This window comes from Neolamprologus multifasciatus, chromosome 7 (assembly GCF_963576455.1).
Source record: "Neolamprologus multifasciatus chromosome 7, fNeoMul1.2, whole genome shotgun sequence".
NCBI lineage: Eukaryota > Metazoa > Chordata > Actinopteri > Cichliformes > Cichlidae > Neolamprologus > Neolamprologus multifasciatus.
Genome location: NC_140445.1, coordinates 36,761,216 through 36,904,362, shown reverse-complemented (window position 1 = coordinate 36,904,362; position 143,147 = coordinate 36,761,216). Strand labels below are relative to the sequence as shown.

Genomic DNA, 143,147 nt, shown 5'->3' with positions numbered 1-143,147 from the left:
GCAGAGTTTTTAAAGACTACTTCCGCCGTACTTCTGTACAGTAAGTTCGGTTTGTGTTTCCCGGCAGGTTTATCTCCACCTGGATGCAAACCAAAGACACTTTGGCCTTTGATTGTAGCACACTAATAAAATACTGATCTGTTGCTTTTATCCACGTGTTTCATTGTGATTTTTATACTTCTGATGTACTTTTGAATATAAAAACTTATGACAATCTGTTGTTATCCTCGTGTACTGGTCAGTGTTTTCCTTTCTTTTTTGTTGTAATAAAGATAAGCGGGGAAAAGGCTTCTTTTCCCATAAGCTTTCATAAAAGAAATACAATTAGCAATTTGCAGTCTCATGAGGTAAAACTGCAGTCAGATAATATGTTATCTAATATAATAGTGCCGTATAAGATAACATGACATTATCTGAGATTATCATTATCAAGTCATAACATCATGTTAATTTATTTTTTTATAGTGGGAAAGAAAAATGCTAACATGCTTTGTACATAACAGGTTTTTATACCCAAAAAGTCTAAATCTCCTACCAAAGTCTGGCTTCCATCCAGCTATCAATAAAAGCTCAAATGTAAAAGCAGACAGAAGCAGAGACACAAAACTCATTTAACAGTAATATTTCATTATTCTCTTGAATGAGGCCTGTGTGTCGCCTGCAGTTTTGTAACTTTCTTCCTCATATTTTCAGTGTTTCTGGCAGCTTACAATATATTAAGAAGAAAAAATATACATATTTTTAAAAAAAACAACAAAGAGTGAATATTTTGAATTCTGTTAATTTCCAAAGCAATGAAATGACATCAGCCACAAGTTTTTCATTAAAAGAGCTGCACTACGACTCCTGGGAAAAAGAACCACACTTTAGTTTAATTCAGCTCAATTCAGTTTTATTTATGTGGTGCCAAATCACAACAGTTGCCTCAAGATGACATTTTTGGAAGTTTTCAGAGGTTTTTTTTTTTTTTTTTTAAATCAATCAATCAATTTGTTAATAAGCACATTTGAAAACAACTCAGGTTGACCAAAGTGCTGCACATAGTAAAAAAGTAAAAAGTGGAACAAACACGTACAAAGAACAAAACAATAACTCAGTCACAATTAAAAGCTAGTGAGTTAAGTTCACATTTTTTAACTCTCATCACAATTACAAAAATAACACAGACACTGGTTTTGGTATGGCTAAGTTATTTACAGTTATATAAACTTATATGTCTATGGCCTTAACAATCCATAGGAAATCCTGCTGCTTACTTTTCAGTTGCCTTTAGCTACACAATTGAATTTGCATCACGATGTCTCACCACTTTAACATCTCTTTGCTTCTGTCCTACTTTCCTTACTCATATCTGTTGTATTTTAATGCATGTAACTGAGCCAGAGCAGGAATGATCTGATGTGTCAGCTGTTCTCTGAACCAGTTAAAAATCTGGCAGCTCCATTTGGAGTTTGACAAACACATGGGTTTAATGATTGAGTTGGGTTAATCATTTTCTATTTTTTGTTGCTTAATTCTGAGACAACAGTTGTGAAACACTGTCCTGTCATAGGCCTTACAGATTCATTTACTTAAACAAAGCAATTGATGATGACACTACATACTGTATGTATCATTCCCAAGTCCAATTGAACCACACCCAGACCCACATCTTTAAACAGGCCAGGGCACTAATCACTTAACTGTGCACAAACACAGCAACTAGCACACTAGACTAAAGCACAGAAAAAAATTTAAATAATCAAATGTTTTTATGTGTAATAACGGTATGTACCTTAAATAATTCACAATATATTTTTTTAAAAAGTCATTGAATCGTAAATTGTAACCATTGCATCTCAAATTAAAGCGTGTGTTGAAATTCACTGCATTATTTTGAGGTCCAGCACAACCTCCAGGAGTTCTAATCATCTACTAAGATTTCAGTTTTCAAAGGTTTGCTCCATGGATCTACCCTAGAATGTAAACTCCAGATTATCACATTCTGATGTGGTGAGGAAAAGACAAAAAGTTTTAGAAAATGTTCTTTATTAAATTAAATCGTGTCAGGATTTTATGTATATCTCCAGAATAATAACAAGTGGTGTTTTCTATATTTATAATCATCATAAACAATAAAGGCCTTTACACACCAGATGCCTAAAATCTGTGGGAATATTTTGAGTGTTAAAAATATTTTTTGGACCTATTCTTTATGTAGCACCAACTTTGTGAATTTCCTCATGAGAACTGTATGAACTTCTCCTTCTATTACTGCTTAGAAACATCAGCAACAGCTCAGCATCCTTTCATGTTGATGCCATTTTTTTCACTGTGCATTTGGTGTCTAACAGCCTTACATCAGTTGTCACCCTTTGCTTGATAATGTTTGCCCTTATACACATGTAGTTGGAGTTTGCATATTTTTATTGATTTTAAACGTAAAGTTGGAACCCAGACTTGACTAATATGTGAACAAATGGATGAATTTACAGTGATACAGCTGACATGGAAACCAATTTCATACCATATTTTAAATGATCAGCACCAGAATCATTTCACTAAATCTAGAAACTATAACAATGGATTCTAAACTGTCATTAACTAAAAATTATTACCATTAATTAGTTCATCATATGGCAGATGATCAACTTTAAATGATGGTCAAAATGGTCCTGAATCACCGAGCTAGTCCTCTAAAAAAGCCAACTTTTGCTGAAACTGGAGAGTTTTTTGCTGCAGCTCTTCCATGAACTCACGGTGGCTGAACAGCTTTTCTGGTGTCTTTTCACACTCGTGTTGCAGAATCTCCCGTGCCTTCTCAAACATTTCATCGGTGTAGTGTGATCCTTCATTTGCTGCTACCATCTCATCGATCTTCTTGATCAGCTGAACCACTTGAACTCTGTTCTTATCTTTGTTGTTGAAGACATAATACCTGTTACCACACCTGCTCAATACCTCTTTGAGTTTAGGGTGGCCTTCTGTCAAATACTCTTGTATGGACTTCTGCTCAGCCAGCTTGTCACCATGAGTGAAGACTACAATCATGTAGTTCGATGCCTCAGGTCCAAAGAGTTTCTCCAGAGCTTCCACACAGTTTTCTTCTTCTGGGGTAAACCTGCCAATCTGAAGGACCAGCAGAAAGACGTGAGGTCCAGGACTGGCCATGTGGATGCATTTCGCAATCTCCTTCTTTATGTCATCTGCCTTTTTAAATGTATCCAGAATGCCGGGGGTATCGACCACATGGATATCTCTTTTGCAGTATTTAACTCGCTCTCTTGCACAGGTCTCTGTCACTGACTCTGAACTCACTTCAGATTTAAACAACTCTTTTCCAATAATGGTGTTCCCAACAGCACTCTTCCCAACACCAGTTTTCCCAATCATCACAATCCTCAGTGGGTCACCTGGAGAAAGAACATGTTTTTGTTATACTTATTGCATGGATGAATAGATTTTAAATGGAGCCTAACTTAATTGATAAAGTATTGGTATCTAATCTGACTGTGTTCATAGAGACTTGAAATCTAGTCTATTCTTTACATCACCTCCACTTTCCCACACTGATTCTTGCTCACCTGTGTGAGAAAATCAGTCTTCATTCCCCGTGCTACAAACCTCAGTGCATTTCTGTCATTCTGCCTTTCAGACTGTCATATGACCCACCTCCTTTCCATCTCCAAGTCATCCTGGTTGCTCGGAGCCTACTAAGCCTCCACCTGCTTCATCTCCACAACCACCAGTGAGTAAATTTGGGGGGATTCTGTCCTACTTCCTACTATTGTTGCTATGTACTGTAGCTACATCAGTTCAGTCCCCAAGGAGTTAATCACACAATAAATTAAGTTAAATTATGCAAAAATGATCTCTCCCTATCAATTCTTTGTGTTATTCGGTTCTGCTGAAAGCCTAAATTCTGAAGCAAATTAAAGCTCCAACTTCACCTTCTGGTATCGACCCACTGTTGCCCATCTCCTGTCTGTTCGTGACTTCATAGAGAATGAACTGAAACGCAACTCCACTGTTTTAGTGTGAGATCAAAGACTGCACTCCACCCACAGGGCGGATCTAATCTCTCAGCCTATATCAGCAAGAGTCTGATCTGTTTCAAAGGTAGTTCAGAGACTCCAGCGAAACCTGCAGTCTTCATGATTAAGCACTTAACAAGATGAGCTCTGCGCAGCCTCCACGTAAGTTACTGCTGTACAGCTTTATTACAATATTATATACTGACAACAGGTAGATAGATAGATAGATAGATAGATAGATAGATAGATAGATAGATAGATAGATAGTTTGAGGTGTGTGTGTGTGTGTGTGTGTGTGTGTGTGTGTGTGTGTGTGTGTGTGTGTGTCAGCACAGCGTTAGAGCTTTTAGTGAGTGAGTGAGACACAAATTTGAAGTATATTTGTTATTCATAGATACAGATAAGTGATTATATTGTCTGTTTACTGACATTTTGTTAGTTTTTTTTAATAAGAGGTTAAAAATAAATCTTTAAATAAATATAAATAATCAAAATAAGTGTAAATAAATCTACTATAGAAGAATCACACCCCATAGGTAGAATAAAGGAGGAACATTGACAGATTTAAGTTTTGTACAACATTTTTATGGACAATTAAGTTTGTTTGTCTTTCCTAAAGATTATCCTGGGCAGTTTACCATCGCTCTGTTCGGAAAAAGTGCTGACTCAGTGAACAGGACTGGAAGTACAATCATCAGAGGTCCCAATGCTTCTGTCACAAAACTGGGCAATTTTGTTGAGCACAACAACAACCTCTACAGAATCATCAGTACTTGTGATTTCTTTGATGAGCAATATGATTTCCCAGATCAGCTGATCATTGATTTCATGGCTCTTTCTGATCCTGGACCTCGTCTGTTCATATTGGTAATAGATTCAAAAAACACACAAGTGGAAAAAGTTGTGACTCAAATCTCTCGCCTTCAACGTGTGTTTGGAGAAAATGTCACAGAAAACATAGTCATTGTGTTGGAAGAGAGTCGAGAGAATTTACAAGGTCGCATTAAGGAAATGTACAATATCCAGATGGCAACTATGAATGAAAATCTTGCTTTCCAATGTAAGGAGTGGTGTTCACACCAACGGCCATTTCAGTTTGACTACAAAAACTACCCCAAACACACTGTGAAACGAAGGAAAGCTCACCTGATACGCACTAGGTAACAATTGTCTCCCTCTGAGACATATTTTATTAACAACTAGTTTGTATTTCTCTATTGTCTCTATCAATGGTGAAATTCCACAATGTTCAAATACTACAAAAAATTCTATATTCTGAATAATGCTTAGATCACAATAGTTAACTAAATGTGTTCAATCCTCACAAGTTAGAGTAGTATTTCTGACATTTAGCACATGTTAAATCTCTCCTTCATAATTTAACAAGTCCAAACTTCATCCTGTAAAATAAAATGAACATGAAGCCTAATTAATTAATTACTTAATTAACTGATTGAAGAATGCAGTTCATTTTTTTCCAAATCTGTTTTATCAGGAGAAAGTGTGATTATACAGGTGAGACTTATCAGAGCAACCCTGGCAGGTCTGCTTCTACAGAGACAGGAATGCAAACCAAAGTGAAACACAGGTAATGACAGAATTCAGTCCTTTGTGATATATTTTTCAAAGCAAAACTAAAATAAATTATGTTTTGTCTTTCAAAAAAAGCTAAATCTCAATTACAAGCACAAGTATCCATTTCAGAAGATGTATTAAAGAAAAAAAACAAGCTGGGACCAAGACAGTGCAGAAAACCCCTGCCACAGCTATTGTTGTGATATTTTATCATTTCCTTCTCTGTTGATATTTAATGACCACATTAATGTTTCAGACACTCGTGGCATGCTCAGCAATCTCCTCGGAGTACAGGTGAGTTTCTTAAATCCACCTATGTTAGGAAACTGATCTTTTGGCTTTATGTCATGTATTATATTATGTAATAAATTATGGCAATAAATAAAATATTTTCATCAGCATCTTAAATTAAATTTCAGACCACAGCTCAAAATAAAAAATAATTTTCTGATAAACACACTCATATCAGTTCAAACACTGAGTTAAAATGAAAGTATTTGTTTAAATTTGAGAATATTAACCAAATGCATAATGATCTGATTATGAATAGTGGGAACTCTGACTGAAAATCATGATGTGACCAACATTATTGAAGCCATACAGACTGCAATGAACTTGCAGTCTCACTGCCTTTTGAACAGTTGCTTGATAGCTGGGAAGCAGAACTGCAACCACCTGCATTATGAGAACATCTTTAAAGTGACGTTGGGGTGTCATGATGTTGATAAAATAAGACAGAGATTCTGGTATCAGTTTCTGATGGTATGGAAATTAACTATAAGTGAAAATCATAGAAAAATACAGATTTCAGGCTGAAATGTAACTTGTTGTAGGACAAAAAACTGCAAAGTGACACTAATGCTTGACGACCATGCTGTTAGAAAGTAATATAACGACAGTCAAGTTACCTACTGAAAAGAGATTCATCACACACACTGCACTCATAGCAGACTCAGCATTTATAAATTAAACAGATGCTCTCAAAAGCTATCACTAACATAGTTGCTCAGAAGTACAGCATTTGCTGTTTTCTGACTGTATTGTTACAAAATTACAACATCACAGTATATGGGTATATGATATGCCCTTTTTTAGGTGCCAGCTCACAGCAGATTTCCCTGCCTGCAAAAAGAGCACCCGGACAAGATGATGGTATGCTTCAAAAAACCACAACACATGTAACTTTGACAGGAAAGTAAATGAAATTATTTACATAATATTTGAAGTATTCCTTTATAAATTTAGAGGTTAAAAAAACCCAAAACAGGCAGTCTTAATGTCTGACTCTAGCAACTGCTAGGACCTGCTGCTAAAATAACTAAATGTTTTGTTTGACCACATCTTCCAGGTGTCTATGGTTCAAGGGAAGGTCTCTATAACATGGTTCTTCTCGGAAAAAGCGGAACTGGAAAGAGTGCATCTGCAAACACCATCCTGACTGCTGGGAAGCTCATTGGTGGTTCAAACCAACATTTTCAGTCTTATCCCAGCTCCACACCAGTCACCACCAGGTGTGAGGTGAAAATAGTGGAGATATTTGGGATACCAGTTAGAGTAGTTGACACCCCAGACTTTTTTTATGAAGAGGAACATGTAAACCAGGCACAGGTAGAAGAGTGTAAGAGGTACTGTCAGGAAGGGCATTGTGTGACGTTACTTGTGATGCAGCTGGGCAGGTTCACAGATGGTGAGAGAAACATATTAGAGAAGGTAGAGAAAAGCCTTGGCTGGAGAATCAGGGAGAGCACAATCATCCTGTTTACACACGGAGAAGATTTGAAGGGCAGTGTAGATAAATTTATCGGTGAAAGAAGTCACCTGAACCACCTTGTGGAGGCTTGCAGTAATCGTTACCATGTATTCAGGAACAGCTCCAAAGACTCAAAACAATTCAAAGCACTCGTCAAGAAATTTCCAGATATGTTTCCAAATTTCCCAACAATAAGAACATCTACAATGTCTTGTTTACGTTAGCCATAGCTGCTTTACACTGCAAGTCCAATAAGTCTTTTATACAGAGAAAACGTTTCAAGTCTTTATAGAAAAAAATATCATATACACAGTGAAAATTGTGTTTTCTTTGGCTGATTCATATTGAATGTCCGAATAAAGTAATTTAAAACTATCTACCACTTTGTGCAAGATGGCAAGTATGAATATCATTTTTTTTAAAGCTGTGTGAACTTACTGCTCTTGCATACTGATTATTATTTTGTGATATTAACTCTAACCTCTAGTTTTCTTATACTTATTAGCATCATGGTCAAAATATACAAGACTTGTCTCCACTAATAAAAAAATCTTTGATCCAACTTTGTGTCCTGCTGGATATCACGTTGTCTATGTTGTTGTGAAATTTAGATTGCATACAGCGATAATGTTAATGGGCAAGCTAAAGGTGGCTATTTGACAGATACCTTTTTCTGAATTTCACGTCTATACAAAGCAAGATTAATAGAGAAATGTACAAGGATGTAAAAATTAATAATAATCAATAAATAATAATAATCCAGCATTTATGTTGATTCCATTTATTTAATTATGCTTCAGTTTATTCTATTACTGGTCTGTTATACTGACTGGTCTGTCAGTGAACTGTGGGTTTCTTATGAACTCAGGAACCACTAGTCCAATTGATATTTAAAAAATATTATATTCAAAGACTGAGACAGCCCATCTGGCAGGAAAACTACATCACTGTTTTACGCTAAAGAGAACAGAATCTAAATTTGGGTAAGAGGCATGTGGTGTTTTCAGATTTACTATGAATGCAAAAACACTGGAGTCTGTAGGGTTGATTCTGTATTAGGTTGTTTTTTTTTCCTTTTTCAAGATGTCATATATATTTTTCCAGTCTATATTAATAATAATTTATTCCTATTTACATTTGTGTCCATAATTTGTTGACAAAATGTAATTTTTTTTGCAGTTCTGCCTTTGCACATCACATATATGGAATATGTGGTAATATAACGCTGAACAGCCAGAGTTTTATTGTTAACTTAAGGGTTTTGTATAAAATACTGCATTAAATGTTTAAGAATCTTGGCTTGGGGGTAGGGTTGGGTTAAGTTTAAACACTATACGCAAACAGGGAAACTAGTTAAAGGTTATATGCTCAGACAATGTTATTCTGTGAAGTAAAATATTATGTTTGTAATATTCAGTAGAAATTTTCCATCAGTGGAAATGATAGTAAATTGTATGAACTTCAGAGCTACTACTAAGTAAACACAGCTGCCAAGATTAAATATTATTTGACTAATAGATTGATGCCGCAGCTTTGTCATATGTGTATCTGCCTTACTCAAGGCAGATACACATGGAGACACAATCAGGTCCTTGGGTGTCTAGTCAAGAAAGTTGAGTGCAAGAGAAAATCCAGCTCAACCTTTCACGAACCAAGAGGAGCATCAGTATTCATCATTTGTCCCGGAGGAGGACAAGCTGAGGACTAGCCCTTTAACCCTGGATCTGGGCCTGCTGAAGGTCGCCAGGGATTGGCAGATGCAAGTGGACTTGGATCAGAAGCTAATTTTTCCCACAGAGATCATAACAACTACTCTGCGGCCAGACCTTGTCCTTTGGTCTAAATCCCAAAAACTTGCGTACGTCATTGAGCTGACGGTACCATGGGAGGAAGCAACTGAGGAAGCATTTGAGCGTAAGAAGCTGCGGTATGCCAACTTGGCAGCTGAGGCAGAGGACAGAGGCTGGAAGATCAAGGTGCGCCCCGTGGAAGTGGGGTGCAGGGGCTTTGTAGCCAGTACGACAGCAAAACTGCTTAGAGAGATTGGGATCGGAGGACAGGCACAACGGTAGTCTATAAGAGGATTGGCTAACACTGCTGAGAGGAGCAGTCACTGTGGCTAATGAGGGCTGACATCACTTGGGCAGCTAAGGCAGTCAGCTAAGCACGAGACACACCCCCAGGATTGATCAACCCGTGGTGGGCCTGCCTCAGCAGAGGGCATCAAAAGGGTAGAAAACTTAACACTAGAAATTCTGCTGGTTGACTGATACAGCTGTCTCAGGGCCTCCTGGGGGCCATGCAGTTAACATCATGGTAGTGAAATGTAAAGGAGGTTTCCACTGCCTCCCTTTTAAGTACGCTTTTAAATACAGTGGGGGGTGTAGGATGTAGCCCGATCCAGTAGGGAGGTGTAGGATGCCAGATCGGGCGCCCCCCTTCCAGCTCTCCTCTCTGATCTTTTCTCTGTTGTCTTACTTCTCTCTATCACCCTTTGTATTCCTTTGAAAAAGTGAGGCTCCATAAATATTAAAGAGGTACAAGAAAGTAAATTGTAGAAAACTAAACAGAAGAAAGTAGAGGAGAAGTAGAAGAGAAATAACAATTTTAACATAAACCAGTGACACACTCCGGGGCCTGATCAACCCTGGCAGGGCCTCCTCGGATAAGGGTGCCTAGTGATAATGGCCAAAACACCCGATGAATCCAAATCTGTTCCAAGATCCAGCACTGATTCCTGACGCCGTGGGAAGCCAGCACCGAAGCCTGTCGACAGCCCTCTTAGACGAGGAGAGAGCCCCAGGACGTGAATTCGGGTCTGGGCCGGTGTTTTTAGTCTGGTCCATGGCGGTGGGATACAGTCTGATGATCCGAACCACCAGTGAGACGTCGGAGGGTGAGAAACACTATTTTGGTATATAAAATGACCGAAGGAGGTTTAAAGAGGTTTCTCCACCGAATAGAAGGAGGGTAAGGACGGTTTCTCCACCGAAAGGAGCTGAATTAGACTTAGGTTTTAGAGGTAGCCGAAATTACTTCGTGACAAATTAGAGCGCAAATGTCTATACGTGTGGGTGTCTGGAAGTAAGTTGATTTTACAGCACAATATGCTGCTGAACTACTTCCATTTTAGTTTTCTTTGCTGAGGCTCAAGTACTGGTGACAAAGGAGAACAGTTGAATTTCATCTCATAAAACTGATACCGCTTCACCGTTAGGGTGAAGTTGAAGGCCGTATCAGTAAACCACTCTGAAGTCAAGCGTGCCAGCGACGGCCCAGCAAAATCTTTGAAAATGGAGAATAAACAAGCAAAATTAACACCTGATGAGAAATGTTTAGAAAAACAACAAGCCGGAGCAGGACTAATGCAAAACAAAGGGAGAGGAATGCATAGTGGAAGAGCAAGAGGTAGAGGCAGAGCTACACACACACCAAACAGTGGCTTTAGCACTACATGCTGGAGGTGTGGAAAAGAGGGACATTTTGTACGTGACTGTAAGAAACAAAGAAGACAGTAACTCTGAATAGGATAGCAGCTCAGGTGAAGAGAGCAGCTCAGACTAGGAAGAACGTAATAATCCCTCACCAAGTGAAAATTAGAGATCAAAGTAGTTTAAAGTAGTTTAAAAAGGGTTGGAAACAGACCCGACTGAAAAGATATAAATCCAAGAGGAATAAAGTAAAATAAACAAAAGGCTAAATTACAACTTATCTTTAATTCAATTCAATTCAATTTTATTTATATAGCGCCAAATCACAACAAAAGTCGCCTCAAGGCACTTCATAGATACAGAGAAAAACCCAACAATCATATGACCCCCTATGAGCAAGCATGTTGGCGACAGTGGGAAGGAAAAACTCCCTTTTAACAGGAAGAAACCTCCGGCAGAACCAGGCTCAGGGAGGGGCGGGGCCATCTGCTGCGATGGGTGATGTATTCACACTAATAATAGCAAGGATAACAACCTGTAAACTGGTGTTAATGATGAAATAATATTAATATGAAGAGGCACCTCAGTCAGTTATGATGTGAGGTGGATAATTGTTGAAAGTAATCTGCATTAAGCCTAGGGTTGCTCAAATTCAGTACAATGACATATGAAGTAAAATAGGTAAATATTTTAACTAATTACGTGTATAGAGGCACTTGACCTGCTTGAAAAACTGTCGTCTTGGTTCAGATATAGAGGACACCTATGAAAACAACTAATATGCTGAACCCTGTATGAAACAGCTGAAAACTACATGATGGAGAAGCTGAATTGAATATGAAAGTGCAAGTCTTTGCCACTGTGGGGCAAAGCATGCAACCACTGTGTGAGGTTGCGTTGTGGTCTCTTCTGAGCTGATGAGCAAGCTACACATTATCAGATCAGGAGCTGGCTGAGAACTCTTCAAAGAGAGGGAAACAGAACTATGATAACTGTGATAACTGGAGTGTGCAGAGTTTCCTTGAGCAGTTTTCCTGCAGCTTGACTCATGTGTGTAGCGTGTTCATAGCATCATAATCATGTTTTTGTTTATTTGTTTTGTTGGGTTGAAAATAATTAAATAAACTTGTGATCATATTTATGGATCACCATGGCACATGCCATTGGCCAAATGATTTATTTACGCAGATGAAAAAAGTGAGTGTGAATGTGTCTGACGTCACAGTGTTTTTGTGCGCTGTGTAAAAGTAATTGCTTCTGATTGTGAGAGCGGTGATTCTGCAGGTCACCAGCTATTGTAAATTTTAAAAAAAAGAGTGAAGAAGAGACAAAATTTACATTATAGATGAAAAATAATCATAGGAAAAAGGTTTTGTGTTGATCAGCCAAGAACAACTACAATCTTATTTTCTGCTTAAAGGACTGTTCACAAAAACAGAGAGAGATGTGTGTTGATTAAGCAGTGATAATAATAATGAAAAGGTCTTAGTTTGTCACTTTCAGGTGAAAAGCAGACCTGAATCAATTTTCCACATGCAGCGGTCGGAAGAAAGTTATAGTTTAACATCATTGGAAACATTCAGGCCAAGTTTCTGGCTAACTTATTTACAGCACCATGTGTCTCTCAAACTCACAAGCGAGCTCTCACTCCTCCCTGAAGACAAGGAATGCAGCTCCAAAGAGCAATAACATGGCAGATAAAGAGACAGCAGCAAAGAGTCCCAGCAAGCAGCAGCAGTGTGGACAAACAGCATCAGAGAAGAAGAGCAAACCCATCATCCTGCCTGATTGGATGAATGGCACGGTGTTTTCCAACAAGCTGCAAATTCACTGTGCATGTGAAAAGAACATTTGAGGAGAACTGAGGAGACTGTTGGAGTTTGACATTTGCCACCTTTGGAGAAAATGGCAAGAAGAGACAGTGAAACACAGGACAAAGCTGAAAGAGAACTGCCTGCTATTGGACTGTTGAAGTGGGAGAGGACAGCAGTGAGAGTAAGTGAGAATGCTGGTGTTTAAAGTGGGAAATCAAAATTTGGGTTAGCAAACCAGGGGAAAAGAAAACTGACTGCTTAAGTGGAAAATTGTGAAGGAGTCTGAAACACTGCAAAAAGAAACATATACAAAATCACACACACAAGCAGAACATGCATTAACCCTACTAACACAAACACAAGAGAGCTCATGAAGATTAGACAACATCTTAAGCATGTGAGTCTGTTTACCATCTTGTCCAAGTCACTTAGTGTGATGAGAAGTGATGCAAAGACCAGTGGACTCATAGCACATCAGTTACAAAATGATTAAATAATAGCAGAGAAATGTGTAGGAAAGGCAGCTCTAAGAACATGCTCTGCTGGATATGCAGCTCCACAGACATGCATTAAACCTGCCTAATAACACAAACACCCATGCAATGAAAATTAGCTTGTTATCTCTCATCAGTGTTAAAATAGGGTAAATTTAGCAGACACTAGCAAAAAATTGACTCTCTAGGTTGCAGGACAACAGTTTAACTTTTGTGGGAAAAAAGATTCTGGTTTGACCAACCAGTGATCAGACAATAAATTTAGTTGTTAATACAGTAAATTGGGAGATGCTTCCTGCTTGATTGATGCAGCACAAGTAATTTACTGTATGAGGGAAATCCTATTTTTGTGATAACATTTTGAACATGCATTTCTGTTGTCCTGTCATCTTAGTGGGTTAATAGCTGATATGCAAATTAGTTGATCGTTCTTACATTAATGAAAGGTGATTGAATGAATGGGATGTGTTGGAGTTTGTTGTGTGACACACACACACACACACGTACACCTCCACAGGGCAGTCCTCAGGGCCACTCTCTGAGACTCACTCTTGGGGTGTGAGTTCTGAGAGATGCCCTTGCTAGCAAGTAAATCTGTGTGTTTCTCCTCTCTGATTCTCTGCTGAAGAAGTGTTTTAGAATATATCTCTTAACACTGTTTGTTTTTTGTTTTTGTGTTGTTTTCATTGTTGTGCTGATAATGAATAAAATATGTAAAATAGAAACTTGCCTCTTGGCTCTTCGTTTTTTACTTCTTTTTACAAGGACGTCATGCTGCTTTGCTTGTGTTGCAGTTATTGGTTTGATCTAGTTTGGTTTGGTTTCCATCTCCAGGGCAAAAACACTTTTTAATTTGTGAATACAAAAAAGTGACGATAGCCTGTTGTTCGTGTCCTGGTCAATGCTGGCCTTTCTTTTTCACAGTAATAAAGATATGTGAAAAAACAGGGCAACTCCTCATCTTCATTTCCAGTCATTTCCAATCTCATAAAGTAATAAAATGGCATTCAGGTATTTCGTGACATGATTATGCCTTGATAATTTTTAACAGCAGTAATCATAATCACTAATGTGCTCTATGGGAGTATAAAACATTTGATAACAGGTTTTTATTATCTTCAGAAATCTTAGTAGTTTCCAAACAGCTTTAGATAAAGGTTAAAATGTAACAACAGGTGAAACACTAAATTGGATATTTCAATCTGACACATAAAACTAGTGCAAATATAAAGTTACTGTCATTGTATTTTGAAAATGAGTCCTGTCGTCTGCCTGCAGTTTTGCTGTTATCATGTTACTGTAAAAATATAAATCTAAAACTTTTATATAAAACTTCTATACACTGAGCATTGATTCCCTATTACCTCTTTTCATTCCCCGGGGGTTTACAAATACTGCCTCATGTAATTTTGTCTCCTCTCTCCCATCATTTATACTTTGTCCTTGTTTTCCTTCTCCCTAAATTCTTTCTCTGGAGATTCCAGAGATTTTGTTAAAAAGAAGCTTTCCCTGCCCACATTCACTTAGTTCTTACTCCTACTGGACTATTTGTTGATGTCTCTAACAATGCAAGCTCTTTACCTAACAGTATGAAGTATTCTGAGGCAAGTAGTGCCGCAATTTGGTATAATGTAGGTAAAACTCAGATCGATGCTCTGACCTCTTCCTCAAATTATGATATGATACCAAAATAGTAAATAGATAGTTTTCAGTTAGCCACTGAATTTTGACCAAATCGCGATTGATGTATCAACTTTTATGGTTGATAGTGAAACAAAAAAGGTGAAAAAACCCTTTTTTTCAATTCATGTTTTATTTAATTACAGCAGATCTTGAATTTGTATATACTGCTCAAAATATTTACTAGTGAACATAAAAATAAATGTCATGCAGGTTACATACCAGACATACAGACTTAAATTATGTATACATTTGTTCTCAGACAACACTATTATACACATAATAATAGACATAAGACAGCATATCAACTAAAAACATTAAGCAGTTTTTTAAGCTACTGTGATTACAAAATTGGAAACTAATGGCCATTTACATCAGATTAAGGATCCATTATTGACTCAGAAGATTGGCAAGTGTAGTCTTAGCTAGTCCAGCCCTCTGGATTAGCCAATATTTGCTGAAACAGGATGACTTTTTGCCGCAGCTCTGCCATGAAGGCCTCATTTAAAAGCTGTCCTGATGTTTTTAATTGCTCCTGTGCTTTCTCAAACATTTTATCTGTGTAGTGACATCCTCCATTTGTTCCCACCATGTGATCGATCTTCTTGATCAGATGAGCCACCTGAATTCTGTTTTTATCTTTGTTATCGAAGACATGATATCTTTCACCACACCTAGCCAACAACTGTCTGAGTTTAGGGTGGCCAGTTCTCAAATACTCTTGTATGGTTGTCTTCTCTTTAGTTAGCTTGTCACCGTGAGTGAACAGGATGATTGTGTAGTTTGTTGCCTCAGGTCCAAAGAGTTTCTCCAGAGCTCGCACAGAGTTGTTTTCTTCTTGGGTAAACCTGCCAATCTGAAGAACCAGCAGGAAGACGTGAGGCCCAGGAGTGGTCATGTGAATGCATTTTGCAATCTCTTTATTTATGATGTCTGTTTTTTTATTCGTATCCAGAATGCCGGGGGTATCGACCACTTGGATCTTTCTTTTGCAATCTCTAACTCGTTCTATTTCACAAGTCTCGGTCACTGACTCTGAACTCACTTCAGACTGAAAAACCTCTTTGCCAATAATGGTGTTACCAACAGCACTCTTCCCAACACCAGTTTTCCCAATCATCACAATCCTCAGAGGATCACCTGTAGAAATAAAAACTCTGTTATACTCATGATAGGTTGAAAATAATTTACAAGAAATTACAATAGTTGTATCATTTCATATATTCTACGTCATTTCATTTGGTTAGCAATCTAAATTTTAGCTGGAGGTCTAAATTAAAGTTTCAGCTTCACCTTCAGAGAATGACTCGCTGTTGCCCATCTCTTCTCTGTTTGGAGAATGAAAGAAAGCAGGATTCCTCTCAGTGTGACGAAGATTATAGCAGTCTGCCCACAGGGTGGATCTAATCTCTCAGCCTTTATCAGCATGAGCTATTTGAAAGCTAGTTCAGAGGGGGAAGCCTGTAGGGTTCATCATTAAACAAATGAGTTCTGCTCTGCCTTCACGTGACTGTTATATATTTTTATTACTACTTGGCAAAGTTCATCACATTTATGAATCCATGAAAGTTTTACATATACACACATTTACATATTTATAAATCTATATATGGTCTATCTGTTGTTAAGTTGGATTTTTTTATTACCTTTTTTTATCTGCTTGACTTTATTATCCACCCAACATTTCTGTTATCAAAAAGAGGTATCAATTTTGCCCATTTTTACATTACTTTTATTAGTTAAACTACAAAAACAAGAGAACAAGGAGAGGATAGGCTAGAAAAAGGACAAGCAATATATACAGGAAACAAGAAAAGTCAAATAATAAGATGTGACTGTGTGGGATTTGTAGCGTGCTCCGTTTTGTCCATTCCAAGATTGAAAGAGAGAGAGAGAGAAAAGATGAGCTAAATACAAATAAAGAACCGAATTGCAACCGTAATAATAACAACATTTATAATAATTATAAGTTCACCAGGGAAGACACAAAGGATGACAGTTTGCCATTTCTGGGCTGTGCCGTGTGCAGTGAGGAGAATGGAAACACTGATGTTTACCAGAAGCCCACACACACAGACCAGTACCTGCTCTTTGACTCCCACCATCCTCTGAAACAGAAACTTGGAGTAATCAGGACCCTGCAACTCCGGGCTGAAAAAGTTCCCTCTAAGCCTAAAGGGAAAGAAAAACAACACACACATTATTATCGTTATCATTTTTATTTATACAGCACATTTAACTACAACAGCAAGATTGACCAAAATGCTGTACAGAAATACAAAATAACTAGAACCAAATAACTGATAGCCTATAATAGTAGTACCAAACACCAAATACTAAATAACTGTATTAAAAGCTAGTGAATATTAATGTGTTTTTAGATGAGATTTGAAAAAATTGACAGTAGGAGCCTGTCCGATGTGTAGATTATTTCACAGTTTAGGCACTACGACTTCGAACGCTCAATCGCTTCTGTGACCGTGGCTCAGGGGGTTGGTAAGCTCATCTGTAACTGGAAGGTTGCCGGTTCGATCCCCCTGCCCTCTCTCTGTCCTGGTTGTTGTGTCCTTGGGCAAGACACTTTACCTTACCACCTACTGGTGTTGGCCAGAGGGGCCGATGGCGCGATATGGCAGCCTCGCTTCTGTCAGTCTGCCCCAGGGCAGCTGTGGCTACAACTGTAGCTGCCTCCACCAGTGTGTGAATGAATAGTGGAATTGTAAAGCGCTTTGGGTGCCTAGAAAAGCGTTATATAAATGCAATACATTATTATTATCTTTGAACAAAGGCGGTGGTTTACGACACCAAATATCTGCCATCTATAATCCACTTTTGAGATCCCTTCCCAGGTTCCACATAAGTAAGTTACACTATAGGGTGGGGCAAGTTTTCACAATTAGTTCACCTAAAACCAGGGGCAATTCTAGGATCAGAGCTTTGGGTTGCTGAGCACCCAGAGAGCTGCCCAGTCAAGCAACATAAAATTTACTCGTCACGATGAGACTTCTTCCCTGTCTCTGTCAGTCCCCGCATCCCTAAATGTTAGTTAGTTAGCTAGTTAGTACCTTGGGTTTAATCTTGGCACATGCACATATGACAAAATAAGCAGCTTCTCTCATTCCATTTCAAACAGGACAGTGGTAACAGCAGCAGGCTACGGACAATGTTAAGTTTTAGATTTTAAATAGGTTGTATACATTTCAATGGGAGCAACAGGACGGTCAAATGTCACTGATTTTACTACAGAGTAGGACGGACTGTAGGGTAGTCAAAGGAGCTTGCAAAGAAAAGCGTCTGGACTTCTTTAAGTTACTTGAAGACGTTTCACCTCTCATCCGAGAGGCTTCTTCAGTTCTAAGGTCAAATGGTGGAGAGTCCCAGATATAAACCTGGTGGGAGTATCCCCCCACAGAGGGACAAAAGGACCCCCTGATGATCCTCTAATCGCCTGAGCCAAGGTGTGGAACTGGGTGTGGGTCCCAATCAGCCAGAGTTTCGGGTGAGTTCATTGTGAAACCTGGCCCCACCTTATCATGCGAATTCCTGAGGTCAGATGGCCCAGGGTGTGAGTGGGCGTTAAGGCGTCTGGGAAGGGATCTCAAAACTGGATTATAGATGGCAGAGAGTTGGTGTCGTAAACCACCGCCTCTGTTCAAAGATGGTCGCTCACAGTGGACATAGATGGCTTCTTTCACTCCTCTTTCAAACCATCTGTCCTCTCTGTCCAAAATGTGAACATTGGCATCCTCGAAAGAGTGTCCTTTATCCTTAAGATGCAAATGGACAGCTGAATCTTGTCCTGTGGAGGTGGCTCTTCTGTGTTGTGCCATGCGCTTGTGAAGTGGCTGTTTGGTCTCTCCAATGTAGAGCTCTGGGCATTCCTCGCTGCACTGTACGGCATACACCACATTGTTAAGTCTGTGTTTTGGCGTTTTGTCTTTCGGGTGAACCAGTTTTTGTCTGAGTGTGTTGCTGGGTCTTGTGAGATTAGGTTAAAGAACATGACCATCTTCGCAGTATATTTTTGTAGTATGTTAGACAAATGTTCCAGTATATCTTTGAGGATTAAAAGAATGTGACCATCTTTGGGTTCTGTTAGACAGGTGGGCGCCACCATTTATCTGCTGTGAATGTTTTACACTGTTTTCTTGTCATGTCAGACTGCTTAAATCATTTTCTGAGAAGGTTGCGTGCGAAGGACCTTGGACCGGTAACAGCAAAAACAGACCACATTCTGTGCCCCCACCCTTGTAGGGGGTAGAAAAATAAAATAAAATAGAAACACCCAGCCAGAATTTTTGGCTGAATTGTTTTGCAGCTTCCCGTCCTCATCCTGAACAAGCAAGCTCCAAGGAAGCTAATCTCTCCCTGAAGACACCGAGTGCAGTTCCAGAAAGCACGAGCATGAACATCAACAGTGGACAGCAGTCCAAAGAGACAATACCAGAGTTCTGAGCAGAGAGGTCCAGCAGCACTATGGGCAAACGACATCAGAAAGAGAAGATCCACCATCTAGATTGGATGGATGGAGATGCGTTTCCAGCAAGCTGCAACCTCACTGTGTGTGAAGGACTTTTGAGAGGACTGTGTGAGTTTGACATTTGCCATGTTTGGAGCAAGATGGCAATGAAAGAGACAGTGGGACAAAGAGATACACGGGACAAAGCTGAAAAGAACTGACTGCCATTGGACAGAAAAGTGGGAGAGAAGAATGGAGAGAAAGGAGCAGAAGAGGACTGAGGCTGCTGTTTTAGTTTGGGGAATCAAATTGGGTTAAGGAATCCGGGGAGACAAACGACTGCCTGGAAGTGGAGGATTGACATAGTGTCCAGACCACCACAAAAGGGGGAGGAAGACAAGCACTGAGGTATGCAAATGTACTGTTAGAAAAATGGAAAGTGACACCACACATGCACATGATATGCACTAGAGATAACACAAAATCATACACAAAGTCGCACACATCCAAAGAGGGTATTTGCAGAAGGGGTTAACAACACACAGTGTGGTTGCCGATGGTAACCTGCAAACATTTGGGGTTTAGCTGTGCCTGACTATGACAGAGTTTTTCATTTAGATGTTTCTGAAACAAAGTTTGGAGTGAAAAAAATTAATTCATTGTTTCAGAAAAAAGGGGGAAGGTACATTAAAGGATACATAGAAATAGAAAATCTATTAACCCGACTAACATAAACACACACACACACACATGTAATGAAACTCATTAGGATCAAAAACAATTTTAAGTAGGTAATACTGTTACTATCATCCTGTCTGGTTTATTGAGTGGGTTGAGAAGTGATACATAGACGACTGAATCAGTATTATTTTGGGGAACATGATAGCAGGGGTGAACAGAATCCTGCTGCCAGAGTTTAAATGAGTGAAACTAACAGATTTTTTCTTTTTGTTTTGTTTTGTTTTTGTTGCTGAAGTATGGGGAACCAAGTTTTAGATTTGGTGTTTTCTCACCTATAAGAGAAAGAAAGAATATTCTGTGACAAGTCCTAAGACCGGGCTTCTGTATTTTTATTTACTTTTGTTTTTCAGTTTTATCTTTTATTTTTCATTTAATTTTTATTTTTTGAACAGTGCACTGATTTTTGTTTGTGAATTTCTTTTCTTTAAGCAGATCTGCACGTCGGGAATTAAAAGTGCTACACGTCGTCGAGAAAATTGTTGCAAGTGAGTTTCTCCACATTAAAATGGGCTCTGGAGAAAGCCACTTATTTGGGACAATTAGAAAATGAGAGTCCCTGCCTAAAAAGGATTCAGCGAGGTAATCCGACCTAAAGTTCTTCTTTTTCTTTTTGAAATGACGTCATTTTGCTGAGGGTGGAAATCAAATGCGGCGATGGCTTCCACTATCAGCAAAGAAAGAAAGAATGGATGAATGAATGAATGAATGGAAATAAAAACAAACTGACTGACTGGTAAAAGCTGACAAGACTTGACCACGACTCAAAGTTAACCTCCACCTAGACAGGACAAAAGGGTGGATGAATTTATGTGTTTCTTTTTACAGGAGCAGAAAGATGACAGCAACATTCGAGGTTGCGTGATGATTTAACTTGTAAATGCCACTTTCTGTGTTTGTGAATCTACCAGGGGTGTGTTATTCATGGGCTTGTGTTGCTCACAGAGATTACTGTGAGAAAGTGTGTATACATCTGTGCAGCGCTAACATTTGCATTCTCTTTTCTACAGCATTACAGTTCTTCATGTGATTTGATGATGTGATTTATAACAGAACAATTGGTTGATGTTTGTTTCTCTACTACAGGATTGATGATGCTGTTACACTGTGTTGTTGGGAAAATGTTGAAGGTTACTTTGACGATGTGAATAACGTGAGAAATTTCCTGTATTGAAACCAGTGTCATTCCTTTTACAGCAGGTTTAATTTATGGCCTTTTACGGCACCTCTGGAACCTATCGACCTGAGCCTGACCACCAGGATTGTCTATGTGTGCTCCTAATGTTTGTTTTTTCTAAGAGTGGATGTAGAGGATTCAGCAGAAAACAGACAAGTGACATGAGGAAACAAATAAGAGATGCAGTGTTGATGGAATAGTTGAATATGAACTCATTAGCTAGCCACTACTGAGCTCATAGTGATAAAATGGGTGGAGTGACATTGTTTAAGGGAAGTCACAGATTAAATTGTGGAATAAATTGGGATGATTCATGATTTGGGACAAATTATGGTAATAATAGTGATTTAATGATTGGAGAAAACCTGCACATGATACTTGTCTTTTATGCTGAATACTTTATCACTCTTATGATCTACAGTTGGTTGCAAATGTGAAGTTTGATTTAACAGATTTGTCTTCCAGGATACAGGCTCCAGGTGGAGCTGGGAGTCAAATAAGCTGAACATGTAACTGCTGATTAATGTTTTTACACAGGGTTACAGGTTGGAGTGTGGCTGCTCCAAGTGGGAAACCCTGGAGATTGTTTTAATGAGAATGTGCAACATTCTTGTACATGTCTCATTGGGGAGTTGACACATGGTGGAAGCCATGTGGGGAGAGGAGTGTTATTTTTTTAATCTGTAGATGTCGTGAGGTGCCATGACGAGAAGGAGTGGCTGAGAGGATCGTCCACAAGATGGGAGCTGAGGCCAGGAGAGAGGCTTCAGGAGGATCAGAGATCATCTTCAGCACAGCAGACATCACACAGAGAGATGTGCTACTGAGCTTCCAGGAGATCAAGAGGAGACTTCCCACAGCAGGATTTTAAATAAAATGAGAGATTCATCGTTGACATTGAGGAAGACAACTAAGGTGTACGACGTGCTCTGCCTTAAAATCTTCAGCAGCGTTGGACGTGACAACTCGAGGGATGGAGAGAGCGTGCCAAGCTCTAAAAGTGACAGCGCAGAGGAAATCCAGCGATGGAATTGTGTTTCTGTGTGAAGCACAAATACTAGGAGACTGGGAAAGAGTTGACACCACATTGCAACCCTAGAATGTATGTTGTAAGTGATCTCTCTAAAGAGAGATCAAAGGGGGAATTGTGAGATTAGGTTAAAGAACATGACCATCTTCGCAGTATATTTTTGTAGTATGATAGACAAAAGTTCAAGTATATCTTTGGGGATTAAAAGAATGTGACCATCTTTGGGTTCTGTTAGACAGGTGGGCGCCACCATTTATCTGCTGTGAATGTTTTACACTGTTTTCTTGTCATGTCAGACTGCTTAAATCATTTTCTGAGAAGGTTGCGTGCGAAGGACCTTGGACCGGTAACAGCAAAAACAGACCACATTCTGTGCCCCCACCCTTGTAGGGGGTAGAAAGACAGGGAGCCCGAGGTCATAACTTAGGCGCCATGACAGATAAGAGAGTGTGAATGTTTAGGTTTACGACCAGGTGGGGGCCAGTGGAAAGTATAAAAAGCTGTGTAACACATCACCATTTTGAGACTTGCTGTGACCCTCTCATGCATCTCTCCCCATCCGGATGCTTTATGCTCATTGTGTGAAAATTGTATGGAAATAAAGGATTGTTGATTGAGCATTTATACACCGAGTATTGTCCTTCCTTCAGCCCAAAGATTCAAAGAACTGGGAGAATTCAACAGTCTGAAGTACACCGGGATGTCATGCTTGGAGAAAACCCTCCTGAGTTTCTCTGATACACCGGCTACATAGGGGATGTCACTGTTGTTGCGTCTGTCCTTCTTATCCTCCCTCGCTGGTGTCTGATCTTCTTTTCTGTGCCTCTTTGCTGACTTTAAGAACGCCCATTTAGGATAGCCACACGTTTTGAGTGCTTCCTTTACATGTGTGTGTTCCTTCTTTTTCCCTTCAGGCTTAGAGGGAACATGTTCTGCCCGGTGGTGTAGGGTCCTAATTACTCCAAGTTTGTGTTCCAGAGGGTGATGAGAGTCAAAGAGGAGGTACTGGTCTGTGTGTGTGGGCTTCCGGTAAACTTCGATGTTGAGGTTGCCATTCTCTTCAATGTGCACAGCGCAGTCCAGGAAAGGCAAACAGTCGTCCTTTGTGTCTTCCCTGGTGAACTTGATGTTTTTATCCACAGCGTTAATGTGCGCAGTGAAGGATTCCACTTCTTGTGTCTTGATTTTGACCCAGGTGTCGTCTACATATCTGTACCAGTGGCTGGGTACTCTTCCTTTGAAAGAGCCAAGAGCCTTCCTTTCCACTTCCTCCAAGGTTGGCTACAATAGGTGACACGGGGGAGCCCATGGCACAGCCATGTTTTTGTCTGTAATAGCCTTCGTTGTATTTGAAATATGTAGTGGTGAGGCAGAGGTCTAACAGTGTGCAAATCTGATCGGGTGTGAAGTTGGTCCTGTCCTCCAAGGAGTTGTCTTCTTGTAGTCGTTTTCTGACAGTCTCCACTGCCTCCATGGTGGGTATGCACGTGAAGAGAGAGACTACATCAAAGGACACCATGGTTTCATCTGGATCCAGGGTAAGTTTCTGGACCTTGTCAGTGAAGTCGGTGGAGTTCTTGATGTGGTGTGGGGTGTTCCCCATGAGAGGAGCAAGGATGGTAGCAAGGTGTTTTGCAATGTTATAAGTGGCTGAGTTTATGCTACTGACTATGGGTCTGAGTGGGACAGCTTCCTTGTGGATTTTTGGAAGTCCGTAAATGCAGGGTATGGCATCCCCTGGGTAAAGGCGGTGGTAAGTAAGGCGGTCAATGATTTTGTCCTTTTCCAAGTCTTGAAGGCAAGCTATAACTTTCTTTTTGTAGCTGCTTGTGGGGTCTCGCTTTAAGGCTTCGTAGGTATTGTTGTCACTGAGGAGAGTAGTGATCTTTGTATGGTAATCTGTAGTGTTTAGGACCACGGTGCATCTTCCCTTATCCGCTGGTAAAACAGTGATGTTGTGGTCTTTGCTCAGGGAAGCGACGGCCTTCTTTTCCTGTATTGTGAGGTTGGACGGAGGGACTTTGGCACTGGAGAGGGTGGCTGAGACTTTCATCCTGATTTGCTCTGCTTCTGTCTGTGATAATTTATTAATCGGTATGGCAGATTCTGTGGCTGTGATGAGGTCCACTATGGGCAACTGTTGTGGAGAAATGGCAAAATTGAGACCTTTGGCTATTCAATTCAATTCAATTCAATTTTATTTATATAGCGCCAAATCACAACAAATGTTGCCTCAAGGCGCTTCATAGATACAGAGAAAAGCCCAACAATCATATGACCCCCTATGAGCAAGCACTTTGGCGACAGTGGGAAGGAAAAACTCCCTTTTAACAGGAAGAAACCTCCGGCAGAACCAGGCTCAGGGAGGGGCGGCCATCTGCTGCGACCGGTTGGGGTGAGAGAAGGAAGACAGGATAAAAGACATGCTGTGGAAGAGAGACAGAGATTAATAACAGATACGATTCAATACAGAGAGGTCTGTTAACACATAGTGAGTGAGAAAGGTGACTGGAAAGGAAAAACTCAATGCATCATGGGAATCCCCCGGCAGCCTACATCTATTGCAGCATAACTAAGGGAGGATTCAGGGTCACCTGGTCCAGCCCTAACTATATGCTTTAGCAAAAAGGAAAGTTTTAAGCCTAATCTTAAAAGTAGAGATAGTGTCTGTCTCCCGAATCCAAACTGGAAGCTGGTTCCACAGAAGAGGGGCCTGAAAACTGAAGGCTCTCCCTCCCATTCTACTTTTAAATACTCTAGGAACAACAAGTAGGCCTGCAGAGCGAGAGTGAAGTGCTCTAATAGGGTGATATGGTACTACAAGGTCATTAAGATAAGATGGGGCCTGATTATTTAAGACCTTGTATGTGAGGAGCAGGATTTTGAATTCAATTCTGGATTTAACAGGAAGCCAATGAAGGGAAGCCAAAACAGGAGAAATATGCTCTCTCTTTCTAGTCCCTGTCAGTACTCTTGCTGCAGCATTTTGGATTAACTGAAGGCTTTTCAGTGAGTTTTTTGGACATCCTGATAATAATGAATTGCAGTAGTCCAGCCTGGAAGTAATAAATGCATGAACTAGTTTTTCAGCGTCACTCTGAGACAGGATATTTCTAATTTTAGAGATGTTGCGCAAATGGAAGAACGCAGTCTTACATATTTGTTTAATATGTGCGTTGAAGGACATATCCTGGTCAAAAATGACTCCAAGGTTCCTCACAGTGTTACTGGAGGCCAAGGTAATGCCATCCAGAGTAAGAATCTGGTTAGATACCATATTTCTAAGCTTTTCAGCGCCGAGTACAATGACCTCAGTTTTATCTGAGTTAAGAAGCAGAAAGTTAGTGGCCATCCAAGTCTTTATGTCTTTAAGACATTCCTGCAGTTTAACTAATTGGTGTGTGTTCTCTGGCTTCATGGACAGATAGAGCTGGGTGTCATCTGCATAGCAGTGAAAATGTATGCTATGTCTTCTAATGATGCTGCCTAGGGGAAGCATGTATAATGTAAACAGAATTGGTCCTAGCACTGAACCCTGTGGAACTCCATAATTAACCTCAGTGTGTGAAGAGGACTCTCCATTTACATGCACAAATTGGAGTCTATTAGATAGATATGATACAAACCACTGCAGTGCAATACCTGTAATACCTACAGCATGTTCTAATCGCTCTAATAGGATATTATGGTCAACAGTATCGAATGCTGCACTAAGGTCAAGAAGGACAAGCACAGAGATGAGTCCACTGTCAGAGGCCATAAGAAGATCATTTGTAACCTTCACTAAAGCTGTTTCTGTGCTGTGATGAACTCTGAAACCTGACTGAAACTCTTCAAATAAACCATTCCTCTGCAGATGATCTGTTAGCTGTTTGACAACTACTCTTTCAAGGATTTTTGATATGAAAGGAAGGTTGGAGATTGGCCTATAATTAGCTAAGACTGCTGGGTCTAGAGATGACTTTTTGAGTAAAGGTTTAACTGCAGCCACCTTGAAGGCCTGTGGTACATAGCCGATTATTAGAGATAGGTTGATCATATATAAGATCGAAGAATTAATCAATGGCAGGACTTCTTTGAGCAGTTTTGTAGGAATGGGGTCTAAAAGACACGTTGATGGTTTGGAGGAAGTAATTATTGAAGTTAACTCAGAAAGATCAATTGGAGAAAAAGAGTCTAACTTAACATCAATGAAACTAAGAGTAGCTGTAGATAATATTACATCTGTGGGATGATTATTGGTAATTTTTTCTCTAATGATAAAAATTTTATTTGTGAAGAAGTTCATGAAGTCATCACTAGTTAACGTTAAAGGGATGGTTGGCTCAAAAGAGCTCTGACTTTTTGTCAGCCTGGCTACAGTGCTGAAGAGAAACCTGGGGTTGTTCTTATTTTCTTCAATCAGTGATGAGTAGTAAGCTGTTCTGGCTTTGCGGAGGGCTTTCTTATAAAGCAACAAACTATTTCTCCAGGCTAAATGATGATCCTCTAAATTTGTGACACGCCATTTCCTCTCCAGATTACGAGTCATCTGCTTTAGGGTACGTGTTTGAGAATTATACCACGGGGTCAGGTACTTCTGATTAGAGACCTTAGTTTTCACAGGAGCTACAGTATCCAGAGTCGTACGTAGTGAGGAGGTGAAATTATTAACAAGATAATCGACCTCTGTTGGGGTAGCGTTCAGATAGCTGCTCTGCTCTGTGTTGGTACAGGGCATTGACGATGATAACAGTGGCTGGATTATATTCTTAAACTTAGTTACAGCGCTTTCAGAAAGACATCTACTTTGATAAAGTCCACTCTCCACTGCTGCGTAATCAATTATTGTAAATGTAAATGTTATCAAGAAATGATCAGACAGGAGAGGGTTTTCAGGAAACACTGTTAAATGTTCAGTTTCTATGCCATATGTTAAAACAAGATCTAGAGTGGTGGTGGGTGGGTTCTTTTACATTTTGAGAGAAACCAATTGAGTCTAACAACAGATTAAATGCCATGTTGAGGCTGTCATTTTTAGCATCAACATGGATGTTAAAATCACCCACAATAATTATTTTATCTGAGCTCAGAACTAAATTAGATATAAAGTCTGAGAAATCAGACAGAAACTCTGTGTAAGGCCCAGGTGGACGATAGATGATAACAAGTAAGACTGGTTTCTGAGTTTCACAGCTGGGGTGGACGAGGCTAAGCATCAGGCTTTCAAATGAATTAAAAGTCTGTCTTGGTCTTTCATTAATTAATAGACTGGTGTGAAAAATTGCTGCCACACCACCCCCTCGACCTGTGCTTCGAGATTTCTGGTAGTTAGAATGACTCGGGGGTGTTGATTCATTTAAACTAACATAATCATCCTGCTGCAACCAGGTTTCTGTAAGGCAGAGTAAATCAATTTGTTGATCAATTATTAAGTCATGTACTAACAGAGACTTGGAGGAGAGAGACCTAATATTTAATAATCCACATTTCACTGTTTTACTCTTTGGTTCAGATGTGGATACTGTATTGTTCTTTCTTTGTAAATGTTTAAGTTGTTTGTTGCTGGTTTTTAGCTAATACTCTCTTTTCAGGTTCAGTGAGATTCCTGTCTGAAAAGTTCTTAACCCATTTCTCCTGACTGTCTTCAGGTGTGTTTTCTTCTATGGGTTGTGTAGGTTCAGATTCAGAATGAGGAGTGTGTGTTTTTGAAAGCAAGGTGTGAAATTTCCTGCGTTGTCTTTCTTTTCCTTTCGAGTGTTGGGCCCGCTGAGCCTTGTCCACAAACTTGTAAACCTCTTCTAAGATTGGAGAGGGTAGAAGGGTTTCCAGTTCCTGCAGAGTCTGGCTGATCTTGATCTGGAGGGCATCTATAGTGAAATGGACCTGTCTTATCCTTTCACTTAAAAGGTGATTTTGCGCTCTCTGTAGAATCAAGTCTGCTCTGTATCCCCTGACAGTGGATCCAAGGTGCAGGCTCTTAGGAACAACTCTGGTTTGTCTGCATCTTAGGTTGAAACGGAGATGGTTCCTATAATCCGCTAGTTTCCTTGATTCCCTTTCATACTCCCGCACCAGTTGAAGGGTGTTCCTCCCAAAATGTACGGCAATATATCTGTGAAGGTTCTCAGTCATCCAGGTCATCGTAGTCAAAGGAGCTTGCAAAGAAAAGCGTCTGGACTTCTTTAAGTTACTTGAAGACGTTTCACCTCTCATCCGAGAGGCTTCTTCAGTCTGAAGAAGTACTGAAGAAGCCTCTCGGATGAGAGGTGAAACGTCTTCAAGTAACTTAAAGAAGTCCAGACGCTTTTCTTTGCAAGCTCCTTTGACTACGATGACCTGGATGACTGAGAACCTTCACAGACATACGACTGTAGGGTAGCAAACATCGTTGGAAGACACGTTTTCAACACTGTAGGTTACCTTGGTGTAATGTTTTTCAGCTAAAAAGAAACACGGTCTGACTCCTACCTAACTATATAAAGAGTAACTGAAGGTTAAATGCAGCTAACATGTCCTGTTTTAAGCCAGACACTTACACCTCCACTCCGCTGCGTCTCAGCTACCATCGCTCTGGTAGAAAGGGTTCTAGAGCCAGAGTACGGGAGAGGCGAGCTGGAACAAACCATGATATCGGGTTCTCTGCCATCATTTTTTGTTGGTGTGCTCCCAACATTTTCATTCCAGTAAGTTCTAAAGAAATTCATATTGCTCTTTATAGGCTTTTAGTTTTATTTTCAATGCGCTGAGGTCATAGAAAATTAGAACAAACATCCTAATGTGTGATGCAGCAGAACTATGTTCTGTTTATGGAGTAGCTTATTGGTGACAACTCCTCCAGAGTAGCAAGTGGAATTTGCCTTTTTTGCGGATGGCTCCTTTTGCCTTTTACTGCAGACGATGTGTTTATGTTTTCATCTAGAGCAATTTTTGGAGCAGCTGCTGAGGAGATGTCAATGTTATAATAATAATAATAATAATAATAATAATAATAATAATAATAATAACTTTATTTATAAAGCGCTTTCAAACAAAGTGCTGTACAACTATTTGAAACTAAAAAGATAAAAAAATAAAAGCGATACATAGCAATACAGGTAAAAGACACAATACAAGTTAAAAACAGTAAAAATTTAAAAACTAAAAGCCATAGAATTAAGACATGTAAGATAGGGTGAACAAATGTGTCTTCAGCTTAGTTTTAAAAACTTCCACAGAGCATGCCTGCCTAATATCTTGAGGGAGGTTGTTCCACAGATACGGGGCACAAAAAGAAAAAGCACGCTCTCCAATTGTGTTTTTTCTGGCTCTAGGAACCTTTAGAAGGCCAGAGTCCTGAGATCGGAGAGCACGGGATGGAACGTAAAGATGTAAAAGGTCGGAGAGGTATTAAGGTGCCAGTCCGTTTAAAGCCTTGTAGGTGAGCAGCAGGACCTTAAAATCTGCTCGAACCTGACAAGGTAGCCAATGAAGAGAGTTCAGTATAAGGCTAATGTGCTCAAATTTCCCAGTTCTTGTTAAACTGCAAGCAACTGCATTTTGCACCATCTGTAGACCTCTAAAACTTTTCTTTGGTAGCCCAGAAAGAAGAGCATTGCAATAATCAATGTGTGAGGAGACAAATGTATGGACAAGAACCTCTGCAGTGTCGCTTGACAAAACTTGTCTGATTCTGGCTATGTTCCTCAAATGATAAAAGGCGGTCTTTGTTATCTCTTTTACATGAGACTCGAAAGAGAGCACCATGTCGAACCACACGCCCAAGTTTTTTACCTTGTCCCTACAATTTATGACACTGTCATCAATTCTCAAGATGAAATTTTGGGACAAGTGCTGAAATTTGTGTGGCCCAATGACCATCAACTCTGTTTTATCAGTATTTAGGAGCAAGAAATTATCCGATAACCAGCCCTTAATTGCAGATAGACAAGATTCTAGTTTAGAGACTTCAGCACAATTTCCAGTGGTTAAAGGAACATAAAGCTGCAGGTCATCAGCGTAACAATGAACGGTTACATTAAAAGAACGTAAAAGAACACCAAGAGGCAGAAGGTACATAGAAAACAGCAATGGTCCAATTATGGAGCCCTGAGGGACCCCATGCCTCACTGCACAGGTCTCGGAGAGATCATTTTTAAAACTAACAGTCTGAGACCTCGCAGACAGGTAAGATCTCAGCCATGATAAAACATTTCCTGTAATTCCAATAAAATGTTCAAGCCTATCTAATAAAATGCAGTGATCCACGGTGTCAAATGGAGCACTTAGATCCAGCAGTAATAAAACTGAAGTGCGATCATTGCCTGCATTTACCAGCAGATCATTTACCACTTTTACTAAAGCTGTTTCTGTGGAGTGATTTGGTCTAAAAGCAGACTGAAATGGTTCAAACAGATTGCTTGTTGACAAATGCTCAGTGAGCTGCTTAAAAACCACTTTTTCAAAGACCTTAGACAAAAAAGACAGATGTGAGATGGATCTATAGTTTGCAACCATGTCAACATCCAGTCCAGGCTTTTTCAAGATTGGCACTACCACAGCTGATTTAAAACATTCAGGGAAGACTCCAGGCGTCAATGAAGTATTTAAAAGAAACAGAATGTAGGGTCCTAATACTGACCACAGTTCCTTTATAGCCCAGGCTGGTAGAGGATCCAAAGAACAGGTTGTACATCGAGCTGCTTTTACAACCTTAGTTAATCCAGACAGAGAGATAACCTTGAAGTCAGAGAACAGTTTATCAACACCAACAGGTAAAGCAGCCGAGTAGTCTAATGAACAGCTTGAGGAGGGAGTTATCTGATTTCTAAGTGTTTCAGCCCTGTCTCTGATAAACGTAAGAAAGTCATGAGCTATCAAATTAGAACAGCAGAGCGTTGACTTACTCTCTGTAAGTTGCGACACTGTGTTGAAAAGGAGTTTTGAGTTATGTTTATGACTCATGATGATATTTGAGAAATAATTTGCTTTCGCTGCCGACATCGCTGATTGAAAAGAAGACAATGAGTCCTTCCAAGCCTGGAGAAATACTTCTAGTCTGGAAGATCTCCAGTGACGCTCTGTTTTTCTACAATGTGCAACCTCTGGCTGTATCTTGGTCATATGGTCAATGTACTCACAACTGGAGGCTTAAATCTTGTACTCAACCATTTGTAAATCAGATGTGCGCCTCCAGGGATTTATAATTCTGAAAATGATTCGCTGTGTATGCGCTGACTCCACAGACAAGGTACGCAAAGATATCGGGATAGGACAATGGCGGTAGGTCGTCTGGGTTTCCACTCCACTGCCTTATTTCATACGGGTCCACATTACCGATGCACGCTGTTTTTTCCAAGTACCGTCTCTTGGCGTCTGGGCGCAATCGGTCGCGATACAGCCCTTTGTCTTTTGCACTGATTTTAAACATGGTTCTGGCAGTCCTGGTTCCAAGTGTGTTTGTTTTGATTCGTGGCCTTCTAACATGGCGACGTGATCACACAATGCACTGCGGCGTGACATCAACTCCAAAGCCAAGACCCTCTTATGGACACTCCTAATAGGCCTTAAAGATAAGATAAGATAAGATACCTTTATTAGTCCCACAAGGGGAAATTTCATTAAAATCTGGGACAACGACAATTATAATAACTGTCTTGAGACCTGGGGTAGAAAGAGATTGAAGTCCCCCCCCTCGCTATCTCTGCACAGCTAAGAGAGGTTAAAAGGTCTTGATATCCAGCCTTATGTGACTAAATATGATCAAAGTGCTAAAACAGAGCTTTTCTCTAGTTCCTAATAATAAAGGATTTTAATTCTGAGTGAATGAGAAATGTATTTTGAGCAGTAGAAATGATTGTTCTAATGTCTGAGTTATGTGGTGGTGTGTTTGTGCACATGAGCCAGCTTCAACCTTCAACCCAATTTTGTGTGTGTCTGAGGGAAGGCAGAAAGATAAAAACTGTGTTGTCAATTCATCATACACATAATGCTAAATATGTTTATAATGATTACAACAATAATATTGTTGTACTTGTTAAACACAGAACCATGATTTATATGGGGTTACTGATGGTAATACAGTTGCACAAACACCTAAATCTGATCAAAATATAAGCCAACATACAGTCCCAATCAAAAGTTTTAGATCACTTGAAAAATGGCAACAACAAAATAGGAGTGAGACAAAACATATTCTTTTTGAGCATGCAATCTATTGAAAACAACTCAACAAAGATTCAGACTTATTTGTTTGTAGGAATATTTGAAGGAAACATCACAGCATCATGGAAGAAGCACACTTTGTCTAATATGGCTGCTGGGGGCAATAGTAAAAATAGCGGCATTTCCAAATCCCTCCTTTAGATTTGCTTTAAGCAAACAACTGGAAAACACAGGGAAAGTGTATGTACAGTGGCAATTTTTGTGAGGGAAATGTTTGTATAGCTCATATTGAGTTTAAATTTGCCACTGGTATTTAGATTATAGCATTGTAACAATCACAAAAAATAAGACTGTCACACTGTACAAGCAACTGAACACAAGATTCAGATCATCAGTAACATGTCAAAAACAAAAAATGTTTTTAAATGAACTTCAGTGCAACTTCAATAGTAATACCAGTTATCAAGGATATTTTTCATCAGCTAATTGTTTGCCTTATCTTACTCATATCTGCCTTTTATGCTGGTACAGATGTAACAGGTTCCGTTCCAATCTCATTCCACAGTTAAGTGACAATCACACATATAATATAAAATATTATATAAAATGAGCTAAACTTAGTTGCTTAGTTTTCTCTTCCAATGAAATGTTTTTTCAGAAGGAAGTTGTCTTTATCAAAATGCTTTACTGTAAGTTCTGTTTCCTGGTTTTTATCTGTAGCTGGATGGAAACCAAAGAGACTTTTGATTTTACAGGAATAAAAGTGATAAACCTTTATTACATACTCTATGTAGAGACGCCCAGCTACATGCAAACTCATCAGTTTTAGGCTTTTTATTAATATTATGGTTAAAGCATCCATTTTTTTTAATCAAAATTATCCACTTACTTGTTTTTCAGTTTCTTTTCCTTTGAAATTTTCAGTCTTCTTCTGATTTTTACCTGTTAATTGTTATTCAATAAACTGGAAGCACTTTATTGCTGATAGCAACTTAAATTCAGACCAATCTTCTCATACCACCATCTTATGGCTGCTTTTTTGCATTCATGAGACTAAGGAATAAAACCATAAAACCATAACAGACGTCATGATGGAACGACATCAGCTGTTGGTCCACATAGCTCAGACTAGAGTACTTGCTGCAACACCAACTGTCTGCCATCAACTGTCTGCCATGAGGCCTGAGTTTTAGTCCATTCCAGACATCGTTCATTGTTCAAAACTCTTTACAATCCTGAAAGAGTCAGAAAGGAGTTAGAGAAGAGCATAAGAGCAGGATTTAAAGGGAAAAAAGATGGGTTTTGATATTTATGAATCAGTAAAAAACTAAGTCATATGCTTATGGTTTGCACCATAGTGCCTTATGAATAGTATGCTTATGTATGTTACAAGAGTTTCCTCCTCCTCCTTCTTTCAGACTTTCGTCGTTATTACACATGCCATCATCTGGCATGATGGCATTTAAACAACTGGATCAGATTTTTAAGCCAAAGTGAAACGCTGGCCATTGTCTCTATACGATAAGTACTGAGACAACAGGCAGTGGGTTCCCAAAAAGCAAAATGGTGATAAGGAAACATCAAAAGTCATTAGATGTTAAAGGACTAGAAATGGAAATGAAGTAGATATTAATTTGTCTTACAATTTTTTTTCTTTAAAAAGGCCATTGGTACATATTTTACATTTGGTTTTGAGTTTGTTTTCATAAGGCATGTTTCTTCTAAAAAGTATTAGTAAAAAACATTTTTGCAATGAGTTCAGATAATATTTCCCGTTAACTTTTACCTCCATGTGGATAGATGCCAAAGAGACTTGAATATAAAAACATGACACGCTCTGTTGTTGTCATACTCTTGTACTGATTACCTTTACTTGTCTCTTTGATAGTAATAAAGATAAGGAAGAAAGTCTCATAAAGTCTCATAAAAAAGTGGTAGTCAGGTAATTTTATCATAGTGCCATATTTAATTTATTGCAGTAAGACTAAGCACCCTGGTGAACAATCAAACAACTGAGAACAGTTTTGTTTTTTTATTCAGAGGTCAAAGTCTTAGTGGTTTCCATCTAGCTGTAAAAAAAGTTAAACTGTAACAACAGACTTCTGCAGCTGAAACACTATTTTGGATCTACTTTTGGATCTAATTATCTAATTGGACTGGTTCTTATATAACGGTTTTCTGCTCTACCTGAGGACTCAAGGCACTTTATACAACTTGCTTCATTCACATCATTTCATACAAGCCCATTTTTATGCTTTTTCTACATGCTTTTTCTAAGTGTTTTCTATCTAACATTCACACACCCATGGAAGCATCAGAGAGCAACTTGGGGTTCAATATCTTGCCCGAGGATATTGAGCATGCAGACTGTAGCAGCCAGGGATTGGATATCCAACCTTCCAATGAGATGACTTAATCTACCACAGGGAACAGGCCTGTGAGCTGCCTGTACTTGCTGTCCTCGTGTAAATTAACTGATTTTAAACGGTCACCTCATGTCTCATATTGTCCTGTTTTAGCTTCTTGCAGTTTTCAGAAGTTTGAAAAGAAAGCTGAAAGACTGAACATTTTGAATAATGAGTTTGTTACTTCAGAAGTTGTTAGAAAAAAACACAGCCACACTTAGCCTCATCAAGTCTGCATGATGAAGCAATATTGGAGATTAGTGAGGTAATCCTGAGTTTTCCTGAGGGTTAGAAGTGAGATTCAGTTCTTACTAGGTTAATACAAACATGTAGCAAACTAAGTTCCAGATAACAGATCGGTACATATAAAACCACCGTGTACTAACCATCATGTTTTTCCCTTGGACCTTACTTTGTTGTAATAGTGAGAGGGTGTGTTGAGAGAGTGAATTTTTTTTTAGATTCCCAGATAGAGATAAATTGAAAATTCATGTACAACTACTACTACTGGAAACCTCATTTTTACATTACTTTTATTAGTTAAACTACAAAAACAAGAGAACAAGGAGAGGATAGGCTAGAACAAGGACAAGCAATATATACAGGAAACAAGAAAAGTCAAATAATAAGATGTGACTGTGTGGGATTTGTAGCGTGCTCCATTTTGTCCATTCCAAGATTGAAAGAGAAAGAGAGAGAAAAGACGAGCTGAATACAAATAAAGAACTACTACTACTGGAAACCTCCATTACGAGGACTAAAATGGACATAGATTTATGCTACTTCAGTTTTGTTGCATTGAATTTGGTAAAGTCACAAATAAGAACTTTATAACTTTTGTTATTATTATTATTATTATTATTATTATTATTATTATGTTATTTACTCTGTTATTTACATAAACAATTAAACAGAATCACAATTTTCAAATCCTTTAAGCTGTTTTTAAAATCACACTCAGAAATCACACCCTAGAAAGCAAAGGGAGATGTAAGGTTTGCTCATTTACCGGATTGAATAATAGTTGTTACTGATCGAATTTGGGGAAATTCCTCCTGAAAGAAAAATTAAATAACCCAGGACTTAAAGGGTTTATTTCATAAAACATAGTCAGCACTTCCTGTGCTATTCACCCTATGATGGCTGAGATTCCTCACCGTTTTACTGGAATCCAAGCTAATGCCATCCAGACTAAAATATTGCTTTAGCCACCAGGTTTTTGAAGTTTTGGGGTCCAAATGCAAAACTCTGCTCATTTGTGATTTTTCTATGTAGATAAATATAATTTGCTTTTATCTGAATAGCTACTGAAATGTATATAGAGTTTCCTAAAATAGTCCCATGGAAATTATGTTTACCGAGGAACATATCCAGTCCCACAAAACTCCAAAGGTAGCGCATTTCTCTTAATAGCAATAGTTTATTCTAGTTAGTAATCATGTGGTGATCAATCAAATTACATTTCTGGAGAATAGGAAACTGTTTATTGCTTGATGCTAAAAAGTTACATTTAAAGACCTTGGCTAAAAAAAAATAGTTTTTGATACTGATTATTTAATATTCATCGCATTAGTTAAGTTCTGGTTCTTGGTTATGATTTCTAGTGTTTAGGTGTTTCTGTGGCTCTTGTCATCCTTGTCTCTATGTTCATGTATTTCATGTTTGACTTTGATAGTCTCGTGTCCTGTGTTCAGTGTTTTGAGTATTGCTTCCCCCTGTCTCATTATGTCTGATTTGCCACAGCTGTGTTCAACTCCTGTTTGCTCTGTCCTCGCGTCCCTCTGTGTGTATTTATAATGTGTGCTTCTCCCTGTTCCTCATCGGACTGTCTGTGTGCCTTCCTCCGTTTTGCCCCTGTGTTTCCTCCATCAGCTTTCCCTGTGTTTCCCGGTACCTTGTCCCTTGCTTCGGGTCTCTATCCTCAGGTTATGTGTTTATGCTTATTTTCCCTGCCCAGGTTTTAGTTAGTTTCCTCAGTTCCTCCTGTTTGTAGTTTTTGTACAGCTGGCAATAAAAGCTTGTTTTTTGTTATCATCCACCCTCATCTCCGTGTGCCTGCATTTGGGCCCTCAATCTCCTCCTGCCATGCCATGTGCCTCACCAGACCTGACATAAATGGCAGGTATCTGAGATATTTCAGAACATCCTGTCAGTTTCTTTAAAATAACTGGAGGCTTTTGTTTTGGAAATAAAATTAAATTGAGATTCTCCTATACCGGCTTGTACAATTTCAGAAACTAAACTCCCCATTCTTAAAGCATACTGATTTCATAGTTTCGTCTCTTGTTTATTGGCCATATTTGTTTGTGTGTGTAAGTAAAAAAGTAAGACAGGAGGCCTTTTGAAATTTAACTGACATTTTACTTTCAACCCTAATTCAAAATAAATTTTGGGACAGTGTGTAAAATTTAAGAAAAAAACAAAATGCAATGGTGTGGAACAACAATGACATCAAGAGGAAAGGAAAAATATCAGATGTGCAAACACTATTATACATATAATAAAAGGCATAAGACAGCATGTCACCTTAAATCTGACAGCTTATTCAATTTTGCTGTGCAAAAAAAGCCACTGTGATTACTAAAGATAGGAGTTAAGAGCTGTTTGTTCACCTTACAGACATATTATCGACTCACAAGAATAGCTAGCATGGTCCTAGTCATCAGTCCAGCCCTTTGCATTAGCCAACACTTTCTGAAACAGGAGGACTTTTCGCTGCAGTTCCAACATGAAGGGAGCGTTCTTTAAAAGCTTTTCAAGTGTGTCTTTATTTTCTTGCTGCAGAATTGTCTGTGCTTTCTCAAACATTTCATCAGTGTAGTGTGATCCTCCATTTGCTGCCACCATGTCATCAATCTTCTTGATCAGCTCAACCACCTGAGTTCTCTTCTTATTCATGTTGTTGAAGACATGGTATCTATTACCACATCGATTCAGCAACTCTTTGAGTTTAGGATGGCCGTTTCTTGTCAAATACTCATGTATGGTTGTTTTCTTGTGTGTCAGGTCATCACCATGAGTAAACAGAATCATCATGTAGTTTGATGCCTCAGGTCCAAAGAGTTCCTCCAGGGCTTGCACACAGTTGTTTTCTTCTTTGGTAAACCGGCCAATCTGAAGGACCAGCAGGAAAACATGAGGGCCTGGAGAGCTCATCTGAATGGATTTTGCAATTTCTTTCTTTATGTCATCTGCACGTTTAGATGTATCCAGAAAGCCAGGGGTATCGACCACATGGATCACTCTCTTGCAATGTTTAACTCGTTCTCTTGCACAGGTCGCCGTCACTGACTCTGAACTCACTTCAGACTCAAAAAGCTCTTTTCCCACAATCGTGTTGGCAGCAGCACTTTTCCCAACACCCGTTTTCCCAATCATCACTATCCTCAGAGGATCACCTGCAGAAAGAAAAAAATGTTTAGTTAGAAACCCAAATTTAGTTGAAAATCTTATGTAAAGCATCTTTTTTACCTTTAGGGATTGAGTCGCTGTTGCCCATTTCTAGTGCGTTTGGAGAATGAAATTGAAGCAGCACTCCACAGTTTTAGTGTGCACTCCACCCAGAGGGTGGAGCTAATTCTCAGCCTATATCAGCATGAGTCTGACCTATTTCAAAGCAAGTTCAGAGACGCTGCTGAAACCTACAGCACTCTTCATTAAACATTTGCCAAGATGAATTCTCCTGAGCCTTCTCGTAAGTGACAGTTATTTAGTTTTATTACTTCTTGTCAAAGTTCATAACATTTATGAATTATTTGCTGGTGTAATAATGTGATAATGAATTTCTGACATCGAGATACCCGTATTGGGACCAAGTATCACGTGTTTATTTGAAAATAACACACAAAAACACAAACAGATTTAACAGTTCCTGCATTTTTGCAGTGTTTTAAGAGTAACTTATTTGTTCTGTTTTCCTACAGAATGTCCTGACAAGTTTACCATTGCTCTGTTTGGAGAGAAAGCTGATTTTGTGAGAAAGATTGATAATATAATTCTCAAAGGAACCAACCCTGCAATGACAAATGTAAACAACTTTGTTGAGAGAGAGAATGACTTGTACAGAATCATCAGCACTGTTGATTTTTTTGAAAAATGTCATCAACACGACAAGCTGATTATTGATTTCATGGCACTTTCTGATCCTGGGCCTGATCTCTTCATACTGGCAATCGATGCAGAAAATGACCAAGAAGATAATGTTCTGGCTCAAATACTTAAACTTCAAAATATCTTTGGAGCCAATGTCATACAAAGTTTAATTATAATCTTAGAAAACAAAAAGAGCCGTGGTTTACTGGAGAATGTGAAACAAATGTTCTATATCCAGATGGAAATTGTAGATGAAACTAAGACTGTTCAGTGTTTATGCCGCAAGTCATTCCGGTTTGACTACAAAAGCTGCAGTAAGGATGTTGTGGAACAGCGGAAAAATGATCTGAAACACACAAGGTAAAAACTTCATTTTCTTCCTATCTGTAATATACTGCATTTGAATAACAAGTCTAATTGCATTAACAGTTAGCTTCTGTTTCCTCTAATGAGGGTATCCATCAAGGTGGAAGAAGTAATGAAATCATTTTTATTTAGTTGAAATGCCATAATGTTAAAATAATAAAATATAAAACATACTTTAGGTTATGTTAAACAAGTCGCATCCATTTTTTGCACTGCTGAGGTTTGGTGGTGTTTCCCGGTTACATAATATAATGACACAATACTATGACACTTCAGGCAGATTTTCTGCATTGCATTTTAATTTTTTTCTTTTCATTTAACATTAAAATGGTTCTGGTTAGGGATTAGGCGTTTTATTAGTCCACACTACATGCTCTGAAATGACATGGGCAATTATTTGAGGAAGTGTGATTATACGTGAATATATTTTTTATGTTTTGTCATTTGCTTTGTAATTACAATGGTCACAATTACTCTTCCAGAAACACAAAGGTTCCACCTTATAATCCTGGGAGCAAAGGTGAGTTTGTAAATTCAATATATGTTATAAAACTGACTTGTTTGTATTAAATTATAAAGTGAAAGTACACTCACAAAGTTAATCAATCCATTCTATTACTGACTATTGAAAACAGTCATAGTACTAATTTTCTTATTTTTTTACCGGGTTGCATACTAAATTTGCAACAGGTATAATGGAAGTTAAATAAAATAGATTTTTTTCAGAGTGAATTAGAAAAAAAAGTATTTGGTTAGATTTCAAAACATTATTTAAATATGTTTCATAATGTGATGCTTTAAAAATTATGCATTATGAATTTTTCCTCAGAAGCCAGGAATCAAAGCACATCCATCTCAGAGCAGACTGCCCCACCAGCAGAGGCACCTGGACAAGACAAAGGTATGAAAGGCAAGATGTGAGATCGGGAACTGAGTTAAAGACAGTTTAGTGCTATTTTTGTGGCTTTTCAAGAACCAGTGCTCACTCTGCATAAGACATTTTCAGAGCCGTTTTAATTATATGCGTTCTTGTATGACACTTCTATTGTATTGTAGACCACAATATCAAAATTCATTTTTTTCATATTTATTTTTATTACAAACATTATGTGTATGCTTAGCTAACATTGCCAAATATGTCTGCTTATTAAGACCAAGTCAGCTGAGGCCCTCAACATATTCTTGTACTGTGACATAATTTTATCCACTTTTCCACATATTACCCACTTTTCCTCTGGAGCAATTCATCAAAATACACCAGCTCAGAGCAGACTGCCTCACCTGCCACATTTTTCAGCATAAGCTATATCTGTTGCGTCATCTACAACTCCCAATGACAAAACCTTTTCATATTTATATTTTTAGTGAATGTGAGTGCAAATGGTTGTCTCTCTATGTTAGCCCAGAGTCAGGCTGGTGACCTGTCCAGGGTGTCCCCCGCCTCTCACCCTATGGTATCCAGGATAGGCCCCAACTCCTCCACAACCCTGACAAGGATAAGCGGAAGAGAATGGGTGCATGGATGATGGATGGCTGTGTAGTTTAGATTTTTAAAGTATTAAAGATCCTACAAATCGTCCTATGTGAACTATTTAAGTCCAGCTAGTGATCTCTATTTTATTATCTACTGTTCATGACGACAAAACCTTCTCATATTTATAATTAACTTATACTATCAAACATTCTGCAAATGAATACACTGAGGGTACGCTGAGGTTTCTGAACATATTGTTGTACTATGACAAAAGTAAGCATTATTCATTTTTCCTCAGGAGCAACTAATCAAAATACACCCAGCTCAGAGCAGCCTACCACACCGGCAGAAAAAGCACGCGTACAAGACAAAGGTATGCTTCAGAAAACCACAATATATTTAACCTCAAAGTAATAGGAAGTGAGCCTGACAGTTTGCTCTTTACTTTGGGTAACAGTTTTATTTTTTCACCATAAACTATAACCTAAATTCCAGAAAAGTTGGGAAGTTGTTTAACAGAACATAAGTAACATAATAAATGTTCAAACTGTTAAGTTTTACAATTTTATGCACAAAATTAGCTAATTTCAAATTTGATACTTGCCACAGTTGGGACAGGGGCATTATTACCATGGTGTAGCATCTTCTCTTCTTTTCAAAAGACGTCTGGGCATCGAGGTTATGAGTTTTGGTGTTGGGTCCCATTCTTGTCTGATATACACTACTGGTCAAAAGTTTTAGAACACCCCAATTTTTCCAGTTATTGCAGTTATTAATTTATTGCAATTCAAGTCGTTCAAGGTTACCCAAAACTGAAAAATAATGTACATTTCAGAATTATACAAAATGTAGGTCTTTCCTACAGAAAAATTGCAAAGACAGTCAAGGTGTCCGTGAGTACAGTTTCCTCTTCATCATCAAAAGGTTCTCAGAAAGCAGGGCAAACTCTGACAGGAAGAGGTCTGGCAGACCCAAAGCCACAACTCAATTAGAAGACAAGTTTCTGAAAGTTAACAGTTTGCGAGATAGGCAGCTCACAGAACAACAACTTAAAGCACAGTTGAAGTTGTGTGGTCATAGTAACCAAGTCTCAGTTTGAACTATGAAGAGAAGAGCTGCAGGTTTGACAGGACGAGCTGCAGCAAGAAAGCCATTGCTAAGACGTCAGAATAAGACAAAGAGGCTTGCCTGGGCCATGAAGCACCACCATTGGACTACTGAGGACTGCAACAAGGTAATATGGACTGATGAATAAAAATTTGAAATCTTCGGTTCATCACACAGGATCTTTGTACACATTTGAGTAGGAGAAAGGATGGTTCCCCATTGTATGGCATCAACTGTCAAACATGGAAGAGAAAGTGTGATGGTCTGGAGCTGTTTTGCTGGATCCAGGGTGCCACAGGTGGCGACTTTGATAAGTGAAAGGTTTAGAATACATTTTGTTTATAAATGGATTCCATGATTTCTTTTTTCACAACTCCAATTGTTTATTTGTACTATTATTTCATTTCAGAGTGCAATGAGACATTAAACTGCATAATTTTCCATTTAAAAAAAAAAAAAATTGGGTTGTTCTAACACCTTTGACCCGTAGTGTAGGTTTCAGCTGCTAAAGAGTTTCTGGTCATCTTTATTTTTCATTTAGTGATGCGGCAAATGTTCTCTAGAGTTGAAAGATCTGAACTGTAGGCAGGCCAATTCCACACTCGGACTCTTCTCCAACGAAGCCATGCTGTTGTAATAGCTGCAGTATGCACTTTTGCATTGCATTGCATTTGTCCTGCTAAAATACACAAGGCTTTCTCTAAAATAGATGTCATCTCGAGGGGAGCATATGTTGCTCTGAAACCTATGTATCTTTTTGCATTCTTAGTTCCTTCCAAAACATCCAACCTGCTCATATCATATGAACTTATGCACCCCCACAACATCAGAGTTGCTGACTTTTGAACTCAATGCTAATAACATACTGGAAGGTCTCCCTCCTCTTTAGCCCAGAGGACATGCTGGTGATTGCCAAGAAGCATGTCAAATGGACTCGTCTAACCAAAGCAAACTTTGAAACAGTCCATTTCAAATGACTCTGGACCCACAGGACATGCAATGCTTCCGGACTATGTTTGATTAAGGCTTCCTTTTTGCGTGATAGAGCTTAAGTTGGCATGTGTAGATGGCACGGTGGATTTTGTTAACTGACAGTGGTTTCTGGAAGTATTCCTGGGCCCATTTAGTAATGTCAGTGACACGCATGCCGATGAGTGATGTCGTGTTGTTTTAAGGCCCGAAGACCACAGGCATTCAATAGTCTCTGGCCTTGTCCCTTAGAGAAATCCAGTTTCTCTGAATCTTTTGATTATATTATGTACTGCATGAGAGTGAGACTTGAAAAGCCTTTCCTGAAATGACCTCATTTGGTGGAAAAAGGTGTACAATTTCTTAGTTTATGTTATTTATGTTCTGTTGTGAACAGAAATGGGCCGTAATGCATTAAAAGTAACACATTACTGTAATACGATTACTTTTATCAAGTAATGAGTAAACTAAAGGATTACTATTTCAAAAAAGAAATTAAGACCTGAACTCTTCCACATCATGCATTTTTAATTTCTCTTTGATATTTGGCCATATTGGGGCCCGATGAATGTAAAAACAAAGAATTACCAGAATTTTTTTTACCTGATTTTTGTTTCTAAGAAAAATGAGATCCACATATCAGGATATTCATTTAAAATGTCGATATAACAGTAGCTGTATAATGTCCTCGTAAGTGGATATCAGGTCCTTGTAGAGCAAAATTGAGTATTTTGGTCTTAATAACCCAAAATGTGATGTCCACATACGTGAACGCCAGGTCCTAGGAGGTTAAAATACTCGTACTTTTCCGTAAGCATGCTGCATTACTAAACCGTGATTTTGTTTGTGAGAGTGTCTCATGACAATGATGTACGAACGTGCAACGTCCGTGGCAGCAATAGACATGTGTAGATCAACAATGGATGATACAGAGTACGACCATGCAGCGTTTAAGCTTGGAAGTACTGACATTACTTTGAGTTTAATTTCGTAAAAAGGGACATTAACATCTGCTGTACACTCTGCGTGGGAAGAAAACTTCTTTCTGCAGCAAAAAATTAAACTTCAAATCTGAGCAAGTATGGGGCATGCTGCCACGGGAATGTGAAATTCACAGAGAAACTCCAGATCCCCCACTGACATAACCACTGCAACCCCAAGCAAACCTCCACCCGCTCCACTCCTGCTAAACAGGTGAAAATAGATTTAATGAATCTTTGATTTTATTTATTTACTGCTGTGTTTTACTTGCATCTATTTGAAAGAGTGAGTATAAACACAAAACACTGTTTTTATTTTATATGCTGGAATATGCAGCAAATATAGGTTTAAATGTTAAACAAATTCTTCAAGTCAAAGACTGTTGCCTATAATTTCAATTTTGCTTGATGCATAAAGTTAAAAGATTAAAACTAATAAAACAAGTTTGAAAAAGACTTTTTTCATCATACTGGCTCATGTAATTTGAAAGAATCTTAGTTTTCATTTTGTTCAAATTTAAAGAAAGTCCCAATGGTTCTGGAATTTGGGTTGCATATCTGCTGTGTTATATACAATTCCCAATGACAAAACCTTTTCATACTTGTGTTTTTTAGTAAATGTGTAGTCCAGATTTGTAAGTATTGAGGAACGTACAATTATCCTATATAAGCCACTTAAGGACAGCTACTCATCTCCATTTTTTATGATGTAGAAACCTTCTGATATTTATAATTAACTTACATTACCAAACATGTCTGTTTATGAATAACGGGTACGCTGAGGTTTCTGAACATATTGTTGTAATATGCGCTATCCACTTTTCTTCAGGAGTCAGTACTCAAAGTACATCCAGCTCAGAACAGACTGTCCCAACTGCAGAAGAAGCAGCTATACAAGAGAAGGGTATGCTTCAGAAATCCACAAAACATTTTATCTCAAAATGACAGAAAATGAGACAATTTAAATATCTGTACATGACTAACACGTTTATAGCATAGCATAGCATCTTTATTTATAATGCACTTTACATCCAACAATGTTGACCAAAGTGCTACAAATATAAAACAGAGAGGAAACAGTTTAAATTACATATAAAATATCCTAAAATTAAAAATAATATAATTAATAAGAAAATATATTAAGAGACATCAACAAGTCCTGCTGTGCTAAAAGCCAAGGTAAATAAATATGTTTTAAGACGTGATTTAAAAACAGATAAGGAAGGTGCCTGTCTAACATGTAAAGGCAACTCATTCCACAATTTTGGTGCTGCCACAGCAAACGCTCGATCCCCTCTGAGCTTACGATTACTCCTGGGCACCCTCAGGAGAAGCTGGTCTGCCGACCTGAGGGACCGGGAAGGTATGTATGGATGAAGAAGCTCAGAGAGGTACAGAGGGGCAGCATTGGGCAAAGATTTAAAAACAAATAAAAGCAGCTTAAAATGGATCCTAAAATGCACAGGCAGCCAATGAAGTGAATATAAAACTGGGGTGATGTGCTCGCATCTACGAGTGCCAGTTAAAAGGCATGCAGCAGCATTCTGGACTAGCTGCAGTCAAAAAACAAAAGATCGACTCACCCCAAAATAAAGAGAATTACAGTAATTCAGCCGAATGGTTACAAAAGCGTGGATTACTGTTTCAAATTGCTGTCTCGTAAGAAAGTGCTTAATTTTGGCCAGTTGCCTCAGATGAAAGAAACTAGACCTTACAACCAACCCGATCTGGCTTTCAAGCTTAAGCTCAGGATCCATTTTAAAACCCAGATTAACAATCTCTGGTTTACAGAATGATTTCAGGGATTGCAAATCAACACACGGAACAGCAGTGGAGGCAGGTCTAAACACCATTACTTCAGTTTTAGAATCGCTAAAACAAAGTTTAGCGCCAACCATGACTTGACGTCCTCCAGACATGTTTGTAAACGATTTACAGACGACCCATCTTTCTTTTTAAGAGGAACATAAATCTGGCAGTCATCTGCATAACAGTGAAACAAGAGTCTGTGCTTTCTAAGAATTGCGCCCAATGGAAGTAAATAAAGCGAAAACAGGATAGGGCCCAGAATGGAACCCTGTGGTACTCCATGAGACAACGGAGCACGGGAGGACTCACAGTTTCCTAAGCGAACTGAAAAGGTTCGATTTGTTAAGTAAGACCTGAACCATTTCAGAGCCACACCTGTTATACCGACACACTGCTCCAAACGCGACATTAAAATTTCATGGTCTACAGTGTCAAATGCAGCAGTTAAATTGAGTAAAATAAGAATGACACTTTCACCAGAATCACATGATAAAAATATATCATTAAAAATTCTTAAAAGTGCTGATTCAGTACTATGCATTGCTTTAAAACCAGATTGAAAAATCTCCTGAACATTTTGTGCATTCAAGTATGAGATCAATTGGTCATATACAATTTTTTCCAAGACTTTAGATAAAAAGGGCAGCTTAGATATTGGTCTTAAGTTTTCAACAGCGTTTGAAGTGAAGCATTTCAAGTGAAGCCTCAAAACTAAGAGCAGAGGGAGGGCTTAAGATAGTCTCAATTGACTTAAACAACATATGTTTGCAAAGTGTTTCCGCTTTGCTTCTTTTATTGTAAGCTGATATAAGGCCCAGCACTCTCTTAAACTTTGTAAAGAGACCTGTAAGTTATCTTTTTTCCATCTCCGCTCAGCCCTACGACATTCACGCCTCGCAGCACGGGTTTCATTGCTCAACCAGGGTTCAAACTTAGTCTTAGGATGCTTAATTTTTAGAGGGGCAACAATATCCAAGACAGTCTGACAAGTGGTATGAAACCAAAAACTGAGTTCCTCTACGTATTGGAGTGTCTCAGGAATGGAGAACTGATTATAGTAGGTGGAGAACCGTGCAGCCGTGGAAGAATTTAACAAACGAGATGTCTTTGCAGCGACATGCCCCCTGAATTCATTTCTAGATAAAGAGATGTCAAACAGAACCAGCATATGATCAGAGAAAACAGGATCGGAGACTTTCAGATTAAAAACAGGCAATGAATGCGCTAAAACCAGATCGAGAGTGTGGCCACACTGTTGCGTGGGTGCAGACACACATCAAACTAAATTAAAAGAATCAGTAAGATTCAAAAAGTCTTTAACCATGGACTTATCTGGCCAGCACACATGAATATTAAAATCCCAATGTAAAATGACCAATGTAAACAAATTCCAGACAATTTAATGCTTCCGTTACTTTTTTTAACACTTACTGTGTAAGCCATTTAATTTTTTAATTATATGTATAAAATATCCATCCATCCATCCATTCGCTTCCGCTTATCCTTTTCAGGGTCACGGGGGGCGCTGGAGCCTATCCGAGCTGTCATAGGGCGAGAGGTGGACAGGTCGCCAGTCTAACACACAGGGACAGACAACCATTCGCACTCACATTCATTTGCACATTCCCACCTAGTGACAATTTGGATTAATCAATTAACCTATCCCCACAAGCTGGGAGGAAGCCGGAGTACCCGGAGGGAACCCACGCAAACACGGGGAGAACATGCAAACTCCACACAGAAAGACCCCGGCCTGGTGTTGGAATTGAACTCAGGACCTTCTTGCTGAGCGGCAACAGTGCTAACCACCGTGCCACCATCTCTTTTTTTATTTATAAAATGACAGTGTGAAAACCTTATGTGTATGTGCAGCTAATGTTACCAAACGTGCTTGGAAATAACAAATGTGCTGAGATTCTGAACATATTGTACTGTGACAGAAGAAGTATGTATTATCCGCTTTTTCCTCAGGAGCAAATAATGAAAATACACCCAGCTCAGAGCAGACTACCAAACCAGCAGAAAAAGCACCTGTGCAAGAAGAGGGTATGCTTAAAACAAAAACAATATATTTAATCTCAAAATAATAGGAAGTGAGCAGTTTGCTCTTTATTTTGTATAACACTACTATTTTTTCACCATAAACTATATCTGTTGTGTTATCTATAATTCTCAGTGACAAAAAAATCTCACATTGATGTTTGTTAGTAAATGTGTAGTTAAAAGTGAAGTTTTAAAGATCCAACAGTCACCCTATGTTAAGCCATTTAAGTCCAGCTAGTCGTCTTTATTTTATTATCTATAGTTCATGATGTTCTCATACTTTTTAATTAACTTACATTACCAAACATGTCTGTTTGTGAATAATGCGTATGTTGAGGTTTCTGAACATAATGTTGCAATAAGATAAAAGTATCCTCTTTTCTTCAGGAGTCAGTAATCAAAGTACATCCAGCTCAGAACAGACTGTCCTACCTGCAGAAGAAGCAACTGTACAAGAAAGGGGTATGCCTCAAAAATCCACAAAACATATCATCTCAAAATGAAAGAAAGAAGAGACCATTTAAATAATATTTGCACAACATGACTAAAACATTTTAATTACATTTAAATTGAATAATAATAAATTGAGTAATTTAATACTTTTATAAGACATTTTATGTCTTTTTGAGAACTTGTGATCACCCTGTGTAAATAAGTGCAATTTTTTCATCATATGTGATATGTTTACACAAGATAAACTTGCTTTCATGATAAAATACCAATCAATCAGGAGCCAGGAATCACAGTACATCCATCTCAGAGCAGACTGACCCGCCAAGAGGAAAAGGACCTGGAAGAAACAAGGGTGTGCTTCAGAAAACTACATCTAATTCGGAAAGTGAGATCATTTAAATAAACTGATATTTGATGTATATTGTTTTAGAAAATACAGTTTAAAAAAATCTAATTTTAAAGTGGTCATAAGTAAGACAACTTAAACATAACAAAGCTTGGAGATCTAAAATTTTCTGCATTTTATTTAAAGCTGACATATTGGCAGCCAGAGGTTGAAAACCAACACTATTGGAAACTATTGATGAAATAATCTAGCATTTACTTTCAGCTGAGAGGGGCAGTGATGCAAAGGAAGATATCATATTTAACATCATTCTGCTGGGACAAACTGGGACTGGGAAGAGTGCGACTGCAAACACCATCCTGGCTGCTGGGAAGCACCACAAGGACAAAGGCCAGGGTTTTGAAGCCAAGCCAAGCTCCATACCAATCACCACCAAGTGTAAGGACAAAATAATCAAGATATGTGGAACAAAAGTTAGACTGGTCGACACCCCAGACTTCTTTTATGAAGATAAACCTATAGAGGAGGCACAAGTAGAGGAGTGTAAGAGGTACTGTCAGGAAGGGCAGTGTGTAGTGTTACTTGTGATACAGTTGGGCAGGTTCACAGATGGTGAAATAGGAATATTAGAGAAACTGGAAGACAAGCTTGGCTGGAAAATCAGGAAAAACACAATTGTCCTATTTACACATGGAGATGATTTGAAAGGCACAGTGGATCAGTTTATCGGCAACAGGAGTTCTCTCAAGCACATTGTGGAATCTTGTAACAATCGTTACCATGTATTCAATAACAACTCCAAGGATACTAAACAAGTCTTGGAGCTCTTTGATAAATTTCATGAAGAAAGCTTTTTAAACTCAAAACCACATTCACAGTGCCCTTTATTCTAGCTGCTGCTGAAGGGGTGTGAAGTGCAATTTTGTGATGGCATGTGAACTCATTTTACATTAAACCTAGATATCATGATTTGCCATTTTGTTTCATCTTGAATATTTAGCCAAAAGGACATTAGTAAACGATGTATAATTTTTCATCAGACTGCCAAAGTTGGTGATACAACCTCTAGCTCTTATGTATGTATATGAAATAGTGCAGTCAGTTATAAAGACTAACTTTAAAAGACTTAGAAACATGTTGAGGAGAGCTTGCTGTGAAATTAAAGTGGTTCCTAAGCAACATACAGATTAAATGTTTATGAATAAATTGAAAACATTTTTGATTTTATTTACCTATTTTTTTCTGTGACTGGTGTTTGGACAACACAAAAGACTTCAAACAGGAAATGCAGTGAAAAATAAATTATACAAAACACTCACATATCCTTAACACATGTTAAAGCTATAATGTGCTCTACTTATTCCATTACTGGCTCATTAGTGTGTTCTCGAGAGTTTGCTGAAATGAGCATTGGGGAAGTGAAAACAAACTGAAAAAATAGAAGCTTCAAACTTCTACTTTCCACTGTGTAATCATATGAAAAGTTGTAGCTTTTTATGTTTGTAGCCTGATAATTCAAATTTCATTCGATCTGACTGTTATCCCTGCCATATCACATCTACCTCAGTGCTTTTTCTCTAGCTCAGTGAATTCCTCTCTAGTCCCTAAATGGATCTTTCAGGCCAAAACCGCCTTCTAAAAATGCATGGGCATCTGGTATTCTAATGATAGCTTGTTTTACTAAACAATAAATGTACCAATAGCATACAGAATAAATGGGCTAAACACAAATAAAAGTTATTATTCAGAGGACAAAGGTGACACGTGGCCGTTTGTAATTTGCAGATGTTTGTCAATTTAAACATACATTCAGTTTCTCCTCTGAATGGCAATGAATGTAGTATTGTAGAAAAAAAGTCATCAATATATACATTATCATTTGGCATTAATTTTCTCACTGTTCATTTTTTTTTCTTGTTTCTGTGCAATAAACTGCCACTGCTACCTGTACTCTTGCTCATGAACACATTCATTTATGATAACATTACTACTACCATCAGTGAAAAGGTACTGTTAACCGTACTACTTTATTTTGCAATGGACATGTAACTGTGTATGAATATTTTGCTAAAACTGTCAGGAGTGCCTGAACTAGGAAAAAGAATGTTTGCAAAAGTTAATCATACATCACTATCATCAGCTAGCTATAAAATAATAGACCATTATTAGCCAACACTTTAAAGTCTTTGTTATATTTGTCAGAAAGCAATGGTTGAAATTATGCTTTTTTACCTAATAAAAAATTTTCACTTCTGGTGTGATGTGAAGTCTAACACGGCACATCGTGGCAAATAATTCTCTGAGGATCTGAAAAAAGGATTGTTACTCTACATAAAGATGACCTAGGCTATGAGAATATTGCCGAAACCCTGAAACTGAGCTGCAGCATGGTGGCCAAAACCATGCAGTTTAACAGGACAGGTTCCACTCAGAACAAACCTCACCATGGTCGACCAAAGAAGCTGAGTGCACATGCTCAGTGTCATATCCAGAGGTTGTCTTTTGTAAGATAGGTGTATGAGTGCTGCCAGCATTACTGCCGAGGTTGAAGGCGTGGAGGGTCAGCCTGTCAGCGCTCAGACCATATGCCGCACACTGCATCACATGGCTGTCGTCCATGAAGGAAGTGTCTTCTAAAGATAATGCACAAGAAAGCCTGCAAACAGTTTGCTGAAGACAAGCCAACTAAGGACATGGATTACCTGTGGCCTGATGAGACCAAGATAAACTGATTTGGTTCAGATGGTGTCAGGGTGTGTGGTGGCAACCAGGTGAGGAGTACAAAGACAAGTGTGTCTTGCCTACAGTCAAGCATGGTGGTGGGATGTCATTGTTTGGGGCTGCATAAGTAATGTTGGCACTGAGGATCTACAGTTAGTTGAGGGAACCATGAATGCCAACATGTAATGTTACATGTACTGAAGCAGAGTATTCTTCCTTCCCTTATTCCCTTCCTTCAGAAACTGGGCCAGGACAGTATTCCAGTTCTCTGCACAAGTAACTTACCAGATGCAGCTGATTTGTTTTTCATATATGGTTTAATTTGTTAAGGTTTGCTTGTTTTTAAGTGGGCATGTGCCCCTGCCTCGCTCCCACCAATATCAACTGTGTCTGAAATCACTCACTCCTCACTTAACAGAACATGAGTGGTGGGCAATTAATTTTCCCAAGGGGTCCAATGAGAAACTGGGATTGTTGGGACCAATATGCTGCACTCAGTTCCGCTCTGTATTAATTTTAAATCTTTATAAACTGCTACTGGTAATAGTAGATGTTACAATTAGAAATTGTAAAATTAAATTAATGTGATTTACATGTAATTACATAATAGATGTCTTTGAGATCATTCAGTTATTCACTGCTCCCCAGAAAGTGGAATTTCTGATAAAACCAAAACTGAAATTTTACAATACAAATAACATTTACTGATATATCCATGAGTAAATGGTTAGGTTATTGCTCGTTAACACAAATATCTAGTCAGTCACTCGGGATCGGGGAAGATTGGTGATTTAAGACACTTTAAATGTGGCATCGTTTTTCATAACAGAGGTCAAGGTAGAATGGCCAAACTTTTGGAGCTGACCGTAACGAAACAACAACTTGTTACAACTGAGGTATCCTCAAGAGCATCTCTGAATGCACAATATGTCAAGCGTTGAAGCAGATGGGTTACAGCAGCAGAAGACCAGATTGGGTGCCACTCCTGACAGCTAAGAACAGGAAACTGCTACAATTCACACAGGCTCACAAAAATTTGACAATAGAGGTTTGGAAAAATGTTGCCTGTCCTGATGAATCGCAATTTTTGGATGTCAGGGTCATAGTTTGGTGCAAATGCATGAAATCATGGATCTATTCATTTTACATATCAGTATTTGAAATAAATCACAGAACTGTTACAGTACTTACCACGGAGCGTGTGCTCAGGAAATCCGGTCTCCGGTCTGGGACAGTGGCACGGCTGCCCCTCTGTTGGTCTTCCTTGGTCTCTTGTGTTCTGGGGGCCTCTGGATGTCTGGAGTTTTGATCTCCTCCATACCTGCTTCATGCCCTGGAGGACGGGGCAGTGGCCCCCCACACCCTCTAGCAGATCATTACATGAAGGAACCTTTTAAAAAAACAAGCGCGTCCATGCTCACAGGTGTACACACGGGTGATCACACACACAAACTACACCCTTTTTGGCTCCTACCTCAAAGCAGACTGTGCTGTCGATCTTACGTGCTGCACAATAATGTTTAATATTTAGTATTTACTGTCATATTCCCATATATCATTGTGGGTGTTCGCTCGCTCGCTCTGTGGTATAGTATCGCTTCCTGTTCCTGCTCAAACACAGTGGTGTTTCTGAGTAGCTTATTTGCTTAGCAGTTTAATTAACAACTTTTAAATACATTCTTTTTTCACAGTATAATCTTCACGTGCTTCATCCGAAGCACACTTTCTGTGTACTCACTACCTAATTTATAGTATTCACTCACTGTCTCTGTACTGTTTCGCTAGCTTAGCTCGTAGCCGACCCGTTAGCACCATGGCTACTTCACCTGTCCCTTCTGCACTTTCTTGCTCATTGTGTCAGATGTTTAGTTACTCCTCGGCCTCCTTTAGCAGTAATGATATCTGTAACAAATGTAGCATATTTGCAGCTCTGGAGGCCAGGATTACTGAATTGGAGACTCGGCTTTGCACCCTGCTCTCACCCTTAGCTAGCCAGGCCCCTGTAGCTGGTGCAGCCGAAGATAGCGTAGGCCCCGCTAGCTGTTCCCCGGCAGACCCCAAGCAGCTGGGGAAAGGCTGGGTAACGGTGAGAAGGAAGCGTAGTCCGAAACAGAAGCCCCAGGTACACCACCAACCCGTTCATGTGTCTAACCGTTTTTCCCCACTCGGTGACACACCCGCCGGGGGTCAAACTCTGGTAATTGGTGACTCTGTTCTCAGACATGTGAAGCTAGAGACACCGGCAACCATAGTCAATTGTCTTCCAGGGGCCAGAGCAGGCGACATTGAAGGAAATTTAAAACTGCTGGCTAAGGGTAAACGTAAATTCAATAAAATCATAATTCACGTCGGCAGTAATGACACCCGGTTACGCCAATCGGAGGTCACTAAAATCAATATTGAATCGGTGTGTAACTTTGCCAAAACAATGTCGGACTCTGTAGTTTTCTCTGGTCCCCTCCCCAATCAGACCAGGAGTGACATGTTTAGCCGCATGTTCTCCTTAAATTGCTGGCTGTCTGAGTGGTGTCCCAGAAACGATGTGGGCTTCATAGATAATTGGCAAACCTTCTGGAGGAAACCTGGTCTTGTTAGGAGAGATGGCATCCATCCCACTTTGGATGGAGCAGCTCTCATTTCTAGAAATATCGACAAATTTATTAAACCCCTCAAAACATGACTATCCAGAGTTGGGACCAGGAAGCAGAGTTGCAGTCTTACACGCCTCTCTGCAGCTTCTCTCCTCCTGCTACCCCCCCAAAAACCCATCTCCATAGAGACTGTGTCTGCTTCCAAAAAGACAAAAAACAAACTAAAAACCAGCAACAAACAACTTAAACAATCACAAAGAAAGAACAATACAGTATCCACATCTGAACCAAAGAGTAAAACAGTGAAATGTGGATTATTAAATATTAGGTCTCTCTCCTCCAAGTCTCTGTTAGTACATGACTTAATAATTGATCAACAAATTGATTTACTCTGCCTTACAGAAACCTGGTTGCAGCAGGATGATTATGTTAGTTTAAATGAATCAACACCCCCGAGTCATTCTAACTACCAGAAATCTCGAAGCACAGGTCGAGGGGGTGGTGTGGCAGCAATTTTTCACACCAGTCTATTAATTAATGAAAGACCAAGACAGACTTTTAATTCATTTGAAAGCCTGATGCTTAGCATTGTCCACCCCAGCTGTGAAACTCAGAAACCAGTCTTACTTGTTATCATCTATCGTCCACCTGGGCCTTACACAGAGTTTCTGTCTGATTTCTCAGACTTTATATCTAATTTAGTTCTGAGCTCAGATAAAATAATTATTGTGGGTGATTTTAACATCCATGTAGATGCTAAAAATGACAGCCTCAACATGGCATTTAATCTGTTGTTAGACTCAATTGGTTTCTCTCAAAATGTAAAAGAACCCACCCACCACTTTAATCACACTCTAGATCTTGTTTTAACATATGGCATAGAAACTGAACATTTAACAGTGTTTCCTGAAAACCCTCTCCTGTCTGATCATTTCTTGATAACATTTACATTTACAATAATTGATTACGCAGCAGTGGAGAGTGGACTTTATCAAAGTAGATGTCTTTCTGAAAGCGCTGTAACTAAGTTTAAGAATATAATCCAGCCACTGTTATCATCGTCAATGCCCTGTACCAACACAGAGCAGAGCAGCTATCTGAACGCTACCCCAACAGAGGTCGATTATCTTGTTAATAATTTCACCTCCTCACTACGTACGACTCTGGATACTGTAGCTCCAGTGAAAACTAAGGTCTCTAATCAGAAGTACCTGACCCCGTGGTATAATTCTCAAACACGTACCCTAAAGCAGATGACTCGTAATCTGGAGAGGAAATGGCGTGTCACAAATTTAGAGGATCATCATTTAGCCTGGAGAAATAGTTTGTTGCTTTATAAGAAAGCCCTCCGCAAAGCCAGAACAGCTTACTACTCATCACTGATTGAAGAAAATAAGAACAACCCCAGGTTTCTCTTCAGCACTGTAGCCAGGCTGACAAAAAGTCAGAGCTCTGTTGAGCCAACCATCCCTTTAACGTTAACTAGTGATGACTTCATGAACTTCTTCACAAATAAAATTTTTATCATTAGAGAAAAAATTACCAATAATCATCCCACAGATCTAATATTATCTACAGCTACTCTTAGTTCCATTGATGTTAAGTTAGACTCTTTTTTTCCAATCGATCTTTCTGAGTTAACTTCAATAATTACTTCCTCCAAACCATCAACGTGTCTTTTAGACCCCATTCCTACAAAACTGCTCAAAGAAGTCCTGCCATTGATTAATTCTTCGATCTTATATATGATCAACCTATCTCTAATAATCGGCTATGTACCACAGGCCTTCAAGGTGGCTGCAGTTAAACCTTTACTCAAAAAGCCATCTCTAGACCCAGCAGTCTTAGCTAATTATAGGCCAATCTCCAACCTTCCTTTCATATCAAAAATCCTTGAAAGAGTAGTTGTCAAACAGCTAACAGATCATCTGCAGAGGAATGGTTTATTTGAAGAGTTTCAGTCAGGTTTCAGAGTTCATCACAGCACAGAAACAGCTTTATTGAAGGTTACAAATGATCTTCTTATGGCCTCTGACAGTGGACTCATCTCTGTGCTTGTCCTTCTTGACCTTAGTGCAGCATTCGATACTGTTGACCATAATATTCTATTAGAGCGATTAGAACATGCTGTAGGTATTACAGGTATTGCACTGCAGTGGTTTGTATCATATCTATCTAATAGACTCCAATTTGTACATGTAAATGGAGAGTCCTCTTCACACACTGAGGTTAATTATGGAGTTCCACAGGGTTCGGTGCTAGGACCAATTCTGTTTACATTATACATGCTTCCCCTAGGCAGCATCATTAGAAGACATAGCATACATTTTCACTGCTATGCAGATGACACCCAGCTCTATCTGTCCATGAAGCCAGATAACACACACCAATTCGTTAAACTGCAGGAATGTCTTAAAGACATAAAGACTTGGATGGCCACTAACTTTCTGCTTCTTAACTCAGATAAAACTGAGGTCATTGTACTCGGCGCTGAAAAGCTTAGAAATATGGTATCTAACCAGATTCTTACTCTGGATGGCATTACCTTGGCCTCCAGTAACACTGTGAGGAACCTTGGAGTCATTTTTGACCAGGATATGTCCTTCAACGCACATATTAAACAAATATGTAAGACTGCGTTCTTCCATTTGCGCAACATCTCTAAAATTAGAAATATCCTGTCTCAGAGTGACGCTGAAAAACTAGTTCATGCATTTATTACTTCCAGGCTAGACTACTGCAATTCATTATTATCAGGATGTCCAAAAAACTCACTGAAAAGCCTTCAGTTAATCCAAAATGCTGCAGCAAGAGTACTGACAGGGACTAGAAGGAGAGAGCATATTTCTCCTGTTTTGGCTTCCCTTCATTGGCTTCCTGTTAAATCCAGAATTGAATTCAAAATCCTGCTCCTCACATACAAGGTCTTAAATAATCAGGCCCCATCTTATCTTAATGACCTTGTAGTACCATATCACCCTATTAGAGCACTTCGCTCCCGCTCTGCAGGCCTACTTGTTGTTCCTAGAGTATTTAAAAGTAGAATGGGAGGGAGAGCCTTCAGTTTTCAGGCCCCTCTTCTGTGGAACCAGCTTCCAGTTTGGATTCAGGAGACAGACACTATCTCTACTTTTAAGATTAGGCTTAAAACCTTCCTTTTTGCTAAAGCATATAGTTAGGGCTGGACCAGGTGACCCTGAATCCTCCCTTAGTTATGCTGCAATAGATGTAGGCTGCCGGGGGATTCCCATGATGCATTGAGTTTTTCCTTTCCAGTCACCTTTCTCACTCACTATGTATTAACAGACCTCTCTGTATTGAATCGTATCTGTTATTAATCTCTGTCTCTCTTCCACAGCATGTCTTTATCCTGTCTTCCTTCTCTCACCCCAACCGGTCGCAGCAGATGGCCGCCCCTCCCTGAGCCTGGTTCTGCCGGAGGTTTCTTCCTGTTAAAAGGGAGTTTTTCCTTCCCACTGTCGCCAAAGTGCTTGCTCATAGGGGGTCATATGATTGTTGGGCTTTTCTCTGTATCTATGAAGCGCCTTGAGGCGACATTTGTTGTGATTTGGCGCTATATAAATAAAATTGAATTGAATTGAATTGAATTGAATTGAATTGAATTGATGTTGTTTATTCTATTACTCTCGTTTTCTTCTGCTTGTTTTCTTTTTTCTTTCTCAACAGGTGATCCAGGTGATCAATATATGTATTTTTTTTTTCTGCTTATTCTGTTGGTTTTTGTTCTTTGCCCTTCTCCCCCGTCCCTCTTCTCAACTGTTTTTCTTTCCCTCTTTCTTTCTCCCTTTTCTTTCCCCCAGTCAAGTCTGTCCCGTATTCAGCAAGTGAAAATAAAATAAAGAATAAAAGGTGAATCAAATGGACCATTACGGCAAAGCTGGGATGGTCAATTTGGTAAAGAAAATCCGTTGGGCATCTTTCTTCGCCTTTAGACAATAATTCTGATGGCAAAAGAGCCAAACGGGACAGGTTAAAAAAAAAAAAAAAAAAAGAAAAGAAAAAAAGGAAATCCCGTCTCTGTTGTTACCACAAACTGCCACACGAGGGCGCTCAAGTAGAACACAGATGATTTACTAAGCATTTTTACAAAGTGATTTACACAAGACAACCGAATATGGAAGCCCGTTTCCACCACAAAAAAAATATAAAGTTTTGAGTTAATAAGTCGAAATTTTGAGAAAAGTAACTCAAAATTTCAAGTTAGCTCTGCCAATCAGTAATCTACATGGAAAGCACACTCAAAACTGGATCGCAACAAATTGGCACTTTTGAGAGTATGTTTGGTGATAGTAACGCCATGTGATTCAGCTAATAACACAAGGATTTCATCATTTGTGACGCCACACTGAAAATAATCAGCAATTTCTGCATTCATGACTGGCTGTAATACTGGTAGCTTAACTGTAGCATTTGTAGCTGAGGGCTTCCGCTTCCGGGTAACAAGGAAATGATGCTATTCACGATTACAGATTGGCAGCGCTAACTTGAAATTTCGAATTAATAACTCAAAATTTTGAGAAAAGTCAGTCAAAGTTTTGAGATATTAACTTAGTAAGTAAGTCAAAATTTTGAGAAAATAACTAGAAATTTCGAGTTATTTAAAAAAAAAAAAAAAAGCATCCATAACTCGAGTTTTGGATGCTTTTTTTTTAGTGGCAGAAACGGGCTTCCATACCTCCATACTAGCAGATCATGAAAATCATATAAAAGATTAAAACAGCAGAAGCTAACATTTATCATCATTTTAAAAGGAGATTTAAAAAATGACTAAAATAAGAGGGGGAAACTGGGAAAGCTTTAAAAGAGTTGATATCTGTGTGAAGCTTTATCTGATCCGCTTCACTGCAACTGTTAAATCAACCACCAGAAGGCGACGGAAAGCCTGTCGCTTGATGCCGCGTCATCGTTCAGTCTCGATTCAAAGATTATTCATAGTAGAAAGACGGATCACTCCGATCATTTATTTAATTATTTTTCAACTTTCTCTTTATAGATTTTGTCGTTTGAAAACTGTAATTACAGTAAGTTATTTCCTATAAATATTTAGAAGTTAATGTTTGACCCAAATGTGGAACACATCTGCATTTTTCTGTGGGAAACAGTCTTGGAATATCTGAGTAACTAGAATAAAGGAAGTGATCTTTATCACAAGTAAGTAGGGAATTTTCAGTCATCATGGCCGGCATCAACAGAGGCAGCCAAACACTAAATCTATGTGAGTGGAACATAATTAACTACAGAAACAAGAGCAATGCACCAGTAATATCACAGTGATTAAGAGCCTGTAGTGTGGACTACTCTAGAAAAGAAATTGACAGCATGTGACAATAAAATTCTTTTGTTTCTGATCCATCAAACCTTTCACCAGAATGTTCCCTGAATAGTCTCGTCAAAGCCACCATGCTTTTGATGAGATGTTAGGGCAAAATTACATGTATTGTTTATTTATTTGTGCTAAATCTGACTGCAAAGTAGGCTATAATTTGGTTAGGCCAGCCACTGTAGATCTGAAACATTTTATGATGTGCTGCACCTCAGGGGCTGAAAAAAATATCTTGTATCCTGCAGTTTTATCAGTTATAAAAACAATAAAAAGGGATTCCATGTGAAATAAAGATACACATTATCCACACAAGAGCATCAACAAATTCATCTTTGGATAATTGTTTCAACAAATAATAATTTCACTGTAGTTTCACTCAATATTTTCACCTGGAAATCCATGACGTACCAGCAGCAGTTGACAGTCCCAGAACCATTAAACTATGAGGTTTATGAAGATGACAAAGTGTTGTAGCTACTTAACAAAAAAGGAAGAAAAAAACAGTATTTCGTATATTTGTGTATTTTAATTTAGAGAACTGAACATTATAGGTTGGAACCGAAAAATAAAAAACTTAAATGAACTAATCAAAGAAATGAAGGAGGCTTCATCTTTCTACCAAACGATCTTCGATTGTCATCCTTCCGCTCCGGCTCGTTTTGATGTCGTCAGCAGTGAGCGACGGGACAGCAGGCAGGCAGACGGCAGAGATGGCTGCTCCCGGGGAGCGGAGCGGTGGCGGACGGAACACCGGCTGTCCGCGGGCGGTGAAGTCGTGGTGGCGCCTCGCGGTGCTTCTCCTCTCCGTGTCCTCCCTGCCGGCGGTCTCGGCGTTGGTGGAGGGTCTGTACTGTGGGAAGGAGGTGTGCTACGACGTGCTCGGTGTCACTCGGGAGACCTCCAAGTCGGATATCGCCCGGGCTTACCGTCAACTGGCCCGGCGGTACCACCCGGACCGGTTCAGGCCGGGGGAGCCGGGCTTGGAGGGGGAGACCCAGGAATCTGCACACACCAAGTTCCTGCTCATCGCGACCGCGTACGAGACGTTAAAGGTTCGTCCGAGAGTGTGGGAAATTTGAAAGCTTTACAGTGTTTTGTTTTTTAATTTCCTCATAAAAGTTTCATTTGTTGTAATATCCACCCGGAAACTATTTGTGCCATCATGTCTATTTGATCCAAGCTTGTATTAGCTCAAACTGTGCTGCAGGTTTAATTCTTCACTGCTCTGATAGTCCTAAAATAGACATGAAGTCAGCTTGTGCTTCCGATCCTGTAATATATCCTCTGATATTTGACCATCTTAATAGCGCTCCACTATTTTTAAGTTATTTTTATTTCCATATTTGTAACCTTGAACTTTTCTAGAGTTACCTTGCATGATTCATAGTCCAAAAACTGGGCCTTTATGCTGGTCAGTTCATCCTGTAAGCAAAGAGCTGTCTCTTTAAGGCCATTTGCCCAAAAAGCTAACTTTCCTCTGATTGGCCAGCTTCCAGAAGTCTGCAGAGGGGTAGAGACTTGTGCTTTAGAGTTGGGATATATTCAAACCTATAAGCAGAAGTTTCCCTTTTAAACCCAGTACAAAAACATGTTTAAACAAAATAAATCTTTAAAACGTGACAGGAGAAAAAGTAATAACGTGGTAAAAAGCTTCAGACAGCTGGGCAAGGAGCACAAACAAATTAAATGCATGCAATACAAGCGCTGATATTTTCTGATAACAGATTTTATCAAAACTGGGGCTTACAGAGGTCGTCTTTTTGAGTAAAATAAAATTTATTGAACAGTTTTAAATTATTTCTGTAATTGACCTCAGTGTTGCTTTTAACAAAAAATGTAATTGTTTAAGAACTAATCATTTGTTCCATGTTATACTCTATCCACTGGCATATGCTCTATTGCCAAAAGTCACGCATCCAAATCATTGAATTCAAGTGTTCCAGTTGTTGTCATGTCAGTGGATGTTGAGGCAGACAGTTCAAAGAGATCAACAACTTACTGTAGCATCAAACGGTGCAGACCTTCAAACTAGGGCTGGGCGATATGGCCTAAAATCCATATCGCAGTATAATTTGACGTGCGGTAACTATATATCTGATATATTCTTTTCTTCTGTATAACGTATTTTCCACACTATAAGGCAAACTTAAAATCCTTTAATTTTCTCAAAAATCAAGAGTGTTCCTTATGTATGAATTCTGGTTGTGCTTACTGACCTCAAACCAATTTGTGCAGAAATCTGTTAAAAATGTTTTAGTACAACTTTGGTAAGCTGCACTGCTTGATGGATTGTCAGAGCATTACGGCTGCCGTAGTGAGAAGCTTCGCGGAGTAATCTGGGTCCAAAACTCTGTCTGCTTCAGGTCCCAAAGTCAAACAAACACTGAGAGTTAAAAACGGTCTAAATTCTTTAATCTTTAATAAAATCATCAGCGTTGCTGCTTTACCAGGTGTAACAATTAAGTTTAACATCCACGCATCCATGAAAACAGAATTTATTAAATTTAACTGAGTTACAAGTTAACAGGAAGTTAGCTCGCTAGTTTCCACCTAAACATGATATGCCATGTTCTGACTGAGAGATTTTTGAAACTAATTAAAACGTACAGCTCTGCTATCACTTCCAACATAAATGAAGACAGAAAACTAAACAGCAGTGGCGTTTGCAGGGTTACTGAAGTTGGACTACCTGGTATATAATGTTGTGCTACGTGATTGCTAGCGACACAGCTATGTTAGCATAACATTAGCACAGTGAAGCTGGAGGATGAACGCCAACTTTTTTCCACTCGATAAAAGTTAACGTGAGGGATTCTGGTGGTTAGGGACAAATGCAATCGCATAGCAGGATGCTATACATGGACCAAACTTCAGTCAGGAGAACAACTGAGATTATTCATCCACAATACAAGGTTAGTTATTAATATACTGCAACAACATGGGAATAGAGCAGCTGCGAGAGAATTCAACATTAATGAATCAATGTTATGGAAGTGTAGGAAGCGCAGTTTTTGGCTTTCCCCATATTTCAAAAGTACTTCATGTCTTTGCTATGACTGTCGGCTGGCATAATTTGCAGATGATAATGGTTGAAGCCGCTACGACGCTTTCGACCAAAACAGATGCAGCTTGATGACATCATCAACATGTGCTACCGCGATAGAGCGTATAGTCAAAATCTCTATCGTTGGCCAAATTTATATCGTTTCTATCGTATATCGTTTCTATCGCCCACCCCTACTTCAAACTTCATGTGGTCTTCAGATTAACTCATGAACAGCGTGTAGAGAACTTCATGGAATAGGTTTTCATGGCTGAGCAGCCTCATCCAAGCCTAACATCACCCAGCATGGTGCAAACCGTGGGATGCAAGTGAAAGGGACCCTCAATGCTTCAGTGCAGACTTTGCACCAGTGCATAAAGCAAGGTTGATGTGGAAGAACTTGACTGCCCCTCGCAGAGTCCAGACCTCCACCTGACAAAACACTTTTGTGATGAATTAGAGTTGATTGTTACAGTAAATTTTTCAGTGCAGGAGAACTGGCTGATAAAGAGTTAGAAGGACGGATACTCTAGCTTTATTTAATTTGAAAGAAACACATTTAGTGTCCAGTGATCTGTCAGATTATAAAATTATAAAAGCAATTTCTGCCAGCTAATGTGCCCTAATATATGCTTTATATTGACTGACAGAGAAAATGAAATGCAGCATGAGAGGAGTAGGATGAGTGGAAACCAGTATTTGACCCAGAGCTTGTTAGCTCGCCTAAGACAGAAAACCAGTGTTTTCCTCACTCCGGATTAACAAACTCAGTTCTCATAGGTGTTTTAATTCTTGGAGGAATTAAAACCTGCTGATCTTTGTGTGTGCAGGATGAGGACACGCGGCGGGACTACGACTACATGCTGGACCACCCTGAGGAGTACTACCAGCACTACTATGCCTACTACCGCCGACGGCTCGCTCCCAAAGTGGACGTCCGGGTCGTCGTCCTGGTCACCATTTGTGCCATCTCCATCTTCCAGGTAAGACCGCATACTGAGTAAGCCAGGTGATATTCAGGGTTTGCTGAACATCACCTGACTTATTTACAAACCTGTTCCCATCTCTCTGCAGTACTACAGCTGGCACAGCAGCTACAACGAGGCCATCAACTACCTGATGACCGTTCCCAAGTACCGCATCCAGGCCACGGAGATCGCCAAGCAACAAGGCCTCCTCAACCGCACCAAGGAAAAAGGCAAGAACCGACGCTCCAAGGAGGAGATCCGGGAGCAGGAGGAAGAGGTGATCCGCGACATCATCAAAAACAAGATAGACATCAAAGGGGGTTACCAGAAGCCCAACCTGTCGGACATCCTGCTGTGTCAGATCGTGCTCTTCCCGTACTACCTGACCAACTACGTGGCGTGGTACGTGTCCTGGGTGTACCACTTCACCATCTGTAGAGAGGAGTATGGAGATGAGGAGAAGCTCTACATCATCAGGTCAGCTCAGGCTTAACCTACAATATGAATGCCGGGATGAATGACATGAAACATGTTTAGAAGTTTCTCACCTTGCTTTATCCTCAGGAGGTACATGAAGCTGTCCCAGACTCAGTTTGACCGCCTGGAGGAAAGCACCAAGCGGACCTTCCTGGACAAACAGCTCTGGATCAAAGAAAACTTCGAGGTTGGTTGCAGTCAATTCTTTCTTTTGCTTCTTCCCTCCTTCAGCCTCCTCCTTGGATATTCCTGGTACGTTTTTAGTTTCTTCGTCCTTACTTACTTCATGAATAAAAGCTAATCCAGCTCCATCCTTTAAAGGCAGCTGGTGTTAGTTTGACCACAGGTCTTTCAGGTGTTGCACAGACTTGCAGCTGGTGATGATGGACCTTGTCCTTTTCTGCAGCCTCAGTAAGCTCTGCATAGCAGGGCCAGGTTAAGACTATAGTCAGCAGCTGCAGTCTAAGACAGTGGTGCTCTACATCCAAACTGTGAGATGAAAGATTTGAAACAGTTTAATGATATCAGGGAATTACCTGACAGAAAGGAATGAAACTAGCCAGACTGGACTTTCAAAGTAAAGGCCATTGCATACCGGTGATTGGTCAGATTAGTTTATTCAGATCGCTGCAAATTCATCCAATAAAATTATGTCTGTGTGAGCGTCTTTTACGTGTCTGATGTGTAAATACCTTAAGAGTGTGGCAGCTTTCCAGAAGTCAGTCATGTTGTTGTCGTGTAGTCAGCATCTTTCAGCAGTTACTCCTGACCAGTCAGAAACAAACCTACCTGTAGCTCCTGCTTCCAGCTTCACCTCTTTTGTTCGTGCAGAATCAGAATTCTTAGACCCAATAGCTGTGATGGGGAAGAGCTTTGGTACAGCCTTATGGTTTCAGATACTGCATCCTCTGTCAATATATTAGCCCTTCGAGGATCCTAGTGGGACATTTTGTGCCATTCCGTTTTTCATTTTTATCCTATTTTTGCTGTGCTGAATTAATTTAGTGAATATTTGTTCAGTTCCATACATTATCTTAAAATGTCTTTGTCTTTCAGGTGTACAGAAAAGAGCAGGAGGAGGAGATGAAGGTGAAGATGGCAACCGACACGAGGATGAAGCGGTACCGCCGCTGGATGAAGAACGAGGGGCCGGGCCGGCTGACCTTCATCGACGACTGAGCGGCACAGAAAGCATCCTCGATGACCGACACGCCTGCCTCGGTGCCAACACACACACAGAGGGACGCCGCGCTGTGTGAGAAACGTACCTGTACAGAAAGATTATATAGCAGAGATATTTTCATAGCATTCGGGCCTCTGACAGGACGACGGAGGGAATAAACTGTGAGCTGAAGCTTGAGATTTTCGGTAATTTTTTTTATATCATGGCAATTTTTTATTATGTTTTTGTTTTCCAAACTAAGTAGAGGGAAGTTTAATAATGATTCAGTAATTTTTTTTATTAGTATTTTTGGTTTTCTCCTGCTGGTAAAAACACATTGAGTGACTTTTGGAGCCTGAGGTGTTATTAAGTGATTTTCTGTTGGATGAATAACCAGGCGGCTGCTGGTTATTGTACCAAAGTGTCCTTTGGTAAGACAGCGACGGTTAGAAACATCAATCAGAAGCTGTTTGAGCGCATAAGAAACAGCTTCAGTACGTTATTTCTTCCAGGGCTTTTCTGTCTCCGATGTGCTGCTGAAGCTTTTTTTATCTGAAGAAAATGAGACGTGGTGTTTTGGTATACATTTGTGTAAATGGAAACCAAAGTCACAGCTGCGGTTTCACAGCTGATCTTTGTCACCCGCTGACTCTTTTTATCATCATCGCTCTCCTCAGAAGTTCAGGTGGCTGCTTACTGTTTACTGCATTTCAGAGGTTGATTTTATTCTCAGTGTTATTTATTGTTTCCACGTTTCGTTTTTTTCAGTGGCAAAGCAAAATTAAAGTCACTCTGAAATTAACCTGTCCTGTGGTTTTTGGTGTATGAACACAAGTTTTCTGAGAGCTAATCAAACACTGCAAGGAGAATGCATAAAATTGTCATGCTATATCCAGATACATCTCTACTCTATTTGACTCATCATGAGTTAAAGAGTGTCTAGTTATTTTAAGTAATTTGTGGTTAATGAAGTTGCTTCATTAACCACAAATTCAGTTCAAGTCATGCTGGCTTGCTTTCTTTTACAAACTTCTATCGGAAACACTTGTTTCCTCTTTCACATGTCAGAGGGGTGGAGCTTTAAACCCTCAGGCCTGAAGTAAAGCAGCTGCTGTTTAATAGAAGTACCAGAACTGCAGTTCCTCTAATGTCCACTGGAGGCTGGCTCCAAAAGTGAATGAGTCCACAGTTAAAACAAACATGTTTATAACCTGATACTAAAAAAACTGTTCTGAAATTAATTTTTGCCTTGGAAACAACAGCATGATTGGTTGGATATGTAGTGCCAATTAGCACTGCCACTGCATACCAAGGACGAGTCCTGATTCAAACCTCAGCTACTTGTTAACCCAGATATAATTATCAGTCAATATCAGGCATTCGGTCATGGTGAAGACAAGGTGCTGAAGTTCAAATCGAGCATCAGAGTGATGAAGAGAGGTGATTTACCTGACTTGCATCTTTGTTGGTGTCACACAGGCTGTCTGAATATATCAGAAGCTGCTGACCTGCTGGGATTTTCCACAAAAAACATCTCCAAGGTTTACAGAGAACGGTCAGAAAAAAAGAAAATATCGAGCGGACGACAATTGAAAATGTCGTCTTGAGACCAGAGACCAGAAGACAATGGCAACTCAAACAACCACTCATTACAACCAAGGTATGCAGAAGAGCATCTCTGGACTACAGCAGAAGACCACACTGGGTGCCACTCCTGCCACCAAAGAACAGGAAACTTTGGCATAAAAAACTTGAAAACATGGATCCATCCTGCCTTGTATCAACAGTTAAGGCTGATGTTAGTGGTGTGATGGTGATATTTTCTTGGTACACTTTGGGCCCCTTAGTACAGACTGAGCATTATCTAAACACCACAGCCTGCTTGAGTGTCATTACTGACCAGATCCATCCCTTAATGATCCCGGTTACTGGATTCTGGAATATGACATATAGCTCTGTGTACTCAAGTAGAGCACCTTTGGGTGGAAAAGGAGATTCACACCATGGCTGTTTAGCAGTCATGTGACACCATTATGTCATTATGGACTAAAATCTCTGAGGAAGGTTTCCAGCACTTTGCTGAATCTGCCATGAAGAATTAAGACAATTCTGGAGGCAAGTGGGCTTCGACCCAGTACTTGCAAGGTGTACTATAAGTTTATGGTGAGCATATAAATTAATATATTTTAATATCCTTCACAGACCTCCATATAATATGAAAACTAAAACAACCACTTAAAGCTTTCAAACAAAAAACTAAACTGATCTAAAATCAGAAACTGAGAAGAAAACTATAACATCTCTTGTGACTTACCAAGCTTCACGAACCATTCTGTGTTCAATCTGAAGAGCTAGACTATTTGATGTTTCAGAGTGAAAAATATAAAATAAAATCATTTAAAAATATATGAAATGGTGATGTGGCTCTCTGGGTAAACAGTGCTCTGCCTTTGTTTGAACTATAATTAAATCACACGGGAGCATGTGAGCACTATACCTTCATTGCTCAGTCTGAGCTCTAAATCACCGGAAAATGAACGATGGTAGAAAGAAGACGACACACACCGTGTCAGGTTTTCCATTAACAATAAAAATTATTAACATACATTTTTTTTAAACATACAAAAACAAACAATACAAGGCAAAAGGATGATAGAAGGCCCATGTCATTCCAACATTAACCACAATAATCTGGTATCATAATAAGAGCAAAAATGAACCAACATAACCTGGCTGGGAGTCGAGTCTTAGCAACGACGCGTTATTTAGTTAACTGATTAAAATAGTGCCGGCTGAGATGATCACAATCATACTTCTTTTTCAATGAAAAACAAAACAGATACACAAGTGCAGAGACTTACAGACCTCACAGAGGGTCTTGTCTTCTTCTTTTTTCTTTTTTTAAAGAGCGGTTATAATAATAAGAGCTTTAATCTGCCTTTGCAACTAACTACATTACAGGAAGTACACACACTGAAGGCTTCACAAAGAAAAACTGTTCTGTACATCGATTCAGCCAAAGCATCCAAGCACATTTCCACAGTCACAAACAGCCTGAACAGTGCAATCAAGTCAGCTAGCTGCCCTCGTGTTTGGAGTTCACCGGCTTTGACAGCAGCCTGTAGGAGATCCCCGTTTATCCCACAAATGTGGACGAATGACAAAACACTGACTCAGAACAGACCCAAGTATTTTAAAGGGAACCTATTATGTTTTTCCATTTTTTTTCATCACAGGTGTACACCTACAATTCAGCACCAAACTGCACAGACTCGATCAGACGCACAGACGCTCACGGAGCAGCTGGCAGAAGGTCAAATCCTGAGAAACCACCTCAGGATTTGACTCTGGAGTGACTCGGTCTGATTTTGGGAGGTTTTCGTGTGTGTGTGTGTGTGCGGGAAGTGACTCTCTCCCAATTAGTGAGCAGTTGCCATGGCAACAGAAACATGAACGGCAACAGCAGTTGAGCTGTTTCTGCAGTAGTAAATAAACTGCAAACCGTTACAGTCAGCCTGGATTGTTTAAGATAATATCACATGTGCATTTGTGATGCAATAAAAATGCTATTTTTAAATACTGATTATGATTATTATCAGTAGTGTTATATTGAGGCACTTCTTATCAAAACCATTATTGTTTATAAATCTGAGGTAAAAGTTTAAACTTCAGACTGCTTTAAACTCTTTTTTTTTCCACTCTTGGCTCTGCATAAAGTCAGAGAGAGTGGATATCCCTAATATGGTCATCTGACAACAGAAGCTCCAACTACCTGTATAGGGAGAGGGGCAATTCAGAACAAAAGGGGAGGAGCTAAAACTGTTTGTTTCAGATGAGCAGAGTTCATTATGATTATGTTTTATTTTAAGCTTTCAATTATTTTATTGAATCTGTATGTAATTGAATTAACTTATGAGTTTCATAACTTTTTACTATGCTATTGTTGCTCGTTTTTTCTTTTCCCATGCTAAAATTCACAGCCTGTACAGAGGTTTGGCAAGAACCAGCATATCGGGCTTCTTCGTGGAGGGAAATCTGCAGTATAAATGATGTTTTCTTGCTTTTTAGGGATTATTTTATAATTCTGAATCACACAAAGTGACTCCAGTAGCAATAAACAGAATAGGTTCCCTTTAACTTAAGTTCAAATAAGTACAATAAACAGTAGTTTTTAGAAAACCTTCAGTCTGGAGTAAATCCAAATAAAATAAAAAGTACATCTGTGACAAAACAAATTCAAACCTTCACTGGCTGTTAATCTCTTTATATACTAAACACGACCAACTGTGTCCTCTCTTACTGCATACATGCTGTGAAGCAGACCGGATCACCTCGTGAGCACCCACAGAAGCTCTTTCCAAGACGTCCAGGAGAAGATCCGATCTGCCCACGAGGAGTCTGTGATCTTTTGGTTTGTGTGTAAATACAAACTGGGATATTTTCAGTTATAATGTTATCAAGCCAAACATGGAAGTGAACCGGATTAAGGCTCCCAGCGCTCTTGACAAAAGTTTCAGGTCTCACCAATGGTTTCAAGGTTGGAAACATGACTGTAGCGCTACAGCAAATCTGTCTGTCCTCGTGCGTTCTGGTGACTTCAAAAGTCCAACACACAATACAAAGTGTCCAGGAAGCATTCTTCATGCCTCCAACCTTTCAGGTTTAAGGAGCATTAAGTCAGGCTTTCTGCTCTCAAAGTCTGTTTTTCCATGAATAGTGACACAGCCAGGTGTTTGCCTATCCATGACAAGTTTTTTTTTGTTGTTGTTGTTTTTTGTTGTTTTTTTAAACAAACTCCAAAAGGACAGAAAGGGCTTTGGCCATGGTTCAGTTTCGTTTTCTCTGCCCCATTTTTCCTTCTTTTTTTTTTGACGACTTAGAAAAGACAACACGAGAGTAAATCCAAAGGCTTTAGTGAAATCACGAGAAAAAAACAAAACAAAAAGCAATCATCTTTAACATCAAACAACTTCACGACAAGAAGGGGGAATTTTGGCAAAGACGAAAGCAAAAAAGGAACAAAAACAAAAAACTTTTTTCCTTTTTTTTTAAATCACAGTTTGGAACTGCTGGAGATTTTAGATTAGCTTTTTTTTTTTAACATGGGGTCTGTGTGAGTAGCAAACAATGTGATGAAAATAAGCTTGGTTTTCTCTGTACAAGAGCCAAACAAAAAATGTAGTTTTTCCTTCATCCAATCAGATGGGCCACAAATTGGCGTTTAGGATATTTCCAAAGGTCATTTTGATGTTTTCAACAGTTCCTTTTTCAGAGAGATGTCACCAAACCACCCGGCTAGGATGAAGGCGTTTAGTTTGGGCCAACAGTTTCCAGGGCTTTACAAAGTCCAGCTTTGACATTAAACTGTCAAAATGGAACCAGTTTGTTTCACTTCCTGTCTTATGGAGTTCTGTTGTATGGAAGCCCATTTGTACCAAGAAAAAAAATTACCATTTAAATACAACAAAAACAAACCAATAATAAAAGCCTTGCTTAGTCAGACTTATGAAACATGACCCTATTTTAAAGGCAAAGATTTTATCTCACTGGGCAAGGACTGTATATCATTAGTTTAAATATTAGCTAGCAAGTCAAAGTATTATTTAATCTGATCTTAAAATGAAATACTGTTTACTTAGTTCAACATCAACATAATAAGTGAATACTTTTGGCTTTGTTTGTAAAAGTTTGTAATATTAAATAAAACTGATGTCGGAAATGAATCTAAAAAATAGTCAAGATTCAGATTTTTTTTTCCTATCATTTTCTTTGAACAACTAAACTAACTAAACTTGTAAAATTGTGAAAATGATTGGATGTTTGTGGATGTATTTGCTGAATTAACCCCTGGGAACAACCAGCATTTCTGGCTGTCATGTTTTATCTGTATATAAAGAAAAAGAAAAAAAAAAAAAGTTAAATCACTGTCAGACATTCCTCACTTGCTTTGCTCTGTTTACCTTTGTTACTGGCCAACAGAGCCTGAACTACAAATTCTGCATATTCACACAGAAATGCGAATGTATGAATTCACGATTCAGTGACACGTATACTAAACAGCGCATCTAGCTACCCTTCAAAACTATCTGATTATTCGGATTTAGGACTTCATAATTTTTACTTAGAAATATTGTAATACTGCCTTTAGCATGAATATTTTTTAATCATGGCAGAAATGAGCTTCCATACGTGGTAATTCTAGGCAGATGGAGAAGTTATCGTCAACACTGAGATGTGGCGTCTGAGTCCAAACACCAACTCCTCCTTCATCGTGACTAGAAATGTTCCAGTCCAAGAATCCTTCTTCTTCTTCATCATCTTCATCATAATCATCATCATCTTCTAGTCTGTTTGATTTGTTGATTTCTAGTCAAGTCCCTTCCAACAACCGGCTTCAGGCTACATTTCTTCACTGGGAGTCTGCTTGTTTTTCTGTGGCCAGGTGAGCTTCAGTAGAAAACATGACACAGAAATCTTTCCAGAAGAATCTTTAAATGCTCGAGCAAAAAAGAGATGGCTACTATTGATCTATTCACAAGATTGCTGTTTAGTACAAAAAAAAAGAAGAAAAAAAAAAGGAAGCCTCTTCTTGAATCTAATCCATGTTGCATTATTTTCTAATCTAAAATTGATCTTTTACTTTCTTTTTTTCCAGAAATGTAACACAGGGCTTCAAAAGCTTTTAGACCTATTAAAGGTAACTTTTTCCTAGTATTTTAAGGGTTTAAAGGAGGTATTTTTTCCATTTTAAACCTTCCTGCAGAGAAACAAGTTGACTCGCAAAAACAGCCTTTATTCTAATTTCCCGCTGTGAAAAATCTTCTTTTCAGTCTTTATTTTCATCTTTGATGGTCCAAAGAACACGTCCGGGTTAAATGCTTCAGATGTCTTGACGTGTGCTGCATTTTCTTTCCATCTCACTGGGTTTGGGTGGGCTTCAGGAAATCCACAGAGTCTTACGAAGTTTTGACTAGGTCATACACATAAATGAGGAAGTCATCATCAAACTTGATGAAGTAGACGGACGGCTTGGCCTCTACCTGGTGGATGACCATGCCTGTTCGTTTGCCACCGTCCTCTTTGGCGTACTCGACCTGTTTACCCACCAGGCTGTCCACCACCTCGCCTGGCTCCCTCTCTGTTGGGACGCTGTCATCTGCAGGAGAAAGTGAGACAGGTGCTAAAACAGATGTGTGTGTTTGTTTGTTTTCTTAAATAGGTAAAAATGTTACAGATTCACCAACATGTTTGCATTTTAAGGTTTTAGCCCATTTTGCAATGTTGAGGTTGCACCCATAACTCACAGGTTATCGTTTTAAATCGGTCCTAACACTGAGACAGAAATTACTGTTCCACTTTAAAGACCTACAAACTCCCGCTAATAGGGGTGGACATGAAGTCTATTTGGACATTTATTTTTGCACTTAGTTTTACTTTTTCTCCATCTGCTGTATAGTTTCATTTCTATGGGCTTTTTATTCTCACTTACTCTTTGGGTCAGGTTTAGGCCGGGCTCTATGGAAGGCCTGATAGTGACTCATTATGTTCCTTTGTGTGTTTCTCTATCCATGTGCCAATCCTTTTACTGCATTGGCAGTGTATTTGGGATCATTGCTTTTCAGATGGTATTGCATGGTGATTCAAAATCTAATGGCATTTTTCTGGATTCATGATTCCGTGATGTCCAGTTACAAACCATGACAGAGGCTCCACCATGCTTTACATGGCTCACTGTTGTACCTCTCCCAACCTCCTCTGTACACACTGACAATAAGTTGAACCAAAATATTTCAAATTTAGATTCATCACTCCATCAGAGCTGCTGCAACTGATTTTCAGTTCAGTTGTTGTGTAATGTGTCTCCCCGTTTCCCTTCAGTAAGAATGGCTTCTTGACAGCCATCCTTCCACTTAAATCAATTCTGATGATGCTTCAGTGAACAATAGATGAAACACCTGAAGCTCCAGATATATCTCTAACATCATGTATCAGGTCATTGCTGGATTTTATTCCTCCCATTTCTCAAGGACATGATGTTCAGTTACTGTTTATTTCGTATCTATAGTCCTTTTCAAATATTTGAAAAAGTATCCAATGTCAAAAGAAAACCTGAAAGATTTCCAAAAAGCCTCATGATGAAGAATTACTGCTGAAAACCACTTTTTCAAAAATCAAAAGAAAGTCTGCCTCCTTAAAAGCCATGTAGTTAAAATAAATAAATAAATAAAATAGGGTTGAAGCAAGACTTCTGCACGGTACTGTGCTTGGTTAGGTTACTGTTAGGGGTAAATCTGACCCTTTACACAAGTAATCCTTCAAGATTACTTTAATAAGAACAGCATGAATGGGGATGGACAATTTCTCCCAAAAGCCAATTGCTGCCCAACAACTGCAGCTAACCAATGTATATATAATGTATGGAGGTGAGACTGTGCAGCACAACTTTTAGACGAAATTAAAATCAGAAATATTGGAAAATATAGAATAGTTCATTTAGAATACGATCCTTACCACATAGAAAGCACATCAACTTTCATTTTATTTAAACAGAAAATGGCCTTTAATGTGGACAACATATGCAAATATGATCCAAATGCTCGGCAGAGTCTCTTTAAAAATGAATTTCACTCACTAGAGTCGGGCATGATGCGCAGGTCTCCTTCTTTGTAGTCGTCCAGCAGCTGGTACATGTACAGGACAGGGTCTTTCTCATAGGTGATGTAGAACCAGCTGGTCATGATGGGAGCCCGGGCCAGCACCATACCCCTCCACTCCTCCTTCGGACCCTCTTCCGTCTCAAACATGTGCTCCACCGCTTTACCTATCATGGCATCGGCCAGGTTGACGTCTGTCAGACGGGACTTGGCTGATGGGGTCAAAATGAAATCACGACTCATGTTACTTGTTTACATGTCTGCTGTGTCCTTTAGACGAAGAAGAAAAATAAAAGGGTTTAAATTACGTTCAGCCTTACCAAGTCTGTCGGGGAGCACTTCCAGTCCCTGAACCCTCTCATCTTTATGAAGCTCCAAACCATAAACACAGTCAAATCCATCATACTTTATCAGATAGAGAGACGGGTTCACAGGCACCTGTGGGACACAAATACCCAATTTTTGTGCTTGTGTCCACACAACCTCATAAATTAATGCAACAGTAACATCATAATAATATTTAATAATAATAATAATATGACAGCAACAGAAAAATAAAGGCCAAGTGCTTAAAACTGCAGTTTTTTAAAATAGTTTACTAATTAATTATGTAAGTTAGGAAATGCTTTGCCACTCTGTTGAGCTTTACCTTAAGTCAGGTATAGGCAACTCCAGGCCTCAAGGGTCCATGTCCTGCAGGTTTTAGATGTGCCCTTAATCCTCAGCTGATTCAAAGGGCTAAATTACCTCCTCAGCATGTCTTGAAGTTCTCCAGAGGCCTGGTAATGAACTAATCGTTTGATTCAGGTACACTGACCCACGGTGAGATCTAAAACCTGCAGGACACTGGCCCTTGAGGCCTGGAGTTGTCCACCCCTGTCTTAAGTAATTCAAGTCACTGAAATACACCTCTCTATAGGGTGTGTTGCCAAAACGTTAACACTGAAGCTTCAAAATTGGTGGTATCAGAGTGGTCACATTGTTCTTTTATATCTTTAACACAGAAGAAAGTGAGCTCAGGTGTATACAGACAGAATGAAGTGACATATGATTGGACAGTTTATAGAAACCTCTGGTTACCTGGTCGAGTACAGTTCCTTTCCAGATCACATGTCCTCCTCCTTCCTTCCAGACGTGTTGGATCCGGCAGCCAACGATGTTGCGTCGAGGCTGCGACAGGACTTTGGTGGGTGGGCCGAGGCTGCTCTTATGCTTCCTTTATGCAAAACAATACAATCAATGCTCCCTGCCCTTAAAAAGTTGCACACGAGAGCAAATATTCAGGCCGGATAAAAATGAATGAGCCGCAGCACGTCTTTACTCACTTGTGCGGGTTCTTTTTCTTCATCATATTGGCAGAAACACCTGCATGCCCTGAGGAGAAACGCACGATACAGATCATTTACCAAACGGCAGCTTCCTGCTCATATAAAATGGTGATGGTTTTATGTGTTCCAGCCTATTTACTGCAAGTCCTGGATATTTCCTGTTACTGCTCACCTTTATTAGAGACATTTGAATTAAGGTGGAAAAACGCCCAGGCACTGACTCACATACTGCTGCATCACTTTGTAACAAACAGCACGTCTTCTGATGTAGACTCGGGAAGCCACAGTTATTACCAGCTCTGAGCATTCATCAACCTCCTCTGAAAGAAAACTGGTGTTTCTGCTCTAATGCTTTTAAAACTGGACAAAAAAAACAACAAAAAAAAAAATCACATTCAATTAGAACTGAACCATCCAAATACTGCACTTATAGCCAGACGAGGGCAAACCAACAAAACAAAAGACATATCTATCTGTAAAGGTGTATTTTTTTTATTTTTTTTTTGAAAACTGAGATTTTCTGTTTTCGTTTTTTTTTTTTTTTTTTTTTAAATCCCATCCACATGTGCAGTTTTGAAAAAATATCTCCATCCACATGTAAACACAAAATGTTGGCCAATCAGAAGTCTAGAAGCCTGGGAGGGAAAGAGTAAACAGGGTTTTGTACCCTCACAAAACCTTAAGTACTAACGAAGTAGTTTTTGTTTTTCTGGAAAGGCAGCTAATTAGGTGTTACTTTTCAAGTGGCTTCATCATTTCAAATATTAATAACTAAAGACAGTATTGTGAGTGTTGTGTGGACTCACAACTTAGGAAAGAGCAAAATGCATACAGCATACATAGATTTTATTTTATTTTTTAATTTAATTTATTCAAAACCAACATCAGCATTTGGGTTGTGAGAGCGTCTGTGTTGAATGTAGAAGCCACGTCTGAAGTTCACTCTGACGCCTCTGTCTTTCTAACTGGAGGGGCAGTAACTGCGCGTGTATATGTAAGCGTGTGAAACTGCAGATAGTAAGATTAACAGCAACAGTATTTTGTTTATGTCCGCCATTGAAGAAATTCATCTCATGTAAACAATTACGCGCACGCTGTGACGTGAAAAACGGCGCACACCTTTGATATTGTGTGACTGAATCTCGTATTCCTCGTCCACACGTAAACACAAAAACAGTTTTTGAAAATCTCCAGCCTGGCAGGAGTTTTAAAAAATTTCTGTTTTCAGTGACCCAAAATGGCATTTACATATAGAAAAATCTGCGTTTTCAAAAATACCCGTGTACGTGTGGACGTAGCCTAAAGAAGAAAATGTGATGATTACTCATGTTCAGCTGATATCACTCCACTTTTGTTCCCTAATTTAAGTAGGCTAGATTCCTAAACTGCTTTTACATGGTAAAGTCTTTGCTAACCCTTCAACACTGCTGTTTCAAACTGTGATATGATATGATATGATGATAAAATCAGGCCGGTACAGTGTTGTCACGTCAAAGCTTGCCACCAGGGTCGTTTCTTCACAGATTCTTTCTAGGTACTTCGCCTTCCTCCCACAATCCAAAATGATGCATCTTATATCACTGAGCGATTCTAGACTGGCCATTGCAGTGGATTTGACAGTGTGTGGTTGTCAACCTCTCTCTGTTAGCACTGTGACTGTCAGCCTACTACTCTGCCGTCTGCCCTGTGTACGTTTTGATCCCCCCCCCCCCCCCCCAACCTCAAGACAGATAAATAGTTAAGAAACTGGAAAGACGGATGAAGTTTATAATTCATTTAAAATATTCACCAATTCACCTGCTCTAATTTGAGTCTCATATACAGTCCAAACTGAATATTTAGGCTCCGCCTGTGTTCTTCAGTGGCTACATTAGCCTTTAATTCGTGAACACTGAGATATTTAAACACAGTGACCAAAGCTTAGGGCTTCAAAAGTAAACACTTGGTTATGTTGGACTCTCTCTTTGCAGCAAGTTTCAATGAGATTTTAAATGAATGAACCCTCTGAGATCCAAACACGCCTAACCCAAAGAGGCGTGTTATAGTTTCTGTGAGTCTCTAAGGCTGCTAGGATCAACTTGTGTCAAAGTTTCATGAACTTCATCATTTCACAGTGAGTTCATGCACTTCTGCATGACTGTCAATTTCTTTGTGGCTGTGTGGCCCACAGAGATTTTGCACCACAGTGCAGCAGCTATGCATGCACCACTCAGGCTGACTTCATTAAAAGTACAACAGGAATTTCTACTCATCACTGCTGCTTGCAGTTGTCAGTATCTCTAAGTCACCACTACAACCATCTTTGGATTTGAATGACAGGTCTTACGAGGTATGATTAAGACTGGTCAACTATCTGCATTCATTTCTAACACACTGGACTTGACTGGAAATGCAACAGAAAACAAACACTATTTCTGTGCAGCAGTGTGTGACAGGGCAGTGAGGGCGTCCTGACCTGTATCAGCTGTGTCTCTGTGTCCCGGAGTGTTCTTCATTCATCTGGAGGCAGGGGGGCAGCCAGGCTGCCCGGCCACAAAACTACAGCTCAAACCTGCCAAGGACAACAAAAAAAAAGAATTAAAAAAAAAGTTATTATCTGCAACTTTACTGACATCTAGTGGTGGAAAATGTTTGTACATGATCAACAAAAAATGATGTCAGAGCCTTTCTGTTTTGGGAATTTTCCATTCAAACAGGTCCAACACAAGTAGAGCTTGGTGGGGCACAAAGACCAGATGCAGGGGGGGAACTCAACAACTCTGACCCCATTTAACTGCTTAAACATTTTAATACTAAATATAATACTCCTTGATCAGGCTGCGCTAACTACTATTGCCTGTATAATACATCCACATATCTTTACATACATAGAACATGTTGGTATCAAATATTATGTGCACTGGGAGGAAGAGGTGAAGTGACATTTTTATACTGCACTTTTTCCTTCAGCTCAAATCACTATACACTTCATCCAATCACACACCCACTCACACACAGCCTCAGTCTTTTCTTCCCTCCTTAAGCTCTTTATCTATGGTGCGCACACTTACACCTAGAGGCTCGGCACCTTGATACCGTGACTGTTTTCATTTGTATTGTTCACGGAAGACAAAATGTTTAATAAGCACACAATTATGCAACCAGATCCCAGATGTAAGAATCAGAAAGATGATGGGACACAACTAAAGTATTCTTACATGTGAAGCTGAGGATGAGTGTGGTCCAAATCTATGAAATAACATCCCACTTTCTACTAAATAGAAACTTCAAATCACCAATATGATTGGTGACAAGCTTTATTAAATTGGGGTTTCATCTCCTTAGGATTAAGAGAGATTTTTCTGTCAAATGTCAGAAATGACAAAAAAAAAAACACTCATTTCTGTTAAATACCGTAAGATTAACTTGTTGTCTTTGCTGGATGTCAGCCAGTTTTACAGTCCTGTGAAAAACTAAATTCACCCTAAGTGCTTGCATAGGAATTAGGAGGGTAAGTAGCAGCCAGGTGTTGTTAATCAAAAACAGAATGGTCCAAAACTGGATATTTTGTGAGTTTTCTGGTCTGGAGCACTGAAGTGTGCACAGGAACAAATCAACAGTAAAATGGCTGAAAAAGAATCGAGGTGATGCAATGGCCCAGTTAAAGTCCAGACCTCAACCTGACTGAAATGCTGTGGTGGGACCTTCAGAGAGCTGTGAAACAACAAATGCCTGCAAACATCAATAAACTGAAGCAACGTCATAAGAAGTGTGGGTCAAAATTCCTCCACAAGAACATGAGGGACTGATAGTCAAACATTACTTCAGGTTACTCCTGCTAAAGGTGAGTCTACAAGCCTCTGAATCACAGACGCACTTAGTTTTTCACAGAGCTACAGAGAGTCGTGTGCAATGTTCCCTCTAATTTTTCAACTCCCTGAGCGGTCCCTTGGACCACTGTGAGCAACATTAGATGTGTGCACTGTGGTCACAGCAGCATCGAATCCATCCAAGTTACATGGTTTATTAAAATAATCAAATTACAGCATTTACATTTATGTTAGACTACATTTAATTAACTGCTTTAGCCCACTTACAATGAAAATTAAAAAAAAAAATCTAGTCATTGACCTGTGTAGTATGTTAACACTATTGGAAGTAAAAATAACTTGAACTCCAATTTTGAAAACACAACTTACTTTTTTTTTCTTTCTTTTTTTTTTTTCAAGCTCTGACTTGTATTATGAGTCTGTGGTCTGGGAGAGAGTCCTGTCTGCATAATACAGTATATAATGACCAATGTTGGGCAATTAATTATATAGTTACTTCTTCAAAAAAGTAACTAAGTTTAGCAAACAACAAAAAACAAGTTTTTGCAGCTGTTTACCTAAAAATGCAGCCAAGGCGTTTTTAAACAAACATTTCAAACTATTTACAGAACAATCAGCTGTTCTGCATCAAATCTGATGCCACACAAATTATTTGTGCCACTCCAAAAAATAATTTCTGTCCACTATGAGATAAAGGAGAACAACAGCCTGATACCTGCAGGCCTGACAACAGCAGATGTATCACTCCTGTAACATTCAGCAGTCGCCTCATTGTTCTGACACACACAACAAAACTATTGACTACACTAAACACTAACTACACAAGATTTGCGCTAAACGTCTCAAATCTCTCACATCTCAAAGCACCGCTGTCACTCCTAAAACTTCCTCCCGTTTCTTAACAACTAGATGCCACGTTGCCATATCATTTTTTGACTGGTCGACATTGTACTTTTTTGGACGAATAGGAAAGGGAGAGGGGGGTGGAGTTTGTTTTTGCTCTCAGGCTTTCGAGCTTTTTTTCTTATAAAATGCTGTTTTTACCGTTTCTTCCCGCAGTAAATATAAACAACGACAGTATTCAGCAAGGAAACCAAACAGTGCAGATATTTTTATCATAACTCCGGTTTTACGTGGCCGATCAACACAATTTAAAAACTGGTATAAAGTCCACACTTTTTCATTCAATTGTTCCGTCTGTCCTGCTCACATCTCCAATGGTTGTACACGTTGTCATTAACGTGGCATCACTCCACATCAGCCACGCCGCTTTGCTCGCTAAAACACCGGTGTCAGCACATATGGACGCTGTCATAGCCTGTCAACGACGTTGATTAGCTGCGTGTATACAAATGTGAATCGCATTATTGGCTGAACTATGGAATAAGGTGGCATCATTCTGGTCCCATACGGGAGCAGCCAGTCACTTACTGACTTAACACTGCAAAACAGAAGTGTTAAAGTTTTAATTTTAATTCAGGTTAGATTTTTTTTGTGCGCAACGCAGATTTTCTGTGCGCAGAGACCGTGCCAGCAGTGCGCAATTGCGCACGCGTGCAGCTTAGAGGGAACATTGGTCCTGTGGAAACCAACACACACGACTGAATGTGCATCATCAATCCACAAAGACCCAACAAACAATTAGTGTTATAATTATCATCACATAATGGCTTTAAAATTACACCAATTTTATCTAAAAGTAGAGACAAACTGAGGCGGTCAATGAGGCTGTGCAGTGGTTACCCGGTCTGCAGTATTCAGCACAGTTGATGAGCGGTTCAGCAGGTTGCTTTCCAGGACCTGGAGCTCGTTTTCCTCAACCCTCTTCAGCAAAACCAGATTCAAACCTGTGACAGAAATCATTTCATTAAACAATTATTCAGCACCGATGGCTTTCTCGCATTAACTCTAAACCCTAAATGTTTTTGATGTTACACTAAAAGACATGTGTCATAATGAAGTTCCATGCTGTGATCACATCACAATAACATCTTCATATTTAAATTCTCTCTCTGTTAAGGTCTGACAGATCGACCAGTAAATTGATGGCGTTGCCTTCGGGCTCGGCTCTCAGTTTACCACAACAGACCCGACAACATCTGCATGACTGCAGAATATCGCGAATAAAAACAAATAACAAAGTAGAAATACCTTAAAAAGTGAAATCTAAACAAAATATGGAAGATTACATTCAGGCAAAAGCATCGGGACACACCCAAGAGCCAGAGCCGACCCGCGAACAATCTCAATACCGCCTTCAAAGAAAAATAAACAGCCACAAAACCCCAAAATATTAAATAAAAAGAAGCATGTCAATGGATCTTGACTTACATGATTATAGTAAGTCGGTACTTCAAACTAATTTTCTGTGATAAACTGTGACAATTTCACTTAAACACGTAATTAAAATCAAATCACCAGTGAAAGTTTTGTAAATTTGGTAGTTACTAGAAGTCTTCCATTTGACAGCCATCTTCAAAGCACACCTGTTCCCTCAGATTTTATTGATTTATAGCAAATTCCAGGTGAGGGACAGGATATTCAGAACAGGTTTAAGGGACAGAGAGATGGTAAATGGTAAATGGACTGGTTCTTATATAGCGCTTTTCTACTCATCTGAGCACTCAAAGCGCTTTTACACAACTTGTGCATTCACCCATTCACACCCATTCGCACAAGCACATCTCTCTAAGTGCTTTATAGCTAACATTCACACACATTCATACTCCGATGGATGCATCGGAGAGCAATTTGGGGTTAGTATCTTGCCCAAGGATATTTGACATGCAGACTAGGCGAAGCCAGGAATCGAACCACCAACCTTCCGATCAGTAGATGACCTGCTCTACCACCTCAGCTGCCATCCAAACTGAGCATTGGCCCTGAACTCTGATCGCAGGCTGCAATATTTATCAGACCCTCTTAACTTTGTTTTATTCATCAGACGGGAGCTTGAACCAACACACAAACTCGGTTTCTGCAAGAACAACCAGTCGGTGGTTAACCACCTTGCTCACAGGCATGCCTAAATTAGACACGGCACGCCGCCTGACTGTCAAACACTTGAAGATGACGAAAGATCGTGAAATCTTTAGTCAATATCCTGATCTGAAAACGGACAACACAAGCGCTCACTTATCCACCATCAGGCGGGAACTGGTCAAATCAGTAATTAGAATTAAAGACCTACCTCTATACATGCACTACAAAAGCTTTTCCTTGAATATTACATATTTTTTCCTAACTGGCAACAGGCCACGCTGCACCTTGTATCTCACGTTGGAAAAGAGAGAGCAGGTTTCATGTCCTGAACATGAGACTTCAATTATTAATCAGTGGAGCCTGGGAGGAAGGCCTGCAGTGTATAATTTATCTGTATGCGGGTTGTTACGTATCACATCTGACCCCCTAACTGCTCACTGTCTGCTGTGCTCAAGACTTCAAAACTACACCTTCAAGACTTGCCCTGACTGAACTCCACTGCCATCTTCCCAACAACGTGGGAAATCTCTGTACGTCTGTCCATCCCTCGCTTCTTCATCGATCTTGACACAACGATTTTTCTAATCTACTTCAGGCCTGGTGGTTGAACTGCAAAATAACTGGTTGTGACATGAACTTTTCCCTGCTTTGAGGCGAGCAATTGAAGTGACTGCTAATTAGGGCTGCGACACATGATGCAGTCTACAATAATACTGCTATAAATTTTAATGTGATTACAAAAAAGTCATATAATATAAAGGTGGTATGAGTTTATGTTCCCTTAAACATAAAACGAAACTTCAGACATCTGTGAGAGCGAGAGCAGCGTCTCAGCCTCCATAAATAAATGCTAATAACATTTATGTTATTAGCATAAACAAATGACTAATAATAAACAATGGAGCACTCGCTTGCTGCACCAAATTACTGATGCAGTTGCATGGTAGAAAAGGAGGGTTTTAAGTAACTGGTTAACAGGAAACATCCCAGGTACAAAATATTTTTCAGTTTCATTATGTGAAGGTTACACTACCTGAATTATTATTATTCTCTAAGTATTAAGCGGTTTTACTACACTTTTACTTAAAGTTTCCATTGAAAACGCGACTTAGGCAACTTCTGTTCTTGACTGTTCTTTGACTTATGCTTCATCACTGCTATAACACAGTAACGCTGCTGCCTGCAAGCTGCAATCACACAAAAATATTGTTCAGTATTTGTTTTTACCTATTTACATCATTATCGCAAATTTCCTTGAAATTTCAAATAATTTTGAGGCCATCAGTGAAATAACAGACGAGTGAGAGCTAACGAGCTAACAAGCCAACAAGCCAGATGTTGACTTTGTTTAAAAACAGCAGTCTGATTTTATACTACATTTTATTTAACATTGCCCAACGTTTCCACGCTGTATACTTCTGCAGAAGAATGAGCCATTGTGAATCTCTATAAACGCCCACTTTAGCAAAAATTAATGACATGATTTACTACTAAACTGCCCGAATCTGACTGCTGACATCCTGTTCACGATCTATCCACAGAAACAAAAAATAAACCCCCCACCACATAACCTCAGCACCATTTTTAATCGTTTTAAGCATTCCCTGTGAGCTTCCTCTTCTTCTAACCAACATTTTCTACTGGGGTAAGCAGTTGGATGGGTTCTTTCAGTATGAAGGTAATCTGTTTGTTTTAAATCAACCATAATCAAGCTCCATCTTTGTAAAACCGGCCTCAGAGGCTGTATGTTTCCTTCACTACTGATTGCTCACTCGTTGGGTTGATCCATCAGCACACGTTTCACAATAAGAGAGCAAACGGTTTGGTGCTGGGCAGCAGAACTAGCGAGGAAAGAAAAACAGGTTTTCTGATGGTTTTATCAGCAGAGCAGATGTTCAAACACGCTCCCGCTCACCTGCAGAGGAGACTAACCCACCAGAAACACCAGAGACGCTCTGCAGTGCTTGGCTGCAGCTGGTGGTGATTTTCCTCTTGTTGCCTGGAGCAACACAGGATTAGTCATCTGCCGTCCTGAGGGGAAGAGGAAAACTGGACAGCAACGAATCAGCGTCATTCGGTCCAACTAATAGCTCACTTGCATTCATTTCCTGGAGAATTACCCCATCAGGGCTGACAACATTCCCGAGCTTAACCTGTAACCAAGTGTGAGCCTTAAAGATTTAACACCTGAGCTCACAGGGACTGGAAAGAGCTGCACATCCCCGCAATGTGACTGCGTGAACAGATCCGTCTCCACAACAACAGTAATACGAGTACTCACACACTCTGTAGGGGTACCGTAAGGAAACCCAGACTAGAAAAATCTATGGAGGAATTCTGGGGTTCTTTCACCTCCCAAAACATCTGGATTACATCAAGTCCCAGCGCTGCCCAAACTGTTCTTCAGGGTCGTGATTCAGAAAGTAAAATAAATCTAGAGTTTCCCTAACATGTGCTTTTAAACAGTGTAACACTGAGCTCAAAAAGGTTTCTGGCAGGTTTGGTGTTCTGGTGTCTTTGACGGCATAGCCACTCATTTAGATTCTTATTATGTTGACTTTATATAATTTATTCATTTTCTTCATGTTTTTTTAAATGGTTTTCTTTCATTAATAAACACCAGAAGGGCGACTGTATGATCATCACTGACCACTGGCAGCTTGTGTTATAGACTACAGGCATCACTGACAATGATGTACCATGGACAATGGGACATCATTGGCCATGATAACAATGATAACAATGATGTAACATGGAAGTGTCAAAAACTGCAGTTCCTCTAATGCCCACTAGAGGCTGGTTACAACAGAGTCAGTCCTCATAGACCATCATGTTAAAATGTTTGCAACCTGATAAAACAGTTTTGGTCTTTATGGATATTTTCCACCTGCATGGCAACTATACAGTCTACATAACATTTATATAAGTCACCTGTTATGATTTTGCTGAGGTTTAAAGTTAGGGGCATGGCCTCTTTGACAGACAGGTGGATGCTGAAACAGGTGACTGTAACAACCTTAAAGCATATTAGCTTTGAGCTTAGCAACCTTTCACTTGCTAAGTGCACAAAGTAACCACGACACTACTGGCTTCAAGAAAATTTGTAAACTGTAAAGTTGGCCATTTTAACAGCTTTAACAACTGTTGGAGCCTCTAGTGGCCATTAGAGGAACTGCAATGTTGTTGTTGTTTTTTTTTGCTTCATTTTTCAGCACTGGAGTTCTGGACCCTGACATAAAATAGAAAAAGAAGAGGGAGGAGGAGGTGCAGTGACTGGCTTACTAGTGCAAAAAATACATCAGAGCAGATAAACAACAGGAGAGAGACACAGGTAGGCTAAAATTAAAATAGAAATAGAGAAACTAAAAGGTGGTGTTAGGTATAGTCGGTGTCACCTTCAGGTTACACAAAAAAACAGGACTGGAAAATCAAATATTTAACATTCACTGGGTGCTAAGAAAACAAAAAGACAAAGAGAAAAATACACATTCACTCCCAAACCTTACTGATTTTCTGTTCAGTGAGGGAAGCAATAGCAGGTAAGCTGCAGCGTCACCTGGGGGACCAGCCTCCAGGTGACCTTTGCTTTGATTTGGTTACAAGTTGGCACAGGGGGCGTAGCTACCATCCGGCTGGAGGATTTAAATCCGCTTCCAGTAACATGCAGAACCAATTACTTTATTGGCTGCATTTGACTGAGACAATGCAGCAAACCCAGAGGCTGACTTACAAACACTGTTTTTAATCTGCAGCATGGCAGCAGCAGCACGAGCCCCCACACCTCTTCCTTTATTCTCTGCAAGGGAGTCTGATGAGCATCGAGCTGACCTGCTCAGTTAGAAAAAATATGTACACAATAATCATCATACAGTCATCATCTGCACTGACAAAACGACCAAGCAGGTTCTGCAGGGCCAGCGTCAGCCATGTTGCTCGGTTTCTTTTATACTCACTATTATTTACAGCTCCAGATGAGAGGGGAAAGGGGCGGATAGGGGCCTCAGAGTTGCGGAAGACAAGGGGGCGTCCGGGAAAGGCATTTCTGCGGAAAAGGCAGCAGTGTCCCAGACAGAAAGGCAACAGCAGCGGCGGCAGACGGACCTAACCCAGTCTGCCGCTGCTGCTCCCCCCGCCCCTCCCCCTCGGCGGGAGAACGTAACCAACAAAACGAGCGCTCACGGTGTTTTTGTTTCTGTTTACCTGCGCGCTAACTAGCTAGCTAGCTAGCAGACACGTGCATGTTTGTTTCCGTCTTACCGTTGATATTGTTTAAAACACGGAGGCCGAAGAGGACCGTGAACGAGGGACTTTCTCTCGCCTCCTTCTGTCTGTCCACAGAGCCCGTTTCGACTTCACAGGAACCTCTGAGACTCCACGGCCATCTCACCACGAAGAGATAAGCTAAAGGCGGCCAGGCGCCATGTTTCCGGTCAAGCCTTCCATAATAAAAGCGGCCAAAAGAAAGATGCGCAAAACTTTAACCACACGAACAACCAGCTGTTTTGTGACGAAGTTATTGGTGCCACTGGAGGAATTAAAAATAAATAAATAGCTATAAATTAGGGGCTGGACAAGTAGAGACCAAGCTGGAAAAGTTAGTAGAAAAAAACAAATTTTCATGAATTGTGTTTGGGTCATGTATAAGAAAAACAAGCACATTTGCAGGAAAAAAACACAGCCACGTTTATGAGAAAAGGCCAATTTATAAGAGAAGTAAAAGAAATTGACACACTAGGGAGAAAATGTAGGAATATGAATGTGGAAAATTGTCAAATTCATTACAAAAAAGGGGACATTTACAAGTAATCTGCAAACTTATTAGAAGAAGAATGGTACATTAATGAAAAAAACGTTTACCACAAAACACAGACAAATGTATAAGGAAAAGCAAGCAAATTTGCAAGAAAACAACTGCCACATTTACAAGAATTAAACAGGAAAAGTTATAAGAAAAGAAATCTGCCAAATTTATGAACGAAATTGGTAACTTGAGAAAAAAAAACTAAGTAAATTCATGACAAAGTTTAAGGGGAAAACAGGAAAATGTGCAAGGAAGAAATTGCAACTTTATGGTGAAAAAACGTCAATTTTCTAAGGAAAAAAATAGTCTGAGAAAAAGAAAAGGTAAATTCATAGATAAAAGTTATAGTTAACTTTGCAAGACATACACATGATATTCTTTATTTTCTGAGGTTGCATAGGAAAGACACTCACATATTGAACTTGAATCATACAAAACATTATTACAACACCAGAAAATTCAAATCATATCAAAAGCATTTAAAGAAAGGAGAAGTAGAAGCTGTTACTTATAGTCCTTCTATATTTATTTCACAAAGTTTTTTTTTTTTTCTTACTTTTCATATGTCAAAAAAAATCAAATTTCCTATCAATTTATTTAATTTAACTTAATAGTCATACAGGCGAGAATACAGCCTTTATTGTACTCCAGAGCCACACTTCCGGCGGTATTGCTGCCGCCTTCACTCTTCTCACTCTCTCTCCCCGCCCCTCACTCTTTTTGCCAAATAGTGCAACCGAGAGGAAATTCAAGTACACCGACTGGCGCATTACGCTGTTTTTCCCTGCCTAATAGTGATCCGTCCTTCTGTTGAATGCGACAGTGGAGGAGACAGACAGAGACAGCCAGAAACAGGGACAAGCAGGAAGGACAAACGGACAGACAGACCAATAAACTGGCTTGTTCTGCCCTTCCTGTCTGGCCTGTGTTGCTGTGTTGCTGTGTCTGTCAGTTAGTGGAGTTTGTTGTGCTCATTTTGATGGGTTTATTTAAAAAGTCCATTTTAATGTCTGCTGACAGTCCTGCAGCTGTAATAAACTCACTGACCACTGAAGTGTGAAAGGTAAAAATGTGAGGTTTTTTTTATGATATGGAATGACAGGGTGTCAAATTCACCAGTGTGCAATCCAAAAACTATGTCTTGTACACCATCATGGACAATTTGGTCCACATTAAGGCAGCTAATATTGAATCCAGCATGCGCTCAGATAAGAGATCTCCCACACCACTAACTCACAGCAACCTGTTTCACAAGCCTGAATTTGACAGCTGCTGGCACCCACTGACTCCACCATGTTAGTTGTTTGGAGCCAGAAGTGACTGTAATTGGATGAGAGGTTTGTGTAGCAGTGCAAAGCCTAAACACAGATCTGTTAATGAGTGCTAATGAGTAACAGACTAATAAAATACTGAAGTTTCCCTTTCCAAAACTGGAGCCCCAGACAGTCTGTACCACACAGAATTTGATCATGCCATTAAAATGCTCCAAAAAGCTCCAACAGCACATAGTGGAGAGGTCCAGCTCAGTGGCACACGCTTCCAATCCAATCGAGGCAATTTAGGGTGGCCTGCTGGTCACCTGAGGACACTTTAACATGTGCACTGGATTAGCAAGAGATCAAACCATCAGAAAAGCATTTTAAAAAGGCAGTGTGCAGTCAAAGCTGTGGACAGGATGCTTCTTAGAGCCAAAGGAGAGATTTGGTAAGAAGTGCTAGGAGATTAAACAAAAGTACTACCTCTACTACTACACCCCTAAGCAACAGAAAATGATATACAGTATGTATTTCATCATTTATATACAGTATAAAGCAGGGATGTGAAACTTATTTTACATTGTAGGCCACATGCAACCTGCTTTGAGTGGGCTGAGCCAGTGAATCTCCTGTTTCTGTCAGTGTAGCAAAGTTTAACTTCACATTTAATCCCTGTGATAAGCACAAGTTCAACAATGTGCTTCTTCTTCTACACGATAAAGAAATGCTGGTGTAGTAAATGACACTAATCACACTCTTTCTAATTTAATAATACATTTAAAAGAGTTAATTCAAAGAAAATGAAAATTCCTTTTAAATATGGGCCCACTGTTAAAAAAAAGTCACATTTCTGTAGTGAGAAATAAAAAAAGGAACCTCTGGCATTTAATTGTTATCTGTTACATGATTACCTTGGTGTTGTATGAATGGCCATGAAAGTGTTTTGTTAGTAGTGTAAAACCTATGAAAATACAGTTGAGAGTACAAAATGTATGCCTTCTTTCCGTCACATTTTTTTTAAAACTATCCAGAGGGCCAGATTTAAGTATTTTCCAAGCTGATTGTGGCCCCTGTACCTTATGTTTGACACCACTGGTATAAAGAGTCATTTCAGACATCGAACAGTCGAACAAGTAAGAATTCTAGTTGACTTTGTCTTCAAAAAATAATATTTTCTAGCTGGTGTCACCATCTATGCTGATTACCATCAAAAATTACAAATGGCTAATGGGCTTTATGAAAAAATATCACATGTACTCATGATATGTGGCAGCTACCAAATAAAATCATATAGAAAACAGAGATAACCACTTATAATTACAGCTTGCTATCGCACAGTTAAAATGATTTCAAGATCCCGCTGTAGAACCTGTCACAAGTTCAAGCCCATCTACTCATTCATCACTTTATTTTGACTCTTTTTTCCACAGTGCAGTACAGAGCTGAAGTCAGTGGGATAACAAATGTTTGTACCGAACAACAAAAAATGGAAAACAAACTGGGTTTCATATTTAAGATTCTCCTAATTCTTCAATTCCCCCCTCTTTGCTTTGATAGCGGCTTTGCACCACTGGAGCTCCTCCAGCAGCTTGGAAGGAGTTCCCACGTCTGCATGCCAAACCATCTCAGCTCTGTTTAGTTCGGCTGTGTTAAAAGGATTGTAGTGGTTTCTTTGCAGCCGTTCCACCAGGAAGGTTTCATCCAAGATCTGTGGTCTCTTTATGCTGCTGGCTTCTTTCTTGTCTTCCCCTCATTCATCAATCAGTCAAGGTTACCTTCATATTTTGTCTCGTCTGTGTTCCTGTGTGAACAGCCTGTGAGTGCATATTAGTCCAGCACAAATATACACTTACTGGGAATTACTAACTTTCATCTTAAATTATAACGTGGATTTTCTTTAACCATTACAAGTGACTACTTCATGCAATCAAGAGAAATACTGACTGCTTTAAACAATCCAAATTATGAAACAGTTTTTGCCCTGTGACATTTTTGCTGGGATAAGCTCCAGCCAATGGATGGATGGATTGATGGGTGTTTAGGCAAGGCAAGGCAAGTTTATTTGTATAGCACAATTCAACAACAAGGTGATTCAAAGTGCTTTACAGATATATTAGAAACAAAAACAATGATTTAAAATTGATTAAAACAAGCTAACTAACTAACTAACAAACAAACAAACAAATAAACAAACAAACAACAAACAAAACAGTATATAAAATCAAAATTCAAAACAGATAAAATCAGAACAGTAGATAAAATCAGTAGTTAAAATGTAAGTTTTGAAATTTAAGCTTAAGTGCGGATTTGGTGCTTTATTTAAATGCAGCTGAGAATAGCTGAGTCTTCAACTTGGATTTAAATAAACTGAGTGTTTCAGCTGATCTGAGGCTTTCTGGGAGTTTGTTCCAGATATAAGGAGCATAAAAGCTGAATGCAGCTTCTCCGTGTCTGGTTCTGACTCTGGGGACTGATAAAAGACCGGATCCAGATGACCTGAGGGATCTGGAAGGTTCATACTGGGTCAGGAGGTCACTGATGTATTTTGGTCCTAAACCATTCAGAGCTTTATAGACCAGCATCAGAACTTTAAAGTCTATCCTCTGACGGACAGGCAGCCGGTGTAAAGACCTCAGAGCTGGACTGATGTGGTCCACTTTTTTGGTCTTAGTGAGGACTCGAGCAGCAGAGTTCTGAATGAGCTGTAGATGTCTGACTGATTTTTTTAGGTAGACCTGTAAAGATGCTGTTACAGTAATCAAGCCTACTAAAGATGAATGCATGGACTAGTTTTTCCAGGTCCTGATGAGACATCAGATCTTTTATCCTTGAAATATTCTTGAGGTGATAGTAAGCTGATTTTGTTATTGTCTTAATGTGTTTTTCTAAGTTTAGGTCTGCATCCATCACTACACCCAAATTTCTCGCCTGGTTTGTGGTTTTTAGGTGTATAGATTGAAGTTCTCTGGTGACCTGTAATCGTTTTTCTTTGACACCAAAGACTATTACCTCAGTTTTGTTTTTGTTTAGCTGGAGAAAATTGTGGCACAACCAGTCATTAATTTCCTCAATGCATTTACCAAGAGCCTGTACAGGGCCTCGGCCTCCTGGTGACATTGTGATATATATTTGTGTGTCATCTGCATAGTTATGATAGTTTATTTTGTTGTTCTTTATAATCAGTGCCAGTGGGAGCATGTAAATGTTAAACAGAAGGAGTCCCAAGATGGAACCTTGGGGAACTCCACATGTGATACTTGTCTGCTCAGATGTGAAGTTACCTATTGATACAAAGTATTTCCTGTTTTCTAAGTATGTTTTGAACCAGTTTAGTACAGTTCCTGAAAGACCTGTCCAGTTCTCCAGTCGTTTGAGTAATATGTTGTGGTCAACTGTATCAAATGCTGCACTGAGATCCAGTAAAACTAAGACTGACATTGTTCCACTGTCTGTGTTCAGACATATGTCATTAAACACTTTGGTCAGAGCAGTTTCAGTGCTGTGGTTCTGTCTAAAACCTGACTGGAAGGCATCATAGCAGTTATTCTGTTTTAAGAAGTAATTGAGCTGTTGAGAAACTGCTTTTTCAATGATCTTACTTAAAAATGGGAGATTTGAGATCGGCCTGTAGTTGTTCATTTGTGTCTTGTCAAGATTGTCCTTTTTCAGTATAGGTTTTATTACAGCAGTTTTTAGTGATTCTGGAAACACACCTGATATTAAAGAAAAGTTGACGATCTGTAACAGGTCTGACTCCAAAGTCTTAGAGACCTTTTTGAAAAAACTTGTTGGCAGGACATCTAAACAGCAAGAGGAGGAGTTCAGTTGACCTAAGATGTCCTCCAGGTCTTTGCTGTTAATAGGGTGAAACTGTTTCATGGTGTTTAAACAGTTTTTCGGTGGACACAGTACATATTCTGGATCTGCTGTTGATGTACCAATTGCTTGTCTAATCTTTTGGATTTTTTCCGTGAAGAATTTGGCAAAGTCATTGCAGGCCATGGTCGAATGAAGTTCAGCTGCCACTGACACAGGAGGGTTTGTTAGCCTGTCAACTATAGAAAATAAGACCCGAGCATTATGACTGTTTTTGGTGATGATGTCAGAGAAGTAGGACCTCCTTGCACTCCTCAGTTGTAAATTATAATTGTGAAGTTTCTCTTTATAGATGTCATAATGAACCTGGAGGTTTGTTTTTCTCCATCTGCGCTCAGCTTTCCTACACTCTCTTTTTTCATTTTTCACCAGTGTGGAGTTTCTCCAGGGAGACTTTTTCCTTCCAGAGATAACCTTCACCTTAATGGGAGCAATTGTATCCATTACATTTAACATTTTAGCATTGAAGCTATTGACGAGCTCATTGACTGAACCTCTGGACAGGTCAGGTGTTAAATAATGTTATCTACATTATTTTGTCAAACTGTCACAACCCGCGTGTTTTATTTAAAACTATTGACTCTGTTCTTAATGCACCACATACTAACTGTATCGAGCCCTCATCAGAAGCCTGTGAAAACTTTTTACTTTTTTTTTTTTTTTTATTGAGAAGGTCTCCTCCACAAGGGCTCAAATCCCTCCCTGTGCTCATGACCTCTCAGTCTCTGTTTCCTGCTCTGCTGTCTTTGACAGGTTTGAGCCTGTGACTCTGTCCTTTTTAAAGGAGACTGTTGGTCATCTTAAGCCTGCAGGGTCTCCAAATGATGCTGTCCCTCCTCAACTTTTAAAAGAGGTGTTACCTACAGTTGGTCCTTTGGTTCTTGAGCTGGTAAACCATAGTCTGATGTCAGGTGTTGTCCCTAAAGATTTTAAACATGCAGTAGTCAAACCCCTGATTAAAAAACCTGCTCTTGATCCTACGGTTCTTGCAAATTACAGGCCTATCTCCAAACTACCTTTTCTTTCCAAAATTCTGGAAAAGGTAGTTTACAGCCAAATAATGGCCTTCCTGGAAAAGCAAAATGTTTTAGAGGTTTTCCAATCTGGTTTTAAACCCTTTCATAGCACTGAATCGGCCCTTTTAAAAGTTTTTAATGACATATTTTTAGCAACTGATGCTGGGGACTGTGTTGTTCTTGTGCTTTTAGATTTGACAGCTGCGTTTGATACCGTGGATTATGCCATTTTATTCTCTCGTTTGGAGCACTGGGTGGGCATTAGGGGCACAGCACTGGAGTGGTTCAGGTCCTACTTGGCGGGGCGAACTTTTTGTGCCAGCCTTGGTGACTATGTGTCCTCCCCCGCTCCCCTCTTGTGTGGTGTCCCACAGGGCTCAGTTCTAGGCCCCCTCCTCTTCTCTTTATATCTGCTTCCTCTTGGTTCTGTACTGAGAAAGCACGGTATTCCTTTCCACTTTTATGCTGATGACTGTCAGATCTATGTCCCTCTAAAGAAAAAAGGCAGATACCTTACACAGCCATTACTTCAGTGTCTTGATGACATTAAAGCGTGGATGTCTGTTAACTTTTTAAGATTCAATGATAAAAAGACAGAGGTGATGGTTTTTGGTAGCCCCACTGAGACCCCCAATGTGTATGTAGATTCCCTGGCACAGTATGTTAAGCCAACTGTCACAAACCTGGGGGTCAAAGTGGACTGTGATCTGAAGTTTGATAATCAGATAAAAGCAGTGGTAAAATCTAGCTTCTTTCACCTCAGGCAGCTGGCAAAAATAAAGCCAATTCTTTCACGGCAGCACTTTGAGACAGTGATCCACGCCTTTGTTAGCACTCGGCTGGATTACTGTAATGCACTTTATATTGGGGTCAGCGCGTCATATATTAGTCATCTACAGAGGGTGCAAAATGCCGCAGCTCGTCTTTTAACTGGCACTCGAAAGTTTGAGCACATTTCCCCTGTTTTAGCTTCACTTCACTGGCTGCCCGTTTCTTTTAGGATTCATTTTAAAATTCTTTTATTTGCTTTTAAAGCTCTCCATGGCCTCGCTCCATCTTATCTCTCTGAGCTGCTACAGCCTTATACACCCACCCGCTCTCTCAGGTCAGCTGATCAGCTGCTCCTGCATGTACCCAGGACTGGGCGTAAACTTAGAAGTGATCGTGCTTTTGCTGTAGCAGCTCCAAAACTGTGGAACGAGCTTCCTTTAGAGATTAGACAGGCCAGTTCTTTACCTGTCTCTAAGTCACTCTTGAAAACCCACCTCTTTACCCTGGCCTTTGACACCATGTGAGATGTTGGTTTTTATTTTTATTTTTATTTTTTATTTTAGTTGTTTTTAGGTGATTCGATGCTGTTTTATCTTGTTTTTGTTTTAATATAGGGCTGTTTTAATTTTATGTTTTATGTGTTTTATTTATTTATTTTGCTGTTTTCTGTACAGCACTTTGTTCCGGTGCTGGGTATCTTAAAGTGCTTTATAAATAAAATTGGATTGGATTGGATTGGAAGACCTGGTTAAAAATCGCACTACTGTGTTCAGTTATACACCGTTTTGTGATCACTGCTGTTGATATATTTGTGTGGGCTGAGATTTTACTTTTAAAGAAAACACAGTAATGATCAGACAGGCCCACATCAGACACAGTAATGTTTGAAATGCTCAGGCCCTTGTAGATCAGTAGGTCAAGAGTGTGTCCTCTATTATGTGTGGCATCTGTTACACGCTGAGTCAGCCCAAAGTTGCCCAGAGTGTTACTCAGGTCTTTAGTCCCTTTGTCCTGAGGGTTGTCCACATGGATGTTAAAATCCCCAGCAATAATTACAATAAAATGTGGAACAGCTTGAACTTCCCCCTTTAAAGTAGAATAAAATACTTCATATCCACGGTTTCATCAGATAAACAAAATGTTCTACAGGTGCCTTTTTACTGTGCTTCCAGTAATTCTGCTGTGAATCACGCAGCTGTTCTGGACCTCATCATGGTTCAGCGACTTGTGTACAGACAGACAACAAAAAAGAAAAAAAAAAATCACCCTGAAACTGGTTATTGTCTTCTTGTGAACACTCAGATGGTGTCTGCTTTTCCCGGCAAACAAATAAAACAAGGAAACAAGTGTGAGCTGCAGTTCCTCCAGTGTCCACCAGAGGAACCAAAAGTGAGTCAATCTCCATAGAGTCCCATGTTAAAATATTCAGCTTTACAGCAGAAATAAACATGTTTACAAAACAGTTCTGGCCTCTTAAGTTCTCCCTTTGTCTAAATAGAGTCACTGGAACTCAATAGCTCAAGTATTTCATGGCATTTGTGAATTTTGGATATCTAAGGAGCTTGGAAAGAAAAGCATCTGGACTTCACCATTGTTAAGTTTATGTGTACGCAAACTTAACAATGTGGTGTATGCTGTACAGTGCAGCGAGGAATGCCCAGACCTCTACATTGGAGAGACCAAACAACCACTTCACAAGCGCATGGCACAACATAGAAGAGCCACCTCCACAGGACAAGACTCAGCTGCCCATCTGCATCTAAAGGATAAAGGACACTCTTTCGAGGATGCCAATGTTCACATTTTGGACAGAGAGGACAGATGGTTTGAAAGAGGAGTGAAAGAAGCCATCTATGTCCACTGTGAGCGACCATCTTTGAACAGAGGCGGTGGTTTACGACACCAACTCTCTGCCATCTATAATCCAGTTTTGAGATCCCTTCCCAGACGCCTTAACGCCCACTCACATCCTGGGCCATCTGACCTCAGGAAATCACATGATAAGGTGGGGCCAGGTTTCACAATGAGCTCGCCCGAAACCCTGGCTGATTGGGACCCACACCCGCTTTCACACCTTGGCTCATGTGATTAGGTACAGGATCATCAGGGGGTCCTTTTGTCCCTCTTTGGGGGGAAACTCCCACTGGGTTTAAATCTGGGACTCTCCACCATTTTACCCCTAGACCTGAAGAAGCTTCTCGGATGAGAGGTGAAACGTCTTCAAGCAACTTAAAGAAGTCCAGACGCTTTTCTTTCCAAGCTCCTTAGACTACGATGACCTGGATGACTGAGAACCTTCACAGATGCCTTTTGGAGATCTTTAGTCAGATTATCTGACAGAAAGAAAATGGCTTTCAGCACTCGACCCTCTTGTCTAAGTATGATTACCTCTGGCTCCAAAGAAACAAAGACTACGTTGCGGGGGGGGGGGGGGGGGGGTTGCCATTCAAAATTGTAATTATTTTCTTAGACGTTTTGAGTTAGTAAGTTAAAAGTTTTAGATACCAAGTACAAAATTGTAGATAATGACACAAATCTTAGACTTATGATCGCAAAAATTGTTTATTTCTCTCTTTCCATCAGTCTATCCATCTATCTCACATTCCTTTGAACTGTTGCATGATGGAGAGGAGGTGTTCGCTGCGTTTCTGGATGTTGCTCTGCTCCTCTTTCAGTCTCTCCTGCTCCTGTAACACCTCCTCCTGAGGAGAGACACATCAAATTTAACACTCCCACATATCTCAAATAATGACTAACTGATGAACAGGACTGCATGTACAACAGTTTACCATGGATTTTTGTCTGCTAAGCTGTCATAAAGACACCTTAAACTGAAAATAACATCAGTGATTTCACATTCTGATCGTTTCCCAAAGCCAGCGCTGGAAACAGTGAAGCTGTGATGTGCAGCACAGTGTGGACGTAAACCAGGAAGTTAGAAAACTTATTTTATTTGTTTAATGACTGGCTTGTTTCCTGTTTACATGCATGAAATGCAAAAATATGTTAGTGAAGCAGAGTGTGCGTGTGTGTTAGTGTGTTTACTTGTTTTACTGACTCTGAGTCTGCAGAGCTCCCTCCTCTCTCGGTCATTCTCCTCAGCTCTCGCTCGAAGCCAAGCTTCATTCTGAGAGCGATGTCTGTCCAGCATCTCCTGCAGCTCCTGACACACACACACACACACACTTGTGTAAATAAAGTATATCCTGGGTCAAAACACCCGAAATATGAAAATGGCAGACGAAAGCAGAATTGCACAATAAAATTGCTCTATTAAGTAAAATAAATCATAAAACAGATTAAAACATCTTACAAAAAATATTAGAAACGATATATCACTGATTAACATGTGATTAGGTTTAAATAACTAGATCATACTGGATTGCACTTCATTTACTGACTTCCTCTCATGCATTGAATTAGGTTAGTGATCAGATAAAAATGTAATGGTTTTATGTTAGATTAGATTAATGGGTTAGTGTGTGTAAAAAGTTAATGGGTTAGATTAGGATTAAATGGACTTAATGTAACAAGAACCAGGATAAAGTTCCTGATTTGTTTTTAAATTCATTTCCAGTTTTTACTGTTAAACTTTGAAAGGCGTTTTAACTTTTGGGTCTGAGCAGCTTAAATTTTGTCCTCAAATACTGTTCCAGCATTTTGGGATCACATGCAGAAACTTACAATACACCAATCACAGGTGGTCCACTCAGGGGGATTTCACAGGACTAAAACAAGAGTCACTAGTGGTCCTGTGTTCACTTCCTGCCCTCTTGTTGCTTTAGAGCTTGATGCCAAACTGCACACACGATGACCTCGCCTTCTTGGGTCGTTTTCGTAACATTTCTGCACAAGCAGATCAAAGCAGCAGATCCATAATTTGGCTCGGCAGCAGCATGAGGTCACGCCATTCAAGGAGGATGAGAGGGGAAAGGTTCAGGTTTGAGGCCTGAAGCCTGTACATGTAAATCTAAAGAGAGAGGCAGGTCAGCAGAGTCACTGACCTCTTTTCCATCTCATTCTTTCCTGAGTTTACTCGATTTTATTGCCCTTCTTGTATTTATCCGTTTAAATAATCTGTTGTATATTTTAAACAGTATTGTTTTTCCTCTTTTTTGAATTTACAATCTGCACCCTTGTCTTGTGTATCCCAAGTTTCTGTAAATATTCTTTGTAAATAATAGTTAGTTACCAATTTCAGCTTGGATTACATTCACATTGACCCCTTTATCTGGAGCTTTTACACATTAATAGCACCATCCTTATACCAGGAGTACAGAATAACTGTAAAGACTATATATCTACAAGGTTTCTGAAACTATACTCATGTAGCATGCAGCCTAAACCTGCCCCAGCCCCCGAGGGCTTCACTGTTGACTTGGTGGATGTTAGAAGGCTGTTGAACCTGTTGTTGTTGTTGTCTATGTGCTTCATGAGCGTCTTTCTCTCTTTGCAGAGCAGCTGCAGCTTTAGTCAGCTCTGACTTCTCTCTGAAAGAAAAAAAAAACACATTCAGCCTTAGAAGGATGAGCACAGGAAATATGTTTAGAGGTGAGGCAGTTAAACCTTTAGCCTGATGAGCTCCTACAGTGGGTCACCTCATGCATGTTCTTGCCCTTTGAGTTGTAGTTAAATGTGTAAATGAAGATGTGCATGTACCGATCTAGTTTGTGGAACTCCTGGTCCAGCAGTGTGAATGCTGTTTGGATCATTGTCATTGCCTGATCACGCACTGCGCTGAAGTCTCTGTGGACAAACACCTGCAGCAGGAAATGCAATTTTATCTGCGTTGCATAGTAACCAGAGTTTCACCCCGGTCTTCCAACCCTCTGAATCTGCATGACTTTTTACCACCATTTGAATAAATGAATGAAGGCGAGTGTATTATGTTGACACCTGTGAATTCACCATCGTGTTCTTCTTCTGGACGGATGGAGCTGCCTCGCTCAGCTCGTAGCGGATGTTGGGAACTTTTGTGGGAGTGAAGCTGTTAACGGTCAAAACCAGAATGAAACCAGTGAGTTAAAACCGAGATATGAGACTCAAACAGAGCATGACAAGAGGCTCAAATGGCGCACACACACAAACACATATGAAAGAGAGCCGATGTGCACACACAGACAGCAGCTGCTGACCTGTGGCTGATACCCTGGAGACCAAACTCTGACAGGATCTCCTTCATCACTGTGGAGACAGAAGTTTTTTGTTTTTCAGTCTGACACATAAAGTTCATCTGTGAGTTCACATGGGGCAAGTGCAGTGCTGTAAATTATGTAAATGTAATGAGAGCTATTGAACTCACATAATAATGATAAAATAGATCCCCCTCAGTTTTTTTCTTCATGTTGTATGCTTAATTTTAATTGGCAGTTTCATTAATCATTAAGACTTCATGATTGAAAACTTGTATTTCAGTGTATTAAATGAAAAACTAAAATCTTCCATTTAAAAAAAATAATCCATCCCTTTGCTGTGGCTCCAAACTGTGAGCAGATGCATCTTGTTTGCTTTAAATATCCTCAATATGTATCTCCAACTTGGAGTCCATCTGTGCTAATTTAAATGAGTAGCAAACAGTTCAGAATAACCATGTCTGAAGTTCTGAGTGTTCTCAGAAACACAAGGATGTTAGTATTTGTAAAGTGGAGGAAGTTTGTAACCACTAGGACTAGGGATGCACCGATACCGATACTGGTATCGGGTATCGGGGCCGATACTGTAAAATGTGTGTGTACTCATACTCGTAAAAGTTAACCGATACCATGAACCGATACCAACTTATTTCATTAATCAGAGGGTGGCTTGTCATTTTTGTTGTAGTTTTTTAGATTGGCCACTAGGGGGACATCCCGCGCTAAACAGGCACAGGGTTAGACAAGTCAGACTGGCAGCTCCAGATAAAAAAGAGAAACTGGAGGCTGCTGTAGCTAGGCTAAACAAAATGTCAGCAGTGTGGACCGGAACAGCCAACTTTAACTTAACTCAGGTTTTGAAAAAGCGATGAAAAATGTCAAGAGAAAATCCACGGGCAGTTAAAATAATAGAGGCTCCGACTCATTTTATCGCTCTGGATGACCAGCCAATGCCAGTCGTGGAAAACATAGGATTCTTCTCAGCATACTCGAGCTGCGATATGAAATTCCCAGCCGCCCACACATCAGGGAGATAATGGTGCCAAAACTTTCTAAAGAGGTAAAGACAAGCAGTGTGTGATGTCAGTCCTTGGTTTAACGGCACAGTGGACTGATGATCCACGGGCAGATGGGGAGTTTGTTCGTCAATGCCAAATACTTTCATTATTTTGTTTGTTTGTTTATAATATGTACACTCTGCAATAATTTAAAAGTTTATTTTATTCTCAAACCTAATTTGTATTTATTTTATTCCAAACAGAAGTGTTTATTTATTATTCCGAAAGTTCGAGACAGTGCCAATAGTTCAGTGATATTTTGTTAAATTACAATGTGGAGACTCTGCAATAATTTAACAGAAGTGCTTATTTAATCTTAATTTTCCATATTAAGATATTATTTATTATCAGCAGAGAATAAAATAAAACCTGTCTTCCAATTCATTGCATTTGTGTGTGTGTGTGGTAGAAGTATCGGTTTTTGTACTCTGTATCGGCAAGTACTCAGATCCAAGTATCGGTATTGTATCGGTTTGAAAAAATTGGTATCGTTGCATCCCTAACTAGGACACTGGACAGCTACCTGTCCAAACTCAGTAAATAAGAAGTTACTTGGTCAGCGAGATCAAGGAACAATTTTAGCAGCATTCCTTGACTGAAGCAAGGTTGAATTGTCTCCACTATGGAGAGGTAACAAGATACAGCAGCCTACTTGCCATTTGCCAGATGGTTTTTAAAGAACTCAGAGAGCACAAAGACTTTTTTTTTCACATTTTATTATAACTACTCATTGTTAATTCCTGTGTTTAAAAAGAATCTAAAGAAACAGCTACTGTGACTTTAGTTCCAAAAGCTGCATTTAATGCAAAAGAAGACATACTGTGGCTGTGGGGGGGGGGGGGGGGGTGAAATTGAAAAACTTCTCTTTGTCTTTCTGGAATGAGTTTGATGTGACATTTAAAAGTACTGTTTTTTTTTTTGTTTGTTTTTTTTATTTTAAATTTATCAATTTTAAATTTAAAAGTACTGCACAATAAAGTGTGTAAAAACTGAATCCAGTCCTGTTGTGCCTATTTAAATGACCATTTGACCTCTCCTCTAGCACCATCCTGTGGACAGCTTTGCCACTGCAGCTCCTGTGCTCTTTAACAAGAGCCAAATATGTTTGCCTTTAATACACTATAACGTACCTGGTTGCCTCTCTGATGGGTTAATGAGCTTCATCACCTTTAGGTCATTGAAATTCTGCTCTTCGTTCTTCCCTCCAAACACATACAGCTGCCAATCAAGTAGGCACAAAAAGAACACTTTATTTCATATCACATCACAGTAATAATAAAAAAAAAAAAACCTCTACAAAAATAAATGTTATTTTTGCTGACATGGCTGTGAAGGATGAAGGCGGTGTGTCCATGCCGACGTGTCGGAGGAATCCCGACGTAGAGCGGGACCTTCCACTTCGTCTTCGCTGCAGACACACAGTGTGAAGTATTTACAGACTTAAACTCTTCAGATTTACACGAGTCACAGTTTTAACTTCTCTGCAGCATCCAACCCACCAATACTGAGTTTGTGGATTTCACTGGACGACGTCACTGTGCCATCCTCATTGGTGCTTTTGCCACCAAACAGGTAGATGTCCTACATTTTTCCAAAAGTAATAAACAACAAAAAAGTAAATACAAAAACAAAACATTGTATTCGGGAGTCAATGTGACTGTTTTTTTAAAGCTACAGTTATTTTGCTTTACAAATAATATATTTTGATAATTGTATATTTCCATCTTAACAGCTTTTTTGTTTTCTCAATTTTTCTTGTGATTTAAAAAATAATATCCTACTTGTTTTAATACTGTTATTTTTATACAGCGGCTATAGAGGCTCGCATATAGCAAGTATCAGTTTTCAGTAGCTAAATCAAACTACTTTATTTCAGTGTTTTTAAAAACACTGAGAAAAGATTTACTATAAATAACAATAAAGAAAAATAAAGACATTGTGGCAACACCTTCTAGTGGTCAGAATAATTATGACGGGGAAAAAAGAAGGACGGTGAGCTCATGGAGGCATACAGTCAGCATAGGGAGGAGGTCAGGGTGGATGGATGATAAAAATATTTAACCATGGCTGATCCAGAACCTAAAGGGACTATTATATATTGCTGTGAGCATGAAAACGGAGGTCCTCTAATGTAATTATATGCACACATGCAAACTGAATAAAGTTTAAATATTTGTTGCATTTCTTGCTTCTATAATGGGCACAAATTCAGTGCACTGTCTGTTGCTTTAGAAGGCTGACTCCAAGCATTTACACCCATTCTCATCTACCATCACTATCTCTGCTCCTTGCAGCTTCACTGTTACACCTTTTCTATATCAGACTTGTTCTTAAAAATCAGTAGCAGCATACTTCTCCAGTCCTCAGGCATCCTCATTTTCCAAGGTTATATTAAGTACTCTGTTTAAAAGTCCACTGTCTTTTCTCCTGGACATCTCCATACCTCCACAGATATGTCAACTGGACCAACTAACTTTCCACAGCTGCCCTCCCTTCCACTTGAGAGAGGTGGTAACTGTCCACCTTTCTCATATATCCTACATTCATGAGATCCTGAATGTATCCTTTCTACTTCCTTACTGTCCAGCCTCACAACAACCTATAAGACCTTACCTTTACTCTTCCCACCTCTAACATTTTTTTTTTACGTGTTATTTTTTTCTTTTAATATTAAGGCCCAAGCAGCCAGAGCGAGGAAGGTCTGGGTATTTCAGACTGTTGCCTAGATAAACTGCAGAAAAATGGATGGTTAAAATATTAATATTACAGTAATATTAATTTTAGTACAGCTGGTTCTCCAAAGCATGGCATAGGTAGAAACAAATGAATTATAATCACACCAATTCAATAATAATAAGTAAAATATATAATAGTGGTTTTTTTTCTTTCCAGCACCTCTGCTACGAGTACATTCATATAGTTCATTTCAATGTGTGTACCTTATCATGGTGTGCAGTCAGTGTTTGTCCGCTGCAGGCTGCAGGTGATTCTCCTTTCACCTCCATTTTCTGCCACTGCAGGTTCTCTTAAAACCCAAAGGACATAAAGGTCAAAGGTCAGATGAAGTCATAAGAGTCATGTGTTATTAGTCAAATGTTGTGTTATGTCATTTGTGTGTGTGTGTGTGTGTGTATATATATATATATATATATATATGCATGAATGATCTTTTCTAGATACACCTGTAAATTCTGATGCAGTTCAACATACACTGTTTAAATCTCTGACATTTGTGTAAATAGAAACTTTTTGTTTGATTGTGTGCAAGAAATAAAGTTGCATAAATAAATCTATCTGGTCATTTTAAAGCGAGTAATCCAAAGCTGCCCTAATATTTAGTGGATCTCTATGATCATCTCCATCTCCCACCAAGTGTAATTATTATGTGCTATGTAAAACTAACTGGAAAAGGCCTCAGCTTAGCTCTTACCTGTATTGAGAACATAGAGGTCTTTACAGAAGTCTCCTCCTGCTCCATAACCTCCAAACATGAACACCTGATCTCCAACCAGAGCACAACTTTGCCCCCATCTACACACAGAAAAAGGACACATCTGTCAGATTTTTTGGGTTTCATAGATTAGTATGCTGCCAAAATAGATTTGTCATTGTTTGTATAAAAATCTGATAGTCGTGGTCCTGGACCTTGAAGTTTTGGGGCCTAAAGTATTATTTAGATTAGACATTTTTATTATCATGTTCCTGCTCCTGAGTGTGGTAACGGTTTATCTCAGTGTTCAGTTAGTCACTTCCCATTTTATTTTGGTAAATCCATCTCTTTTGTACTCTGCTTTTAGTTTAATAACATAAGTATTTGCCCCCTTCTGATTTCTTTTTTTTTTTCCATATTTGTCACACTTACATGTTCAGCCAACAAATTTTTCATATTGTACAAAGATAGCTGAGATTTTAAATGATGATTTCATCTATTAAAGGATGACAGCTATGCAACCCTATCTGTATTTAGTCCGGTTATCTTTTTATAATATTAAAATTAGTTTCACAATCTGAAACATCTAAGTGTGAGAAATATGCAAAAAAAAAAAAAAAACACAACTTAAAAACTGGGAAATGCTTTTTCATAACACTGCATTTCTGCTCTCTCGTTATCCTTGATCAGTTCCACCTGTTTCTTGTCACCCAGCTGTTTCCTCTGCCCACGGTACCCCTCGCTGTGTTCCTGTGTTTGTAAGTCTTTCAGCTGAGTCCTGTACATGTAGCTTTCCTCTCACATTTCTCTGAGGTGCTTGGATTTTGTTATTTTGCCTCAGCTTTAAATTTACGTGTTGGCCTTTTATTAGCTAAATAAACAGCTTGCTTTTTGTTTCTGAACGCTGTCTTTGTGTCTCCAAATCATGACATCTGATGCTAAATTCCTTCACTGAGCCATGACTGTGAAGCTTGAACTACAGTTTTTGTTGACAGTGTGTCAGAGAAGAAGTCTCACAGGGCAGGAGGCAGAGATCCACTCGTTTTGACCGGTGTCCAGGTGAGAGACACTGAAACAGAGCAGAAAGGACATCAGAATCTAAAATGTAAAAACATATGTAAATAGGGTGATTCATTTTTATTAAAAAAAAATGAAAAAGAAGAAAGCTGTGTGTGTGTGTATATATATATATATATATATATATATATTTTTTTTTTAACCTGTGTTGAACACCATGAGGTCATCAGTTGGATTCCCCTCCACAGCACCTCCGTACACGTAGATGTTTTCGCCAGCAACAGCAGAGCAGTGTCTTAGAGCTCTAAGGGCCACACCCCCAACCGCTAAGCACTCCCAGGTCAGAGTTACTGTCAGGACATGGAAACCTAATGAAGTATGGACGTCACTATGGGGGGCCCATTCTGCTTCTTTTCATTTTGGAGTAAATTAGAGTAAAATTAAAGCTACCAGAGTAGCTTTGCACAAATAATAGTTTAAAATTAACCTCATCAGTTTCATACTGTGCCATTGTAGCTTCTCTCTCTTAAAGCAAACCTTCTTCCTTCCCAAACAAGGTTTTGAACAGCAGCTGGGTGCGACTTCTGTGCCTGAGAATCCCATTTACGTATATACACACTCTATGACATCATACAAAGCCTAGAGTAGAAAAAAAGTGTCTGACTTTTTGGCTCCGTCATTACTTGTACCGACCCTAACCTCACTATTTGAAACTTTGGTCATGTTTTATATGACCCACACACAACACAAATCAAACTAAACTAGTTCATTGTTTCTTCTAGCTGCTGTACATCCTCACCTATATCAAAGCTGTGGACTCCTGGGAGACACTCGGTGGCATCAGGACTGGACGCTCCTCCAAACAGATACAGCCTTCCTTTCACAACACTGAGAAGGAAACACAACAAAACAAAATATTGTTTTTGACAACAAAACTTGTCTTGGAAAACCAGTTGCTGGTTCCAGTTGCCACCATGACATGTCTGTGAGTGCAGATGGAGCACCAGAGGGCTTGGGGGCAGATTTACATAATACATGGAAAGCAATGGAGACCGAAGCTAACAATCAACAAATAACTCAAGTAACCAAACGTGAACCAGGTGAGAGATCCTGTGCAACCATTAATGAGCCTTCTCCAAGTCCAGCCAGAGAAACCTTATCAGGACTTCTACCTCCTCTAGATCTTATTGACCAATCAATAGGGAAACACAGACAACATATGCACAAGGAGGATAACGAGGGAACAAGCCACAGGTGGGAACACAGCTGACACTAATCTGACTGACAAGACAACGAAAGCAAAATTGAGCATAATACACATGAAACATAAGACTATTAACATAAAACAAGAAGTAGAAAGAATGAGATCGAGACTAAGATACATGGGCTTGACAGAGTGACGGGGGAGAAAACAGACATGGGTACATGACTGGGAAGGCTGAGAAACACAGGGATGAGACTGGGGAAGACTGAGCTCAAGAAACACCAATATAGGGTTAGAACATAAACCATAACAAACATAAAAACTGGGTCGAAGACCCAAAACCATGACACCTTTTTTTCTAAATATAGCACACAGCAGGAGAAAAGGCATCTCACCACTAGAAATTCTTTGGTTTTGGGTGGTGTTCAGAGAAAGTGTGCAGGAGAAGGACACACAAAGTCCACTTGATTGCTTTGAATTCTGAAGATAGTCACCTCATTTATTGTTATCTGTCTCGATTCAATAGAGAATATGCTAAATGTGAAAAGAATTTATGTAACGTTATTAAAAAGAATGTCTATTTCTTTCTGACACTGACTGATTTCAAAATGTTTTAAACTATCAATAATTAGAGTTCAGAGTCAGTGCTGTATTTTACCACAGAGTGTGCCCTTGTCTGGCCGAGGGAATGTCTCCGCTCTGAGGAATCTCCTCCCAGGTCACATCTTCAGGAGTCACTACAAACAACACCAAAACATCAAATGCAAAGGCCAAAATAACTGATCTGATAACGTCATTTAAAACCAGTTAGTAAGTTAAGAGATCATAAAAACGTGCCGTGACCTGTGAGGGTGCTTTCAGTTACTGTGGTCATGTTTCTTTGGAACGAGCTGCCTGCTGACGACACGAGGTCAGTTACATCTGTGCATACATTCAAAAATAGACTTGAAGCCTTTTAGTTCTCACAAATCTACACTCAGTGTCTGTGTGTGGCTGTGCGTGTGTGTATGTTAACTTGTGTTTTACTTCTTTCTAACGTTTTATTTTGCTGTTTCGTTGTAAAGCTACACCGCTTTGTATGTTTTTAATCTTCTGTTTTAAACACATTAGAAATAAATTTGCTTTTGCCAAAAATTATTTAGAAAAAACCCTGCGAGGCTTTTATTTTGGTATTCATGATATTTTATATAGTGTAAATAAATCTGGCCTTGCCACTGTAAATGGACATACTGATAATTTTAATCAGATGTGATAATTATTCCAAACCACTGGAAAAATATAATAACTTTCTTTCTTTTTATTTATTTATTGTAGCTTTTTTTACTCCCAGTTTTCTAAAGCTTATGGTGCTTTTTAGGTTGTTTTCCTGTTTTTAATCATCATGGTACAATTTAAAGAAGAAGATTTTTTTTTTTTTGTCGTGACTTTTTAATTAAACTGGGCTGTGTGTGAACTTAAAACTGAGTTCAGTAAATGGGTTTTAAATTCAGCATCATTAACATCCTAAAACTTTGCTCAATACCACTTGCAGAAGTCCAAACCTCCAAAAATGCATGCAAGATAAAGCACATCAGGACTACAGCTGCATGTTGTACCTGTTAGCATGTAGAAGTCACTGAAGTAAACAACACTGCCCTCCTGAATCAACCAGAAAAGACTGATTAGCAGAAGCACAGACCACCCAGGCTCCATGCTTCACTCATGTTTCACTGTGACTGAATAAAAAAGAAAAATAAACAGTGGTCTCACCTCTTGACTGATGCTGCAGGCACCTCCGAAAAGAAAGGCAACGTCTCCAGCCACAGCTAAAGCGTGGCTGTGTCTGTGGATTTAAAGAAACACACAGAAATAGAAGCGGGTCAGACATCATGTTCACTGAGCTCAGTATTATGTGTGCAGCAGTTCTTCACCAGGTTGTTTTTTACCAATATGATGAACTTTAGGCCACCTTTGAACATTAGTCTTTAATGTCATCTTACCCATTGTGTCTTTCTCTCTCCTAGTTACCTTTTTGGACCCTTTCCTGGAAACATTTCTGTTTGGAGACTCACCTGCCCGTGGACTGTAGACACTCCCAGCAATGCTGATTAACCTGTAAGGGAAAGACCTCAGCAAACTTGCCTGCCCGCTGTTCATTCCCGGAGTGTCTGAATTTCCTCCTGCTGAGCTGATGCTCCTCTTAGCCCCAAAACCACCTCTGAGATATGTAAGGCAAAGGTCCAGACTCGGAATACTCACAGTCATATTCCTTCTCCTTTGGAACTACAGTTAATGCAACTCATTTCCAGCAGAGCTCGTCTGCACATTGTTGTTATAAAGTCTCTCCCTCAGTCCCACTGGCAGTCATCAATAACTATTGCCAACTGTAATAAGCTACAAAAAACTGCCAATAGCTGTTTGAGTCTGCTCACTGAGTCCATTTTGAGCCCAATTATTACAAGAATGAATTATGATGAGGTGGGTGAAAATGTTGGCACAACATTAAGTTGGGCATTCCTAAACTTAGGACTTTTACTTATTACAACTCATTTTGAAATGTAAAAAATCTTCTATAGCCCACCAAAGTCTTTATTCACATTAGCATAAGAAGACATATTTTCTGCTTCATGTTGTCATTGATTCCTTTTGATCGTCTGATGTTTGGTTTGAGGCTGATTCTTTATCAACAGCTTTACTTTGGCCAATAGTGCTGCATTTTAGCTCTTACACTAATGAGCTATATTAAAGAGATCAGGAGCCAAAACAAGCCAGAAATCAAGAATAATGTAAAATTTGTGGTAATGTTTCATTTTTAAATCTTTTAAGTTTGTGTTATGTAATATTTCTGTTTTTATGGTGATAAAAATTAAATTACAAATTGAAAAAATGACCTCTTGCGGCCCACGCCATCTAAAATCACTGGACTGGACATATGGTATATAAACTGACGTAGCCATGAGTGACATCGTCCACTGATATCCACTGAAGTACCCTAATGCCTAAATTATACTTTCAACATCCATGAGTTGACATAAATTTTGTCATCAGACGGTGACAAGCCTGTTTTGTGGTTTCCCCCACAGAGAATGTGAATTTCAATGCACCAATTAGGCATGTTCTCAAATTCCAACAGGAATGACTACTCGGCTGTTGGGTCTCCATCTGTCCATGTCCAGAAACCTCAGGACAACCAAGCTGACAAAGAAACCTGGAACACTTCAACAAGCCAATAAAGTCACCAAACTATTTAAAAGACATGCAGCAATGGAACTGGGGGCTTCCCACAAACTTCTACCCAACCAAACTTATTTTTTGCAACCAGAGGAGTTGGCCCCTATTGGTCATTTAAAAGAATGCAGGTTTAAGGTTTTAACGTGATTAAACTCATTTCATTACTTTAACGGTCTACTGACCTGATCGTATCGTGTAAAACAACCTTCACTATAACAATGTCACAATATACTAAGCATTATCATATGTTAGCATCTATACACTAATCTTTCAAGAGTGATTGTTACCTGTTTATTTGTGGTATATACTGCATCAGAGCACCACCTTTATATTATTTAGGTTGGTGCACTCACCTAGGACTTGGGGCTTCTCCTTTTATCTCCTTCTCCAACCAGTGACCGCTGGCCAATGCCATCTTCACACCTACTGTGTCTCCGTCTCTGTCTCACACACAGTTTTGCTTTATTGGGGTAACAGCTGTAACAAGCACATAGTTTGTTTTTCAATCATGAAAATATGTAATTTTTTAAACTGAAATTTACTGAATCTGTAAGAACAAGTAACAGCTGCTAATAAAGGCACAGGTACCAATGTGTTGTTAAAGAGCATCACACCAATTTTTGCTCATAAGCCCCAAAAAGTGAAATAACGCAGCCAAAGTTTTTACTCGTTTTCAAAAACATATTATGAAGATTTTCATTGTTAATACAGTCTGATATTTCATACTCATATTCTCTATACAAAGTTCTTCCAGGTGTGCACATAATATATCCTTACTCAACACAAATTGTGGTTCTTGCAAAATTCAAATCTTAATGGTGATCAAACCTTACATTTTCATGCAGTTTCCCCTGCAGGTGGTGCCACAGATGCAAGGTAATCTCAAAACGTGCCTTTTTGTAGCTCCAGTTACGAACACCAACAGCAGCAGCGGAATAAAACCCACCTGTGGAGGTGTTTGTGTCTGCCAGGAAATCGGCTTCTTTCCTGTTATTTCGTTGTTTTATTGATGCTGGATTAAGCCCACAGACGAGTCATCTCAGCTCCACAGTCTGACAGCTGCTCTTTGAGTCTCAGCTTACAGGTAAGCTACACTTCCCTCTGCAGGTAGACCGTTACCCAGCAACACCTCCAAACACAGAGCCGAGCCAAGCAGGTCAGCATTTAACAGGATGAGTGTGAGAGCAAAGTGCAGAAAAAAGTGAGGAAAACACTCTTTAATCTACACGTAACACGAAATCCACTCATGTTCTACACTTTGCTTTAATATTCTCTCTTATAACAGCTTCTGTACAGTAGGTGGCGCTCACTTATTGTATTTATCCAGGTTGAGTTTACTATCTACGTTTTTCTGTCTGGTTTTCCACTTTTTTCCATAACTGCAGTGTATGAGACACAGTAGTGCCACAAAAACTCATGACTCTATGTTTTTAAAACTCTTTAAAGTTACTTTTATGAATGTTGACAATATTTTTCTAAATGAATATAACATGAAATGGATTGAACTTAAAATTAAGTCCATGTGACTTATATTCAATGCATAGTTAAGTAATGCACAGTTAAAATAAACCAGTTGGTGCAACCTGACCCTCTTTAGCTGAAGTCTTACTTTTTCTGAGACAGGTTTGTTTACATTAAACATGAAACACAGCAGCAGTGTGCGAACTTTATCTTTGATTTGTTTCCAGGTGCTTCAAATTTCAGCCCCTTAAAAGCTGCACTAACTTCTAGCCAAGCACAGGATTAAATTGTAAATGTGTTTGTTTTTTTTATAAAGACCTTCAGCTGCAGTATAAATCTAACTGTTACCCAGAGACTGTAGTGATTGGGCTGCTATAATTACATGAAACATGCAGACATGCAATTAGAAGTGAGGAGAGACAGGGGGCGACAAATTCATAAAGAAGTAAAGATGACAGGAGGTGGAGAAGGGCTGAAAGTGAGAAATCCACAGACATTTTTAGCCTTTGTTACCTTTCTGTTATCTATCACTGATAATAAAAATGCAGGCTTGAATGTTTAGTGTTTACTTGCTGTATATGCTCAAATGTGTGTTCAGGCTAAAGGAAAAATTAATGCAATAGCCTGTCATTGACACTCACGGGGTAATAACTGATCATATTTATTGCTTCACTGCAGAGAAAAGAGAAAAGATAAACTACTTTATCCATACTTACTACAGAGTAAGGGCCTGTCAGTCCTGTTGTTTGGTGTGTTAACGTGGCTTATGTCGTTTGAATTATGTACTTCACTAAATTTGGTCCAAAATCTGCTTGTTATTTAAAACAAACTGCCTGAATTTCCACTCAGGCTGAATTTGGGCCATTAAAGGTTTTATAACTTTGATCATTTCAGTATTTTAGGCATTTTCTAACCAAAAAACACAACTCTGGGCTCCATGGAACAGGAAGTTCACAGCAAAACGACCTGCACCACATCACTTATGAGCATGTCAGAGACAGACTCTGTGACGGACCAGCACACCAGATCAGCTGGGAGTCACCAAAGAACAGCAGAATTGGCAGGTCAGCCACTGGTGCCCTGTTTTCTTAACAGGTTCACACTGAACGTGGCAGATGTGAGAGTCTGGAGTGGGGTCTGTCGCTTTGATTTTCAGCACAGCAGATGAAATGGACTCTAACTGGTCTCTGTTTCTGAACCAACTAATACCCATGAAGTTCAACCAACTCTGATCAGTGTAAATCAATTAATCATTTAATTCTTGATTAAATGCAATGAGGAATTCCACATGGATGTGGTTTCCGTTAAAGGTCTAAATGAAAGATTAAAGGCTTCTGTAAATACAGCATGTCCTTTAAATTGCCCAAAGCCAAAGATTTGGGCTTCTGGTGACTTGAAAACAGATCAAATGGTACATACATGTGTTTTTGCCAGAGAGACGCTGAGTCACCTGCATTTATCTCCGGAGTGTATAAATATGTGTTGTTTCAAATGTATCCATGGAAATATGATTTGCTTTTAACTGGTGGAAGCTCCAAGATGCCTGGTTTCTCCTCAGTGCACCAGCTGCTGAATCTTTGATTGAATCTTTGATTTCATTTCTGCAGACACTGCCTCACATCTGATTTCTTTTTTGGAGCACGATCACAGCTCATCTCTGCCTCTGAGGCTCTTCATGTCCGTGTACATCATTCTTATGATCTTTTTGGCCTCACTGGGTAGATTAAGGCACTAAAAAGTGTAATCACGGCTATCCTTTATGTGTGGAGGCAGAATAATGCTTCTAAAATAAGACGGTGATCACTTTAAATGTTTCAATCTGCGTCTGCTTCTCTCCTGATTGATGATGCGAGTCGGCCGGTCACGTTTCCCACCGTCACCACTCTTTTTTTGTCATGTTTTATTCATACAGACAGTAACACACACACATACATAACGACCACAGCCACAGACACGTGAGTTTCTCGTTTTTTCACCTCCGTCTGCCACTGTCAAACCAACCGGGGTCCAGCCTCGTTTTCAAAATAATACACACACGTTCACCCAATTTCTCAGTACTGGTCTTCAGGCTGATGAAAATCTACTGATTTGAATAAATTATGTATTTAAATCTTTAATTAATTAAATGTTGCGAATAAAAACTGATTCTTTGATTTTTGATTTTTTTTTCTATTCCGCCTCTTCATAGCACTTTTATTGTGAAAGAATTATATCCGCTCTTGTGTTATTGTTCTGCCTTATATAAGACCTTATTGTCCCAACTTGACTTAACAAAAACGTGCTTATCCATGGGGGTCCTGGCCAAGCAGACGCTCTCACAGTCCTTTTTCATTCCCTGTCTTCATGGCTTGTAAATCAAGTAGATGGTCCGGTTTCTGTTCTGGCCCCGTCAGGCTCTAAGACACAAATATCTCCAATGGACCGAACCGTACTCAACTGATCATCAGTCAAGTTTAGTTTATCAGACAGGAAATAGAGTTCGGCTTTCAAAGTAAAAGAAATTAGCGCTTAGTTTCTGTTAGTGAAATGTGGAAATAAACATTTGTATTTCTTTGGGTCTTTTTAGCTTAAAAACAATAATTAATTCTCTTGTAGTTATTTTTTTAATTTTTGAGGATTTTATCTAGGCATGCTAGATGCTCTAAGGCTGTTAATGTTCATTTTCTCTTTGTAGTAGCTAACTCTGTCCTGTGTTTTAGATATTAGCTAGGAAAACACAATTGCTTATTGCTTTTCTGTACTGTACATGAGTATGTCCATTTTAATATTTGAATTGCGGCTTATTTTATTGTGATGTATTATAAATCTAGGTTTGTTTGTTTGTTTGTTTTTCAGATACTTTTGTATTATTGCGCTAATATTTTTCAAACACTTCAGTTTAGTGTGTGTACAATTGTTTAGAAATTTATGCCCCTTGCCTTTTTAATTCTAGCAGTCTCTAGGGGTAATTACTTTGTCATAGAAGTTGACTGACTGCAAACCCAGGCCTGGTATCTGTGACTGGCTGTGGGTGACTTATGAGTTGATATGCTCCAAGAATAAACGTTACCAAAAGACATAGTGCCTCAGTAACCCTTCTTTGATGCTGAGTTTGCATCCACTCGACTGAAGAGCATTTTTTTTCTTCTTTGATATGAGAGTAACAGCATAGTTGTAATTATAGTTAGTAGAGCAGGGCGATATGACCAAAAATATTTATCACGATATACATTTGAAAATTTGCGATAACGATATAACTGACGATATAATTGACACTAGACAAAATACTTTACAACTCCACAACTTTATTAGTGCAAAAAAAAAAACCATTAATGTGTTTTCACTTAAACAAGCAGCTGTTTTTTATGTGCATTAAAGATATATAAAAATTTAACAGTGCAAATGCAAATTCCTTGCTGACAGTTTAACCAAAAGGCATTTCCAGTGGAAACTGGCCGACATATCCTCAGCATAACCATGTATACTATCCACAAAACTTAAAAAGAGGTTATACACACACATTACGGTAATATTATGTTGAAGCACAGTACGTATCACTCCGTGAGGCTCCTGCCTACGATAGCCGTAATGCTCCAACAATCCAACAAGCGGTGCGGCTTCGTAGCTTAGCAAAGTCGTACTGAAACATTTGACAGATTTTCGAGCGCCGTGTACCACATAAAATCGTTTCGAGGTCAGTAAACACAACTAAAATTCATACGTAAGGCACACGGGATATAAGGGGCACTGTCGATTTTCAGAAAAGGATTGATTTTAAGTGTGCCGTATTTTCCAAAAAACACGGAATAACGATGGCCCGCTAGCATGCGCTACCAAAAATAGTGCTTTGTTGTTCCACACCACTGAATATTGCAGCATTTTTACAAACCAATTCTGATTCATCCGTTTCATTCAACCATCCGCTTTCGCCCTTCTCATTCTCCATCGCCGCCACCATGCTTTTTCCACCATGTGCATATTAAAATAAAGGCACTGCGCATGCGCGTTTTACTGATATTCTATCGCGATATTTCATTTTCTTATCGTTGCCCAACATTATACCAGTATTACCGTGAATAGTATGATATGGCCCAGCCCTAATAGTTAGTACAGTAATCCATTATGTTACTGTATTACTGAAAAGGTAATGGTAGGAAAACTGAGCCATACTGTTGAAATGTAATCTGTTAACTTTCCCTTTGCTTATGAAGGAAAATATCTGAACCGTTTAGCAGATGTGGGTTGATTATCCAAAAATTGTACTCAAGTAAGAGTAGCATTACTTTAAAATATTATTACTCAAGTAACAGTGGAAAGTAGTGTTCAAAAAAGTTGGAGAAAAGACTACTCAAGTAGTAGTAACTGTTTGAAATGTCTGATTTATTTTTTTTTAAATAAATGCTATCAGACAAACAAAAATAAATAAATATACAAATTTTAGTATTTTCAAAAGGAATATATGTAAAAACATCAACAAAATAAGGCACAACAATTCTAATTTCCAGATTTCAGTTTTTCACAACATAAAGATTTTTTCACCAATACCTACAATAAATAATATAAACAGTGCAAACAATTTCCAGTGACAAGATATGCTGTAAACTTTATATTCATTTTTGCTCCAAATGGCACAGCAGCCTCAGAGAAAACATTAGAACGAGGCATCTTCAACATATGTTCTTACAAGGCAGCTCAGTTTACCATAAATTGTATGGGTGTGCATCTATTTCTGCATATTTAGCAAAAATCTGCCATTTCTTGACTCAAGGTTCTTGCTGTGAAGCTATAACTGTTTAGCAGTGAACAGGAGTCCTGCATGACTAAGAAGTCCTTCACAAGCTCCAGATGCATGAAGAGCTGTATTGATTTTGATCAACAGCTTCTTGATGTGAGGAAAGCCATGCAATAGATCCACACCTCCAGTGAATGTACATGAAAGGTACCTCTCCAGCTCCCCTGCTTCTGGCTTTCCTGACCGCATGGATCCATCATCTTAGTCGGTTAGGCTGCTGTTTGTGCTGACCTCATCCAGCTCTGAGTCTAGGTGATGTCTGATGAAGTTGAGACCTGTGGAAAGATGTATGGTTTTCAAAAGAATTAGGTCTGGTCATTATAGTGCTGTATACACTGCCAAGCTGCAGATGTTTGGCAAGAACATTTGATCACACTGGAGATGTTTTTTACTAAATCCTGTTGAAAAACAAAATCTTGTCATTCATATCCCACACAAACAGTTTGCAATGAATTCCAGATTAAGTTTAAAATAAGAACCAATAGATCCTCCTTGCACTGTTTGGCTGTTACTCTGGGGAAAGACAGTGATGGAAGCCGTGACCATAGCTGGACTGGCCATCGGCCCACCGGGTGATTTTTCGCTTTTATGGGCCGATGATTTTTTTTTTTTTTTGTAAGAGTATAAACAATGAAAAGTGGTGGATTGGCCAGATGCTCGTCATGTGTAAAAATAACTCAGTTGTTTGGTGGTGGTTATGGCAGAGCTTCCACAGAGGACAGCAGGTGGATGAGGGAAAGGTGAGGCAGGAGGAGGAGAGACCCAAGGCGGCTGCAGGTGAAATAAACTTCAGGTAAGAAGTTATGACCTGCAGTCTTTCTGGGTCAGATATAAACCAACTTCAGGTGTAGTTTATTTTCGTTGTGCTGACTTATTACAGTCAGTTACAATAACTTGTACTAGCTAGCATGATGGAGTTTCTATACAGCTGGTGGGTGCTATGATGTTACTGATAGTGAACTTTATTTTATTCATAAGGTTAGTTAGTAGAGTTTCCAACCATCCTGTACAAACGGAATCGTCCCGCATTCAGAAAAAATATTACGTGTTTCGTATTGAGCTGAAAACGAACGAGTTTTTCCCGTACTTCAGCTACAATGGAAAAAGACACAAAGCTGGATTTATTCTGTCTTTACGCTGTCAGCTGCTTCTTCTCCTCTCATCCTGTCCCCCTCCTTCTCCTGTTGCTATTTCAATCATGAAACTGATCAATGATCAGCTGGTCGGCTTTTCTCTCTTGCTTGTTTATCGCCCACTTTGCGCCAGAAAGATGTTGCGCTTGATCAGCTGTTGTTAGAATTTATTTAATATTAATTTCTAGTATCAGCAGATGTTTGTTGGAGCCACGGCTGTAAAAGCTGCTGGTCATGATGTTGGTTTGGTTATCTGGTGAGAGGGAAACATGAAGATGAAACCAGGAGATGTCCTTACTGAATCATCAGAGCTGAACAGGAGAAACAGGTTTACCTTTTAGGTGACATGAATGAGTTGAAGGGAAGTTATGAACTGTTTCTGAGAGACAAATAACACCAGGATCCTTTTTTAGTATCTAACAGCTGGTAACTGTGCAGGGGCAGGTCTAGGAAAGTTTTCCCAGGGGGGCCAGGTAGGGCATTAACAGGGAAAGGGGGACACAAAGAAATACTTTTCTTTCTTATTCTCATTTAAAAAGTTTTTATCTGACGTAAAATGTATAGAAATCATACATATACCAACAAGACAGTGTACATCACTGTCACAACAGCGTCTGTTTTCATTCAAAGGCTTTATGGCTTTTCCTATAATACCTGGTGGGCCAGTCTCTAGTCAAAATGCCCGGGCCGATTTTTTGTCCCAGTCCAGCCCTGGCCATGACTGGAGCTGCGATGTAGCCTCTAATCTCTCCATGGCTCTCCTGAGAAGACAAACACCTCAGTCTGCGTGGCTGCAAAATGATGAAAAACACCCCTTCCAACCACAGGGTAGGCAGTTGGATGAAGCTAGCCTCCAAAAGCTGGGCATACACTGTGCAAATTTTTTTTGGCCCATTTTGAGCCGATTTTTCAGTCGCGCAAGCGTTTTGGGGATCAGCCTGAGTTTCGCCTTAATCGTGTGTCGTGCATTATGCAGTATACATGGGGTAACGAAAAGCGATTAACACCTCACGACCAGCTCCAAATCATCAATCGTATGGTCGCAAGAAAATCAAACCTGTTTGAAATCCTGTCGCCCCTCAACGCAACCTCTCACTCTGTGCACGCACAAACACAGAAATGAAAGTGAAAAGGCGGAGCAGCAAGGCAGTGGACACGAGATGGAGGCACAACTTGTAGAACTGTGGCAAGCTCATCCGAGTACGGAAGCGTAGAGCTGCCACCCAGGCAAAAGAAAAATAGAGCTACAGTGGGGCAAAAAAGTATTTAGTCAGCCACCGATTGTGCAAGTTCCCCCACTTAAAATGATGACAGAGGTCAGTAATTTGCACCAGAGGTACACTTCAACTGTGAGAGACAGAATGTGAAAAAAAAATCCATGAATTCACATGGTAGGATTTGTAAAGAATTTATTCGGAAATCAGGGTGGAAAATAAGTATTTGGTCAATAACAAAAATACAACTCAATACTTTGTAACATAACCTTTGTTGGCAATAACAGAGGTCAAACGTTTACTATAGGTCTTTACCAGGTTTGCACACACAGTAGCTGGTATTTTGGCCCATTCCTCCATGCAGATCTTCTCAAGAGCAGTGATGTTTTGGGGCTGTCGCCGAGCAACACGGACTTTCAACTCCCGCCACAGATTTTCTATGGGGTTGAGGTCTGGAGACTGGCTAGGCCACTCCAGGACTTTCAAATGCTTCTTACGGAGCCACTCCTTTGTTGCCCGGGCGGTGTGTTTTGGATCATTGTCATGTTGGAAGACCCAGCCTCGTTTCATCTTCAAAGTTCTCACTGATGGAAGGAGGTTTTGGCTCAAAATCTCACGATACTTGGCCCCATTCATGCTGTCCTTAACACGGATCAGTCGTCCTGTCCCCTTGGCAGAAAAACAGCCCCATAGCATGATGTTTCCACCCCCATGCTTCACAGTAGGTATGGTGTTCTTGGGATGCAACTCAGTATTCTTCTTCCTCCAAACACGACGAGTTGAGTTTATACCAAAAAGTTCTACTTTGGTTTCATCTGACCACATGACATTCTCCCAATCCTCTGCTGTATCATCCATGTGCTCTCTGGCAAACTTCAGACGGGCCTGGACATGCACTGGCTTCAGCAGCGGAACACGTCTGGCACTGCGGGATTTGATTCCCTGCCGTTGTAGTGTGTTACTGATGGTGACCTTTGTTACTTTGGTCCCAGCTCTCTGCAGGTCATTCACCAGGTCCCCCCGTGTGGTTCTGGGATCTTTGCTCACCGTTCTCATGATCATTTTGACCCCACGGGATGAGATCTTGCGTGGAGCCCCAGATCGAGGGAGATTATCAGTGGTCTTGTATGTCTTCCATTTTCTGATGATTGCTCCCACAGTTGATTTTTTCACACCAAGCTGCTTGCCTATTGTAGATTCACTCTTCCCAGTCTGGTGCAGGCCTACAATTCTTTTCCTGGTGTCCTTCGAAAGCTCTTTGGTCTTGGCCATGGCGGAGTTTGGAGTCTGACTGGTTGAGGCTGTGGACAGGTGTCTTTTATACAGATGATGAGGTCAAACAGGTGCCATTCATACAGGTAACGAGTGGGGGACAGAAAAGCTTCTTACAGAAGACGTTACAGGTCTGTGAGAGCCAGGGATTTTCCTTGTTTGAAGTGACCAAATACTTATTTTCCACCCTGATTTCCGAATAAATTCTTTACAAATCCTACCATGTGAATTCATGGATTTTTTTTTCACATTCTGTCTCTCACAGTTGAAGTGTACCTCTGGTGCAAATTACTGACCTCTGTCATCATTTTAAGTGGGGGAACTTGCACAATCGGTGGCTGACTAAATACTTTTTTGCCCCACTGTATATCACGTTATAACGTGAAAAGTTTATTGTTCTAACAATATATTTTTCATGTTAGTGCAATATACCTTCCACGTTTGAACAATATAATATCACATTATTACACTATACATAATTATCACGTTCATACAATATAAATATTATATTGTACGAACGTGATAATTATGTATATTGTAATAATGTTGTTAGAACAATAAACTTTTCACGTTATAACGTGATATAGCTCTATTTTTCTTTTGCCTGGGTGGCAGCTCTACGCATCCGTACTACGCTTCCGTATTCGAGGCTTTTCAATGTGGCCTCACAAAATTATCACAACTACAACCATGAAAAGAGTTGGATGGACATTGCTGCTCAATTGCAGCTGCCTGGTCAATGTTTTTCATTAGTTATTTAGCAAAGTTGATGGTGGTGGTGTGTGTGAGTGAAAGACAGAGAGGGAGAAAGAGAGACATATTTTGTATGATAAGCTTCATGTTATGGACGCACAGTTTGAGGACTCAAGTCGCATCAGAGCATCAGGCCGTAAAGTGTGAGACCCTGCATTGTGACCTTTGAACTTCGAAACCCTGAGATTCAATTGTACAGTTTGAGCAGGAGCTAAATAATGCGACTGAAAAAAAAATTGCATGCCATGTTTTCATGTGTTTCTTTCCGTGTGTCCGCTACTTTGAAACGCTTGGCCACCTCTGCCTGCCACAGTTTCAAACTGGTCATGTGACTGCATGGCCACATCTGATTGGTAAAAGAGTTATGTTATCTAATGTGTTAAACTAATTATTTTTTTTAAAAAGTAATGAGTTGAATTTTGCAACTGTAGTGGAGTAAAAGTACTGTTTCTTCTTCACAAATGTACTCAAGTAAAAGTAAAAAGTATCGTGCAAAAAAGGTACTTTAAAAGTAACTTTTTTCCAAAAACTTACTCAAGTAAATGTAACTCGGTAAATGTAACTTGTTACTACCCACCTCTGCCGTTTAGGCTCCAAAATGCGAATTTTATGACATTACAGTGACAGCTCAATCTTTTATATACAGTCTATGGAATGACGTGACTATGTTCGGCTTTTATTGTGAAAAGAGCACCAGCCGGAAGTCCTCTGGGTGTTGAGTGTAAGTGACGTCGTCTCCGAGCTGCTGCGGACGTTTCGGTGCTGAAGAGAACGGAGGATCCAGAGAAAGAGGTGCTGTGGATATTACCGGTCACCGTTTCTGTAATCGTTATCCTCCGTTAGCTCGGTTTTAGCTTCTGCGTGGGGACTCATTGAGTAGACACCCTGGAAGCGCCCGGAGAACCGCGGATATCCACGCGGCACGGATGCTTCGTGACCCGCGGCAGGTGCGAAGAGACGGCGGGGGAACCGGCGGCAGCCACCGGCCGAGTGCTGTTGGTCAAGAAGATCATCATGAAGGACGGAGCTGGGGTGGGTGCACGACCCGCCATTTTTACTTGTATTTTATTGCTCATTTATAAACGCACAACTCTGTTTTTCCAGCAGGTATTTTTAGATATTGATAATCAATATCTATAAATGACGTGTAACGTATATTCAGTCCAATTCAATCACCCACGCAACCATAATAATACTCAATTCTCAGCAAATAAATAAACAATTAAAGGGCTGTATGTTTATGACATAACAGGGAATTAAACACATGACGTAAGGATGGTTTATCAAATCAGTGCAGCTTTAAAAAGAAGATTGTTTTTAGTGTTTTTCACAGCAAAATGCCAACAAAACGTGGAAATTTCTGCTGTTTATACTTTACTGTGTTTACTGTTCAAATGATTAAAAACCTAAAACGTAACAAATCTAAAAGGGGAAAAGGCAAAAATGGGATGTTTGAGTAGTGACCGTGTTGTTATTTTAAAATGATAATAGCAATAATAATATTAATAATAATAATCAGCCGTGACAGAGCAGGTCTGGTACAAAATGGCTGGAGGTGAGTGCACAGTAACGGGGAGAGGAAGGGCAGGTTTAATGTGGCACACAGACGGCTGCAGCTTAGTGCGATGCTGCTGTGGTCAGGACGGATCCATCAGCTGTTACATAACAGCTCCCTGCGTGAAATTCACCCGGGGAGGGCGCACACTGCAGACTCATCGCTCCGCAGCCTCAGCGTCCATTTTAACATCCCTCATGAAGACGAGTCAGACATTTACAGAAGCTGAAGACCCCCACCATCACCGCCAGTGATTGTGATGCAAGTGTGAACAATTTTCTGAGATTTGCTGCTTTTCTTCCTTGGTGAAATGAATATATTCAGATTTAGTAGGGAAAGAAGATATCTGGGAGAAATCTGATGAGAAGATTTAAGACAATAATAAACCAGGAATAAAACAGCAGTAGTATTGTTTGGGGCATAAATACATCACCTGTGATGGACAGACCATTCGCTGTTTTCTGATATTTTCCAGGCCAAGTAATTAAAGTTTAATCAATGGGAATAATTGTTTGATGTATGGTGATCAAGGCGTGCCAAAATTAAGAGTACTGAGAGGCCAGAAGGACCTCTGCCTTAAAGGGAAAGCATCTGCCTTCACAGATATTTCAGACTACAATTTGTTTGTTACTATTTATCTCAGGCAAACAAAGCGATCCTCATAAATATGTTTCTTAGTGGTTTATCACCAAAGTGTCTCTGAACACAAACAATAATAGACAATAATAAATGAGTTTAATTTAAACTGGTACCATTAAGTAGAAATAATTTTTTTGGATTTAAGCTTTTCGCTTGAATGCGTCACCTATAATTTACAGTATAATTTTCCACTATTTTCTCATATTTAACAAGCTGAATGATTACATTGCTTCTCAGTGGAAATCACTGAAACATATATATATATATATATATATATACACATACACATTATATATATATATATATATATATATATATATATATATACATATATAATGTATATGGTGCACAAGATTAGCTAAGATTGCTTCATTAATGGGTTGTTTAAAATGATGGTTTTGTCATGAGAGATAAAATTTGTTTATTGGGGTTTTTTGTTGTTTATTCCAGAGTGAGACAAAGAAGTCTTTGTTATAATTAATAACTGTCGTAATCCTAACCTTGTTAATAATCAGTATCTTTGAATAATCACTATCAAGTTCATTAAGTTGAATCCAAGATATGTGGTACAAAAACTTGATACTAATTATTTTTAATATAGCCAATTTTTAGCCAATAGAGCTGTACATCCCTGCTGCCTTACTCAAAAATTAAAAAAAAAAAAATTAAATTGCTGAGTCCAAAGGTGAAACCACTGACATCAACGGGAGCAGTTGTGGGAGACCTAACTCAAAGAAATTCCCAAGTTTTGGAGAGATGGAGCAAACAGAGTCAGTCCTCTATGATTTTCTTCTTACAAAAATGACCCGAAGACCTTCTAGAAACAAGTCTTGCAAATCGGCTGCCATCTTCAATTGCCTCAGGGCACCTATTTATTTAGTTATTTTAAGTCATTGTCTAAGTCAGTGGTTCCCAAACTTTTTTTGAAAAAATGATCGCGAGTACACCTACACGGGTATTTTTGAAAACGCAGCTGTTTCTATGCGTTTGGGCCTTTTGTCCACACTTAAACGGCGTTTTCGAATCACCAAAAATTTAGATTGTTTAAAACTCAGTTTTTGCATTTATGTCTGTATTACATGACGAGGAATACAGAGTTCGTCAAAGGTATGTGCCTTTTTTCACGTCATGCTGTGCGCCACATTATTGTTTACATGAGATGAATGGCAGATAGAGACAACATACTGTTAGTGTTAATCTGACTATCTTCAGGTTTTACACACTTACATATACACACAGATTTACTGTCCCTCCATTTAGAAAGGCAGAGGCGTCACGGTGTAATTATTTTATGTGTAGTTGGTTTTTTTCCTGTGTAATAATATTCAACATTGTTGCCAATACATTTTTCAAAAAATGCCTCTCTGTGCAAAATGGGTTTAAAAACATAAACAACTGTGGGATACTGTTTGTCTGTGGTTTGAACCGAGGGAACAAATCGTGGCAGGATCAGCCTGATGTTATTTGTATCCCACTGTAACTTTACTGAATAAAGAGCTAACATCTCCAAAATGTCAGGAGTAGTTAGTCATTACAACAAGTGTTTGTGAACTAAAAATCAAGAATGTGGGATACTGTTTGTCCGTGATTTTGGAGAGCCCAGCGCGTGCTCCCGACGCAGGGAAAACCAATTCTGCAAGGGAGACCTACCTCGGCACTTGTGCAGGTGAAGCCAAAGGGAAGATATGCTTCATCATATTTTCTAGTCTTTGGCTTGGAAGGAAGTTGGTTTGGAAACATATTTGGCGATGCTTCATCTCCTGCTTTGCGTTTGTGTGGGAGCCCCGTCAACAACCTGTGCATTATGCTAGCAGTGTCAAAGCGTTCTTTTTTCTTTTCCTTTTTTTCTTTTCATACTGATACCCCCCCCCCAGGGGGCGTGCTCCACACTTTCAGAGCCTCTGGTCTAAGTGAACTCAAATTTGATTGGTTAGAACACTTGTCTACTTATTTACTTACATATTTTGCAGAACTTGCCCCAAATTAAGATTGTACAAAGATTTAACCCCTCTGGAAGTTATATTTCTGTCACTATTTTTGCTGTAGCAAATTTTCATAGTGGTTTCAGTTTTGGATTATTTGAAGTGTCATGTTTGTCACTTAAAATGTCTGCAAAATACCTAGCCTTATATTTAACTGATTTTATGCTAGTGCAAGCATTAGGTAACACATTCCTGGGGAACATACTAAATGCATCTATCATTTGCTACAATTACAATTAAATGGAAAACTAAATTGGTAAGAGGCTTAAATTGCACTTGCAAGAAAAACAAGTGAGGAGGTGAAGTGACATTAAACATGTGGTAACTATAGTGTAAAGCATATGTAGCTTTATGATCTGTTTCTCTCTGAAAGTGACCAAAATCTACCAAAAGAACATCTTGTTCTATAAAAAACTAGCCACTAAGACCATGAGGTCATCAGCAAAGTAACTGTTAGAGCACTTTGCTAACTGGTCGTTAGAGCAAACAATACAGCAGACAATATGACAAAGAACAAAAAGAAACTGATGCTTATATATTCACACAAACACACTGGGGCTAATCAAGGGAAGGGGAAACACCTGGAAGACAGCTGAAACTAATCAATGATAACAGAGGAAGTAAAACTAAATACAAAAGATAAAGACTACCAAAATAAAAGTGGAATACCTAACACAGTGACAGAGCTTAACAATAAGATATGGAGGAAACAGGAGAGGCAGGAATTAAATTTTATATTTAACTTAAATCACAACAGGAACTAGATAAACAAAGGTAGCAAGACTAAAACTAATCAAACCTAAAGACTAAAGTGAGAATATAATCATAAAGAAATCAATGAGGAAATATCTGATACATAAAAAGAATACAAAACTCAAAAGAAACTCAAATACACAGGAATCCAAATATTAATACAAAAACTCAAACCTCAGGCACAAAACACAGCTCCATCATACTGTAACTGTTGAAGTAATCCCAGCGTATAACTGTTTATAACTATTAATTGTTTTACCCATTTACATTGTCTGGCTTCATTTTGGGCACATCTCCTTCATTTTTATGATTACACAGAAAATAGTAATGAAATTTGATAAAATGACAATATTTGAGAAGCAATGATAAGAAAGGTCAGGTTTTTGGGGTGTGCTCTTTAGTAATGAGCTGTAACTGTAACTGACCAATAGCTTTTTTTAGTAATGGGTTGTTTGTTAATGTAGTCAGCAGATGCAGTTTAAAAGCATCATTTAATATTTAATTGTAGCGAAAGGTGAAAGCATGGTTGTAAGGTACATAGTTAATGCATGTCTAGTAGAAACTGCCTGTAAATGCCTTTAGGGCAACAGCACTAGTGGCAGCTTTGCAGCTCATCTGGGTACATGCATTACAACCTCTCTAGTAAATCTGTAAAAACACAGCCCCACTGTGTAATGTTTAGGTAGGTGGTTAAGTGCATTGTGTAATAATACAGCATTATGGAGTAAATGTGCTTTGGCTTCAGCAGAGATCTTTCTGCAAGTAAAGCCTCAAACTAAACCTTTTATCACTTCAGGATGCTGACAAAGTCCAGGCAAGTCCAAAAAGCTGGGCTCAGCATTAGATTCATATTTAGTTATTGTTTGATCATTTATTGTCTATTTACCATAGACAATTTATGGTTTATGTCATGCAGAATTTACCATAAAAATCATGAAATATTTTTGCTCAATTTTCTCCAAGCCTTCTTCTATTTCTCTCTATAAAAATGGAGTTGAACCATTCAGCTCCAGCTGCCCTCAGATGGTGACAGTAAGCTTGCTGCATATCTGATTGTCGATGGCGTTGTGAGACTCGACAGTCTGCGGGATAATCTCGCGAAAACTTGGCTTAACATCTGTTGTGAATGCATCATTACACTTAACATTATTGTTCTTCTTATTAACTGCAGTGGAAACCACTGAGCAGAGTATTTCAGTATTTCAGTTTTTTGCTTTCATTGCTGGCATTTTTAAAAATTCATATGCTTCCAGAAACTCTTCTCACTCGGCAGTTATTTTAAAACCTCTATCTAAAGTAATGGGGAGAGAGCCATAATAGTATTTTCTGTGGTCTCTGGAGCATCCAGGAGGACCCTATCGAAACACAAGCCAAGGTCATTTTTTCAAAGGTTGCAGAGCAGGGTGCAGTTAATGGAGAGGACGTCGATCTTAAAATGGAATCATACTGATATCATTTTTTATTTCTGTTACATCAGATATGGGAGAGTTCCAGAATATTTAGAAATATCAGTTTAATAAATCATTGTTAAAATGAGGTTATTTTTCTGTAATTTACCGTTGCAATTAGGCTGAAGCAGAAATGTCGAATGTCTATTCTAATCCCAGAGATACGCCAAAGTGTCTCTTACCCAAAGAGTCCTCTATTTAATCATTTACCTTCTTAATATTAAACAGGTCACTGTTTAGGGTTAAGGTCACATCTACCCCTTCATCAATTTTCATAAAGTAGAAAAAGAAGAACTGTACAGCATATTTAATAAGATTTGATTTAAAAATCATTATCTAATACTTTTTTAGCTATGAAGCTTTTCCTGGAAAATTTGGAGATGTTTATCAGTGAAATCGGGAAGGGCAGTAGGGGGTAAATTCACAACTGAAAATAGATTTCAAGGGACCCTCCATTTCTTCTCGTTTGTGTAGCATTTGTTGCATCTCAGCTTTAAAAAGTCCTGAACAGAGATTTCCAAGTTCATTTCCAAATTTTAGCTAGATTTGTTCATCTCTGTCTGGCCTGATCATAGAGACACATAGATTCATTTTATTTAAAACAGATCTCTGAGTTTCTTTTATCCATACAGCCAAAAATTGTTTATTTTAATAGTTGTGGTGCTGATGACTGAACTTTTTCAGTTCAGTTCAGTTCAGGTGTTTTTCAGACAGAAACTAGGTTGGACATGAGGGTAAAGCAGTGACTTAAGTCTAAAAATAGAAGACATTAAAACTGTTTTAGCACCAAAATGACCGAGTGGGGTCGCAGTGGTTTATTTATGAGCACTTTTTTATGTTTATAAAAGCTTTGATCTTTCCGTTATATATGACAACTTTTCTGACATGTTCTAATCTCATTATTTATACTTTTCATTCATTTCTGTTTATAATTGTTTTAAACACAAATTGTACAAACATTACATTTATGTAGACAAATGTCTCCTGTTATTACTTAGAAATTAATTTTATTTGTTTCAATAATACTAAAAAAAATAAAAACTATTAAGAATTATTAAATGAGTTATGTATTTAGAGTATTCTAGTATGATTTTAACACCAAAATATAAATGAAATACAACAATATTTAAATAAACATAACACATGGGGGATATTAGTTTTATAGTTTTGTAATATTTCCAATATTTTGTGCACAAACACTAAAAAGACAAATAACCATGATGTACATGTTAGTGTGGTAATTAGAAGTATTTATTTCCCACAACACCTGCCACACAAATTGGCTAATTCCTGCAAAAAACAAACAAACAAAATAAGTTATTACCCATAATTTTAAATTATGCAAATATAATTTCTTTATCATGTCATTTTATGGAGTCACTAAAGAAGAACGTTGTATTTGGTCATACAGGAATCTTTTCCATATCACTCCTGCTCTTATGAAAATTATTTGTACAGAAGGACAGCCAAGAGTAACACATAATCTATGTGGTTCTAACGTGTGCTAGTGAAACCTGCTTTTAGTCAAACTAAATATAGAAAATGGTCCAATTTGCCACCTAAATCCTGTGTATCTGTGTCAGCCGGCTGGTAATCACTTCATGTGCTGTGCTCCAGTTTTAATACTCGCTGTGTTTTAATCATCTTTACAACGTGTTAGAAAATGGGTTGAGTTGAGACTGCAGTTTTACCTGTCTGCCATAAAAAGTGTCTTATTTAACCCTATGTGTTTATCTCTTCCACAAAACCATTACCTCGGTTTATGCTTCTAAAACACTGAAATCCAGTTAAAAACAAACGCAAATCTTGCCTCACACCAAGTCTGGTTCATAGTCACGCTGGTCCAAGCTTTAACGACGACCATGATGATTTGCTTTTCATGCTTCTGGCCATGCAGCCTTGGCGAAGCGAGAAGAAAATGACAGCGGCTGGTACTGTGCTTGAGGAAGGATTGTAACGCTGTTATTTGTTTGCAGGAATGCAAAATCTTTGGTTCGTATGAGTGCGACGAAGATTCGTTTGTGTTCCAGTGGTTCACCTTTATCTGGTGGCATTTGTTGTAATGGTGGCCTCAACCTGTGGTGATGGCTCACATAATTCGCTAAATAAGAGGGGTACCAGGTAGGTGGAGAAGAGATGACAATCGTAGGCTGCTGTCTCTCAGCGGCATGTTGCAACCTTATTAAGTAGACACGGATTTATTAGTAAAACCTAATTTTGGAAGACACGAGAATCATTTTTTTATCATGTGAAGTTTTAGCTCTGGAACGCAAGAAGAAACAAAAGATTTTACATGAATTTTTGCAAATATTTTGCACATAAATTCTGACTTGATGTGTCAATAATTTCAGTATTCACTGGCAAATCTTAGATGTCAGACCCTAGGGAATAATGTTGGAAACAGTCCCCGCTCTCAACAACATTACCATGTGATGATGATAATGTCATGTTGAGACAAAAAAATGGCAGGTAACCAGCGTCTGTTTGTGAAAGCTGATTTTTGTACCAAAAAACACAAAATAAGGGCCTGGAACGAAGGGAAACCATTAAAACTCGATGGATGATTGTTTAAAGTCCTGCTGAAATACCACCTTAAAATCCATTCGTGATCATATGACACATGTCTGTGTTGTTTCTCTTTCGTTTCAGCTCCAGCAGGGCATCGGCAGGCCCAGCGTGTATCATGCCGTGGTGGTGATCTTCCTGGAGTTTTTCTCCTGGGGTTTACTCACCACACCCATGCTCACTGTGAGTAACACCAATTGGTTTTTTACATTAACATCTATATAGCTACCCCGGTTCATTCAAAGCCTCCGTGTGAATAAGACCGAACAAGAAATGATGACATAAAAAATTTGCTGTGTCATGCTGTGTAGGCAGCATTATTGCAGAGATGGTGTCAGTGTCCTTTTCACTGTTAGTCTGTTTTTCCAGGTCTGCTTTGTATTTTACAATGGAAATAGCACTTACTGAATTAATACTGAGCTATATTGTTTATAGTTAGAAGAAGATGTTGAAAAATCTATATTATTGGATTGTCCTTTTCAAATCTGACTGGCACTATATGGCTATTTTACATCAATATGGGACAAAACCCCTATTACAACCAAAATAAATCCTTTGGTAGTAATCCAGTCTTTATTCTGTTCTCTGGAAGAGGGTTTGGCTTTGTGAATGTAGGTTTGTCAAAATGTAAAGCATTAGGAAAAGTAGTGATTTTGTATTAACAAATCTCATCTACATGCATTTGAAAGCATTAAAATAATACAAATCTAAATATGGTAAAAGAATATCAGAGTAATTTTATGTGTTTTGATTGTGTGTGTTTCCCAGTCCTAGACCATAAATATTTTCAGTGGAGATCTCCACTGAGTCTTTCTTTAAGTTTGGGACTAGACTTAAACCTTAATCTGGGAAATTTGGCTGTGATTGTTTGTAAGATCAGCAGGTGTATCTTAGTCCTTTGTGTTCCAAAGTACATAAATAGCATATATGTTGCAGATCAAGATGAGTTAAATTTTAAACTTTGGAAATTAAATATGTCAGTGTGTGAATGAAGTATAGATCATAAGATGTAATTTGAGGGGTTAAAAAAAACTTTGCATTAACCAATGAGAAATTACTGTTATTTTTATACACAGAGCCTTATTTCCGGTGACTTGTTTGTTTTATTTTTAATAGTTTTTAATGAAAAATTGTGAAAGTTGTCCAAGACTTTCCAGCTCTAACTGCATACGTTCTGTACCTTGCTTCATACTGTTTCATCCGTGATGGTGTTGTACCTTTTTTCGTAGGTTTTGCATGAAACATTTCCCCAGCACACATTCCTGATGAATGGACTCATTCAGGGCGTGAAGGTAAGAAACTCAACTTTTCCATTTTGTGACTCATTCTGTTGATGCTATACAGATTAAACGGGTGTGACAGTGATTTAGGAAAATAGCTACAATGAAATGAGTCATTTTTGAACGATATCTAGACTTTAGGCGTGATAAGCAATAATGAGTAATAATGACAGAAAACTGATCATGAATAAAAGATGAATCAAGCATGGCATATTTCACTGTTGATGCAACTTTTTTAAACAATTTTTATCATTGACTCCGCCTTTCTAGGGTCTGCTGTCATTCATGTCTGCACCTCTGATTGGTGCGTTGTCAGATGTATGGGGCAGGCGGTCCTTCCTTTTGGTCACCGTCTTCTTCACCTGTGCCCCAATCCCTCTGATGAGGCTCAGCCCCTGGTAGGACTCTAATATTCTCTGCTGCAATAATATTATGACTAAAAAATGTTACATCGGAAAGTATGGCTAGCATTTACCTTCTGAGCTAACACAAATTAATAGTTGAAATAACAAGATTTCAAGCAATTGAAATGTGAGTTAGAATCTTAAGTAACATTGTTGATTAAACTGAGACACAAAGAGTTCAAACTAGTTGATATTGAGTTTAAAATGTATACAGCATTATGCAGTTGAACATAAACAGTGTTGTTGGGCAGTTACATCAGATGTAAAAGGTTAGGAACTGCTGCTCTAATGGATCCGACCTGAGTGAAATAATCAATCTTTTAATGAAATATTTCAGTGTGCCTGTCAAAAATCAATTCACTGCTGGATTTCCGTCATTTAGAGAGTCAGAGAAGTTTTGAGTGATATGTTTTTATTGATTAGCATTCAAATATCTCAGTGAAGACAGAACAAAGATTTACCACAAAGCAAGAAAGCATGAGACAAGGCTAATCAAAAGGTATTGGCTGAAGCATTTGCTTATTACGCCAACCCTTTTAACAAAAGATCTTTTAGCATGCAGCTCCTGTACACAGGGCTCGAAGCAAATAATAAAATTCAATTCAATTCAATTCAATTTCATTTGACGAGTTTAAATTCTCGTATCAGTCTTCTTGAAACTGAATCTATTTTTCACTTCCTCCAGGTGGTACTTCGCCATGATCTCCATGTCTGGAGCTTTCTCCGTGACTTTCTCAGTCATCTTCGCCTACGTTGCCGATGTTACGGATGAGAGAGAGAGGAGTACAGCCTATGGTCTGGTAAGGAGTCCTAATGTACACCCCTAAAATCAAACAGTGCATCAGGCAGACAGACAGACTGTTGATGGTATTGAATTCCTGAAACTGAATCTTACACGAAAAGAAACTGACAGATCAGCTTAATCTGTGTGCAGACATGAGTCAGGACAGAAAAATACCTGAGCTGTGTTCTGTTGAAATTCATCCCTTCAGGTGTCGGCCACCTTTGCAGCCAGCCTGGTGACGAGCCCGGCCATCGGAGCGTACCTTTCCGCCTGGTACGGGGACAATCTGGTGGTTCTGGTGGCCACGCTGATCGCTCTGGCTGACATCTGCTTCATCCTGCTGGCCGTGCCCGAGTCTTTGCCCGACAAGATGAGGCTCAGCAGCTGGGGGACGCCCATTTCCTGGGAGCAGGCCGACCCATTTGCTGTGAGTAACTAATCGTTTACAGAACCATATTTGATTAGCTGGTTAAATAATGAGCTCAAATCAGATTACTCTGGTTAGGGGTGGGCGATAGAAACAATATACGATAGAAACAATATGAATTTGGCCAACGATAGAGATTTTGACTATATCGCTCTACTGTGATAGCACATGTTGATGATGTCATCAAGCTGCGCCTGTTTTGGTCAAAAGCATCGTAGCGGCTTCAACCATTATCATCTGCAAATTATGCCGGGCGACAGTCATAGCAAAGAGATGAAGCACTTTTGAAATATGGGGAAAGCCAAAAACTGCGCTTCCTACACTTCCATAACATTGATTCATTAATGTTGAATTCTCTCGCAGCTGCTCTATTCCCATGTTGTTGCAGTATATTAATAACTAACCTTGTATTGTGGATGAATAATCTCAGTTGTTCTCCTGACTGAAGTTTGGCCCGTGTATAGCATCCTGCTATGCGATTGCATTTGTCCCTGACCACCAGAATCCCTCACGTTAACTTTTATCGAGTGGAAAAAAGTTGGCGTTCATCCTCCAGCTTCACTGTGCTAATGTTATGCTAACACAGCTGTGTCGCTAGCAATCACGTAGCACAACATTATATACCAGGTAGTCCAACTTCAGTAACCCTGCAAACGCCACTGCTTTTTAGTTTTCTGTCTTCATTTATGTTGGAAGTGATAGCAGAGCTGTACGTTTTAATTTGTTTCAAAAATCTCTCAGTCAGAACATGGTACGTCATATTTAGGTGGAAACTAACTTCCTGTTAACTTCTAACTCCGTTAAATTTAATAAATTCTGTTTTTATGGATGCCTGGATGTTAAACTCAATTGTTACACCTGGTAAAGCAGCAACGCTGATGATTTTATTAAAGATGAAAGTATTTAGACCGTTTTTAACTCTCAGTGTTCTTTTGACTTTGGGACCTGAAGCAGACGGAGTTTTGGACCCAGATTACTCTGCGAAGCTCCTCACTATGGCAGCCGTAATGCTCTGACAATCCATCAAGCAGTGCGGCTTACCAAAGTTGTACTAAAACATTTTTTAACAGATTTCTGCACGCCAAAATTGGTTCGAGGTCAGTAAGCACAACCAGAATTCATACATAAGGCACACTCTCGATTTTTGAGAAAATTAAAGGATTTTAAGTGTGCCTTATAGTGTGGAAAATACGTTATACAGAAGAAAAGAATATATGGCGATATATATCGTTACCGCACGTGCTTCAAATTATACCGTGATATGGATTTTAGGCCATATCGCCCAGCCCTAACTCTGGTCTATTTTGTAGTTGCATGAAGCCTTTCCTCAGTGATTTGACTCTCTTCTGTTTTTGGACATAGTATATAAAGTGGAGACGTGGGCGAAGGCACCGCAATGTTCCTCAACACAGTAACTTTATTTTAATAATTTAATGATGCTATAACATTATATAATGCATGACAGCTCGTTTCTGCTGGGGGGGAATAAAGAGAAATGAGATGCAAGTCATTTGCACGTCAGAACCTGTAACATTGACCCTTTGAATCCCAGACACTAACTGAAGACTAACTGATCATCTGACAGCCTCGGTGTTGTATTTCCTGTCTCTCTGTCCCTCTCTCTTTCTTTCTCTCTCTCCTTCAGTCTCTGAGGAAGGTGGGTCAGGACTCCACAGTCTTACTGATCTGTATCACCGTGTTCCTGTCTTACCTACCTGAGGCCGGACAGTACTCCAGTTTTTTCCTTTACCTGAGACAGGTGAGCCACCTGATGCACTCATTTTCCAAGAATATTAGCGTCAATGCTGGTATGGATGTTGTTAAGGATACTATTACCACGAATCTACCAACAGTCACACAGCAGACAGGGTCATTAGCTGTAGCGTGAAACACTTAAGGCACAAATCACATTGCTGCATCAACGGTCAGCCATTCTTTTGTGTCTGTCTTTACATTAAATGTTCCTCATTCAGAAATATGTGTGTAAAAATGTTCTTACCCTGCACAAAAAAGAAGTATATGTGCAAAGTAACTGACAGATTCATAAACCTTTCACACTGGCCTTTTTTGTTTATACTACCGTGCATAAATTAGTGAATTATTTGAAATCAGTGAGCTCGTGGAAACTCGATGTGCAATCTGTACACTTACATGTCTCTTCATAGTGAGACATGTTTACCTTGAGGTGAAATTGAGAAAGAGGTGGCGATATAAGACAGAAGACCACACGCTGAGCTAAAAAACCAGGAGAAAATCTGACTGAATAAACTGGAACAATAGTGTTCGAGGAGGATGCCAGAATAGGCGCAACTGATCTGTTAGAAATTCACTGAAATCCAGTTTCAAGAAATCAGACTATAAGTGATGACATCCAGCAAGGATGGAAGTTTTTAATGAATGAAGAAGATAAGATTGGATAACACCTGTAAGAATAGGTTTTCTTTATGTCTTATTTTATGCATTTAATTCTAATTCTGAGACTTTATGGCTTATGGTGTTTTGGAAAATTGTAAATGACCAAACTGCAAAAATAATCATAATCACTATAAGCAGTAGTTAGTTGAAAGTTGTGTGAATTACTTTTCTAAGTCAGCTAGACCTTCATGTTCTGAGGGAGTCATAAATGAATTCATAGAGTACAAACAAATTTAGGTAAGACAAAATTAATGAATCATAGATTTGTGGGCCTAGATCAGGGCCTTTGCAATTTCCTCTGTACATAAATATCAGCTTTTCAACTGAACATTGCAATGTTGGTTTTTATGCATATGATATCATCTTATTTATTAAGTGGAGCTCTTGGCAGAGCATGAAGCTTAGGTTTTTATACTGGAATCATTCCAAACATTTACTCTGAACATAGTACTATAAAGAACTAGATTTTTGTCAGATCATCTTGCAAAATTCAAGTCAAATGCCGGAAGTCCATCCACATATAATTTGCTCGTGAGTCTATTTCATTGTGTAACTCTTACATGCAGCCATATCCATTTTGAAATCTGAAAACCATCTGCAACCCACTCAGGTCTTGAATCACAACTCTAATCATCAGATTTGTCTTGCTGCGTTGGTAGTTGTTGCTCACCTAAAAGCTGACCTGTCCACTTTGCATCGGCAATGGTTCCTGTCTCCTTTGTTGCTGGAAGTTGCTGATTTCCTGCAACTCTTTTGATGGGTGAATACCCGCTTACTTTGATCTTAACTATATGTTCAGAATTAATTCACTACCCACTTGACCCATGTTGAGCTGCAATTCTCTTGTTTTATCAATTAAAAATGTGGAACAAAATTATGTTGTCTTATATAGTATCAATAAAAATAATTTCTTGTCTCTTTCCAGGTCATAAACTTCTCCTCAACGACCCTCGCTGTTTTTATAGGAGTTGTGGGCATTCTGTCCATTGTAGCTCAGGTAACCAACACATTAGAGGCTATTTATTACCCCTTTTAAATATAAGCCTATTTTACACACACATTAGGATATAATTGAAAAAATTGCTGTTTTATTTTAGTTTCCATTAGAGATGGCACGATACCACTTTTTTATGTCCGATACCGATATCATAAATTTGGATATCTGCCGATACCGATATGAATCCGATATAGTGTGTTTTTTAATCAGTAAAACTGTTTTTTTTAATATCTTGCTGCTTTTTGTATAAGTTCATACTCAAGTTAAAAAACAACAACAACACTAAAGCTATTCTGTTATACCTGTATGTAAAAAAAACACACTGCACCCAAAATATTTCATAGATCAGCAACACTGATCAATCTAATAAAGTTAAACCTACCCCATCCTCCCTATTCTGGTATTTTAAAGAGTACTTAGCAGAAATATTAAGCAACCTAACTAATAGGGTTGCAAACTCCCAGCAAAAGAAAATAGGGAACCACCCTCTTCCTCATGATGCTTAATCAATGTAATCAACTTTAATTTGATGCAGGGTGAAAAAAATTCACAGAAATAAATTATTTTTCAAGAATAATTAAATAGATTCAACATCTTTCTTCAACAGAATTGCAGACTGCACAGATGGTACCTTCCCAAAGGAAAAAGTACTACTACTAAAAAGTACTAGGGTATATTAGACTTAACAGTTACTATATACAGTAATGGACTTCTATACATTTTACATCAGATTAAAACTTTGGGTGTAAGATTCAGATAATTATTAAATAATTAAAAGCTAGATATTTTAAATGAGAATAAGAAAGAAAAGTATGTCTTTGTGCCCCCTTTTCCCTGTTCATGCCCTATCGGCCCCCCTGGCTAAACTTTGCTAGATCCGCCCCTGCACAGTTACCAGCCGTCAGCTGCATAGAAAAAGATCCTGGTGTAGAAAGTAATATTAAATAAATTCTAACAACAGCTTATCAAGCTTAATAGTGCTGCTGTTGTTCAGCCGCTGGTTTCCTCTTTCTGGTGAGAAATGGGCCAAAAACAAAGAAGAGAGACGGACTCGCGACAGAAAAGAAAAAAGAAAAAATCAGCTGATCATTAAGCAGTTTCACGATTGAAGTAGCAGCAGGAGAGAGAGAGAAGAGGCAGTTGCTCTATATATCGGTTGTTAAGCTTAACGCGGGAATGCTTTACAAACATTCAGAGATGAACTTACACACTTGCTTTACTTCTCTCTGAGATAACTTCCTCGGAGATGAAATGTTTGCTAGCAGGCTACAAATACACACTGCCGCTCTATCACGTGACCACACTGCTCCGGCTCGCCGTGTCGCCAAGTTTTGTGAGGTGCTTTTTTGATATTTAATGGATCGGATTACATTTTTTATTTCTCTCCGATATCCGATCCAGTAATTTAGGTCAGTATCGGACCGATACTTACCCTCATAAGCAGTGCATCAGTAAATATTTAGGCTGATAGTTAACATACACACTTGGGTGACTTGTTCTCTGTCAACTTTATACTTACACTGCTTATTACAATAAGAGATGTTAATAAATTCTAGTGAACTGTTAAATAATTGTAAATTCCCATCTCCTCTTTGCCCACAGACTCTCTTCCTCACTCTGCTGATGAGAACTCTGGGTACTAAAAACACTGTTCTGTTAGGTTTGGGCTTCCAGATCCTTCAGCTGGCCTGGTACGGCTTTGGATCAGAGCCATGGTGAGAGTTCCTGAGTGTGTGCTTGTGTAGCAGGCAATTATTTACACTACATGTTGGTATTTGCTTTAAGTTCCAACTCACAAAAAGACCAGATATGCACATCTTTAACCAAGTATAAATATGTATATTTGCAACAGGATGATGTGGGCTGCAGGTGCTGTAGCAGCGATGTCCTCCATCACCTTCCCAGCAGTTTCTGCTTTGGTGTCACAGTCAGCTGATCCCGATAAACAAGGTGACAAATAAAATCTGTCCTCTCTCACTTCAGTAGGTCACTGTTGTGTAATAGATGTTTCAGATTGTAGTTTTTGTTACTTAACCAGGAAGTAAAATAACTCTTACATTGCTGCGCCTTCATGACCTTTCTTCTTCCGCCCTGTTGCAGGCGTAGTGCAGGGGATGATCACAGGCATCAGAGGTCTGTGTAACGGCCTCGGCCCTGCTCTGTACGGATTCATCTTCTTTCTCTTCAACGTCGAGTTTAACTCCATGGACCCCATCCAGGGAGACTACAACATCGACCCCCTGCCACTGCACAGTCCCACTGAGGTACAGCATGCACTCCAATCCTGACAATAATGCCTCTTTTTCGCTAGTGCCTACTTACTTCTAGTGACTTCTGGAAAAAAATTCAAAACCAGCATTTTTAAAACCTGGCAACAAGGTAATTCAATTCAATTCAATTCAATTCAATTTTATTTATATAGCGCCAAATCACAACAAATGTCGCTTCAAGGCGCTTCATAGATACAGAGAAAAGCCCAACAATCATATGACCCCCTATGAGCAAGCACTTTGGCGACAGTGGGAAGGAATAACTCCCTTTTAACAGGAAGAAACCTCCGGCAGAACCAGGCTCAGGGAGGGGCGGCCATCTGCTGTGACTGGTTGGGGTGAGAGAAGGAAGACAGGATAAAGACATGCTGTGGAAGAGAGACAGAGGTTAATAACAGATATGATTCAATGCAGAGAGGTCTATTAACACATAGTGAGTGAGAAAGGTGACTGGAAAGGAAAAACTCAATGCATCATGGGAATCCCCCGGCAGCCTACATCTATTGCAGCATAACTAAGGGAGGATTCAGGGTCACCTGGTCCAGCCCTAACTATATGCTTTAGCAAAAAGGAAAGTTTTAAGCCTAATCTTAAAAGTAGAGATAGTGTCTGTCTCCCGAATCCAAACTGGAAGCTGGTTCCACAGAAGAGGGGCCTGAAAACTGAAGGCTCTCCCTCCCATTCTACTTTTAAATACTCTAGGAACAACAAGTAGGTTACCAACAAGGTAAATGGCTATACAAAAAAAACAGCATTGTGATCCCTGAGTCTGACAAAAAGCCATAGACAGAGCAACAGGTACATCATCTCCTTGACATTCTCTATTGTTTTCACCAAAACTGGGAACAGTCAAGTCAAGTGGGTACTAGTGGAGAAGCCCGTCGCTTTTGGAACAGTTATGGCTTCCAGGTCTGTGCTGTAGTGCCTTAAATCAGCATTATCTTTAGTAGCCAGCAGGGTTAGCCTTCTATGGTCCCAATAAGAAGTCTGACTGCAAAGAGGCCAATGAGAAAATGACCTAACTCATCTTAAAAAGTTGGGGCTTTAAAACTGGGATGTGGTCATCTTCAACATTCACAGGAAAAGTGCGGGATGAGGGAACTTAATTCCATACAGCCATTTGAAATAAATAAAGACATTTTCATACTATTGAACCTTTATTTAGGTTCTGGTGATGTCATGGAGTCATTGATTGTATCTAGATGTGTTTTCCACAACAATTTAAAAGTAACACAAGCCAAGGAGAAGTCTTAAGGGCTGTAAACTGAATGTGCCAGAAACTGCAGTTCCTCTAATGGCCACTTGAGGTGGCTTGCAAAATGCAACTTTACAGCAAAAGTAAACAAGTTTACAGTCTGCTACAGAGAAGTGGTTTTGGTCTGTAAGGATAGTGTCTCCCTTCATACCAATTGTACAGTGATTTTAATTTTTTTTGTAATTCACACGATTGGCTATTTTAGGCTTAAAATTAGCAGGTGACTCCATCCTCATGTCAGTAATTAACTACACTTAAATGTGCTTTGTTGTTGAAATTAGCTTTCTTTTTCTCCCTTTCTCCTAGCGAGCACTAATCCCAGGCCCGCCCTTCCTGTTAGGGGCATGCACCGTGGTCATCGCTTTCCTTGTCGCTCTCTTCATCCCTGAGAAAACCTCCTGCTCCTCCTCTTCCTCCCAGCTGTCCCTCAATGACAAGCCCCACCCAGACAGTAAAGAGTCCATGTCCTCGCTGGCCGGTGTCCACATCAACACGCCGCTGCCAGGCAGCGATGAGGAGAGCCCGCCCGCAGCCTGCGACGCGGACTTTGAACCGCTGCTGCACGACAGCATCGTTTGATGGACAAGTGGAGGGCGGGGCTAAAGGCGTGGTGTGATCGAGTGACGCTTTGTAACAAAGAACACATTTTTTTTGCCGTCCGGCAGAACTAAGTGTACTTTTACTGATTGGCTGGAGGGAGCTATTTGCTGGAAGGTGGGACTAACATTTTTATTCACAGATCTGTGACATCATGTGACCAGTGAGGTAATGATTCGTCAAAGAGCTGCGGACAAGATGTCATCATGCGATCGGAGAGAGGAATCAAAGACGATTAGTTGCCTGACAGGAAACAAGAGGAGGGACCAAGTTTTGTGTAGTTTTTTGTTTTTTTGGCTTTTTTTAATGGAGGAGGCGTGTCTGGTTTAGGATCCGCCCACTTTAACAGAAAGTATATTTGAGGTTTTCACTGAAGGGTTTTGTTTATCTTTAATCTTTAAGAAAAGGTGTTTTTACCTTTTAGCTGTATCATTCTGACGCTGTGTTTTTCTCTGGTTCTCGTACAAAAGAAACACGTCTGCATCGTATTTAAGGCAGCCAAAACATCTGTGTTGATTTATACTCTCTCTTTTTATTGTTGTTGTTGTTAAGGTTTCTTTTTTAGTTACAGGTAATGCTATTTTTTAAATTTTTTTTAATTGTACAGTATCTTACTTGCTATGAACTAAGAGTGCTAACTGAGGTGTGAATGTGACAAGCTGAGAGACGAGTCAACCACCTGAAATATCAATTTAATCTTTTTGTTTCTTTCCTTCTTTAAATGTAAACCAGAGCAAAACTAAAGCTCAGGCGATCCAAAAGATGCAGATAATTTTTTAAAAACTTTTATTCTCAACAGAGCCTCTTCACCACATAGATTTTACTTTTATTTTTCCCACTTTAGTGTACCAGTTTGTGACTCTACCTCACAATCAACCTTGTTTTTCTTATCTTCCATCACTTGTGTTTTATTTTTTTATCTTTCAAAGTCACTTTATAAAAGTGCTGCTGGCAGTGGGAACATCCTCACACGGCTGTACCTGTGGCCACCCAGTGTCTTTGCCTGTCTTCTTCTCTTCAACTGGGTGCTTTGCCTCCCTGTATTTTTATGCAAGTTTTACTTTTAACTTGCAAAAATACTGCCGACACGAGGTGTATGTGTTTCCCCTGGCAGCAGTGATAATTCCTGTGAATGAACTTATACTTGAAGCACCGGAGAGAGATTCTACAAGAGCTTTAGAGAAGATTTCCAACGTATGCTGAGTTTAAAAGTGTATAAATGGCACAGAGTGTACATAGTGACTGGCTTTATGACCTTAAAATGTAAATGTACATGTGAATGATATTATGGTTTGTATATATTGTCACTGAACTGTGGGATTGGCTTGCTTGTTGTGGTTGTGTGGTAGCTCAGTGGGATGAGGGTGGGGTGGTTCGACTACGCAGCTAAACTGTTATACAAGACCAACAGTCATTTTTAAATTCATTCAGGTCACACGGACAACCAGTCCATTTTCTCGTTCTTACACCTGATTATATTTATCTGCACACTAGTATCCCAATGATCAGTATTTATGTGAAACTTAAAGTTTCACCCACCAAACAGGTTTTGACTTTCTGCAAAAAAAAACCAACCGAAAAAACACATCAGGTTTTAATTTACTCAAACTTAAAATTAACAGGAAGTACCTCCTGTTAAGAAAAGTAAAACAGATTTTTTGCCTTAACCACTGCAGACCAGTCATTCTTATGCGTAAACCCCCCCCTCCACACGCACACACACACACAAAAAAAAAGGCACAAATATTCACCCAAACAGCAGAAGTTAGGAAGAGGAGTACGACCAGTACCTGGAGTGGAGTTAAAATGGCACATTTTCTGAATTTACCAGGAAGTCCTTGCTCCTATTTTTTATTTTTTTTGGTTCTATCTCGGCTAACAATAAGCTTGTCTTCCATTTCTGGCTAATGTCCACACCCTACAGGAGAAAGTCAGCTTATTGGGATCAAACATATTTTGTCTTAAAGCTGAAATATTTTTAGATTGCAAGGATAAGTATTTTCTTCCTCTCATGGCATCGAGTGTGAAACAGATGAAACTCGCACTTTCCCATTAAGCATATATTTGGTCATTTTTAGACCATGAAGCATCTATTTTACCTGAGCCTGTTCTACTCATTTCCAGCTCTGTATGTATTACTCTTCAACTTCAGTTTTGCATGATTCACAGCTAAGTTGATCTTTTACTTTAAATCTTAGCCAAACTCATGGCTAAATCGTATTGGGAAGTCCAATCATTTTTCTTATTTTTACCAAGGTCTTTGAGTGAGCCAGCCTTTTTCTGATTGGCTTCCCCTCGCTAACAAAGACTTGACCAGTATGTGGGTGGGGCTTCTATGCTGATAACCATATAAGGACCCTCTCTTTGACATCATACAGAGCGAAGAGCAGAAAAAAACATCCGTACCAAACACTTAGAGCCGTTTAAACTTGCTTGCACATACACTGACCTCAATGTTTGAGACTTTGGCTTTATTTATTATAAACATTTGTCACTTGGAAAAACAGAAAAGCAGAATAGGTCCACCTTAACAAAATCAAATGGTGCTGGATAAAAGCTACCTTATCTGCTTTTTTTTTAGCCTTCTTCATTAAATGAACTCTAAAATTCATTTCAGGGTGACTGAGTTTCAAGTACAAACAGAGCCCAGATCCTAGCCAGGATATTAGTGTGTATGTGAACACACTGAGGTTTAATTGATCCTCCACTGCATACACTCAGTTCCTTCACCAGCAGTCCAGCTGACTCTACAGTGTAAATATTGTACATGGACAGGACACGTGTACATGGGTCGTACGCTGTAAATACACATTGTCTATCGTCTTGTCTGGAAGTGTACGAGCCAGTCGTTGGTTATTGGAAATAAAAGCAGTTCAACAACACTTTGCTTCTGAGTCCTTTCTCCATACTCACACCAGCTGTCATTTGTTTTCCCAAGAGCCATATAACTGCTTCTCTTTACCCCAATCAGCTGCAGCTCATCATTTTAAAATTTCTTCTTAAATGACTGGATATTTCACATGGTTGACTGTGCCCCTCCTGCAATAGCTCTGTATACCACGACTGGGCCCACAGTGAATTCACTCCTTCAAATCACACTCAGAGCTCTGAAACTCTGTTTAAATGCATGTTTCCTGCTGTTATTAGCTGTTGTTTCATATTCAAATACTTTGTATTTTCCATATCATGAAATACAGAAGATGTCTAATGAGTTCCCAGACCAGTGATTTAATAGATACAGTGGGGCAAAAAAGTATTTAGTCAGCCACCGATTGTGCAAGTTCCCCCACTTAAAATGATGACAGAGGTCAGTAATTTGCACCAGAGGTACACTTCAACTGTGAGAGACAGAATGTGAAAAAAAAAATCCATGAATTCACATGGTAGGATTTGTAAAGAATTTATTCGTAAATCAGGGTGGAAAATAAGTATTTGGTCACCTCAAACAAGGAAAATCCCTGGCTCTCACAGACCTGTAACGTCTTCTGTAAGAAGCTTTTCTGTCCCCCACTCGTTACCTGTATGAATGGCACCTGTTTGACCTCATCATCTGTATAAAAGACACCTGTCTCCAAACTCCGCCATGGCCAAGACCAAAGAGCTTTCGAAGGACACCAGGAAAAGAATTGTAGACCTGCACCAGACTGGGAAGAGTGAATCTACAATAGGCAAGCAGCTTGGTGTGAAAAAATCAACTGTGGGAGCAATCATCAGAAAATGGAAGACATACAAGACCACTGATAATCTCCCTCGATCTGGGGCTCCACGCAAGATCTCATCCCGTGGGGTCAAAATGATCATGAGAACGGTGAGCAAAGATCCCAGAACCACACGGGGGGACCTGGTGAATGACCTGCAGAGAGCTGGGACCAAAGTAACAAAGGTCACCATCAGTAACACACTACAACGGCAGGGAATCAAATCCCGCAGTGCCAGACGTGTTCCGCTGCTGAAGCCAGTGCATGTCCAGGCCCGTCTGAAGTTTGCCAGAGAGCACATGGATGATACAGCAGAGGATTGGGAGAATGTCATGTGGTCAGATGAAACCAAAGTAGAACTTTTTGGTATAAACTCAACTCGTCGTGTTTGGAGGAAGAAGAATACTGAGTTGCATCCCAAGAACACCATACCTACTGTGAAGCATGGGGGTGGAAACATCATGCTATGGGGCTGTTTTTCTGCCAAGGGGACAGGACGACTGATCCGTGTTAAGGACAGAATGAATGGGGCCAAGTATCGTGAGATTTTGAGCCAAAACCTCCTTCCATCAGTGAGAACTTTGAAGATGAAACGAGGCTGGGTCTTCCAACATGACAATGATCCAAAACACACCGCCCGGGCAACAAAGGAGTGGCTCCGTAAGAAGCATTTGAAAGTCCTGGAGTGGCCTAGCCAGTCTCCAGACCTCAACCCCATAGAAAATCTGTGGCGGGAGTTGAAAGTCCGTGTTGCTCGGCGACAGCCCCAAAACATCACTGCTCTTGAGAAGATCTGCATGGAGGAATGGGCCAAAATACCAGCTACTGTGTGTGCAAACCTGGTAAAGACCTATAGTAAACGTTTGACCTCTGTTATTGCCAACAAAGGTTATGTTACAAAGTATTGAGTTGTATTTTTGTTATTGACCAAATACTTATTTTCCACCCTGATTTACAAATAAATTCTTTACAAATCCTACCATGTGAATTCATGGATTTTTTTTTTTTTTTCACATTCTGTCTCTCACAGTTGAAGTGTACCTCTGGTGCAAATTACTGACCTCTGTCATCATTTTAAGTGGGGGAACTTGCACAATCGGTGGCTGACTAAATACTTTTTTGCCCCACTGTATATTATTGTAGTCAGCTGTTACGAGTATAGCAGTTTGGAATTAATTGTACTTATTATTTTACTTACTGAGCTCATTTTTCTATTTAATTTAATTTAATTTAATTTAATTGAGCATTTTTTTTATTATCATATGCAGCTTTTTTGTCCACATCCTTTTTTCCCATT

General features: G+C 39.3%; 9 protein-coding genes and 1 long non-coding RNA gene across 17 annotated transcripts; 5 read left to right on the top strand and 5 right to left on the bottom strand.

Moving 5' to 3' along the window:
- Positions 1-1,788: 1,788 nt before the first annotated feature.
- LOC146514729 (GTPase IMAP family member 9-like) lies at positions 1,789-4,147 on the bottom strand. The gene is made up of 2 exons (XM_085164552.1): positions 3,930-4,147; positions 1,789-3,392 (listed from the first exon to the last, which is right to left on the bottom strand). Exons 1-2 carry the CDS (start codon positions 3,955-3,957, stop codon positions 2,668-2,670), a joined length of 753 nt encoding a protein of 250 aa, XP_085020678.1. The 5' UTR covers positions 3,958-4,147; the 3' UTR covers positions 1,789-2,667.
- LOC146514728 (uncharacterized) lies at positions 3,388-8,094 on the top strand. The gene is made up of 6 exons (XM_085164551.1): positions 3,388-4,175; positions 4,633-5,173; positions 5,509-5,601; positions 5,845-5,882; positions 6,684-6,740; positions 6,937-8,094. Exons 1-6 carry the CDS (start codon positions 4,154-4,156, stop codon positions 7,560-7,562), a joined length of 1,377 nt encoding a protein of 458 aa, XP_085020677.1. The 5' UTR covers positions 3,388-4,153; the 3' UTR covers positions 7,563-8,094.
- A 6,795-nt stretch (positions 8,095-14,889) lies between these two features.
- LOC146514727 (GTPase IMAP family member 7-like) lies at positions 14,890-17,079 on the bottom strand. Its single transcript, XM_085167771.1, has 2 exons — positions 16,051-17,079; positions 14,890-15,897 (listed from the first exon to the last, which is right to left on the bottom strand). The coding sequence occupies exons 1-2, from the start codon at positions 16,076-16,078 to the stop codon at positions 15,179-15,181; spliced, it is 747 nt and encodes a 248-aa protein (XP_085023897.1). The 5' UTR covers positions 16,079-17,079; the 3' UTR covers positions 14,890-15,178.
- A 20,264-nt stretch (positions 17,080-37,343) lies between these two features.
- Positions 37,344-38,265, bottom strand: LOC146514726 (GTPase IMAP family member 4-like). Its single transcript, XM_085168206.1, has 2 exons — positions 38,160-38,265; positions 37,344-38,086 (listed from the first exon to the last, which is right to left on the bottom strand). The coding sequence occupies exons 1-2, from the start codon at positions 38,185-38,187 to the stop codon at positions 37,344-37,346; spliced, it is 771 nt and encodes a 256-aa protein (XP_085024332.1). The 5' UTR covers positions 38,188-38,265.
- A 52-nt stretch (positions 38,266-38,317) lies between these two features.
- LOC146514725 (uncharacterized) lies at positions 38,318-51,076 on the top strand. Of its 4 annotated transcripts, XM_085168202.1 has the most exons (10): positions 38,318-38,382; positions 38,612-39,140; positions 39,629-39,666; positions 39,976-40,047; positions 40,919-40,993; positions 44,506-44,580; positions 47,457-47,531; positions 47,916-47,990; positions 48,259-48,366; positions 48,592-51,076. In XM_085168202.1, exons 1-10 carry the CDS (start codon positions 38,361-38,363, stop codon positions 49,218-49,220), a joined length of 1,698 nt encoding a protein of 565 aa, XP_085024328.1. In that variant the 5' UTR covers positions 38,318-38,360; the 3' UTR covers positions 49,221-51,076. The 4 variants fall into 4 exon arrangements, with proteins under 4 accessions (XP_085024328.1, XP_085024329.1, XP_085024330.1 ...); XM_085168203.1 differs by lacking the exon at positions 44,506-44,580; XM_085168204.1 differs by lacking the exon at positions 47,457-47,531.
- Positions 51,077-59,630: 8,554 nt separating this feature from the next.
- On the top strand, positions 59,631-69,578 carry dnajc25 (DnaJ (Hsp40) homolog, subfamily C, member 25). Its single transcript, XM_085167222.1, has 5 exons — positions 59,631-60,035; positions 62,857-63,009; positions 63,101-63,471; positions 63,559-63,658; positions 64,528-69,578. The coding sequence occupies exons 1-5, from the start codon at positions 59,646-59,648 to the stop codon at positions 64,648-64,650; spliced, it is 1,137 nt and encodes a 378-aa protein (XP_085023348.1). The 5' UTR covers positions 59,631-59,645; the 3' UTR covers positions 64,651-69,578.
- Positions 69,579-70,543: 965 nt separating this feature from the next.
- Positions 70,544-85,821, bottom strand: spina (spindlin a). 4 transcript variants are annotated; one of them, XM_085167224.1, is made up of 8 exons: positions 85,664-85,821; positions 80,168-80,271; positions 77,071-77,166; positions 74,613-74,661; positions 74,368-74,503; positions 73,608-73,725; positions 73,266-73,499; positions 70,544-71,789 (listed from the first exon to the last, which is right to left on the bottom strand). In XM_085167224.1, exons 3-8 carry the CDS (start codon positions 77,108-77,110, stop codon positions 71,590-71,592), a joined length of 777 nt encoding a protein of 258 aa, XP_085023350.1. In that variant the 5' UTR covers positions 77,111-77,166; positions 80,168-80,271; positions 85,664-85,821; the 3' UTR covers positions 70,544-71,589. The 4 variants fall into 4 exon arrangements, with proteins under 4 accessions (XP_085023350.1, XP_085023349.1, XP_085023351.1 ...); XM_085167223.1 differs by having other exon boundaries at positions 83,322-85,820; XM_085167225.1 differs by having other exon boundaries at positions 85,360-85,820.
- Positions 85,822-95,627: 9,806 nt separating this feature from the next.
- LOC146514721 (uncharacterized) lies at positions 95,628-109,606 on the bottom strand. The gene is made up of 18 exons (XM_085169148.1): positions 108,531-109,606; positions 106,717-106,789; positions 106,563-106,605; positions 105,626-105,704; positions 104,563-104,651; positions 103,967-104,113; positions 103,764-103,815; positions 102,747-102,847; positions 102,256-102,341; positions 100,816-100,897; positions 100,639-100,724; positions 100,447-100,534; positions 98,262-98,310; positions 98,023-98,113; positions 97,786-97,886; positions 97,532-97,616; positions 96,185-96,289; positions 95,628-95,828 (listed from the first exon to the last, which is right to left on the bottom strand). Exons 1-18 carry the CDS (start codon positions 108,590-108,592, stop codon positions 95,724-95,726), a joined length of 1,524 nt encoding a protein of 507 aa, XP_085025274.1. The 5' UTR covers positions 108,593-109,606; the 3' UTR covers positions 95,628-95,723.
- Positions 103,991-104,664, top strand: LOC146514722 (uncharacterized). The gene is made up of 3 exons (XR_014875468.1): positions 103,991-104,103; positions 104,321-104,370; positions 104,546-104,664. It is a non-coding gene; the product is annotated as an uncharacterized LOC146514722 (long non-coding RNA).
- Positions 109,607-119,489: 9,883 nt separating the features above from the next.
- Positions 119,490-141,034, top strand: slc71a2a (solute carrier family 71 member 2a). 2 transcript variants are annotated; one of them, XM_085168487.1, is made up of 12 exons: positions 119,490-119,813; positions 127,808-127,906; positions 128,953-129,015; positions 129,274-129,401; positions 130,093-130,207; positions 130,400-130,618; positions 132,264-132,377; positions 133,959-134,030; positions 135,633-135,745; positions 135,883-135,980; positions 136,131-136,294; positions 137,862-141,034. In XM_085168487.1, exons 1-12 carry the CDS (start codon positions 119,796-119,798, stop codon positions 138,132-138,134), a joined length of 1,476 nt encoding a protein of 491 aa, XP_085024613.1. In that variant the 5' UTR covers positions 119,490-119,795; the 3' UTR covers positions 138,135-141,034. The 2 variants fall into 2 exon arrangements, with proteins under 2 accessions (XP_085024613.1, XP_085024612.1); XM_085168486.1 differs by lacking the exon at positions 119,490-119,813 and having other exon boundaries at positions 126,219-127,906.
- Positions 141,035-143,147: the final 2,113 nt, after the last annotated feature.

Bases quoted from the DNA above. Each gene is read 5' to 3' on its own strand.
- LOC146514729 (XM_085164552.1), bottom strand. From the start codon at position 3,957: ATGGGCAACAGTGGGTCGATACCAGAAG. The intron at 3,393-3,929 runs GTGAAGTTGGAG...TTCTTTCTCCAG, and splicing joins CAGTGGGTCGATACCAGAAG to GTGACCCACTGAGGATTGTG.
- LOC146514728 (XM_085164551.1), top strand. From the start codon at position 4,154: ATGAGCTCTGCGCAGCCTCCAC. The intron at 4,176-4,632 runs GTAAGTTACTGC...TCTTTCCTAAAG, and splicing joins GAGCTCTGCGCAGCCTCCAC to ATTATCCTGGGCAGTTTACC. The intron at 5,174-5,508 runs GTAACAATTGTC...CTGTTTTATCAG, and splicing joins GCTCACCTGATACGCACTAG to GAGAAAGTGTGATTATACAG.
- LOC146514727 (XM_085167771.1), bottom strand. From the start codon at position 16,078: ATGGGCAACAGCGAGTCATTCTCTGAAG. The intron at 15,898-16,050 runs GTGAAGCTGAAA...TTATTTCTACAG, and splicing joins CAGCGAGTCATTCTCTGAAG to GTGATCCTCTGAGGATTGTG.
- LOC146514726 (XM_085168206.1), bottom strand. From the start codon at position 38,187: ATGGGCAACAGCGACTCAATCCCTAAAG. The intron at 38,087-38,159 runs GTAAAAAAGATG...TTCTTTCTGCAG, and splicing joins CAGCGACTCAATCCCTAAAG to GTGATCCTCTGAGGATAGTG.
- LOC146514725 (XM_085168202.1), top strand. From the start codon at position 38,361: ATGAATTCTCCTGAGCCTTCTC. The intron at 39,667-39,975 runs GTGAGTTTGTAA...ATTTTTCCTCAG, and splicing joins TTATAATCCTGGGAGCAAAG to AAGCCAGGAATCAAAGCACA. The intron at 44,581-47,456 runs GTATGCTTCAGA...CTTTTTCCTCAG, and splicing joins AGCAGCTATACAAGAGAAGG to GAGCAAATAATGAAAATACA.
- dnajc25 (XM_085167222.1), top strand. From the start codon at position 59,646: ATGTCGTCAGCAGTGAGCGACGGGACAGCAGGCAGGCAGACGGCAGAG. The intron at 63,010-63,100 runs GTAAGACCGCAT...ATCTCTCTGCAG, and splicing joins GTGCCATCTCCATCTTCCAG to TACTACAGCTGGCACAGCAG. The intron at 63,659-64,527 runs GTTGGTTGCAGT...TTTGTCTTTCAG, and splicing joins GGATCAAAGAAAACTTCGAG to GTGTACAGAAAAGAGCAGGA.
- spina (XM_085167224.1), bottom strand. From the start codon at position 77,110: ATGAAGAACACTCCGGGACACAGAGACACAGCTGATACAG. The intron at 74,662-77,070 runs GTCAGGACGCCC...GTTTCTCCTCAG, and splicing joins CAGAGACACAGCTGATACAG to GGCATGCAGGTGTTTCTGCC. The intron at 73,500-73,607 runs GTAAGGCTGAAC...TGACCCCATCAG, and splicing joins AGTGCTCCCCGACAGACTTG to CCAAGTCCCGTCTGACAGAC.
- LOC146514721 (XM_085169148.1), bottom strand. From the start codon at position 108,592: ATGGCATTGGCCAGCGGTCACTGGTTGGAGAAGGAGATAAAAGGAGAA. The intron at 105,705-106,562 runs GTACAACATGCA...TGTTGTTTGTAG, and splicing joins TGACTTCTACATGCTAACAG to TGACTCCTGAAGATGTGACC. The intron at 104,652-105,625 runs GTAAAATACAGC...TTTCCTTCTCAG, and splicing joins AGACAAGGGCACACTCTGTG to TGTTGTGAAAGGAAGGCTGT.
- slc71a2a (XM_085168486.1), top strand. From the start codon at position 127,772: ATGACACATGTCTGTGTTGTTTCTCTTTCGTTTCAGCTCCAGCAGGGC. The intron at 129,402-130,092 runs GTAGGACTCTAA...CACTTCCTCCAG, and splicing joins CTGATGAGGCTCAGCCCCTG to GTGGTACTTCGCCATGATCT. The intron at 134,031-135,632 runs GTAACCAACACA...CTTTGCCCACAG, and splicing joins TTCTGTCCATTGTAGCTCAG to ACTCTCTTCCTCACTCTGCT.